At 43.7% G+C, this 134,654-nt stretch overlaps 1 protein-coding gene across 3 annotated transcripts; it reads left to right on the top strand.

Annotated features, from left to right (window-relative positions):
- Positions 1-14,579: 14,579 nt before the first annotated feature.
- Positions 14,580-97,822, top strand: cdc14ab (cell division cycle 14Ab). 3 transcript variants are annotated; one of them, XM_078407699.1, is made up of 16 exons: positions 14,580-14,882; positions 15,449-15,539; positions 15,818-15,893; positions 23,854-23,946; positions 36,167-36,246; positions 40,068-40,134; positions 43,176-43,238; positions 43,759-43,846; positions 49,129-49,359; positions 50,823-50,961; positions 62,786-62,945; positions 70,508-70,623; positions 77,401-77,448; positions 80,754-80,879; positions 83,456-83,777; positions 95,927-97,822. In XM_078407699.1, the coding sequence occupies exons 1-16, from the start codon at positions 14,837-14,839 to the stop codon at positions 95,954-95,956; spliced, it is 1,776 nt and encodes a 591-aa protein (XP_078263825.1). In that variant the 5' UTR covers positions 14,580-14,836; the 3' UTR covers positions 95,957-97,822. The 3 variants fall into 3 exon arrangements, with proteins under 3 accessions (XP_078263825.1, XP_078263826.1, XP_078263827.1); XM_078407700.1 differs by lacking the exon at positions 80,754-80,879; XM_078407701.1 differs by lacking the exon at positions 83,456-83,777.
- Positions 97,823-134,654: the final 36,832 nt, after the last annotated feature.

The following is a 134,654-nucleotide window of genomic DNA, read 5'->3' as shown; positions in this document are numbered from 1 at the left end:
GAGCATCACCCCTACATTGAGAGAATCAATCTTCAAGTGCAGAGCATATTGTACATATGATTGTGACCCGCTCATGACTGTGCAGCCAACTACCAACTCAACTCAAATTACAGGATCGCAGTAGTGGACCGGATGTCACATAATGACGAGATGGAATACAAAGAAGATTGAGAACTTTGTAACCTGGTGCCAAAACAATGCCTCTTCCTCAATGTGAGCAAGACAAAGAGGATTGTGATCGACTTCAGGAAGTGAAGCGGTACACCAACCCGGCTATACATTGATGGGACCAAAGTAGAGATGGTCGAAAGCTTCAAGTACTTCGGAATGAATATCAACAGCAATTTGTCTTGGACCAGCCACGTGGAAGCCATAGCCAAGAAAGCACACCAATACCTCTACTTCCTTAGAAAGTTGGGCATGTACCCAGCAACCCTCACCAACTTCTACTGATGCGCTGTAGAAAGCATTTTATCAGATGCATCACAGTTTGTGAGCAGCTCCATCCAACAATGCATAGGTTGCAGAGAGTTGTGGACGTAGCCCAGACCATCACACAAACCAACTTCCCTTCCATGGATTCCATCTACACCTTGCTGCCTAGGCAATGCCACCAGCAGAATCAAGGTCCAGTCTCACCCCGGTCACTCCCTCTTCTCCCCTCGTGCATCAGGCAAGAGGTACAGAGGTTTGAAAATGTTCACCTCCAGATTCAGGGACGGTTTCTTCCCAGCTGTTATCAGGTAACTGAACCGTCCTCTCACCAGCTAGAATGCACCCCTGACATCCCATCTACCTCTTTGGAGACCTTTGAACTATCTTTAATGGACTTTACCTTGCTCTAAATGTTCTACCCTTTATCCTGTCTTCAATGGCAGGATGTCAGTGGAGAGAGACATAGGTGTGTGTATATGTGTGTGTATATATATATATATATTTTAATATATATACACACTGAACTTTTTTCTTGTTTATTATGTTGTTTGCAGTGTACATCCACTGGGTGGCGCCAGCAATGGCTGCCTCACCAACAGTCTGTCCTTTCCTTCTTTGTGTTTTAATTGTATGTGTTAAATGTGTGGTTTTAGTGTTCTTTAGCTTGTTTTATGTGGGGGGTGGGGGTTGGGGGAAACTTTTTCTAATCTCTTACCTCCTCGATCTTTTTCCGTATCGTATCTCCGTCTGCACTGCAGCCTAACATCGAGGAGTTGGCGACCTTTGCTGGGGACCGATTTTGAGAGCTCCACCGCGGTCGGTCGCCTGCGGACTTACCATCACGGAGCTCGCAATCCCTTTGCCAGGGGTCGACCTTGGAGCTCCAACTGTGGGTGCTTGCAAACTTAACATCACCGAGTCCACGGTCTCTGATCAAAGACCGACTTTGGGAACTCCAAGCCACGGGGGTTTTGATCGCCTCGACATGGGGGCTTCGACCGCCCCGACGCGGGGCTTCGACCGCCCCGACGGATGGTTCAACTGCCCCGACCCCGGGAGAATAAAGAGGGAAGAAGCTTGGACTTTTTTGCCTTCCATCACACTGAGGAATGTGGGGAATATGCTGTGGTGAATGTTTATGTTAACTTTTATGTGGTTGTGTGTCTTGTTACTTTTTCAAATGGCTGTATGGTAATTCGCATATCATTGTACCTTAATTGGTACATGTGACAATGAAAGACCTTTGAAACTATGTTTATATATTCAGTTGTGCTGCTGCAAGTAAGAATTTCATTGTTCTGTCTGGGAAATATGATAATAAAACACTCTTGACTCTTCACAACATTTTAACATAAGTGGTGGCGTAGCCAACAGTATACACATTTACAAATTGTCTATGTCATTTTTGTATCTCTTGCATTAATGTAGGAGAAATTACTGATGATTTCTAACGAGTTGTCGGACTGTGCCCTTTGGATCGGTTAGATGAAACACGAGACGAGGCTGATGTGCAAACATTTACAATTTGCAGTGACTTAGATCTCAGTATGGGTTCCTGCAGTTTCTTTTTATTTAAAAAAAAAGGTAGACACAAAATGCTGGAATAACTCATCGGGACAGGCAGCATCTCTGGAGAGGAGTGGGGGATGTTTCAGGGTCAAGACCCTTCTTCAGATTGAGTCAGGGGAAAGGGAAACGAGAGGTATAGACGGTGATGCAGAGAGATATAGAACAAATGAATGAAAGATATGCAAAAAAGTAACGATGATAAAGGAAACAGGCCATTGTTAGCTGTTTGCTGAGGTGAGAACGAGAAACTGTTGCGACTTGGGTGGGGGAGAGATGGAGAGAGAGGGAGGCAGGGATTACTTGAAGTTAGAGAACCCGTAGCCTCCAGTGACTCTGTTTTTCTACCTGTCTCTTCGAACGGCTTTCTTTGTATTTATATAACTGGGTCTCATTGTCCGGGTTAGGAATATGAGTGGTGATCGATTACCCTTGCAGGGGGCTGGTGGAATCCCCTGATCCGTGGAGGCCAGTGGCTCCGCAGTGCCAGATTCAGCAGTCCGCGGGTGCGGGGTCAGCGACTATTTATTTGTTAGTTTCAAGGTACGTGGTTGTAGGCTTAGAGGACGTCACAAAGCCTCAGCTGGTGCTGAAACTCATCCCAACTGCAAGGTGCCAGGAACCCAAACCTGTACCCTCGCCTACCGAAATCCAATGCAGCATGTTCACTTGATTTCATCCATACCAAAGCCCTGAAGCCTGCGAAGGGATGTCAAACCCTTCTAATTGGAATCATCGTTCAGACATGTGGAGCCCCGAACAGTGCATTCGATCCGCCACAGACCGTGTTTGGTTTGTTGATGTTGGGGGTAGGTTATTGAAGGCTGAGTGTCAAACTGCCCGCGGATGAATAGTGAAAGTTTGAAATACGTGTATTGCAGCCATGCACGTACGTGCAAGCGATCTTTTTTGTTCAGAATATGTTTCCTTTGTATCTACCGGTGGGTTGAGTTAAAATCAACGATGCCAATGCTTAGATTGTGAACTCAGACTGCAATTAAGTGTTTAATAAATGTACAAAACCAAACGATGGACAGATAAAATATCACAGGAAAGTTACAATAAACGAAGGCTGATCGGTGGAAAGTTTGGAGTTGTCACAGCAGGCAGCTAATATTTCTACCTGTATCTAAGTTTATCCAACACTTGCGACTGGTCCCACGCGGTATCCTGATGTCCACATGCCTTGTAATGAAGGCATGTGTTCATTACAACACACAGATTAATAAATGGGATTTATTAATCTTTCCTTCAAAAAAAAAAGATGAGAAAGGAGGAAGTATATGATTTGGGGATTATGTGGAATGACTAACTGAAGGACGTTAGTAACTTGCTGCTGACGGCACTAATCCTGTTTCTATATATTGGTACTATTGTCAGAGAAGTAACCCACAGAGAAGTATCCTGTGACAAACTGGGGTCACTTTAGTTTGTGAATGAGGTCATTCAAATATTGGTGCACTACTGCGATGATAAATTAACTCCAGGTTGGATCAAATGTATACTGTTTCTTTCCAATTGTAATTATAATTTAGCGACCATTGTTGGAATGCTTAATGTTAAAATCGACTGTTTCAGACCACCATGGATATGTCATTAAATGGGCTTGAGGATGACAATGTTTTTTATAAGCAAGGTTGACACCCCCATCCAAATTGTGGTCACGTGTGAAAAGAGAAGGCAGGAGAGAGACAGATCAGCAATGATTAAATGGCAAAGTAGACTTGATAGGCTGAATGGCCTGATTCTGGTCTTATCATATATCATATATATATAGCCGGAAACAGACCTTTTCGGCCCTCCAAGTCCGTGCCGCCCAGCGATCCCCGCACATTAACACTATCCTACACCCATTAGGGACAATTTTTACATTTACCCAGCCAATTAACCTACATACCTGTACGTCTTTGGAGTGTGGGAGGAAACCGAAGATCTCGGAGAAAACCCACGCAGGTCACGGGGAGGACGTACAAACTCCTTACAGTGCAGCACCCGTAGTCAGGATCGAACCTGAGTCTCCGGCGCTGCATTCGCTGTAAAGCAGCAACTCTACCGCTGCGCTACCGTGCCCAGGCAAATCTTCCTGTACTTTTCAATTTGAGCCTGTCTGGCCTTTATGCAACAATTTTATTGTTGTGAAATGGGCCTTGAGATTTCACTAAAAACATACCTTTTGCCTTTTACTGAACAGTTTCACAATTGAGATTGATGTCCATTGTTAATAACTGGGTGTACTGTGGCTGAGTTGGTAGCACTCACAGCTCTCTACTATCAGAGACTGTGTCTTCAAATACCACTCTAGATTTGAACCCAAAGAAAGTTTATTTGAAATTCTAGTGTTGTGAACTACTGTTAGAAATTGTGCTTCAATGTTAAAATTTAAATCCCAGACTCCCCTTTAACGCTGAAGTTGAAGGATAGCATACAAGATACAATTTCAGGAATGTCCTGTACAATAACATCTCTTAGCTAACATCACTAAAATAGATTATCTGGTCAGGAACATGTATGAGAGATTGCAGTTGTATTTCCCATCTTGAAAAAGTGCCTTGGAACATAATGAGGATGTGAACGTTCTGTGCCAATGTAAATCTTTCCTTCTAACAGGAATAGTAATGACATCCAAACAAATATGTGTCAGATTCTGGGCATCTATTAGTGAACTCCATTATCAATACTTACCCAAACATATATGTGATGGAAAAAAGAACTGCAGATGCTGGTTTAAATCGAAGGTAGACACAAAAAGCTGGAGTAACTCGGGGGGTCCGGCAGTATCTCTGGAGAGAAGGAATGGGTGACGTTTCGGGTCGAGACCCTTCTTCAGCTTGACCCGAAACGTCACCCATTCCTTCTCTCCAGAGATGCTGCCTGACCCGCTGAGTTACTCCAGCTTTTTGTGTCTCCCCAAACATATATGATTACCATAATATAGGCAAGTGTGCTATATTGAAACACCATCCGATACTAATCTGCATTATGATTCATAGATGTTGTCCATCTATGAAATGCGAAACCGATGGTCACTTCTGGTCAGTTTAAGTCATTGTTAAATCAGGTTTATTTGATAGGATCAATGTGACAGACAGAGTTTAGTTTAGAGACACAGCATGGAAGCAGGTTGCCCTTCGACTTACCGGGTCCACGTTGACCATTAATCTCTATTTAATTCCACTTTCTCATCCACTCCCTACACATTAGAGGCAATTTTAAGAGGCCAATTAACCTACAAGCACGCACATTTTGGGATGTGGGAGGAAACCGAAGCACCCGAAGGGAACTAACGCGATTATAGAGTGAACGTGTAAACTCTATACAGACAGTGCCTGAGGTCAAGATCTAACCCGGGTCTCTGGTGCTCCGAGGCAGCAACTCTACCATCGAGCAAACCTTTCTAACTTTCTTAATATATACTATGACCTTTCAAAATAATACAGCTGCTGCATATTCTAAATATGCACTAAATAGATGTTTTCTGGTTTTCTTTCTAATTAATTCTAGATTAAATCTGATGCGGGAAGGGGGGGGGGTGGGGGGGAGACTCAGTGTAACTAGCATAGATAAATATTATGGACAATCTTTAAATGGGAGCCTGATTTTTACTCCCCTAATATTATTTTTATTCAAATCGATGGAAGTCATTTTTTTTTTGTTGATGTATTGCCAATCTGTTCAGAGTAATTTCTTATGAGAGGTATTCAATTTTTCTTTTCCACTCCAACCCTTTTCCACCATTTCTATTCCTTTTCCAAATTTACATTGACTGGTAAAACAATTTATTACTTTTGACAGCTCCAAAGCTTTTGGTTGGATTTACCATCAAAAATGGATATAACAATGAACATGAACCTCCTTGCACTCATTTCACAATCCAGTTTGAAGTGATATTCTGGACAATTTTTCTATTCATGTCTTATTTCTATGTTTAGATCTCCACTCTTTCCTGATAACTTGGATCTCTTAAGCAAATGAGAGGAAATGGCTCTTCGATGCATTGCTTTGAATGCCTTATATATTTGTTACTGGAAATAAGCACAGCATTTAAGATACTCATGATCAACGACAATACATTTCAAAACTTATCCTTGATCTCTGTCACCTCTGATCCTGGAGAGAGAACTTATGTCCCAGTCATTAAACTTGTATCCAATAAAGTTAACTGATTTTACATTAAATATTTTATTTTTCTTCCACTTCTCCCAACACCTATATGCCTTCAATTTATTTTCTGAGACATCGTTTTAGTACTCTGAGTAGGGCAATCTAATCTCGCCCTCTGTAATCTTTCTGGTTTCCTCTTTGATCTTTGCCATAGGTGTGGTGAATTGCAGGTTTTATTATTTTATATGGTGTCACACATAGAATTAACTCTTTGCTACCTCCTGCAAATATCAATGGTATTTTTAACCTCCGTGTCTAATTTTTTATATTCATGGTGAATGACATTAATCTCAGTACATATCCCTTCAGGTTAGGAATTTCACAGTAAATGGTAAAGACCTGGGAAGTGTTGGAGAACAGAGGGATCTAGGAGTACATGAACCTGGTTCGCTGTAAATGGCATCGCAAGTAGTCAGGGAGGTGCAAAGGCTTTTGGTAGATTGACCTTCATGAGTAAAGGCATTGCATATCTAATAAAGTCAACTGATTTTACATGCTATATTGGGATGCTATATTGCAGTTGTACAGACCTCGGTGAGTCTGCAATACGAGTATTGTGCTCAGTTTTGGTCACCCTCCTCGGGGAAATATGTAATTAAGCTGGAAAGAGTGCAGAAAAGATTTTCAAGGATGTTGCTTGGACTTGAGGGACTGAGTTATAGGGAGAAGTTGGGCAGGCTAGGACGATATTCCTTGCAACGTTGGAGACTGAGGGATGATCTTACAGTGGTGTATAAAATCATGATGGGAGAATAGATAGGGTGAATGCACAGTCTTATTCTCAGGAATGGGGAATTAAGAACAAAAGGACATACGTTTAAGGTGGGAGAAGGATTTAACAGAAACCGGAAGGGAAAGGTTATCTGCACAGAGGGTGTTATGGATATGGAGCAAGCTGCCAGAGGGGGTTGCTTGAGGCAGATTCAATAACAACATTTCAAAATACATTTGGATAGATACATGGATGGGACATGTGTGGAGAAAGATGGGTCTAATGTGGGAAGATTTGGATTGTAATCTCTGTTGTGGCAAAGGCTGAGGGGAGAGCTGAAATAAGTTGATAAAATGGTGAGGCATAGGTAGAGGGTAGACTATCAGAATATTTTTCCCTGAGGTGGAAATTGTCAGATACTAGGTTTGAGTTGCGAGGGAGGAAGTTGAGATGTGCAGAGCAAGTTCTTATTAATCACAGAGAGTGATGGGTGAGAGCCTGTAACATGCTGCCATGGGTGGTGGCATAAGCAGATACTATAGTGGCATTTAAAATTTGTTTAGACAGGCACATGAAAGGAAAGAGGGGATATTTGGCACGAGGCAGAAGGTATTAGTTTAATTTGGCATCATGTTTGATACACGTATTGTGGGCCAAATTGCCTGTTCTTATGCGATATTGTTCTGTGTTCTTGTTTTACATTCAAATGGGATTAGTTTAGATGGGCATATTGTTCGGCAGAGATGAGTTGGGCCAAAGTGACTATTTCCAAACGACTCAATGAGGACATTTCTTCTCACTTTCTGCTGGTCAGTGAGATTGTCCCTAATTATTATCCTTAGTTTTCCATCTATCTGTTTTCTGTTGTCATCTATTATTTAACTGGCCATCTATCCTTGTTATGAGCCTTCTATCTTTATACCATATCCATTAACCGACCATTGTCAGTTCTTTCACTTATTCATTGCAAGTATTTAACACAATTAAAGGCAAATACAAAAGCACCACACTGCAAATGCTGGAAATTTGAAATTGAAAATGTTACATATACTCAGGAGGTCAAGAATCATTTATGCAAAAAGAAAAATAGAAAACACTTATTGACTTGCTGACCTTTAATCTCAACTGACAACGTGATATACAAAATTAAACCTGATTTATTTAAGAAAGGAGAGAGAGAAAAATATAGGAAGTTACAGACTTGTTAGTCTTTTCGGAAGGAAAATGCTACAGGTTGATGAAGGCAAAGGCGTGGATGTTGTATATATGGATTTCTGCAAGGCATTCAACAAAGGTTCCGCATGGTAGGCTGGCCTGCAGAGATAGCTGATTGGAATGAAAATTGGCTTTCTGGAAGGAAGCAGAGGGTCATGGTAGAAGGTTGCTTTACAAACTGGAGGCCTGTGACTAGTGATGTGCCCCTGGGTTCAGTGCTGGGCCCATTGCTATTTGTCATCTATATCAATAATTTGGATGAGAATGTACATGGCATGATTGGCAAGTTTACAGATGATACAAATGTGGGTGATGTTGTAGATAGTGAAGATGGTTGTCAAAAATTGCAGCAGGATCTTGATCAGTTAGGCAGGTGGGTAGAGGAAGGGTTGATGGAATTTAATACTAAAATGTGAGGTGTTGCATTTTGGGAAGACTAAAATACCCATTTTGGGCAGGACCTACACAGAGAATAGTAGGGCCCTGGGAAGTATTGCAGAGCAGAAGGATCCAGGAGTGCAAGTACATAATTCATTGAAAGTGGTAGCGGGTAGAGTGGGTGGCCAAAAACGCTTTTAGCACATTGGCCTTCATCGTATTGAGTATAAAAGTTCGGAGGTTGCAGCTCTATAAGATCTTGGTGAGGCTGCATATTGCATTCAGTTCTGGGCACTATGTTATAGGAAAGATGTTGTCAAGCTAGAAAGTGTGCAGAGAAGATTTATGTGGATGTTGTCAGTACTCGAGGGCATGAGCTACAGCGGGAGATTGAACAGGCTAGCATACTATTCCTTGGAGCGCAGGATGAGGGATGATCTTAGAGGTTTACAAAATCATGAGAGGAATAGATTGGGTAGACGCACAGTTTCTTGCCCAGAGTAGGGGAATCGAGGACCAGAGGACATAGGTTTGTGACGGGAGGAAAGATTGAATAGGAACATTAGGGGTAACTTTTTCTCGAGAGGTCGTTGAGGCAGGTATAATCGCAACATTTAAGAAACAGTTGGACAGGTACATGGGTAGGCCAGGTTTAGAGGGATATAGACCAAATGTAGGCAGGTGGCACTAGTGTGGATAGGACATGCTGGTCAGTGTGGGCAAGTTGGGCCGAAGGGCCTGTTTCCACACTGTATGACCATGACTGTACGAGATTGGGCCTACATTTACTAGTTTAGAAGAATGAGGCCTCATTGATGAATATAAAGAAAGGAGGATTAGAAGGGACAAAAGGAAAATGACTTTGATGAGTCAGATTATAGAAAATCTCAAAGTTATTAATACCTTTATTAAAAACAAGAGGATAACCAGGAGAAAATAGGACCATTCAAGGTTAAAGGATGGAATTTGTTCTCGGAGTCTAAGGATCTCGGCATGGTACTAAGCAAATACATTCAGGCTGGAGGTCTGTGACAGTGGAGTTTCAAAGGGATCTGTGTTGAGATTACTGCTGTTTGTGATATATATGAATGACTTGGTCATAAACTTAGTTGGATTGGTTAGTTAGTACATTTGCAGGTGATACCAAGATTGCTGGGATCCCTGACCGTCAGGAAGGCTTGTCAGAGTATACTATGGGATATAGATCAACTACAGATATGGGCGGGGAAGTGGCAGATGGAGTTCAATCCAAGCAAGTGTGAGGGGTTGCACTTTGAGAGGTCAAATGCAACAAAAATACAAATTGCTGGAAAATCTCAGCAAGTCAGGCAGCAACTGAGGAGAGAGAGGCAGTAAATTTAGATCAAAGACCCTCCATTAGAACTGAGAGAGAACATGTTGCAATGCATGGCAGAGAAGATGGTGAAGGGCAAGCGGTGTAAAACAAAAAGGGTGAATGAGCAACAAATAATTTTTAGGTGTGTAGATAAAGGTGTGGGAGCACTACACCTTTATCTGTGTCGTGCGTTGCTAACATTGCAATCTCTGAGTAATGTATAGTCTGGCCTTACCCACAACTCTTGACTCCCTTCCCAACTCAGTTTAGTTTAGAGAAACAGAGTGAAACCAGGCCCTTCGGCTCCGCAGCGATCACTTGTACATGACTTGAGAAAGAAGGAAGTAACATTTTTCAACATTACTCAAGTAACATTTGACCCAGCATGGATAGTATTCCATATTGAATAATAGGTCTTCTTATTCGGCACATCACCTTACCACCCCTCCCCAGGTAGAACACAACTTTATTGTACTTTATTTTTTGCAACTCAAATATATCCCTGTCCACATTGGGGAGACCAAATACAGAAGGTGGGAGAAGCCTGGTGGGAAGTGATGGCCTTGTGAAACATCTCCATTCACTCCACAATCTTAGCCCAAAACATCCAATTATCTGCCAATTTAATTTTATATTCACGGTGCCATTTAGTTTAAGGATACAGCATGGAAACAGGCCCTTCAGCCCACCCCGACTATCACACTAGTTTTATGTTTCCCACTTTTACATCCACACCCTACGCACCAAAGGCTATATACTACTAGAGGCCAATCAAACTACAAACCTGCACGTCTTTGGGATGAGGGAGGAAACCGACGTGGTCACAAGGAAAACGTGAGATCAGGATCAAACCCCGGCTCTCTGGTCCAGGCTCAGATCCAAGCCCACAGCCTCCACGCAGTAGGTGCCCACACCACGTGGTCTGAATCTTCTGGTCCTACTGCCCCCCCCCACCATACATGGAACCTCAGGAATGATTCCACTAGCTCTTGTCCTTCCCTCTCTTTTAACCAGGTTACCCTGACTACCACCCCCCCATCAAATAATACTCCTCACACCCCCCTCCTCTCTGAGCCCTCATCATCTCGCAGTACCTCGCCTAAACCGCTCACTCCCCTGCCCCAAACCACACAATTGTCGTGTTTTCACCCTCTCCCCCAACCTCGCTCTTTTGGATACAGAATGGTCTGTCCACAACAGAGGCCTCACCTTCATTCCCCACCGCCCCCACCTCAACATGTTCTGGGCCCGCCACAACGTAGAGCTGTTCTTCCGTTGCCTCTGCCTCCATGACTTTTTCTATGGGAAGGAGTCTTCATCACCCAGTGATGACCCCTTCTCCCGTCTCCAACGGTCCTCCTCCTCTTGGACTCCCCCGGACGACCTTCTACCCACTTTAGACCTTTTCACTTTTAACTGCCAGTGGGACATCAACTGTCTTAACTTATCTATCTCCCTTACCTACTCTAACCTCACCCCCTCAGAACTTACAGCCCTCTGCTCACTTTTCAACAATCCCGACATTATCATCAAAACCGCCGAAAATGGAGGTGCTGTGGTAGTCTGGCACATTGACCTCTACCGGGCTGAGGCCAGGTGCCAGCTCTCGGACACATCCTCCTATCTACCCGTGGATCATGACCCCATGGTCCTGAACACCAGGCCATTATCTCTCAGACCATCTCTGATTTTGTAACGTCCGACTGCTTGCCCTCCACAGCCTCCAACTTTATCGTTCCCCAGCCCCGCACGGCCCTGTTTCACCTTCTCCCTAAAATCCATAAACACAACTGTCCTGGCAGACCCATTATTTCTGTATGCTCCTACTATACCTATATTCCACCCTATCCTCATTGGTCCAAGACACCCCACAAGCCCTTCGTCTCTTTAATGACTTTTGGTTTCCAGGCCCCCATACACTCATCTTTGCTAGGGACATTCAGTCACTCTACACGTCCATCACTTACAAGGAAGGCCTTAAAGCCCTCCATTTATTGCTTGACCGCAAACCCAGGCAATTTCCCTCAGCGGACACTCTCTATCGCCTAGCAGAGCTTGTCCTCGTCCTTCCTCTAAATCAAAGGTATAGCATGGGCACATGCATGCACCCCAGCTATGCCTGCCTTTTTGATGGCCACGTAGAACAATTCCTGTTCTAGGCGTACACTGATTCTATCCGCGAACTCTATCACCACTGCATTGATGACTGTATTGGAGCTACCTCCTGCACCCATGCAGAACTCATGGACTTCATTAACTTCACTAATAACTTCCACCCTGCACTCAAGTTCACCTGGACCATCTCCGACACCTCCCTCTCCTTTCTTGATCTCACTGTCTCCATCACAGGAGAGAGACTATCAATTGACATATATTGTAAACCTACTGACTCCCCCAGCCATCTCGACTACACTTCTTCCCATCCTGCCTCCTGCAAAGACTCTATCCTTACTCCCAATTCCTCCGTCCACGCCGCATGTGCTCCCAAGATGAGGTGTTCCATACCAGGACATCTGGGATGTCCTCATTTTTACGGAACAGGGGTTCCCCTCTTCTTTCACAGATAAGGCCCTCACACGCATCTTCTTTGTATCCTGTAGTTCTGCTTTTGTTTCCTCTCCCCCCAGTTGCAACAGGGACATTCACCCCTAATCCTCATCGTTCACCCCATCAGCTGTTGCACACAACACATCTTCCTCCGACATTTTCGCAACCTCCAACGGGATCCGACCATTAGTCACATCTTCCCATCTCCACCCCTTTCTGCTTTCCAGAGACCGTTCTCTCCGCAACTCTTTGGTTCACTCATCCCATCTTACCCAAACAACCCTCTCCCCAGAACTTTGCCCAGCAACCGCAAGAGATGCAAAACCTGACCTTACACCTCCTCCCTTGACTCAGAGAGTCATAGAGTGATACAGTGTGGAAACAGGTCTTTCGGTCCAACTCGCCCACACCAGCCAACAAGTCTGACTCTGATGGTCCTTTCATGTTAGGCAGAGGTTCACTTGCACCTCCTCCAATCTCATTCACTGTATCCGTTGATTTCGGTGAGACCAAGCGCAGACTGACCGATCGTTTCGCTGAACACTTACACTCAGTCCGCCTTGGCCTAAGCGATCTCCTGGTTGCCAAACATTTTAACTCTCCTTCCCATTCCCATGCTGACCTTCCTGTCCTGGGCCTCCTCCACTGTCAGAATCAAGATACACGCACCTCATATTTCACTTAAGCAGCTTAAGTCCCAGTGGCATAAACGTTGATTTCTTTAATTTCAAGTACCCCATGCATTCCTTTGTCCAACCACCCCTCCCCCTTCCTTGACTTTCTACTTGATTTAAATTTGTTCCATCACTATTTTTTCCAGTTCTGTTGGAAGGTCAACTACCTAAAATGCTAGCAATAAACAATGTGCTAGAGGAACTCAGCAGGTCAGACAGCATATGTCGAGGGAAATGGACAGACATTTCGGGTCAGGCCCTTTCTTCAGAATGAAGCAGTTTGTATTTCCTCCAGCAGTTTGCTTTTTGCTTACGATTCCAGCATCCGCAGTCTCTTATGTACCTTGTTTTTGACTGCACTGATGTTACCCGATTTGACAATTTCCTGCAATTTATTTTTATATATGAAATAATTCTTAATTCCTTTTGAAATCATCCCTGACCTTTAATAATTATCCCAATCACTAGATGTTTTATTTATGTAATCTTTCACTAACTGGTCCCAGACAGTCACTGACATTTGGAGGCACTATAAGTAATGACTGGTTTCGAAGCTGGTTGAAGCAGTTGCCTGAATCTGGGTCATCCCTCTCGATCTTGGTACCCACAGCAGCAAGGCCGCTTGGTTCCGGGTAACCCAGCCAAACCAAAATGTATAGGAAGGAACTGCAGACACTGGTTATACACCGAAGGTAGACACAAAATGCTGGAGTGACTCCGCGGGATAGGCAGCATCTCTGGAGAGATGGAATGGGTGATGTTTCGGGTTGAGACCCTTCTTCAGACTGAGAGTCAGGGAAGATGGGAGGCTAGAGATATGAAAGGGCAAGGTGTGAAAACCACAGATCAAAGCAGACGTTGTTCATCAAGGAAAATGTGGAATGAATGGTCCATTGATGGCTGAGGAGAAGGTGACAACAGACATACAATCAGTAAAATTAATCAGGACAGTGAAACTAGTTGGGGAACTAGGGTGGGGGAGGGACGGAGAGAGAGGGAAAGCGAGGGTTACTTGAAGTTAGAGAAATCAATATTCTTACAGCTGGGGGTTGTAAGCTGCCCAAGCGAGATATGAGGTGCTGTTCCTCCAATTTTTGCGTTGGGCCTCACTCTGACAGTGTAGTGGAGCCGAGTCAAGCCGGGCCGCGTTGAGCAGAGCAGATCCGAGCCGGGCAGAGCAGATCCGAGCGGTTGGGCAGAGGTGACCCAAGCCGGGCCGAGTGGATCCGAGCCAAGCCAGGCCGGGGCGGAACGGATCTGAGCCGTGCCGGGCCGAGTGGATCCGAGCCGGGCTGAGCGGAGCTGATCCGAGCAGAGCGGATCTGAGCCGGGCCAGGCTGAGCGGATCCGATCTGAGCTGAGCCGAGCCGGGCTGGTCTGATCTTAGTGGATCCGATCCCATCCGGGCCGAGTGGAGCGGGGCCGAACCGACGCCGCCTACAGGCGAACCAACTTCCCCGCTTCTGTTTTTGAACGTTCTCGAGCCGTTGATAGGCCAACGGTTGCTTCGGCAACGATGGGTAGCGGGCACGTGACCCGCTGTTGACTGTGGCCGGGCCGGGCCGAGGCGGCGGGAGGTGGCGGGCGCGCGGAGTTGCTGTCCGGAGGGAGCGGAGACGACAACTCCGACTACTCTTCTTTAAGTTGTGAAGAAATGGCGGCTTCGTACCTTGAGTGCCGCTGTTTGTGGATCCTGCTGGAGAACATGTAAAATTAGGACAGTCCCAGGCACACACTGGTCTCTTCCCGGGACCCGCTCTTACTTTTCTAGTTGACCCCCCCCCCAAGTTACAGAGCTGTGATCTCTTTAAAATGGCCGAGGAGCATGAGCTGATCAGCGCGTCCGAGTTCACCAAAGGTGAGATCGCAGGCTGGGGCCGGCTACTGACCCCCCCGGTGTCGCTGCGTTGGGCTTGGTGGCGGGAGTTGGAGGGCGCGGATGGATGGATGTGCGGAATGTGCTCGCTGCTGACGCCTCTTCTTCTTCTTCTCCTTCTCCTCCTCCCCCCCCTCCCCCCCCCTCCCCCCCCTCCCCCCCCCCTCCCCCCCCCCTCCCCCCCCCTCCCCCCCTCCCCCCCCTCCCCCCCCCCCCCCCCCCCTCCTCCCCCCTCCTCCCCCCCCTCCTCCCCCCTCCTCCCCCCTCCTCCCCCTCCTCCTCCTCCCCCTCCATCTCCTCCCCCCCCCCTCCTCCTCCCCCCCCTCCTCCTCCCCCCCCCTCCTCCTCCCCCCCCTCCTCCTCCCCCCCCTCCTCCTCCCCCCCCCCCCCTCCTCCTCCCCCCCCCCTCCTCCTCCCCTCCCCCTCCTCCTCCCCCCCCCCTCCCCTCTTCCCCCCTCCTCCCCTCTTCCCCCCTCCTCCCCTCTTCCCCCCTCCTCCCCCTCTCCTCCCCAACAAACCCCCAACCCTGTCTTTTTAAACGAATTTAGATCGTTTGTATTTCGCAACTCTGAGGAACAAGCCCAAAAGCACCGTCAATACTCATTACTTCTGCACGGACGAAGAACTCATTTATGAAAAGTAAGTCTGCCGACAAGAACTTGAGTTCAGTTGTTTTTAAAGTTTACAAGAAGCACTGGGTGAAGCCTCAGTGACGCGATCTCGGGTGAAATCGGGGTCGGAGATTTTCATTATGCGTCTTTATTAACCTGATATGTTATCTTTTAATTATTCAAGAATGGCTGTGTGCCTGTTTATTTATATCGCCGGAGAATTGTGGTAGGCTTCTCCAATCGTAACACTTGTGCCTCGATAAATTGACTCCATCACGTACTCACGTTAATGAATTATCTTGTCAGTTTTTATGCAGATTTTGGACCACTCAACTTGGCCCAACTGTATCGATATTGCTGCAAGCTTAACAAGAAATTGAAAGTAAGTAACTGATAAATCAATAATTATGTAGAATTAACGTGAAATGTGTTTTAATATTTACACTGTCAAATGAGTTTGAAATCAGATTGAAACGTCGTTTCAAATTCTGCAATGGTCAGAACTAACTGAATTTGAAGTGTCTGACTGAACTTCGGGTGGTGGTTAAATAAAATTGTGAGTTAGTATGTGAATTAGTGATTTTTTTGGGGGGGGGGATTGAGGGGCATAATAATATAGACATTGTGAACTGGATTTGCATTACCTACAGTGATGTAAATAGTGTTGTGACTGATTATTATTACTTTCAAAAGACTAGGCCAAGATGAGGATTTGACAATTCGGTTAATCTGACAGGTGAGGATCCAGTAAGGATACAAGGGAGTTTAGTTAGAGGATTGAAGCAATAGGTTCAAGAATAGCTTCTTCCCAGTGACCTTTAGGCTCTTGAACACTCAACTATGGATTCTCTTTCATGGCACTAAGGACTTTGTTTTTTTTTTTGAGCATTGTGTTTACTAATATATTGAATTATTATTTACTATATATTATCTTTGTGTATTAAGTTTACAGGCCTTGTTAAGCTGCTGCAAGTAAGAATTTCATTGTTCCGTTGTCAGTACAAAAGACAATTAAACACTTTTGACTTGTAATGAGCTAAATATTGTGGCAGTGAAATCGGTGGTGTTAGTGTAAAAGTACAGTGGTTAAGTAAATGGACAACCATCCAGAGACGTGATTTTAAATTGCATTATCGTAGCTCGAGAATTTAAATCATAAGAATAAAAAAGCAATGTTGACTATGAGCTACTGAACAGCTGTTTAAAAACTAACTGATGTCCTGTGGGGAAAGAAAATTGCCATCCTTGCCCAATCTGGTCAATATGACCAACCCTAGCCATAACAAGTAGTATAAGAAGATAACTGCAGATGCTGGTACAAATCGAAGGTATTTATTCACAAAATGCTGGAGTAACTCAGCAGGTCAGGCAGCATCTCGGGAGAGAAGGAATGGGTGACGTTACGGGTCGAGACCCTTCTTCAGACCCTTCTTCAGACAATAGCCATAACAATATGGTAGACACAAAAAGCTGGAGTAACTCAGCAAGACTGGCAGCATCTCGGGAGAGAAGGAATGGGTGACGTTTTGGGTCGAGACCCTGCTTCAGACCCTTCTTCAAACAATAGCCATAACAATATGGTAGACACAAAAAGCTGGAGTAACTCAGCGAGACTGGCAGCATCTCTGGAGGGAAGGAATGGGTGACGTTTCGGGTCGAGCCTCCAGTCTGAAGAAGGGTCTCGACCCGCAACGTCACCCATTCCTTCCCTCCAGAGATGCTGCCTGTCCCGCTGAGTTACTCCAGCTTTTTGTGTCTATCTTTGGTTCCCTCTTCTGAAATAGTAAACTAAGATGTCCCGTTTAGGGATAAATGAGCATGGGCAGTAAATGCCAATGGGCAATATGTCCCGTATCCACAATTCCTTCAGTTACTCTTACTGAAATTAGGACTTCATCTTGTAAGGTTATGTGACCAGTGTTCCAGGGGATTGGCTGTTAGTGCCTGAGGTAGTTGCTGATCAACCGGCTTCCTAAACCAAGCAATTATCTTTTTTTATCAGTTACAAAGTGAGCCAGATTTTTTTCCCCATAAAGAGTCTGTGGCTTCACTTCTTCAATTTTTCCCAAGCCAAACTAATTCATCTGGCTAAATAAGATTGTCAGAAATTATTGAATATCTTCCTAGCTGCAACAGGCTACTTTTGCTTTCCTTATGTTAGAATTTTCCAGTCTAACCCAAAGAACCCTAGGGTCCATATTGATGAAAAATACTGTTAGAGATCATGGAATTTCCAGGATTGTATTTCAAATGTGCATTTTTCAATAATATGGGTCCGAAATGTCAAAAGGCATTCAAAAAGTACTACCCACAAAATTGAATTAATGGCTGATATAAGACAAACTACTTTGTGTGCTATTCTTTAAATGAATATACGTGTTACCCTTTCTCTGACGCAGATCTGAATATCTCCTGTTTACTACATATTTAATTATCTAGGTTACCCAATGAATTTGAACAATGCTGGCATAGAATTAGACTTGTAAGAGCACTGTATTTACAAATACTTTTACATTTCCTGGAACAAAGGCCAGTTCTATTAATCACATCTGACCGCAGCAAATAGTCAGTAACTCGTGTAAAAGCCTAGAAGTTACAAAATAAAATCAGTGTATGTTGGCTAATTTTACTTGTATTTAGTTTTGTTCGCTAGTTATTGCTATCTTAGTTTATCATGATTTGTCTTTTTAACATTCGCTAGGTGTGAAGTGCCAAGCCTTTTTTGATTTGACTGGATTATGAAATCTATTCAACAGTTTGGACAAAGAATCAGAATTTGTGGTGTGAAATGTAAATTATATTCTGGTTGGTTCCGATCCTGTGCATATACTATTTTGGGCCAGGCATTTCATGCACAGTGTTAGGGTAAAAAGTAAACTGGGTGTCAGTATTTAAACTGGCAAAATTTGGAATTGCTTAAATCTAAAGAGTAGCTTGGATGCAAAAGAATGTTTTCTTTCGTGAAGGCCTGTCAATTTATTCATAATGGAGTTCATGTTTGACCATTTCAAATAAAATGTTTTCCACTGCTCTTAAAATTTAGTTCCTGACAGAAGATAAATATGATCTCTTGTCCTTGTCTTTTACTTGGATGTTTCTATGGTAGAGTGTCCATAGTAGAATTTTGTTGCTCTTCCTTTGGTCAGCATACCAAACTCTCAGAAGGTCTAGTTTAAATAAATGTTGTTACCATGTATTTTGGCCATCCTTGCTAACAAAATCCTCCAAAAGGACATCAAGCATAGAGTTGATTTTCTTAAGAGATGTGTTGCTTCATTTCAAACACTCCAGAAGCATTTTTAATTTGTTTTTGTTCCTGTGTTCTCAACAAGAAATGTGACATTTCAAGTAAATGAATAAAGGGAGTTTAGTATGAGATATTAATCATTAAAGAACTTGTGAATAGTTGCCAAGATAAGTTGAATGACAATCTCTGTGTATGAACCTCTTGAACCATTTGATTTGTAATTAGGTTGCTTATTAATTTTTGTAGCTTCTACCATCGTGAGCAGTTAGCAGTGTCTAAATTGTTCCTTCAAGAGTTGATTGCGTATTGTGGTCCGTTTGTCAGAAAGAAAATAAAGGACTGCTTTGTGAATTGTATTAATGTTTTGACTTTTTTTGATCTATGCCCATTCTCCTGGTTTGGTTTTAATTTTTTCAAACTATCAAATCAGTGCTCATTTTCTTTCTCTCTCTTTCTCTCTCTCTCTTTCACTCGGCTGTCTTAACCCCCTTTCCAGCAGTAACGTGATTACCAAACTGGCTTCAATGATGTTAGTTACAAAATTGTTTTCTCAAACTTGCATCATTGAAGCCAATTTGGTAATCACGTTACTGTTGAATATCAGTTATTGCGATGAGGTCCTTAGCACAAATGGGAAACAAAGAAAGGAATCTTTATTTGTTTCGTCAGTTTTATCAAATTTTAGGGTATGTTGAAGTGTCCAGTTAAAGTGTCCTGAGGTAACGTTGTAATATATGAAGCGAAAATAAAATAACTTGTTCCCTTATGGAACCTCAGCAGAACAGAAAGCAGGTTTTCTTTTAACCAATGAAGCACATGCATTTACTGCTGTAACGTAGGAAATATCATATCCAACTGGAGAATGTTACTTTGGCTTGTGGTATTTTAAATTTCAAACTCATTTCATTCGTTCTTAAGAATCATATCACAAACTGTACTCTTATCTGATCCTAAGTCCTTCTAAACTGTCTCCCTGAATCAGAGACTTTGCAGCCCATGCATTGTGGAGTCACTACGTCACTAAAGGAATCCATTCTGAGCATCAAGTCTTTGCACCTGATTTACAATAAAACAATCCCACCCCTTTTCACATAATCCTGTAATTTATTTTCTCTCATGTGGTAATCCAGTTTTTTTTTAATTGATTAACTTTCCCACGTTTCCAGATCATAACCACCACTCCACAACTGCCACTCTCACTGCTCTTTCTAATTTTTAAAAACTTATTACTTGAAATCTGTGTCGCCTGGTCATTTTAATCGTCTACTAATGCGGAATATTTTTCTCTATTAACCTAATGAAAGCCATTGCGATCTTGTACATATTGATTGGTACTAATCTTGAGATTGTTTCTAAAATGTGATAACCAGAATTTGATGCAATACTCAATTAAGTCTAACTATTGCTTTATAGAAGTTCAACCTAAAACATTGGTTAGGCTGCAGCCTACTTAATTTCAATGCCCAACCCCAACCCATAACCTTCTGGAGGCTCACCTTCTATCCATGACTCTCCATAAATTTCAGCTTGCCATATCCTATTCTACATGCATGCACAAATCAACCGTTATTCCTCTCCACACTTATTTGACGGCCTTTGATCTAAAATATTATGTTTCTTTCATACAGCGCCTTCCATAATGTTTGGGACAAAGACCCATCATTTATTTATTTGCCTCTGTATTCCACAATTTGAGATTTGTAATAGAAAAAATCACATGTTCAAATGCACATTGTCAGATTTTAATAAAGGCCATTTTTATACATTTTGGTTTCACCATGTAGAAATGACAGCAGTGTTTGTACAATAGTCCCCCCCATTTCAGGGCACCATAATGTTTGGGACACAGCAATGTCATGTAAATGAAAGTCATGTTTAGTATTTTGTTGCATATCCTTTGCATGCAATGACTGCTTGAAGTCTGCGATTCATGGACATCACCAGTTGCTGGGTGTCTTCTCTGGTGATGCTCTGCCAGGCCTGTATTGCAGCCATCTTTAGCTTATGCTTGTTTGGGGGGCTAGACCCCTTCAGTTTTCTCTTTAGCATACAAAAGACATGCTCAATTGGGTTCAAATCGGGTGATTGACTTGGCCCCTCAAGAATTGACCATTTTTTAGCTTTGAAAAACTCCTTTGTTGCTTTTGCAGTATGTTTGGGATTATTGTCTTGCTGTAGAATGAACCGCCGGCCAATGAGTTTTGAGGCATTTGCTAACATAGAAACATAGACATAGAAACAGAAAATAGGTGCAGGAGGAGGCCATTTGCCCCTTTGAGCCAGCACCGTCATTCATTGTGATCATGGCTGATCATCTACAATCAGTAACTTGTGCCTGCCTTCTCCCCATATCCCTTGATTCTACTCACCCCTAGAGCTCTATCTAGCTCTCTTTTAAATTCATCCAGTGAATTGGCCTCCGCTGCCTTCTGTGGCAGAGAATTCCACAAATTCACAATTCTCTGGGTGAAAAAGATTCTTCTGACCTCAGTTTTAAATGGCCTCCCCTTCATTCTTAGACTGTGTCCCCTGGTTCTGGACTTCCCCAACATTGGGAACATTTTTCTTGCATCTAGCTTGTCTAATCCTTTTATAATTTTATACGTCTCTATAAGATCCCCTCTCGTCCTTCTAAATTCAGTGAATACAAGTCCAGTCTTTCCAATCTTTCCTCGTATGTCAATCCCTCCATCCCAGGGATTAATCTCGTGAACCTACGCTGCACTGTCTCAATAGCAAGGATGTCCTTCCTCAAATTTGGAGACCAAAACTGCACACAATACTCCAGATGTGGTCTCACCAGGCCCCCATACAACTGCAGAAGGACCTCTTTGCTCCTGTACTCAAATCCTCTCGTTATGAAGGCCAACATGCCATTAGCTTTCTTCACAGCCTGCTGTACCTGCACGCTTACTTTCAGTGACTGGTGTACAAGGACACCAACGTCTTGTTGCACTTCCCCTTTACCTAATCTAACACCATTGTTTGAACTTGAGCAAATAGGATGTGTCTATGAACTTCAGAATTCATTATGCTACTATCAGCAGTTGTATCATCAATGAAGATAAGTGAGCCAGAACCTTCAACAGCCATACACACCCAGGCCATAACACCCCCACCACTGTGTTTCACAGATGAGGTGGAATGCTTTGGATCTTGGGCAGTTCCTTCTCTCCTCCATACTTTGCTCTTGCCATCACTCTGATGTAGGTTAATCTTCATCTCATCTGTCCACAAGACCTTTTTTCCAGAACTGTGGTTGCTCTTTTAAGTACTTCTTGGCAAACTGTAACCTGGCATCCTATTTCTGCGGCTAACCAGTGGTTTGCATCTTGTAGTGTAGCCTCTGTATTTCTGTTCATGAAGTATTCTGTGGACAGTGGTCATTGACAAATCCACACCTGACTCCTAAAGCGTGTTTCTGATCTGTTGGACAGATGTTTGGGGATTTTTCTTTATTTATAGAGAGAATTCTTCTGTCATCAGCTGTAGAGGTCTTCCTTGGCTTGCCAGCCCCTTTGCAATTCATAAACTCACCAATGCTCTCTTAATGATGTTTCAAACAGTCGATTTTGATAAGCCTAAGATTTGGCTGCTGTCTCTAACAGTTTTATTCTTGTTTCTCATTCTCATAATGGCTTTTTTGACTTTCATTGGCACAACTTTGGTCCTCATGTTGATAAACAGCAATAAAAGTTTCAAAAGGTGATGGAAGACTAGGTGTTGAGAGCTCTCTTATACCTGCATTAAGGAGGCATTTAAATACACATGAGCAATTAAAAACACCTGTGAAGCCATGTGTCCCAAACATTATGGTGCCCTGAAATGGGGTAAACACAGGTGTAATTTCTACATGGTGAAACCAAAATGTATAAAAATGGCCTTAAAAAAAATCTGACAATGTGCACTTTAACCACATGTGATTTTTTTTCTATTACAAGTCTCAAATTGTGGAGTACAGAGACAAATAAATAAATGATGGGTCTTTGTCCCAAACATTATGGACGGCACCGTGTGTTTTGCCTGATCTGCAGAGTATTTGTACTATCTTCTTATTTTTTGTTTTTAGATTTTGAGCAACAGTAGTTTTATTTTCATTGTTGATTCCTGTCCTCCCTAACTTGCTTCTTTCTGTCTCTAGAATCTGCACCCGCTTTACAATTTCAAGGTTTTTTGGGCTGCAACTTCTTAAAATAGTGCAGTGTTGTGAGTCTTTGCTACGTTTTGAATTATTTCCATTTAAACTGTTGTTACTCCCCTCTTTCTGTTTTTAAAACTCTATGTAACCTACCTCCTAATTTTGTTTTGTATCTATCAATTTGGGTTTTATTTTTGTATTAAAGGTGCTTGTAATTTATGTTAAAAAAATTATTGGTGACACTATTAGAAAGTGTCAGTTTTACAAGTTGATTCGTGTGGAATAAAATGTGAACTTTGGAATTTTTTCAGATCGTAAAAGAATCTCAGAACTATAATTATTCAAGAATAAATATTTTTGTGGTCTTTTTGTTGTCTGATATGATGCAAGCTTTGTCAGGAAATGGAAATTGTAAAATGGCTAGATGCAGATGTCTTCCTGCTTTCTTTTTCCGGATAAGATATTGTTTAAAGAATGCATTTAATTTTTTGTTGCCATTTAAACCCCTGAATACGAGCGGGAATAATACCAAGTTTTTAAACTATAAAGGCTAATTTTATACCATGGTGACTTGAATGTAAACATTGCTGCTAATTGATTCCGTAACTATGAGAGGGCTCAAGTTGGATTAGTAGAAGTTGTTTTCGGATACATTTGTCAATAATATAGTAATAAACTTGATGTCAATCTTGATTATTCGGGTCTGAATGAGAAAGTAATTTTATGTTTGTCTTACATATTACCTAATAACAGTCAAACTTTTGTATTGCATGTGTTCCTGTTCGAAGGAGTTGCTTAACTTTGTTAGGGTATCTAGTATAATTAAAAAAAAAAAATTATGTCCTACTCATAGCTTTTATTGATGTTTCCACCAGGATCTTTTTTAGCTTGCTGTATGGATGGATTAAAATGTCTTTGTAATCATTTTCTGAATTGAACGTTTTATTTTCTCTTTAGTCATTTACTTTGTCAAGAAAGAAGATTGTCCACTATACCAGCTTTGATCAACGAAAACGAGCTAATGCGGCATACCTAATTGGTGCTTATTCAGTGAGTACTATTTTTTTTGTCATATTTTTAAATGAGAATCTTTTAACATAGGACTGACACCCTGTCTAAAAATATAACCAGAAGATATTGGAAGATCCTAGTCTTACATGGTTTAGAAATAGGAGCAGGTGCAGTGTGGCATATAAGATTGTGCCTGATCATTGTGATTTTTGATTTTCTTTCCAGTGTCAAAAATGTTCATCTTGGCTCCCAATGATTCTGTATTTGTAGTTCCTTTTGGGTAGAGAATTTCTAAAATATTAACACCTCCTGAGTAGAAATTCTTTCTCATCTCAGATTTAAACGCGTATTCCATTATCATGAGATAATGCCTCCACAACTTTGTCACTTTTCAAACCCTTCAATTTTTTTAATTTTTCTAATTCTCCTAAACTTCAGAGAGTATGGGTCCAGTCTATGTAGCCTTAATTAGTAAAACAATCACTTTATTCCAGGAATTGATCTGATGAACCATTTTCTGCAGCATTTGCTCCAAAGCAAGTCTATCTTTCCTTAAGGGACCAAAATGCATGTACTTTAAGTGAACGGATTTTAAGTCTTTCAGGTCTAGACTTAAAGTTGTATCATGTTTTCCCTATTTTGTTTTTGTACTCCATTCTTGTACCATGAACCAAAATTCATTTCATTTGCCCCTGTTTTTCCCTTAGCAACAATGCTAGGTCATTGATTTTTCCAAATGAAGGAACTACCATTCATTTGTCTCATACTATACTAACCTGTTTTTTCTATTCTTTCTTCCTAAGTGCATAATCTCGCATTTGCTCTCTGTATACTCTGACATCTTATTGTCAGTTCACTTAAAGTCCGCGCATTGGATAGAGTTGTCTCTTCTCAGCTTTCTCGTATCTTTTTTGTATTATCGACAAACTGGAATTCAATATACTTATCCCTTCATCCATTTCATTATCTCTACCCTGTCCCTTGTCAATTACCAATCCTCTGTACTGCCTAATGCATTATTCCAATGCCAACAACCCGTGAGGTGTATCCTTTTTATGTAGCACATTTTTGTTTTGTATTTCTTTTTGTTGGAAGTTCCAAAATTCACCTGGTTCCCCTTTATCTACCCTGCTAGTGATATGCTTAAAAAAACCTCAACTTTGTGTCCATGCAACTGTGGGCCAAATAGCACTTGTCTGCAGTGTTTAGTTCTGGAAGGAGTTGAGGACGGACAATCATGCAATGTCTAGGAATCCTCAGGCTTGTGAATGTCGCCACTTGGATGTCCAAAATGTCCTGAAGGACAGAATCTGAAACATCTGATCTCCTGCTCCATTACTGAACTTGTTATTGAGTCCAACAACAGAGGGCTGATTTGCTGAAGAGAAGACCAGATGTACAGGCCTTCAAATGATGATTCTCTTTTTAATTTGTTAGTTGACTTTGCAGAGAAAGGTAATTGCTTGAGATATTTTAAGTTATTCATTTTGTTTTTTTGTTAGTAATAGTAAATGTCAGAGTGCCAGCTAATTGGGAAATATAGTCAGGGCTGAGCCTCTGCGGGGTGTTCTGCGTAGGGATCATTTGCCACTAGGGAGACCATTTTGTTTCTGATGCCTCTTGGGAGTGGCACATCAGCTGATGTAGCTCTCTGCTATCAGAAAATGTCTGGTTGGACATGGACTGAATGGCCAGCTACTTTCAAGATCAATCTTGCCCATTGTTTTTTTTCTGCCTAATTATATTATGATTGTCTAACTATCCTATTACAGCTTTAATAATGGCCCTCTGGCACTTCCCCAGCAGCAGATGTTGGCCGAACTGCCTACAGCTTCCATTTTTGTGTCTCTCCTGTTGTGGATAGCACAATTATATTTGCAGCTGTTCATTCCACTGGGACTACTCTAGAATCTGGGGAATTTGGGAAGATAACAATGTATTTATTATCGCTGCAGCCAGTTTTAGAACTCTCGTGGTTGAAGGTCATCTGCTAGCCTTTCTGTTGGTCTAATTATTGCTTTCTTTTCCTCTGGTAATACATTAAGTTCCTCCTTCCTTTCCCCCTCCACTTTTTAAATAAAACTATTTTTGGTAGGCATTGTCACTTGTTCTGTAAAGGCATACTAAATGTCTGTTTGAAGTTTGTCTTTGTATATTTCTTTAATTTGAATTTTATTTATCTGGTATGTTTTTTTATTTTAAACCCTAACGATTAAAAATAAATGTTCTTAATAATTTTTTTAATAAAGCCCTGCAGCTTGCACTGACTGCCAAACAAAGTTTGAATGTTTCACACCTTAAGCCAGCATGGACTACCACATAATAAAGATTAAAGAATTACTATTTCCTGTTCTGGCACAGGATTTCAATGCTTCTGGGTTTGCACTGTTTGAAGCTATATTCTGTTCAAGCTGCAAATGCAGTTTGCTTCTTTTATACGCTAGTTTCTTGTTATTTTGACTCTTATCCTGATTTTTGGTAAGCTTTGTTCTTGTAAAATTTTATCCCCTTTTCAAGTCCTCTGTAATGGCAATTCATAGTCATCGTACCCCAAAATCTTTTCTTTTGTCCTCACCTTTGTACTTCCATCTACTGGCATATAGAGTTTATTTCCATATAGTTACATTCACATTCCCTAACTTCTCTGGTAATTTCTTGGGCTTAACTTATTTTGGAAATGCATACTGCTTAAGGTGGTTGGTACTTTTTGAAAGGTGTGGGTCATTGTGGCTGATAGCTCCAGGAATCGGACTCCATCACAGAAAGTGAGACACAAGGAACAATAGATGCTGGTTTACAAAATGAACACACAACATGCTGGAGCAACTCAGTGAGTCAGGCAGCATCTCTGGGGAACATGGAAAGGTGACTTTTTCGGGTTGGGATCTTTCTTCAGACTGGTTGCAGTAATGGGGCAGAAATAACTTAAAATGCATTTTGGCAGAGGAAAACATGCCAAGGCATCACGAACATGTCAAACAAAGTTTGCTACTGAGCCAAGTGGTTTGTTTGAGCAGTGGTTTGTTTGAGCAGCAGCTTGGCCATAAGTTTATTTTTGTGTATACCAAATAGATTTGGAGAAGGCATTTAGAAGTTAGAAGGCCAATCATGATTGGTCTCCCCCTGCATGTGGTGGCCTATGAGTTAACCCATTTATTTCATTGTTATTTGTCCAAAACAAGACATCTGACTGTCTAAATGCAATCAGAGCCCTTATTCGTAGTACAGTTGATCTAAGTGCATTGTACACAGTGCTTCTTTCATTCGTTCCCTCTCTTACAGAAGTGCTATTCAGTATTGCACAATGAGGCTTTAGTATTTTCTGGAATCATTTGAGATTATAAGTAGAATGAGCATTAGTAGGACATTTTGAAGATGACATTGTGTTGGATTTTAGTTTCACTTTTTTTCGCTCGGTTAACTTTTTTCAGTAACTTTCATTTTAAACTAGTTTTGAGACCAATATTTTAGTCACAGTCATACAACATGGAAACGGGCTCTTTGGCCCAACGCATCCATGCCAACCAAGATCGAAAGGTTAATGTCAATTTTTTGATGTTAATATGTGTTAGTTAGAATATTTACTTTTTAATCTCATTGTTTATTTGCTTTGTGCAATCACATCTTGTAAAATGTAGCATGATCAAAACCTGTTGTGTTGGCTTCCCATTCTTTCCACAATGCAATGCTTAATTTGGCTTTTGTTATTGGTAAACATGTATTTTAACAAAAATGGCAAAATTCTTTGAGCAGCAACACATGGTTGAAATGGTCAGAAAAAGACAGTGTTGGAGTAACTTAGTGGGTCAGGCGACGTTTCAGATCGCGACCCTTCTTCAGACTGATGGTAGTAGAGGGTAGAAAGTTAGAAGAGAGGTGGAAGTGGGAGAAAGGCTAGCAAGTGATAGCTGATACAGGTGAATGGGGGGGGGTCTTGATTGGCAGATGGGTGGACAAAGGCTAGAGATGGAAAGAAGATAAAAGGTTGTGAGATATGGAGAGAAGAGATGTGAATTGTGAAGCCAGGGAAAGGGGATGGTGAATAGGAAAGGATTGTCGTTAGTTACCTAAAATTGGAGAATTCAACATTCATATCGTGTGTTTTAAACAACCCAAGTGGAAATGAGGCGCAATTCCTCCAGTTTGTATGTGGCCTCACTCTGGCAGTGGAGGAAGCCCAGGACAGAAAGGTCAGTATGGGAAAGGGAGTTAAAATGGTTAGCAACCAGGAGATCCAGAAGGCCTTGGCACACCGAGTGTAAGTGTCTGGCAAAGCAGTCATCTGGTCTACGCCTGGTCTTGCTGATGTAAAGGTGTCCACATCAGGAGCAATGAATTCTGTAGATGTGGTCAGAGGAGGTGCATGGAAGGACTGCTGGGGTTCCTCAGGATGGATGTGAGGGACATGGGTTACATCTCTAGTGATTGTAGGGGAAACTACCTGGGGTATTTGAAATGAAAACTGGATTATTTGTGTAGAATCAATCTGTAGTTTAAAGCAGTATGGCCACTAAATGAGAATTAATTCGATCATATGCTTGACAGTAGAATTGTCATTCTACATAGCCTAAAACTGGGCATGAAAATGTACAACAGAATCACATTTCTGAATGCCATTTATATTTCAAATCTGAAAGAAGGATATGGCACTGAAAAAAAATAAAAAATTCAGAGGCTTTATAAATGCAGATGATGTCAGTGATTGTTAACATAATCTCAACATAAACCTAAATTAGAGTAACAAGGGTTATGCTAATTGACTTTTAAACCTAAAAAAAACCATCAGAAAAAATTGCTGAACAGTTTACCTAAAAATCAAGGCTTAAATATCTTTGAACTGGCCAATTTATCTAAGGGGAAAATAAGAACACTATACAAAGATATCTTTGAACTGACGTCTATCTAAAGCAGAAAAGAGAGCATTATACAAGGGGTCATGAACATGAATGTGAATTGCAATGTTGCTTTATAATTGTTTAATTTATAAAGCATTGAATATGTTAGTTGGATTTAAAAAAAACCACATTTTATACATTGAATTGGCAGAAATAATGGGGCTGTAAAATGTTTCAAGCAAATTTATGTTGTCAATGCAGAAACACCAATCATGATGCCCTGAAATTTTAATCAGATGTTGAAATTTTGCTTCCTCCTCAATGATTCCTACTGCTTCCTCCCCAGTGATCTACCTACCACTTGCCAGCTCTTTCCTTTGCCTCATTCCACCAACTATCACGTCCCAGCTACACTGGCTCCACCTGCCTGCGTTTGTTCCATATCCCTCCAAACCTGTCCTATTCTTATACCTGTCTATCTGTTTCTTAAACATTGGGATAGTCCCAGCCTCCTCTGGCAGCTTGTTCCATACACCCACCATTTTTGTGTGAAAAAGTTACCCCTCAGATTCCTATTAAACGTTTTCCCCTTCACCATAAACCTATGTCCTCTGGTCCTCCATTCACCTACTCTGTGCATCTACCCGATCTATTCCTCTCATGATTTTTATACACTTTTAAGCTTTGCTGGTGATTTTGTGTTTGCATAGATATCAAATTGAGATCTATTCCGGAGTACCAGCTCCAATCTCCACATTCATGGTTTCACATGGAAATATGAAAGGATTTAAAAAGAAACGATTACTGACAAATTGAAAATCTTGTGTGCAAAATAATACAATATGAGAGATATTAGATGCTATTCATGTACAAAATAACATCATTCATATGGTGGACTTGTGCTGCAGCCAGCATTAGCAACGGAATTATACGGCTTGGGACTCCAGCTGTTTTACTTTGATATCCTACACCATTTTTATTTATTTAGTTCCTGACAAGGTCATTGCACTGAGTAAGTGCCAAATTTGATTTAGACTAGTGAGAGAATTGAATGAATTATTTATGCTGCCAAATTTGTTCTACAGATGGGAGTTCAAGATCTCGCCAGACTTTCAAAGTGATTTTGTGTGGATTAGATTGACTTTTGGATATTTAAGAGATTAAGTAGTCTGGTGAAAGGGCAGAACAATGGCATTGAGGTGGAAGAACAACCATGTTCTTGATGAATAGCAGTGTAGGCGTTCCTTTTAAAAGGAATGTCTTGTGAAATCATACAGCAGAAATGTGTGGAGACCAATACTGGCATTGTGGAGGCTGCAGTGGTGGAAAGGAGGTTGGGCTCTGATTTTATCTGCCAGTTCTCCACCCCCCGATGGGATACCAAGGGACCATGTGGGCCCCTGTTACATCTTCAGTGTCCATGTATAAATCCAGGTTCATGTCCAACTTTAGGCCTTCAGGTACAAGATTGTATCAACTGCAATTTTGAAGGGCTATTTTAAAGAGCTTGTAGTAGGCATGGTGGCATGTGGGATTTTTTTTAGCTTATCCATGTTGCAGCCTCAGAGTCCATTTAAATTGTGAATCAGCATTGAACTTGCATTATAAATGTGGAGTTGTAGCTTGAAGGGGATAGCTTTAATCTAACCTTGATAGAATGTCAAAATTGGGTACCAGTCCATGAAGTCAGGTACCACAGGAAAGTTTTGCTATATCCTCTCACCACCCCCCCCCCCTCCCAAATAATAGGAGGTAGACCCAAAATGCTGGAGTAACTAAGCGGGTCAGGCAGCATCTCTGGAGAGAAGGAATGGGTTACGTTTCCGGACGAGACCCTTGTTCAGTCTGAAGAAGGGTCTCGACCCGAAACGTCATCCATTCCTTCTATCCAGAGATGCTGCCTGACCCACTGAGTTAGTCCAGCATTTTGTGTCTACCTTTGATTTAAACCAGCATCTGCAGTTTTCTCCCCCAAATAATGTTGGTTTAAGAAATATAATAGTTGATCTGATTTAAAGAGCATATAGTATGTTTGTCTTTAACAATACCTGCATAAAAATAGTATATATTTCTATAAACGAACATCATAAATTGTCTGTCATTTGACTTATTTGCAGCAGATCTTGCTCTGAAGCAAACTTGTTTATTTAGTGACATGTTACTTTTGCTTTTACTGAATTTCAAACAAATAATGCATGATTAAGATAAAATATTAATTTCTTACCAAAATATGTTTTCATTCTGTTACACAATGTGCTAATTGTATTCCAAGCTTTCATCTAGTGGCCACTGTTGCCATAGATTCTTGGTTACTATGGATTGGTAACCGAATGCTCCTATTTCTTTGCCTTCTTTACATTCTCTTGGTCTTGTGCTGTTTGTTTCTAACTTTAGTTGAGGACACTATTGTTTGAGACATAGTGATGTTGGGAGTGGCATAATTCCATACACCTGAACTTTCAACTAGTGCCAGGTAACCTGACATTGTTTTTTGACTTTGAATATATTCATGAATGCATAGTTCTGCCTTTTCTTTGGCATGTGGTTTTATCCCCAACTGAGAATTAACAAACTCATTTTAAGAGTACTGGTCCTGAGTCATATTACGCAAAAGCATGGTCCAATAGTCTCTTCAAATGTCGTAATACTTTGTTACATATGCGATCTCTGTGACACTTAACATTGTGCTCGTATTGGCAAACATCCATATACTTACTGTGTGTGCTGTTTGAACCTTCATACTATAGTAGTTTTTTTCTTGTGAAGAATATTTTTGTAATCCTTTGTATATTAATATCTCTCTCCAAATAATGTATTTGTCTTATCAAGCCTATACAGGATGTTCTGTTTATGTGAACTGCCTGTAAACAATTTCACCCAACATCTTAATGTGAAAATGTTAGCCTCAACAACCCTTAGGACTGATTTGCAAAGAGTACACCAGGAAAGATCTGTATTGATGGTAGGGATTGTTAACAACAAGTGAACAGTCACAAATCTCTGTCTGAATGGGGTGATTGTCATTGTCAGAGTGAGGCAACTTGGTGGAACAGCACCTCTTATTTTGCTTGGGCAGCTTACAACCCAGCAGTATGAACATTGATTTCTCTAACTTCGAGCAACCCTTGCATCCCCTCTCACCGTCCCTCCTTCACCTAAAAATTAAAAATAAATAAAAAAATGATGCTGCCTGACCTGCTGAGTTACTCCAGCATTTTGTGAATAAATACCTCCTTCACCATTGTTCTGGTGAATTTCATTGTCTGTAGAGCTCGTTAACTCCTAGCCTGCAGCCACCAATGAACTGTTTCTTTGATCATCATTATTTTTTGCATTTCTTTCATTTATTCGATATCAGTCTGACGAAGGGTCTCGCCCCAAAATGTCACCTATTCCTTTTTCCAGAGGTGCTGTCTGAGTTCTGCATTCCTTCCTGTACTGAGGCCACTTGCATACATGTATGTACAGTGCCCTCCATAATGTTTGGGACAAAGACCCATCATTTATTTATGTGCCTCTGTACTCCACAATTTGAGATTTGTAATAGAAAAAATCACGTGGTTAAAGTGCACATTGTAAAATTTTAATAAAGGCCATTTTTAAACATTTTGGTTTCACCATGTAGAAATTACACCAGTGTTTATACATATTCCCCCCATTTCAGCGCAACAATAATGTTTGGGACACAGCAATGTCATGTAAATGAAAGTAGTCATGTTTAGTATTTTGTTGCATATCCTTTGCATGCAATGACTGCTTGAAGTCTGCGATTCATGGGCATCACCAGTTGCTGGGTGTCTTCTCTGGTGATGCTCAGCCAGGCCTATATTGCAACCTGGCAGAGCAGGTCTTCCTTGGCCTGCCATTCCTTTTGCGATTAGTAAGCTCACCAGTGCTCTCTTTCTTCTTAATGATGTTTCAAACAGTTGATTTTGGTAAGCCTAAGGATTGGCTGATGTCTCTAACAGTTTTATTCTTGTTTCTCAGTCTCATAATGGCTTCTTTGACTTTCATTGGCACAACTTTGGTCCTCATGTTGATAAACAGCAATAAAAGTTTCCAAAGGTGACTGGAGGAAAGACTAGGTGCTGTGAGCTCTCATATACTTGCATTAAGGAGGCATTTAAACACACCTCAGCAAATTACAAACACCTATGAAGCCATACGTCCCAAACATTATGGTGCCCTGAAATGGGGTGACTATGTATAAACACAGCTGTAATTGCTACATGGTGAAACTAAGATGTATAAAAATACCCTTTAATAAAATCTGACAATGTGTGCTTTAACCACATGTGATTTTTTTTTCTGTTACAATTCTCAAATGGTGGAGTACAGAGGCAATTCAATAAATGATGGGTCTTTGTTCCAAACATTATGGAGGGCACTGTATTAGCAGTTATTAAACTGAAGTTTAAACATTTATAGGCCAAGACAGGAATGCCATTTTTAATGTAGAATCTCTTCATACCTCAAAGGAAAGCAAAATAGGGGATAACTGATGTTGCTGATTCCCTACAACCAATATATTGTGTTTAAATGTAATTTTGTATGTGTGTACAATGATCTCAGTGAATTGGAGGTGCTCTGGCGGCGTATCTGTAAGATGAATTTGGCTCTGTCTTGAGCTTTTAGAAAATGCTGCTTCTGAAGTAGCTTGAGTTTGTCATGCTGCCTGAACAGAGGTGTAAGGTTTGGCCAGATATGCCCTGGACGCTCATGAAGAGGAAGAATCAAGACTCGTATGCCACTCTTCGTACTTGCTACAGCTTTACAGGCACATTAAATGCAACAACACAACAAATAAATAAAGTATCAGCTGTAAACCAGACACGGAGAGGCTTACCTTGAGCACTGATAATGGGGGCTCATGCTCCAGTTTTTTTTCTCTACCTACTGTAATGCACTGCCTCTACTCTGCAGCACATCTCCATTCCCAATATTTTTCCACTCTTAGCTTACTGTGGTTTCAGCATTCAACCCTTTTCCAGAAATTGATTTTGAATGTATTTCTTTCCTATTAATTTACTTATCTTGGAACTAGTGTCTTCATCGACAATTGCATTTATCAGAAACTTGGCCTACCTTGTATCTTGTCGTATTTTAGTTTTGATGTGTTTGCTGCCTAGATAAGTTTTCTGAAAGAATGCAAGAAACAAGAAAAACACCTGAGAACATCTGTTGCATTGATCATGTAATAAAAATTCTGCAATTTCTAAAAATCCCCAAACATTTGCCATTTTTTGTTTCAATATGGGGAGAAAAGATGAGGTACGAGGGTAAGCTAGCCAATAATATAAAGGAGGATAGTAAAAGCTTCTTTAGGTACGTGAAGAAGAAAAAAATAGTTAAAGCAAATGTGGGTCCCTTGAGGACAGAAGCAGGTGAATTTATGGGGAACAAGGAAATGGCAGATGAGTTGAACCGGTACTTTGGATCTGTCTTCACTAAGGAAGATACAAACAATCTCCCAGATGTTCTAGTGGCCAGAGATCCTAGGGTGACAGAGGAACTGAAGGAAATTCACATTAGGCAGGAAATGATGTTGGGTAGACTGATGGGACTGAAGGATGATAAATCCCCAGGGCCTGACGGTCTGCATCCCAGGGTACTTAAGGAGGTGGCTCTAGAAATCGTGGACACATTGGTGATCATTTTCCAATGTTCTATAGATTCAGGATCAGTTCCTGTGGATTGGAGGGTAGCTAATGTTATCCCACTTTTTAAGAAAGGAGGGAGAGAGAAAACAGGAAATTATAGACCAGTTAGTCTGACATCAGTGGTGGGGAAGATGCTGGAGTCAATTATAAAAGACGAAATTGCGAAGCATTTGGATAGCAATAACAGGATCGTTCTGAGTCAGCATGATTTACGAAGGGGAAATCATGCTTGACTAATCATCTGGAATTTTTTGAGGATGTAACTAGGGAAATGGACAGGGAAGAGCCGGTGGATATAGTGTACCTTGACTTTCAGAAAGCCTTCGACAAGGTCCCACATAGGAGATTAGTGGGCAAAATTAGAGCACATGGTATTGGGTGTAGGGTACTGACGGATAAAAAATTGGTTGGCAGACAGAAAGCAAAGAGTGGGGATAAATGGGTTCCTTTCAGAATGGCAGGCAGTGACAAGTGGGGTACCGCAAGGCTCGGTGCTGGGACCGCAGCTATTTGCAATATACATTAATGACTTGGATGAAGGGATTAAAAGTAACATTAGCAAATTTGCAGATGACACAAAGCTGGGTGGCAGTGTGAACTGTGAGGAAGATGCTATGAGGTTGCAAGGTGACTTGGACAGGTTGTGTGAGTGGGCGGATGCATGGCAGATGCAGTTTAATGTGGATAAATGTGAGGTTATCCACTTTGGTGGTAAGAATAGGAAGGCAGATTAGTATCTGAATGGTGCCAAGTTAGGAAAAGGGGACGTGCAACGAGATCTGGGTATCCTAGTGCATCAGTCACTGAAAGGAAATATGCAGGTACAGCAGGCAGTGAAGAAAGCCAATGGAATGTTGGCCTTCATAACAAGGAGTTGAGTAGGGGAGGAAAAGAAGTCCTTCTGCAGTTGTACAGGGCCCTAGTGAGACCGCACCTGGAGTAATGTGTGCAGTTGTGGTCTCCAAATTTGAGGAAGGATATTCTTGCTATTGAGGGCGTGCAGCGTAGGTTCACTAGGTTAATCACCGGAATGGCGGGACTGTCGTATGTTGAAAGACTGGAACGACTAGGCTTGTTTACACTGGAATTTAGAAGGATGAGAGGGGATCTTATTGAAACATATGATTATTAAGGGATTGGATACGTTAGAGGCAGGAAACATGTTCCCAATGTTGGGGAAGTCCAGAACCAGGGGCCACAGTTTAAGAATAAGGGGTAGGCCATTTAGAACGGAGATGAGGAAAAACTTTTTCAGTCAGAGGGTTGTAAATCTGTGGAATTCTCTGCTTCAGAAGGCTGTGGAGGCCAATTCTCTGGATGCTTTCAAGAGAGAGCTAGATAGAGTTAAAGATAGCGGAGTCAGGGGGTATGGGGAGAAGGCAGGAACTGGGTACTGATTGTGAATGATCAGCCATGATCACAATTAATGGCGATGCCGGCTCAAAGGGCCAAATGGCCTCCTCCTTCACCTATTGTCTATTGTCTATTTAGACTACCATTTCAGATCAATTATGTCAGTTGCATTGATTAAATAGATCCGACATAATTATACTTCCAAAAGAGGAGCAAAATGCTCACAAAACTCCATGAATGAAATAATGTTTGGTAGCAACTTACAAGTGTTGTGTCTCAAGGTTATAATCTCAATGTTTCATTATCTTCATCAATTTTATTTTAAATGGATTAATATTGAAACTATTGAAGGTCTGCAACAATTGCAAATCCTTGTAAACTTGTAAATTATTCTTGTTTTTCTTTATCAAGGTCATTTACCTTCAAAAAACACCAGAAGAGGCCTACAGATCTCTTGTAGCAGGAAAGAATCCTCCTTATATGCCATTCAGGTATGGTTGCCATGTTGTATAATGTTTTGTTTTGTCTTCTATTTTTCTGATTACAGTTCTCAGATATTTAGCTTGTGTCTTGCACTCTTTCAGAAAATTTATCTAAAAATGGCTGAGATTAGGAATTGAAACAGTGAATCCTTCAGGAGTGTCACGGACTAATCTCTCGTGCTCTGTCCTGTACTTTCTGATCATGGGATTTGTACTTTTGGGATTAGTTAAATCATATTTATCCACATCACATGTTACTTTTTTCAGAAAACACCCATAGGTTTTAACAGAACTTGAAGGAAAAATGTAATTGTAAGTGGGCCCTTTTTCTGATAGGCAAGATGTAAAGAGCGGTGTGCCAGAGAAGTGTAATATTGTGGTCTCAACATCTTACAATTTTTTACGAGCTGATTTGGATGCACTGAAGGTATGGTTGCTAAATTTACTTTTGGACTTAACATTAGATAGAAAAATAAGTTGTGAAAAAGACTGGGGCAACAAAGGGATACCGATGCTTTAATTGAGTGAAATTGGTTTACATTTGCTAATTGTCGAGTTCTGAGATGCAGAAGGATTTGAGTGTCCTACTTACTGCATGATTTGTGAAAGACAAGAATGCAGCTTAGAGCCCCCAACTTCGGTCATCGTGGGGCTCCCTCCTCTCCCACCAGCAGTTGCTCACTGTCGGCCATTGCTTTATCTGCTCCCTGCTCGACTGTCGCTGCCGCCTCCGTCTCCCGTCACTCTGTCCACTCTGCCTCTTCTCCCTGCCTACCTCCACTGCTGCCGCATCCTCCCCCGGAGTTGCAGACATACTCCACCTTGGAAGCAGTAGCAGGTGAGAGGGGCGGGAGGGAGGGAAAGCCCCACGGTGAGGTTCTGTCAGTGGCAGCAGCCTGAAGAGTGCACATGGGAATGTGGAGCGAGGTTGCAAAAAGATGAGCTGTAATCTTACATAACAGCAGCCAAGGTTCTGAGAGATGTGCTCCTGTTTCTAATTTGTAAGTGTATGTAGGCATTAAATGAAATGACATTAATCCAAATTTTTAACAAGATTCATATTAATCTGGACAAAAGTTAATACAATGTAGGATTAAAAGCAAAAGCTGATTGTCTGCATGAGCTACCAAATTTGGTGTTTAATTTTTCACTTTTTAGTTGGGTAAATGTTTTAATTTTATGGTTGGTCACAATGACTCTATTTTAATGCACTCAGGTTTTTTGTGATAACCAATATATTGCGAAAATGCTTACCATCTATTCAGTCAATTTGAACTATATAGAACACTAGACCAAGTGGGCCCGTTGGGTCCATTCCTCAACGGGGGGAACAGGGAAGGGGAGAGGGTGTGACTGAGTGAGCCCTGGACCCAAAGCCTCTCCTGTATTGGTGTAGCACCCTCAATCCCCCCCCTCTCAATCCCCCTTATTCCCCCACTGACCCACTCCATCCCCCCTACCTCACCCACACTTGTCCCTCCCCTGCCCCCACTCCCCCAGCCCTGCCTCCACCCCCCATTCCCCCCTCCCCCCAATCTCCCCTCCTCCCCACCCACTCTTCCCCAGCCCCACTCTGCCCTCCTCCCCACCCCCACTCTGCCCTCCTCCCCACCCCCCACCCTCTCTCCTTCCCCCACCCCCACTCTCTCCTCCCCCACCCCCACTCTCCCCTCCTCCCCACCCACACTCTCTCCTGCCCCCCACTGCCCCCCTTCCCCCCACTGTCCCCCTTCCTCCCATCCCTACACTCTCCTTCCCCACCCCCACTCTCCCCTCCTCCCCAGCCCCACTGTCCCCCTTCCCCCCACTGTCCCCCTTCCCCCCCTATCCCCACTCTCTTCACCCCACCCCCACTGTCCCCCTTGCCTGTTATAATGATGGGAAACTATATTGATTTATTTCAATGGATGGTTGCAATATATTAATTGATGCATATGGTGGGTTTTTTTTCCTCTGTGTCTTAATTTCTATGTAAATGAATACGTGTCTGAAGTAGAACCAAGCACTTTTTCATCATGTAGTTTATTGTAGAAATGAGGATGTTTCACTTGATGATAGACATAAAAATGATTGAGTAACAGCGGGACAGGCAGTATCTCTGGTGAGAAGGAATGGGTGATGTTTCGGGTCGAGATCATCATAAAATCATAATCATACTTTGTCAGCCAAGTATGTTTTGCAACATACCACAACTCCCACAGGAATCTCGGCAGGAGTTGCTAGATCAGGTTTTTTTTCTGCAAAGAGACACAACAATTCCACAATCTATGCTTAAACTTACCGATAACGTGTATTTCCACAAATCCTGTCCAATTCGCAAGTTTATTAATCACTTTAACCTTATAAAGCCCAGCATAACTTGGTGTTATTTCAGGGATTGTAAAGTTGTTGTTAGTGAGGAATAATCATAATCATAATCATTCTTTATTAGCCAAGTATGTTTTGCAACATACGAGGAATTTCATTTGCCATACAGTCATACCAATAAAAAGCAACAGAACACACAAAATACATTTTAACATGAACATCCACCACAGTGACTCCTCCATATTCCTCACTGTGATGGAAGGCAAAAAAAAAAGTTCAATCTCTTCCCTTCTTTGTCGGGGGCCTCGAGCCTTCCGTTGACTCCCGTAGTCAGGCCCTCCGTTTAGGGACGATCAAGCTCCTGCATCGGGGGGGATGGGGGAGAATCAGCTCCCGCGTGCTGGGTGATCTGACCCCGAGTCAGGGCCGGTCGAACCTTCCGCGTTCTTTGGAATTACCCGACAACAGTCTCTACCCAAGACTGCGAGCTCCTCAATATTGAAGTCCGCAGACCGCAGTTGGAACGTCAATCCCAGGCAAAGGATCGCACGCTCTGATGATAAGTCCACAGCCCCGTGGTTAAAGTCAGTCCCGAGCAAAGCCTCCAGCTTCATGATGTTAGGCCGCGGAGCGACCGGAGATACGATCCGGAAAACAATCGCATCTCCGGCAAGGTAAGAGATTGAAAAAAAGTTTCCCCCGACCGCCTCCCCCACCCTCCACATAAAACATAGCAGAGAACATTAACACATACTTTTAAAACACATTAAAAATTTTAAAAAAGACGGGGAAAAAAAAGACTGACTGTTGGCGAGGCTGCCATCGCGGCGCCACCCGGTGGTATTTTCTTCGGAGATCCTTCTTCAGACAGAGTCAGGGGAGGGGGAAACGAGACATGGAAGTGTTTCAAAGAGAATGTAAGGTGTGAAAACGACAGATCACAGCAGACGATGATCAAGGGAATGTTGGCTGAGGGGAAGGTGACAACGAGGCATACAGTAAAATTAAACAGGAGGACAGTGAAACTAGTTGTTAAACTAGAGTAGCGGAGGGAAGGAGAGAGAGGAGAAAGCAAGGGCTACTTGAAGTTGGAGAAATCAATATTCATACTGCTGGCTTGTAAGCTATCGTGTATACGGGTGTAAACCAGCATTTGCAGTTCCTTCCTATACATGTTTCACTTGAATCCTTGTTTATAACAACTAAAGGTGTGATTTTGCCTTTCTTTCTGCCCACTCCTGAGGGATGCCAAAAAGTGATTTTAAATTAGTCATGATTTACTGAATGTGAAAAAAAATTGTAATTCAAATTACATTTTAATTAAACCCTGGAACCTGTTTCTTATTCTCTTCCACCCCTCCTCAATCCCCCAATGTGCATACCTTTCTCCCACCTTTTTCACCTTTCTCCCACCTTTGTGACCTTTTTCAATATATTCTTTGCTGGGTACTTGACAAGTGGTTACTTGGTAAATTGTTGATACACTTTTAAAAGAATTTCATGCAGTTTTTTTTGTTTTGTAGAGATGCTTCCTTTGGAAATTCCACCTACCATCTAACCATTCTAGATTGTTTACATGCAATCAATCAGGTAAGTGATCCATTTATTTAAGTACAAATTACTTTATTTACATTGATTTACTTTTTTATTTTAATTTTCTTGTGATGTGATCAGCAAGTATTTAAAGAAAAATATTTGCCCATAAGTAACTTTAGAGATACAGCACGGCAACAGGCTCTTCGGCCCACTGAGCAGCGCCAACTCGCGATCACCCCATGCACTAACACTATGAGTTCCTTGTGTTCCTCCAGCACTTTGTGTTTTACTCAGGATTCCAACGTACGCAGTTTCTTGTGACTCCATTTTAATGATCAATGGGTTTGATAAAACCAGTCTGAGTGAAAAATCAGTCTTGATAAAGGTTGAATTGTGGTTCCAATGCTTTTCTCTTTCCTTGCCACAATTGTGTGCCTCACCTACTAAGTTCCTATGGAAGTGAAGCTAATCTTCAGAATTTAAAGCATATATTTTACTATTGTCTATACTCCAGACCCAAAGTCATTCAAATCTCAGTGGTCAAAATGCAATGTGTAGACAATGCCTACTCTTGTCTCTGTTCAGAGACTGAACTTCAAGTCATTGTTGACTCATTCACCCAAAACTTTTTGAAGGAGTTTATTTGAACAAAAAACTGTACCCAAGAACAAGAACCAGGAAGTTATGTTGTAGCTTTATAGAACGTTGATCCTGCCACATTTAGAGTATTGTGTATATTTTTGGTCGCCCCTTTACAGAAAGGATTTGGAGGCTTTGGAGACAGTGTAGAAGAAATGTACTCGAATGCTGCCTGAATTAGAAGGTATTAGGTATAAGAGATAGAACAATTCAAGTTTATCCAATCTGGAGCATCAGAGGTCGAGTGGAGCCCTGATAGAAGTATATACAATTAGGAGGGATATAGATTTGGTAGACAGTCAGAACCTTTCCCCCAGGGTGGAAATGTCAAAGACTAGAGAACACAGCTTTAACGTCAGAAGAGTCGAGTTTAAAGATGTGCAAGGCAAGTACTATTTTGAAACACAGACTGGTATGTGCCCGGAATGTGTTGCCAGAGGTGGTGTGGAAGCAAATACAATGGTGGCATTTACATAGGCACATGGATACGAAGGGAATGGAAGGATATGGGTCACGTAGAAACAAGGAACTACAGATGCTAGTTTACAAAAAAGACACAAGGTGCTGCAGTAACTCGGCAGGCCAAGCAGCATCTCTGGAGAACATGCGCAGGTGACCTTCCAGGTCGGGTCCCTTCTTCAGACTGATTGTAGCGGTGTGGGTGGGGTGGGGGGGGAATAGAAAGCTAGAAGGGAGAAGGGCCAGGACAAAGCCTAGCAGGTAATTGGTTGACACAAATGAGGAGGGCTTATTGATAGGCAGATGGTTGGACAAAGGCCAGAGATGAAAAGGCAGAAGGTATGAGACAAAAGGATTGAAGAGTTGCAAATTGTGAAGTTAGAAGGAGGGAGAGGCGAGAAATATGTGCGAGTCCAGGTGAGGCACAAGGGAGGGAGGAGGATTAATTTGCTTAAAATAATATTTGGCCATGAAGTCTCTTCTGATTTTTGTGGTGTTTGCCCATTGTACTGGGCAGTTCAGAATAAATTAACACATGCATGAATCTTGGGGGCTGTGGTCTCAAATGCCAACTTTTTTTTTGTTAGAAGGGATTAAAATATTATCAACTGATATTGTATTGTAGTTGGAAGTACTTCTAAAGTCCAAGCACAAATTGCTATTAAATAAATTAAATGTTCCGTTTGAAAATTGATTGTTTTTTGCATTGAAATGTTAATCTAAATTATAGGTTTTAGTCTATAGATAGAATAATTAGTCCAATGCAAGAAGCAAATAATCCACCTTTTGGAGAAAATTGCTTTTTAAAATAGTTATAGATAAAAACAGGGAGTTAAAATTCTGAATTGGGGCAATTTTGGGGTGGCACAGCGGTAGAGTTGCTGCCATACAGCACTTGCAGCGCCAGGGACATGGGTTTGATCCCGACTATGGGTGCTGTCTGGATGGCGTTTGTACATTCTCCCCGTGGCCGTGTGGGTTTTCTGCGAGATCTTCGGTTTCCCACACTCCAAAGATATACAGGATTGTAGATTAATTGGCCTGGTATAAGTGTAAATTGTCCCTAGTGTGTGTAGGATAGTGTTAATATGTGGGGATCGCTGTTTGGTACGGACTTGGTGGGCCGAAGGGCCTGTTTCTGCGCTGTATCTCTAAACTAAACTAAACTAAACTTTGATGATGTTAGACAGGAACTTGCTAAAGTTGATGGGAGTACATTGTTTGTGGGCAAAGGAACATCCCGAAGTGGAACGATTTAAAAAGTGTGATGGCGCGTGTTCCCTTTAGGCAAGGCAGGTGGGGGGAATAAGGAAGCTTGGATGATGAGAAAAATTAACGCTCTGGCCAGAAAAAAGGAGGGATAGGACATGTACAGGTAGATGGGATCAAGTGTATCCCTGGAGGAGTTTCAGGAACTGAGGAGCATGATTAACAAGGAAATCGGGAAGGCAAAAAGGGGGTGAGTGATAGCTCTGGCATATAATATTGAGGAAAAACCTGAGGAGGAAAAACCTGAGGAGCAACTTTTTCATACAGAGGGTAGTAGGTATATGGAACGAGTTGCCAGTGGAGGTTGCTGAGGCAGGTACTATAACAACACAAAAGATATTTGGGCAAGGACATGAATGGGAAAGGTTTAGAGGTCAAACGCAGGCAGGCAGGTAGGACTAGGGTAGATGGGGCCTGTTGGTCAGCATGGGCAAGATGAGTGGAAGGGCCTGTTTCCCTGCTGTATGACTTTGACTATGTAATTGCTGTAAGGGAACAAATTGAGAGCATGTTTAAAATTTCATGATATAATTTTTTTGCTGCACTTGCATGTTTTTACTGGATGATGGGTGCATATTAAAAACTCAAATAATTGTCAGGCTGGTTATAATTCTTTCACACTTTGTGTCTGATTGAGAACTTTGCTTGGTACACTTTTAAATTGTGTGTTTATGTTCATTATTTTTGAACACGTGCTCAGAATACATTTGATTCCTTTTTGTTTTCAGGCTTTGCATCATGGCTTTCTTAATTTTCAAAAATTTGATGTGGATGAATATGAGCACTATGAGGTAAGTTGTGCCCCTTTCCTATTCTGTAGAAAATTCATATTATACGAGATTAATACAAAGTAAATTAGAGAATTAATTGTGGGTGTAATTTATGAAAGGATACAAAACCTGCTGCTGAGGTCTGGCAGTCTGTTCTTCAGATCCTACAGACAGAAGGATTATTGGTTGATAATCTGTTTTAATTTTGCGGTTTCACACTAACTGTGCCTCTTCTCTCATGAATATTGGAACATTGCTCTAAAATCTCAATTGCTTGCGTATCTCATCACACTGGCTGCAGAATAAATGGAAGCCAGTGATCCTATAAAAAGGACATACAATTATCGATCTTTCACAACCACATTATATCCAAATCATTTTGCAGCTAATTATGTACATATGGAGCTTGGCTACTTGTGAAATATGACCTATGTATAAATATGATGGACAATTTTTAAAATCTGTACATACCTTCTACTCGTATGAAATTTGGGAGGATATTGCCTTAGTTTTGTTCCTGATAAGCATTTCTTCTCTGTAGCGTGTTGAAAATGGTGATATTAACTGGATCATCAATGGCAAATTTTTGGCCTTCAGTGGACCGCATCCAAAAAGCAAAGTTGAAAATGGTGAGGCAAATAATTTAAAGCGGACTTTAAGATTTTATTGGTTTACTCAGTACTCCATGCTCAAATTGTAAATACTGTTTTGCAAATTAATGTATATTGCTCAAGCTTGACTTCATTCTTCAAACATTTTTTATTGTTACAGTGCGCTTTGGTATTTTTTAAAGGACTACTGTTTGCAGGTTGAATATGTAATGAGAGGCTGGTTAGAATTAATGTTGATCTCATGGGAGCAGGCCCTTCTCTCCACAATGTCTGCTGAAAATGATGCCGACAAATACTTAATTGCTTACGCATAAACCACATTCCCCCATTCCCTGCATATCCAAATGCCTATCCAAAGGTCTTGTAAATGCCACTAACGAATCTGCCTCCACGACCGCCTCCACGACCACCTCCAGCAGTGCATTCTAGGCACTCACCACCCTCTGTGAAAAGTAAACATGTTCCGCACATCTGCTTTGAACTTTGCCCCACTCACGTTAAAGCAATGTCCTCTGGTACGTGATATTTCCATTCTGGGAAAAAGATTCTAACTGTCTACCCTGTGTATATGCCTCTTATAATTTTATATATCAGGTCTTCCAGTGTTGCTGAAAAAAATAATCTACGTCTGTCCAATCTCTCCTTGTAGCTAATACCCCTAGTCCAGGCATCTTTATGGTATACCTTCTCTGCACCCTTTCCAACGCATCCATATACTTGCAATATTGAGGCAACCAGAACTACACGCAATACTTCAAAAATGGCCGACCCAAAGTCCTATAAATAGTATAAGAAAATAACTGCAGATGCTGGTACAAATCGATTTATTCACAAAATGCTGGAGTAACTCAGCAGGTCAGGCAGCATCTCGGGAGAGAAGGAATGGGTGACGTTTCGGGTCGAGACCCTTCTTCACATCACAGGAGAAAAACTAGTGACGGACATTTATTACAAGCCCACCGACTCGCACAGCTATCTGGACTACACTTCTTCCCACCCGGTCCCCTGCAAAAAGTCTATCCCCTACTCCCAATTCCTCCGTCTACGCCGCATCTGCGCCCGGGATGAGGTGTTTCAGACTAGGGCTTCCGCCGTTTTTCAGAAAATGGGGCTTCCCCTCCTCCATTATAGATGAGGCTCTCACTAGGGTCTCTTCTACATCCCGCAGCTCCGCTCTTGCTCCCCATCCCCCCACTCGCAACAAGGACAGGATCCCCCTCGTTCTCACCTTCCACCCCACCAGCCAGCGGATCCAACATATCATCCACCAACATTTCCGTCACCTACAACAGGACCCCACCACTGGCCATATCTTCCCATCCCCTCCTCTCTCTGCGTTCCGCAGAGACCGTTCCCTCCGCAACTCCCTGGTCCACTCGTCCCTTCCTACCCAAACCACCCTAACCCCGGGCACTTTCCCTTGCAACCGCACGAGATGCAACACCTGTCCCTTTACCTCCCCCCTCAACTCCATCAAAGGACCCAAACATTCTTTCCAGGTGAGACAGAGGTTCACCTGCACCTCCTCCAACTTCATCTATTGCATCCGCTGCTCTAGATGTCAACTTATCTATATCGGCGAAACCAAGCGCAGGCTCGGCGATCGCTTCGCTGAACACCTGCGCTCGGTCCGCATTAACGCAACTGATCTCCCGGTGGCCCAGCACTTTAACTCCCCCTCCCATTCCCAGTCTGACCTCTCTGTCATGGGCCTCCTCCAGTGCCATAGTGAGGCCCGCCGGAAATTGGAGGAGCAGCACCTCATATTTCGCCTGGGCAGTTTGCAGCCCGGTGGTATGAACGTCGACTTCTCCAACTTCAGATAGCTCCTCTGTCCCTCCCTTCCCCTCCTCCTTCCCAGAGCTCCCTCTATCTTCCTGTCTCCACCTATATCCTTCCTTTGTCCCACCCCCGACATCAGTCTGAAGAAGGGTCTCAACCCGAAACGTCACCCATTCCTTCTCTCCCAAAGTCCTATAAAGCTGCTTCCTGACTCTTATACTCAATATTCCGATCAATGAAGGCAAGCATGCTATATGTCATCTTTACCATTCTATCTACTTTGTTGCCACTTTTGAGGGACCTGTGGACAGACCCCAAATTCCCTCTGACCCGTGGAGTTATGCAGTGATCTGTGCTCGCAGCTCTGCTGTTTGTGATATATATAGATGACTTGTTCGTAAACGTAGACGTTTTGGTAAGTGTTTGCAGATGACACCAAAGTTGGCGGGGATGTGGATTGTGAGGGAGGCTGTCAAATTTTCCTTGTTACATCAATGCTCTGAATTATCATGCTATTAATTGAAAGTTTTCCACTTGCATTTGACCTTCCAAAGTGCAATTCCTCACACTTCCTTGGGTTAAATTCCATCTGCCATTTCTCTTCTCATATCTGTAGCTGGTCTACATCCGGCTGTATAGTTTGATTTTAATTTACTGGACCAGACTACTATTATCAATTTGAGACTTTATCAAATACCTTACTAAAATCCACGTGAACAGCATCCACCATTCTACCCTTAATTGATTCTGATTTTTAATTCAAGTCGGATAAACTGATATCCAAAAGGTAACAGCTGAAGAGAGATGCAAAGAACAGCAGATGCCACCTTCCTGAGCAAAACACAAAGTGCTGGAGTAACTTAGCAGTCAGGTAGCAGCTGTGCAGGGAATAGATAAGTGACGTTTCTGGTGTGGACACTTCAATCTGAATTCAATTTAATGCAAACCGAAGTTGGGCTGCATTCGCCTGCACTCACAGAATCTAGCTGCCCGTTGCTTCTACCATGTTGAATTTATCAATCGGTTGCTTGCTATTCAAATTTGATATAGATTTTAAATCAAGACTACATATTAGCTAGAGCTTGTACTAAAAAAATACTAAAATTCCCTCTCTTGTAACTTTGTCATATTGTTAATTAAACATTAAGACACATGCAACTTCCAGTAAATTAATGTTTCATTTATGATTGACTCTTTTTGGGCAATAGGTGGCACTGCAGCTTAAATATCTGTATTCAGTATTACCAACTGATCATTTGTTAATGCAGATAACCGTTGTTATAAAGGGCCAAGAATGGGGGGGGGGGGGTGAATGGTGTCCGTTATTGCCATTTGTACTCTGTACCCGAGTACGGTTCCGCTGCAATCGCACTCCGTGAAAAGTTGTTTTCAGATACAAAGTTCTTTTTAACAACTAAAATTGGATTTTTGTCACTGCAAGCTAAAAATACCTTGCAGACACAAAATGCTAAAGTAAGTCAGCAGGATAGGTTGAAAAAATGGAGGAAATGGATAGGCGACCTTTTGGGTTGGGAACCTTCTTCAGATTTTATTACAGTACAAAAGGCTCTTTGTTACATTGTTTAATAATCATTGCACAAATGTTAATTGAAGCAATTGCTTTGTCAATTTCAATGACCTCCTGCAGTGTAGCCAGTAGCCTGTGTCCTTAAAGAGACCGTGGCGTGTGATTACTGTGGGATGCTCTGTCTCCTACCGAAATCCCTAATAAAGAGGGTAGTCAAGTCAAGTCAAGTCAAGTCAATTTTATTTGTATAGCACATTTAAAAACAACCCACGTTGACCAAAGTGCTGTACATCTGATTAGGTGCTAAGGAAAAAAATGAAACTTACAGTAGCACGCAAACAGTTCACAGCGCCTCCTCAATGAGCCTCAAACGCTAGGGAGTAGAAATAGGTTTTGAGCCTGGACTTAAAGGAGTCGATGGAGGGGGCAGTTCTGATGGGGAGAAGGATGCTGTTCCACAGTCTAGGAGCTGCAACCGCGGTCACCCCTGAGCTTAAGCCTAGACCGCGGGATAGTGAGTAGCCCCAAGTCGGCCGACCTGAGGGACCTGGAGTTAGAGAGGGGGGTTAGAAGATTTTTGATGTAGGGGGGGGAATGTCCATTTAGGGCTTTATACGTGAATAGGAGGAGCTTGAAGTTGATTCTGTACCGTACAGGGAGCCAGTGGAGAGAGGCCAGAATCGGGGTGATGTGGTCCCTTTTACGGGTACCCGTCAGGAGTCTCGCTGCGGCGTTTTGGACCAGTTGCAGGCGGGACAGGGAAGATTGGCTGATCCCAGTGTATAGGGAGTTGCAGTAGTCTAGGCGGGAGGAAATGAAAGCGTGAATGATTTTTTTCTGTGTCGTCGAATTGGAGGAAAGGTTTGATTTTAGCTATGGTTCGAAGTTGGAAGAAGCTGGCTTTTACCACAGCGTTGACTTGCTTATCAAATTTTAATGCAGAGTCAAATATCATGCTGAGGTTTTTGACATGCGGTTTGACTAGGCAGGATAGACTTCCAAGACTGCCTGTTATATAGGGTAGACTGTAATATCTTGGTAAAAGTTCATTTTTACTCCATTTGTCTTAAAAATCTGCATTATAGTAAAATGTACACCGACAGCTTCTGGGGAAATTGTACTCGTGCTTTTGTATAATTGGTGCCAAGACCACAGCTTTTAATTTTAATTTTTGCTCTGTGAAGTAAAATTGCATAAGAATATACGTGGGATTTTGGGTGAGATAAAAGCCATTCTAGGTTTATTTTATTTTCTAGTAAATTAGTGTTTAATCCAATCCTCTATTTTGAAGAAGTCTTGATCTCTGAATATCAGAGGCCTTTATAGGAAATTAGGGGAAAATGGTGTCAATCAATTTTTTAAATACTGTAAATCCTAGTTTTTACCGACATCATTACAACAAAGTTTGGTTATACAGGACTGGCCTTCACTGCCAGGCCAGGTTACCAGTGTTACTCTCCCTGGGACCTTCCGCCACCGCCCTGGCTGTGCCTCCTGCCACTCACCAGGCAGCATCCACCGGCATCCCGGCCATTACCAGGCCTCTAGTCGCTGCCACAACCCCGCTGCTCCCAGGCCATGCCTACCGCCATCATGATCCCAGCCGCGCCTGCCACCACCTCCCAGCCCATGCCTGCGGCGCCAATGCTGTCTGGGCTGCTGTGTTACTCCAGTACTTTGTGCCCTTTTGTGTATTAACCAGCAACTGCAGTTGTTTGTTTTTTACTACTTATACAATGAATATCCCTTACTGAGATATAGCGAACGATCAACAATAACGGACACCAATGCCCCCCATGGCCCGTTATACCGGGGGTTTACTGTATTAACGGAATTGAGGGAGATGTGGGTCGTGCTGGAATTTGTTGCCTCGGTAAAAGATGAATCATGTATCTTCTTGAATGGCCGATCAGGCTGAATGCCTGCTCCTACTTTCTTATGTTGTGTTCATCATTAAAATTAATTTGTGTTTTTTGTTGACAATTTGTAGGTTATCCTCTCCATGCACCAGAAGCATACTTCCCATACTTCAGGAAACATGGTGTTACCACAATCATAAGGCTTAACAAGAAAATCTATGACGCTAAACGCTTTACAGACGCTGGGTTTGAACACTATGACCTCTTCTTTGTGGATGGCAGTACTCCAAGTGATTCCATTGTGAAAAGGTTTTTAACAATATGCGAGAATGAGGAAGGTGCTATTGCTGTGCATTGTAAAGGTATAGACTATGAAGTGATAATTCCATTACTTTTGTAACAGCTGTCATGATTATTTCCGGTAGAAATCGAAGGTATCACAAATTGCTGGAGTAACTCGGCAGGTCAGGCAGCATCTTGGAGAGAAGGAATGGGTCGGGTCGAGACCATTCTTCAGACTGATGTCAGGGGGGGCAGGACAAAGCAAGCATATAGGTGGAGACAGGAAGACTGGGAGAACTGGGAAGGGGGAGGGGAAGAGAGGGACAGAGGAGCTATCTAAAGTTAGAGAAGTCAATGTTCATACCGCTGGGGTGTAAGCTGCCCAAGCAAAATATGAGGTGCTGTTCCTCCAATTTCCAATGGGCCTCACTATGACAATGGAGGAGGCCCATGACAGAAAGGTCAGACTGGGAGTGGGAGGGGGAGTTGAAGTGCTCAGCCACCGGGAGATCAGGTTGGTTAAGGTGGACTGAGTCCCCTGTCCCCCTCCCCCTCCCCTTGTCCCCCTCCCCTTGTCCCCCTCCCCCTGTCCGTCCCCCCCTGTCCCCTCCCCCTGTCCCCCTGTCCCCCTCCCCCCTGTCCCCCCTCCCCCCTGTCCCCCTCCCCCCTGTCCCCCTCCCCCCTGTCCCCCTCCCCCCTGTCCCCCTCCCCCCTGTCCCCCTCCCCCCTGTCCCCCTCCCCCCTGTCCCCCTCCCCCCTGTCCCCCTCCCCCCTGTCCCCCTCCCCCTGTCCCCCTCCCCCTGTCCCCCTCCCCCTGTCCCCCTCCCCCTGTCCCCCTCCCTCCTGTCCCCCTCCCTCCTGTCCCCCTCCCTCCTGTCCCCCTCCCTCCTGTCCCCCTCCCTCCTGTCCCCCTCCCTCCTGTCCCCCTCCCTCCTGTCCCCCTCCCCCCTGTCCCCCTGTCCCCCTCCCCCTGTCCCCTCCCCCCTGTCCCCCTGTCCCCCTCCCCCTGTCCCCCTCCCCCTGTCCCCCTCCCCCGTCCCCCTCCCCCTGTCCCCCACCCCCTGTCCCCCACCCCCTGTCCCCCACCCCCTGTCCCCCTCCCCCTGTCCCCCTCCCCCTTTCCCCCTCCCCCTGCCCCCCGTCCCAGTCCCCCTCCCCCCCTGTCCCCTTCTCCTCCTGTCCCCCTCCCCCCCGTCCCTGTCCCCTCCTCCCACCTCTCCCATTCTCCACCTCTCCCCCTCTAACTTTTGATCATGTAATCTAGACTGATGCTGAAGGTGTGCTGAGCAGAATGAGAATTGTGTAAGAAATGTTGCCAAAATTGATCATATCAATCATAAATAGGCACTGCCATAGTTGTCGATGTGTTATGTGGCCATTCGTGTTAATTCATAAGATAAATATTCCATAGAAAGGCAAAATGTAATTCATCAATTTTAGCAAAAACTGGTCAAAATTGAACATTTGTTTTTGTAATTGATTTGTATGAAATGAAAAGCTGATGTAATTAAGTACACATGTAACAAATGTTACTTTATTTCAGCTGGTTTAGGAAGAACAGGCACATTAATAGCCTGTTACATAATGAAACACTACAGATTCACTGCAGCAGAAGCCATAGGATGGATTAGAATATGTCGACCAGGTTCCATAATTGGTCCACAGCAGCACTTCTTGGAGGAGTAAGTGACAAGTTTATCTTGTAATATAAAATATTTTACATAGCACAGGAGAAAGCATTGTTGTACATATTGAGAGAGCAAATAGTCTTGTACCTTGTGGTGCCAAAGAAAAGTGTTGAAATTTGCTATGTCTGCTAAGAATTTGATCTATTTTCAACAGTTATTTAGATTTTTAGAAATACAGATTTAGAAATACAGCGTGGGAACAGGCCCTTCGGCCCACCAAGTGTGCGCCGCCCAGCGATCCCCGCACACTAGCACTATCCTACACACACTAGGGACAATTTTTACATTTACCCAGTCAATTAACCTACATACCTGTACGTCTTTGGAGTGTGGGAGGAAACCGAAGATCTCGGAGAAAACCCACGCAGGTCACAGGGAGAACGTACAAACTCCTTACAGTGCAGCACCCGTAGTCAGGATCGAACCTGAGTCTCCGGCGCTGCATTCGCTGTAAGGCAGCAACTCTACCGCTGCGCCACCGTGCCGCCCTCAATTATTATTGCAATGTAAGATATAAATATAATTACTGCCTTTATGCTGAATCATTTAATGTTTTTTTAAAAATTCACATGGTTTATTTGGAGTTTGTCATTCTTGTGCAGATAAGTACTAACTTTTAAAACCTGCTTTGTCTGATATTGAAATTGGTGATTTCAAAGCAGGAATGTTTTGATTCATTCTGTGCAATCATTACAGTAATTCAAGATTGCTAATTAACAGCTTCAGATTTTGATGCACCTGGCTATAGATTTTTCTCTTTAAATGTTCAGGAATTAAAATTTGGTGCCACCCAAGTGCAAACAAATGAATGCATCAGATACATTTTGAATTGGGAAAGTGAATCCTAATTATTATGTACTAACTTTGGATAGGTAGGAACTGATTGGGGTTAGTCAGCATGGCTTTGTGCAAGGGAAACTTCGAAATCTGTTTTTTTTAAAAAGAGATTACCAAGAGGATTGCGGGCAGTACAGTAGACATTGCCTATATGGAGTTTGGCAAGGCCTGTGACATGTGGAGGGACAAACTGCAGATGCTGGAATCTTGAGCAAAACACACAAAGTTATGGAGGAACCACAGGTCATGCAATATCTGTTGAAAGAGTGTGTAGGTGATGAAAGTCTGTAGGGTTTGCTTGGCGGATCGGTGGAGTAAATGACAAAGGTTAGAGGTGAAAAGGAGACCAAAGGATGTCATAAAAAGGACAGGAGGCACAGTGGCGCAGTGGTAGAGCTGCTGCCTTACAGCGCCAGAGATCCTGACTATGGGTGCTGTCTGTATGGAGTTCGTACGTTCTCCTTGTGACCGCCTGGGTTTTCCCCCAGGTGCTCCGATTTCCTCACACACTCCAAAAAAAAACCCTTTGAAGCGGCTGTTGTTGTGGCTCATGTTGTAGCCCTTGGTCGGCCGCGCTTTCTTCAGGCCGCTGCCAACCGCAGGACACACTCAGTCACCATGGGGCTGCCTCTCATCTCACCAGCTGCCGTTTCTTCCTTTGCTTTGTTCGCTCCCAGCACCACGGCCATCTTTCCAAGGTGGGTATTTTGACGACTCCAAAGGAGGAGGGATGGCAGTGGAGAGGGAGAAGAGGCTGAGTGGACAGTGCGACAGAACAAGGAGATGGCGTCAGAAGCCAGCGCTGTAACTAGAGGGGAAGTGGTCCGAGCTAAGGGTGGCATTGGCAGGTCCGTCCTCTATAACCAATATCTGTTATGAAGGGGTCCGTTAAGATGAGGGTTTACTGTCCTTTGACTGCCTTCCTCAAAGTCTGTGACCCCAGCAATCTTGGTGTCATCTGCAAAAAGTAGTTGTAGAGGGTTATTTTTCAGATTGGAGGCCTGTGACTAATGGATTGCTGCAGGGGTTGGTACGAGGTCCACTGTTGTTTGTTATCTGTATTAATGATTTGGATAGCAAAGTAGTTAACATTATAAGTAAATCTGCAGATGACACCAAAATTGGTGGTATGGTGGGCAGTCAGGAAGACTATCCTTCAATAGGATCTAGATCAATTGGGACAGTGGGCCAAGGAATGACAAACGGAATTTATCTCTGACAAGTGTGACGTGTGAAACCCGGTCAGGACTTGCACAGTAAATCGCAGAGCCATCACACTCTTGGCAATGGGCAGTCTGGAGGAGTGTGACGTTTCTGGCAGTCATAGTAATTGTTTTAATGGAGTTGCTTACCTGCAATTCTGGAAGACTTTGTGCTGCTATGGTTAATCAGATTGGAGTGTCTTTATGGAAAGTACTTGAGCCAGGGGACTGAGGGCATGCTACTGAGAAGATTTGGGCAGGAATAATATGTAACTATTTTATTTAAATCTCTGATTCAGTCCCCTTCCCAGGTTTGGTATCAATTGTAAATCCTAACACAGTCCCTTGAACATCATAGTTATAAATTTATACAGCAGGGAAATGGGCTCTTTGGTCCAACTTGTCCATGCCGACTAGCATGTCTAACCCCACCTGCCCACATTTGGTCCATTTCCCTCCAAATCCTTCCTATCAATATACTTGTGCAAACTTCTTTAAAATTTGTTATAGTACCTGCCTCAGCTACTTTAAGCTCAATCCTTATACCCACCACCTTGCTTCTCACTCCCTGCCTCGTTCCCCCCTTCTCCCTGCCTCATTATCCCCCCCTTCTCCCTGTTGCCTCTTCACCCCCCCCCCCCCACCCACCTCCTCCCCCCCCTCTCCCTGCCTTCTTTCCCCCCTTCTCCCTGCCTCTCCCCCCCACCCCCCCCCACTGCCTCTTTGGCCTCCTTGTGAAAGTGGGAAAACATAGAACTAGTATGAATGGGAGATTGATAGTTGGCGTGGTCCTGGTGGGCCAAAGGGACTGTGTCCGTGCTGTATCGCTAAACCACTTGTGTTGCCATTTTCAGGGAGTTATGGAATTTGAATCCAAGATCCCTTTGTACATCAATGCTTTTAAAGGTCTGACCATTAATTGTATATTTTCCCCATTGCATTCAACCTCCCAAAGTGCAAAGCTTAACACTTTATCTGCAATTTCTCTGTCCATTTCTGTAGCTGATCTGTATCCTGCTGTATACTTGCAGCATACTTTCACAGCCTTCCTCGCAGTCTGCGACTGCAGTAATCTTGGTGTCATCTCCAAATTTACTATGTTTGAGTCCCGTCATTTATTTATATTTATTTATATATATATATATATCACAAACAAAAGAGGTGCCAGCACAGATCTCTACCAAACTCCACTGGTTGCAGATTTCCAGCCTCAATGTCATTCTTCCACCACTGCTCTCTGCTGTTCATCAGTAAGACAGTTATGAATCCATTTGTGAAAAATTACTGTTAATCCCATGCATTTTAATCTACTTGATCTACTACCATGGGGAACTTCAAGAAAGGATCATTTTTGAAATGGATATTTAATAATATTAAATGTTACCAATCTGACTGAAGTCACGCACAATGCAGTAGTTCCCATGTTCCATGCAGTGCCACAAAAATCTGGAGATTGTTGATATTGGTGGAATTTCTTCCCACCTTACTCCCAAAAATTGATCACCTATGCCTTTTTAAGATTTAGTACCTGACTTCTTGTGCTCTGTATTTTCTACTTTTTAAGACCGTGACAGGTGCATGTACATTTAGCTTTTGTGAAGCATTTCCTTTGTCAACGTTCCCATCTCTTAACTCTGTCTTTAAGCTTCACATTTAGCTACTGCAAATTAAGTTGTACATTAAGGAACTGCACCCATATATTTAAAACTTAAACCATCCAATCAATTGCAAAATTAACTATCTTAATTGCTCATTGGAGCTGAATTGATGCTCTCTCTAACTTTGCCTTTTTGTTTACAGCTACAGTTTTGCAAGGAATTTTTTGAGTGAGAATTGCAGACAACAGGCTGCATTTTGTTGTGCATTCCATATTCTGATTTTCACATCTGTAAGATTGGAAACCAGATCAGTCGTAGTACAGGGGAAACTTTGATCTGCCATTTTTTTTCATACTTTTGACAGTGGCTGACAGTAAATTTGATTGGAAAGGACTTGGAAATAGTTTACCATAGGGCATTGTTTTGATACAATTTGTTGGTGTGGCTTTAGGGAAAATGTTGAACACCTTCAAATGTTGCAAGTGCTCTCTGCAAGATTCATTATTTTTACATGTCTCTGCTGTTAACGTCAATGTTCATCCTGAGTTCTTGTATTTTGAAAGACAAATACAATATCTCACTTAAATATTACAAACAAGTATTTTTTGACGCTTTGTTTAGGGCTTTTTTTAAAAACAATTTATGTATCACTTGTTTCTGAAGTGAAGTATTCAAGTTGGAGTTGAATTTTATTTTGTTGGTGGTGATGACTTTGTTTTGTGTGGGCATTTATGTTCAACTAGACCAAGTGGACCCATTGGGCCCAAACCTCTCCTGCATTGGTGCAGCTCCTCCCCCCATCTCCTCCCCCCCATCTCCTCCCCCATCTCCTCCCCCATCTCCTCCCCCATCTCCTCCCCCCAATCTCCTCCCCCCATCTCCTCCCCCCATCTCCTCCCCCCATCTCCTCCCCCCATCTCCTCCCCCCATCTCCTCCCCCCATCTCCTCCCCCCATCGCCTCCCCCCATCTCCTCCCCCCATCTCCTCCCCCCATCTCCTCCCCCCATCTCCTCCCCCCATCTCCTCCCCCCATCTCCTCCCCCCATCTCCTCCCCCCATCTCCTCCCCCCATCTCCTCCCCCCATCTCCTCCCCCATCTCCTCCCCCCATCTCCTCCCCCCATCTCCTCCCCCCATCTCCTCCCCCCATCTCCTCCCCCCATCTCCTCCCCCCATCTCCTCCCCCCATCTCCTCCCCCCATCTCCTCCCCCCATCTCCTCCCCCCCATCTCCTCCCCCCCATCTCCTCCCCCCCATCTCCTCCCCCCATCTCCTCCCCCCCTCTCCTTCCCCCCTCCCCTCCCATCCCACCCCCTGCCTCTCCCCTCCCACCTCCCTCCCCCCCTCCCCAACCCCCTCCTCCCCTCTCCCCCTCTCCTTCCCCCTCCCCTCCCACCCCATCCCCTGCCTCTCCCCTCCCACCTCCCTCCCCCAACCCCCCTCCTCCCCTCTCCCCCCCACTCCATCCCCCTCAACCCCCCTTATCCTCCCTCGCTCCTCCCTCCCATGGAGATAGATTTGAACTTTAAAATGTGAATAGCTTTAAAAATATAACACCTTCAATGAAACTTCTTCCATTAGCACCAAAGGGACGACGGTGAGTAAGGTGGGCCTAAAATTGTCGCGCTATCGTGTACCATTTTGGCTGTAGTTCAGGAACAAACAAACAAAAGTTTTAGTATATAGATGACAGATTGAATTGAGTCATGTTGAATTGAGAGTTGCACGCATTCTGATAATTTTTGCTGCAGTTGTTCAAGAAAAATCTGAATGATGCATGATCATTTGAATTGCAGATAGCTTGCCTAAAATTTTACAGTTCATTTTCTTCGTGATCTGTATACATATTACTTTTCCGTAGTTAAACATTAAAGAAAGAATGGTAGAGGTATTCTCACCAACTAGTAAATTGGCAAACATTAGTCCTTTTCTGCATCAATCAATGACGTCTTTTCTTGGGATATAATCTATAGCCGTCATGGTAGAGAAACATAGAAAATAGGTGCAGGAGTAGGCCATTCGGCCCTTCGAGCCTGCACCACCGTTCAATATGATCATGGCTGATCATCCAGCTCAGTAACCTGTACCTGCCTTCTCTCCATACCCCCTGATCCCTTTAGCCACAAGGGCCACATCTAACTCCCTCTTAAATATAGCCAATGAACTGGCCTCAACTACCTTCTGTGGCAGAGAATTCCACAGACTCACCACTCTCTGTGTGAAGAAATGTTTTCTCATCTCGAGAATACAGTCTTGAAAGGATTCACTCCACTGTAAATTGACTGCAGTTTTCACCTTTAGCCTGTTCCGTTGTCTACCAATGGCCACAACACGCAAGGTACACGAGAACTTGAAATTAAAAGTGAAAAGAAAAAGACAAGCGACTGTTGGCTGGCTGCCATGTGCACAGTGCCTTCACTGGAACAAACACAGATTTATCCCCTGGGCAGAGGATTCTAAACGAGAGTGCCTCCCCCCCCCCCTCCCCACCACGTCCCCATTGTTCTCCCACAATGCCTCACGGCGGTCCCGCCATGCCGGGTTCCCATTGTTCTTCACTGTTGTCCCCCCACGCCAGGTCCCGTTTGTTCCTAATGGCAGTCCCCCCATGCCGGGTCCCCATTGTCTTACCCTCCCCCCTCACCCTCATCGACCGCGAGGCCCCACCGCCACCGAGGCTCCCGTTGTCACCGGGGCACCCGCTGCCGTCGCCGAGTCTCCTGCTGCCGCCGCTGAGGCTCCTTCGGCTCAGACAGGCCTCGCCGCCCAGCATCTCTGCAGTCCCCTGGAAGGCCTGTGGGACGAGTCGGGCCTAACGAGGCTCATTCCAGTCTTCGGTCGTCGTTCTGGTCGTCGGTGCCGCGGTTGTTCGGCGGGTTGATCGGGCCCGTGCGACTCCCCAGGAGCTGAAGGTTGATGAATCCCCCACAAAGTGTTTCCTCATTTTACAGTAATAATGTGCCTCATCCTTCACAGATGCTATTAGCATCATGCTAAAGGTGCGCGGATTTTGAAACCTGTCCAACATCCTTGTATGCAACCCTATCTTTTTGCCTTCACTCCTGGTTATTTAACTCTTGGATTTCAGGTATTATTCTGTTAAATCAGTTCTGAATTTCACATAGTATCCAGAACAACATGCAGCTGTCTCAAATGTGGTCTTAACTAGAGCTTTGTGTAAGATTGATGTGACATCTATCTGCTCTTACTCCAGTTCTATGAAGGTGCTGTTCCGTTGGTCTCCGATTATTTTCGGTATTCATGACATGTCAACATCTTTATATTTGCAACCAAATCCAAGAGATTGAGTCTCCATTGCTAGTAGCTATCATAATTCACAAGCCAAAGATTTAAAAAAGCACCGTGGCAATATCAATAGGCAATTAATACATGCCAATATTTCCAAATTAGCAGAACATTGCAGGATCATCTTATTGGAAAGATCGTCGATTGCTTCCAAGCTCTGAAAATGAGCTATTCCTGACGTAGGACTCCGAGAGTACCATATAAAATGAAACGAGAAAATGTTGTAAATGCTAAGCAGAATCAGGCTGCACCCTTGGAAACAGAAACAGAGTTAACGTTTCAGATTAAAGGCCCTTTGTCAAAACACCAATGAAGGGTCTTCGACATGAAATATTAACTCTGCTTCTCTTCCCAGAGATGTGGCTTGACCCGAGTCTGCAGAAGGGCTCCGATCCAAAATGTCATCTGACCATTACCTCCACAGATGCTGCCTGACTCAGTTATTCCAGTACTTTTGTTTTTTGCTTCTATCCTGCATTTCCTGTATTTGGGTTAGATTTCCAGCATGTGCAGGGTTTTTTTTGTGATTTTCACAAAGGTATCATCTGTTTGCGTAGTAGTTTAGTTTGGTTTTAGTTTAGAGATACAGCGCGGAAACAGGCCGAACAGCGATCGCCGCATACGAACACTATCTTAAAAACACTTGGGACATTTTACATTTATACCAAGCCAATTGGCCTACAAACCTGTGCGCCTTTGGAGTGTGGGGAGAAACCTGAGCTTCCTGGGAAAAAACCCATGCAGGTCACGGGGAGAATGTACAGATAGCACCCCCTAGTCAGGGTCGAACCAGGGTCTCTTATGCTGTAAGGCAGCATCTCTACTGCTGTGCCTCCATGCCGCCCACAGTAGTAATTATATTGCCGCCCAGAGTAATTATATTTCTCGTATGATATAAACTATTGGTTATTGGGTACCTTGCCAATTTTTCCCCTAGGACTGAAAATGTATCTATTGGTGAGGAAACTGAATTGTTTCCAGAAAAAAAGCTAATTGATCCTCCTAACCTGAGGGGATTCATGGTGGTAGAATGGAAGTAAAATAGCCACGTAAAACTTTGCCCTTTTAGTCTTTGACAAGGAATTCAGAAAATTCTAGATAGTGTAACTAAGTGGTTTTAAGAGTTAACCTACCACTAAGTGGTTTTAAGAGTTAACCTAGAAACTGTTTTACATATAAAACATTGTGATGGATTATGAAGTGTTCTATGTGGATGCAATAAAAGAGTAAGATTGAAACATAATGTTATCCTGTCTATTAAAGACTTGCTAATTTCCCATCTTTTGGGATGCTGAGTTGCACAAAATTTGCAGTTAAATGCAAAATCAACATCTTATGAGCAAACTATTTTCTCCTAATTAAAGCAGGAATTAGAAGCAAAAAAAGTATATTCATACAGATTAAACTTATCCATTGGAGAATCAGACGTTAGAGCAGAGAATTAAACAGAAAAAGCCTCAAATTACTCGACTAGACCAGGGGCCTCCAAACTTTTCAGCATGAGGGCCACATTATATATTTGGCACATTTTAGCAGGCCGTAGGAAAAAATAATGAAATGTGAGTTTTATAAAATTCATGAACTCAAAAAAAGTTTAGACTAGGTTACGTTAAATTAGATTAGGAAAGGTTAAACTAGGTTAGGTTAGATTAGGTTAGTTTACATTAGGTTTATATGGCAACAAATGGGGGGAGAGAGTCAGGGTAGAGGGAGCGGCGGGTGAGAGCAGGAGCGCTGGGAGGGGGAGGGTGTCAGAGGGTCTGATGAAGGAGCCCCGCCACTTGCGGGGGCTGCTCTCTCGCTCTCTCTCTCTCTCTCTCTCCCAGAGCCAACGAGATCTGCGCTGCTGCTCCACTCTCTTCCCTGGCCCCGTCTCCCTCTAACGCAGCAAAATAAGAACAAACACAAATGCAGTTGTTCAGAAGCCTTGCATCGCCAGGGTGAGCGGCGGAACGAGGAGGGAAGTTTAACTTGTGTTTTTTTTTTCTTATTTCGCTGTTTTAGAGGGAGACGGGGACGGGGAAAAGAGTGGAGGAGCGGCGCAGATCTCGCTGGCTCTGGGAGAGAGGGAGACGGGAGGGTGAGAGAGGGGGAGGGAGCAGCCCCCGCAAGTGGCGGCGCTCCTTCATCGGACCCTCTGACACCCTCCCCACGCTCCCGCTCTCACCCGCTGCTCCTTCTACCCCGACTCTCTCCCCCCCCCTCTCTCCCCGGGGTGAGTGGTGACGGCGGCACTTGGGTTTGTTGTTTGTGAGGGGGCGCTGTGATCTCTCGCCTTGTCCCGGCTCTGGGTCAGTGGCGATCCGCTCTCTGGTGAACCTTCGCCGGCAGCTTCTGCCCCCAGTCCCCACCGCCTAAGAGCTTGCTGCAGGCTGGATAAAATCTCGTGGCGGACCGGATGTGGCCCTCGGGTCATAGTTTGGAGATCCTTGAACTAGACCATTTAAAAAGAGCAATATCACAAAGGTTAACTGTTGAACATCCGTTCAACACATATAAAAGGTCTTAAAGGTAACTTATTTCCAAGTTCTCTTCCAACAGAGTCTACCAGTTTGACAAATTATCACCATTATGGAAGAATGGTCCAGGGATCTGAGAAATGCCAGTTCCAGATTATGAAGAGCACAGCTTTATGAAGCTTGAGGCTTGCTGCGAGCCTGCTGACTGCAGTTTCTACGGGCAAATGATGTAATAATCCAAGTTACCTAAATTCTGCAAAGAATTTAATGAAAGCATTAAAAATAAAGATTGCATAGTAAATCATGTTTAAAATCTTAATTGTGCTGTAAGGCTGTGGATGTCCTGAATCTGTCTGTGCTAAAATGGCATATGAAGGTCCATTTCATATTTTATGTGTTAGTTGGTCTTGCACATCATTTACAAAAGATGATGGTAGTACTGGAAGGGTGCCAGACTGCGTTCACATTGCACGTTTCAGTTAGCAGAGTCTGTTCTATCCAGCTTCTCCTCTTGCATAAACATATGGAATGTGGGTATTCCTTTTTAAATTTCCGTGTTAATCTTTATTATTTTGACTGAAATAATCCTAGCATAAAAGACGTTAAAAGCTGTGGAAACAAACATGATGCTGCTTGCAGTTGCATTAATTGTATTTCAATCTTCAATTTCTTATTCTGAAGAACCTCCAATGTTGTCTTGGCCAATGTTATTCTCGTTATTGATGTATCAGATTCTCATTACTGATGTGTTGCAACCTTTATTTCCTAGCTCTCAAGCATTATTGGTCATTACACCACAGGAGTATTTACAAGCCCATGCCAGTTACAAGTATTTCAACCTTTCTTTTGTAGCCCTGCACAATAACTTCGTTAATAATCAATGTGCCACAACATAAATAATTCACCATGATAAATAATTTGATTGCAGGCTATGGTTTTTAAGGATTGCAATTGAAAGAAAAATATTTGTGAAAAGGTTTGTGTTCACTGTGAAGTTTGGTAACTACCCTGTTTAAAGTCATTTTTGGCGTATCATGTACTCTCTTCCCAAGGGAGCTAAAGAAGAGTTGGATTTTTTCATGGGATTTTACTTTTTTCGGGAATTTGTGATGCCAGTTCCATGTACTTCACTAAATTTTTGCTGTTCGGTCTTTTGCTAATTCAAAAGAAGTATACATTTTCTGTAGTGTTGTCTATGGTCATTTTTCATTTCCAGAACGCTGATTATGTTCCTGCTTGTCATACTAAAGCTAGTGGAATGAGGTATATAGGAATCATATTGAACATGTAGGATTTTTGGACAATATGGCTGCACTTAATTTATACTGAAACTTTGAACGACTAATTATCACCTTTCCCCAATGCATGCATACACCTCTCCTATGTTTTATCCCATGTTCCACCATGAAAACTATAATTTTAAAATTATTTGGAACATGTATTTAGAAAAATTGATTAATCCCAGTTTGAATTCCACCCCAATTCTTCTATTCAATGTACAAGCAAGTTGTAAAAATCTGGAAGAGTTACCTTTGGCAATGCCTAATTTTACTGGGAATTACCGTTAACACAAAGTACTATACTGTAGACCATTGAATGGCATTGCCATTGAAACACTATTTTTCAAAGGTTGACTACTGATCCATTGAAAAGAACTAAATGAAAACTCTTCAGGATATATCAAATCATTCAAATAGACTAAATTTAGAGCTGAGCTCAAACTCTCAATATTAATTTCACTGCCTGCTACTGATAATCCCGAAAGATGCGTTCACAAATTTATACCAATTTTTTATATTCTTGATTTTCATTTATCTCATTGCATATGTTTTATTTTTATATTTCTGAACCTATTTCACTTGTGAATGGAGCCCACAATGTAGTTGAACCAAGTTGCCATTTTAACTTCTAGCAACAGTAAATAACTTTATCTTTGGGCCTTGTTTCTAAAGATGCAGCTCAACAGCAACGTGCATGTGATTCAGGCAGCTACAACTGTTAGTCAAGTTTATTAAAAGTCTTCTAACATTATTCTGCTTGTACAAAAAGGAAGGTACATTTCAAAAATATTATACTTTTTGCAAGGTGAATTTCAAAATATTGTAGGGATTAATTTTAAATATATTAGGAATAATGTGACGGTCAGGAGAAAACAAAACAAGGTAAAACTCCCATCAGTGGTGGGTATGTATCTCGTAAGTACTAAACTTTTTAGCTTCTGATCTGCTGAATGACAAAATCGACAGGGAATCATTTCAAGAATGTGAGAACTTGGGTGCTGGTTTGTGCCATTTCAGTTCACCACTAACATTCATTCTGCAACACTTGTATCATGATGTTTTCCTTCATGTTTATTCGAGTGTAATGGTTTGAAAAGCATTGAGAAACAATTTAGACCCCTATGATTTGTCTGCAGGAAACAAGGTCACATGTGGCTTGAAGGTGATATTTACAGGTCTCTGAAACAACGACGTGCTATGGATAGAGAGTGCACTGGGTTATCACGGATCATCTCTGGCATTGATAGTCTCTCTCTTGGGAATATGAAGGTGCACTGCATGGACCAGCCTGTAGAGGTAAGGATATTCAGATTATAACCACAGCTGTGATAATTTCTACAGTCTGCATTTTCATCAGCACGTAGGTGGGGACCCTTTGGCTTGGAATGCTCCTTAGAAATAAAGATGTATCATTCTTATGTAAACAGGGTGCAAATCAAATGCAACATCCCATTTTGATACTGTTAGATGTGGTAATATCCTCTATCGCTGGTGACTGATAATGGGGAAGCCATTTAAAACTGAGGTGAGAAGAAACTTTTTCACACAGAGAATTGAGAATTTTGTGGAATTCTCTGCCACAGAAGGCAGTGTAGGCCAATTCACTGGATGAATTTAAAAGAGAGTTAGATAGAGCTCTAGGGGCTAGTAGAATCGAGGGCTATGGGGAGAAGGCAGCAACAAGTTACTGATTGTGGATGATCTGTCATGATTGGAATGAATGGCGGTGCTGGCTCGAAGGGCCAAATGGCTTCCTCCTGCACCTATTTTCTATGTTTCAATGCCATTGGTTAGATTGTAGTAACAACACCATTTTTTAAAAGTAACTGGTTGACCAAGTGTTTTCAAGTTAGATTTTTTTTGTTAGTATTTGCTATAATTCAGATGGTAGCACTTATGTCTAAGTTTCATTCTTAAAGCACACTTCAATAAATTAGCACAAAAATGTAAGTCTACACTTAAATTTGATTGTTCTAAGGATTGTGGATTTTTGGGACTAGTACTTTGGTTATTAATGATTTTCTTTATCATACTTGTGTACATTGCATTTACAGAACTGATGATGGTGCAAGTAAGAATTTCATTGTTCCGTTGTCAGCACATAGGACTCCCCCCCCCCCCCCCCCCCGTTCAATTTGCATGAAAAATAACTTGTTCAGAGAAAATGTGGCAGGTTTCAAGATAGTCATACAGCAGGGAAACAGGCCCCAGGCCCAACACGTCCATGCTGACAAGATGTTCCATCTAAGTTAGTCCCATTTGGCCGGTAACCCTCTCAACCTTTTCTATCTATTGTCTGTATCTTTTAAAGGCTGTTATAGTACTCAGCTACATCCGACAGCAGCTTTTTCTGTTTACCCACGATCCCCTGAGTGAAAAGTTACTCCTTGGTTTCCTATTAAATGTTTCCCCTCTCACCTTAAATGTATGTCCTCTTAAGCTGAGGGGGGAGATTTATTAGGAATCTGAGGGGTTAATATTTTCACATAAAGGGTGGTGGGTGTTTGGAACGAGTGCCGTAGGAGGTAGTTGAAGTAGGTGGTATTGCAACGTTAAGAAATATTAGGACAGGTACATGGATAGGGCACGTTTAGAGAGATATGGACCAAATATAGGTAGGTATTTATTCACAAAATGCTGGAGTAACTCAGCAGGTCAGGCAGCATCTCAGGAGAGAAGGAATGGGTGATGTTTTGGGTCGAGACCCTTCTTCAGACTGATGTCAGGGGGTCGGGACAAAGGAAGGATATAGGTGGAGACAGGAAGATAGAGGGAGATCTAGGAAGGAGGAGCGGAAGAGAGGGACAGAGGAACTATCTAAAGTTGGAGAAGTCGATGTTCATACCACTGGGCTGCAAGCTGCCCAGGTGAAATATGAGGTGCTGTTCCTCCAATTTCCGGTGGGCCTCACTATGGCACTGGAGGAGGCCCATGACAGAAAGGTCAGAATGGGAATGGGAGGGGGAGTTGAAGTGAAATATAGTTGATATATTTGAAATATAGTTTGAAATATATTTGAAATATAGTTGAGTTGAAATATAGGTAGGTGGGTAGTGTAGATTCGACATTTTGGTCAGTGTGGGCAAGTTGGAGCGAAGGGCATGTTTCCACACTGTATGACTCTGATTCTTATTTCCCCTAGCCAGGATAAAAGACTGCATTCATCATATCAATTTTTCTGGTGATTGTATACACAAGATCACACCACAGCCTCCTACGTTCCAAGGAATAAAATCCCATCTTGCCCAACCTCTTCCTATAGTTCAGACCCACAAGTCCTGGCAACACCCTCATAAATATTCTCTCCCCTCTTTCCAGCTTAATGACATCTTTCGTATAGCAGGGGGACCAAGCCGGAGCACAATACCCCAAATATGTCCTCATCAACATCTCGCACACCTGCAACATAACATCCCTACTTCTATACTCTACCCGAAGGTAAAGTATAGGTTGCTAAGGTGGCAACTATACTGCTGCGCTATTGTGCTGCCCAAAGCTTCTTAGTCATTTAACCAGTTTCACAGTTCACCATATTATATCCCTCTTGAGATCACATCGTACATGTCAGCAAATGGCTTACTAGGGCACTACCCTGCCTGAGGTCATTTGTTGCCGGCCCTGATTTGTCCTAATATTGCCTCCAGTCCCTCTTTCAGTCTGAAGAAGGGTCCCCACTCGAAACATCACCTATCCTTTCCCCCCCAGAGATGCTGCCTGACCCGCTGAGTTACTGTAACACTATGTCTATCTTTACTAGAATAATGCCTAGTTTAGGGGGGTCATAGCTATAAGGGTGAGATTAGACAGACTTGAATTGTTTTTCCTAGATTGCCGGAGGTTATGGGAAGATCTGATGGAAGTATATAAAATTATGAGAGGCGTTGATAGGGTAGACAGTCGGAACATTTTCACCAGAATGAAGATATCAAATACTAGAGCCCTTGGCCTTAAGGTGAAAGGGGCAAGGTTTAAAGAAGATGTATGGATCGTTTTTTACACAGAGGGTGGTGAATGCCTAGAACGCGCTGCTGGTGGGGGTAGATACAATAGTGGCATTTAAGAGACTTATAGATAGGCACATAGATATGCAGTGATGTGGATTATTTGCAGGCACGTAAGAGTTAATCGTGCCCTCATGTTTGGCACAAGCATTGTGGGCCGAAGGGCCTTTTCCTGTGCTGTGCTGTGCTGTTCAATGTTCTATAATCAAAGAAACTAGCTTGCCTGTCTTTTGAAAACTAACCCCTCATCTCCTGTAACATGAAGAGAAATTTTCTGGGACAGACTGACAAATAGCTGGTATTTATTCTGCATCAAATATATTTATGTACCGTTACTCGCAACCTTTAAATCCAATCAAGTCCTTCTTGTTCCCCGTTATCTCTGCTTTTGTACCCTTTGTTTCAGTTAGAAAACTGGGGATTCACAGTCCTTTTCATGGTCTTGATAACTTGCACTGAAACCTTTTTGTATTCAACTGTGCTGCTTTTATTCCATTGATATGATATTTCAGTTGTGATTGCAGGCAAAAATTATTAATGCGGCCTTGCTGCCATTTTTTACATTGCTTTTATATTGCCAAATTTGATGACAACATAAAGTTTTCTTCTGCTCTAGTCCAGATAGCATCAAAGAAGATTGGTAGAATGTAACACATGGACTTTCATGAATGGGGCTTCGGCTTTGCACCATCAATGGGTTGACTTGAATAAAGAGGCAGGGAAGTGTACTCAGATAAATCTGATCAGGCCCTGGAGATTTGTCTACCTTCATGCATGTTAGGACCTTCAACACCTCCTCGACTGTAATACCGACTGCCCTCAAGACACTTCCATTGACTGCCCCAAGTTCCTCGATGCTCATACCTTTCCCCATGGTAAAGACAAAGGAAAAATACACATTAACTCGGTGGATCCACACAGATTTGATTTGATTCCTGAGGGTCCCATTCTCTACCGTTTTTCCCTTAATGTCCTATAAAATATCCAGGGATTCTCCTTAATATAACCTGCCAGAGCAATCTCCTGTCCCCATTTTGCCCTCCTGATTTCTTTTTTTATCGTGCTCCTCAGTTCCTTAAACTCCTCTAGGGATATTCTTGATTCCAGCTACAGTGCCCTCCATAATGTTTGGGACAAAGACCCATCATTTATTTATTTGCCTCCACAATTTGAGATTTGTAATAGAAAAAATCACATGTGGTTAAAGTGTACATTGTCAGATTTTAATGAAGGCCATTTTTATACATTTTGGTTTCACCATGTAGAAATTACAGCAGTGTTTATACATAGTTCCCCCATTTCAGGGCACCATAATGTTTGGGACACAGCAATGTCTTGTAAATAAATGTAGTCATGTTAAGTATTTTGTTGCATATCCTTTGCATGCAATGACTACTTGAAGTCTGAGATTCATGGACATCACCAATTGCTGGGTGTCTTCTCTGGTGATGCTCTGCCAAGCCTGTATTGCAGCCATCTTTAACTTATGCTTGTTTTGGGGGCTGGTACCCTTCAGTTTTCTCTTCAGCATATAAAAGGCATGCTCAATTGGGTTCAGATCGGGTGATTGACCTGGCCACTCAAGAATTGACCATTTTTTAGCTTTGAAAAACTCCTTTGTTGCTTTAGCAGTATGTTTGAGATCATTGTCTTGTAGTAGAATTAACTGCCTGCCAATGAGTTTTGAGGCATTTGTTTGAACTTGAACAGATAGGATGAGTCTATACACTTCAGAATTCATTATGCTACTACCATCAGCAGTTGTATCAGCAGTGAAGATAAGTGAGCCAGTACCTTCATCAGCCATACATGCCCAAGTCATAACACCCCCACCACTGTGTTTCACAGATGAGGTGGTATGCTTTGGATCTTGGGCAGTTCCTTCTCTCCTCCATACTTTGCTCTTGCCATCACTCTGATATAAGTTAATCTTTGTCTCATCTGTCCACAAGACCTTTTTCCAGAACTGTGGTTGCTCTTTTAAGTACTTCTTGGCAAATGTAACTGGGCCATTCTATTTTTGCAGCTAGCCAATGGTTTCCATCTTGCAGTGTAGCCTTTGTATTTCTGTTCGTGAAGTCTTCTGCGGACAGTAATCAATGACAAATCCACACCTGACTCCTGAAGAATGTTTCTGATCTGTCGGACAGGTGTTTGGGGATTTTTCTTTATTATAGAGAGAATTCTTCTGTCATCAGCTGTGGAGGTCTTCCTTGGCCTGCCAGTCCCTTTACTTTTAGTAAGCTCACAAATGCTCTCTTTCTTCTTAATTATGTTCCAACCAGTTGATTTTGGTAAACGTAAGATTTGGCTCATGTCTCAAACAGTTTTATTCTTGTTTCTCAGTCTCATAATGGCTTCTTTGACTTTCATTGGGACAACTTTGGTCCTCATGTTGATAAACAGCAATAAAAGTTTCCAACGGTGATGGAAAGACTGGAGGAAAGACTAAGTGCTGAGAGCTCTCTTATACCTGCATTAAGGAGGCATTTAAACACACCTGAGCAATTACAAACACCTGTGAAGCCATGTGTCCCAAACATTATGGTGCCCTGAAATGGGGGAACTATGTATTAACACAGCTGTAATTTCTACATGGTGAAACCAAAATGTATAAAACTCCTCTAGGGATATTCTTCATTCCAGCTACCTATAACTGCCCATGCTCCTTGTTCTTGACCGAAGCCTAAATTTCCCTCTTCATCCAAGCTTCCTTACGTTTGCCTGTCTTGCCCTTCACTTTAACAAAGGTGTGCATGTCCTGAGCTCTTGTCAGCGCACCTTTAAAAACATTCCATTTTCATGACGTTCCTGTGGCTTCAAACAACCTACTCCAATCAACTTGAGCGAGTTCCTGTCTAATACCTTCAAAGTTGGCCTTGTCGCAAATTAGAATTTTATCTGAAGACACAAAAACTCAGTAACTCAGTGAGACAGGCAGCATCTCTGGAGAGAAGGGATGGGTGATGTTTTGGGTCGAGCTTTCTTCAGACTATAGAATTTTATCTCCTGACCCTGCCCTGTCTCTATCCATAACTATCTTAAACCTAATAGAACAATGGTCACTGGTCCTAGAAGGCTCATCCAGAAACATTTCATCCACATGCCCCTCCCAATTTCCTAAAACTAGATCAAGTGTTGCCCCCTCTCGTTAGGGCCCTCTACATATTGCCTGACAAAACTTTCCTGAACACATTTGACAAATTCTTCCCCAAATAAACATTTTGCACAATGACATTCCCAGTCAATATTGGAAAAGTTTAAATCCCCAACGACACCAAGCTTATTAGTCCTACAGCTGCCTGCAGTCTTCTGGCATATTTGCTCTTCTAATTCCCGTTGATTATTTGGGGGTGTGTAGTACACTCCTAACAAGGTGATCATCCTTTTTTTACTTCTCAGCTCCACCCATATAGCCTCTCCAGACGAACCATCAGTACTGTCATCTCTGACCACTGCTGTGACATTCTCCTTAATTAATAAAGCTCTTTTAAGTGTGGGTGTTTGCATGCTATCCAGTCAAAAAAAAAACTAGACATGATTACAATGAAGCCAACCACAGTGTGCAAATAAAGGATATAACATTCAGTGTAAGGTAAACGCCGATTAAAGATAGTTATGAATAATAGCTAAATGGTAGTTTAAATTTAAAGAATAGAAAAAAACAAGTTACTTCATCCTTAACTTGCAGTATTTTGAGGTTAGACAGAGAAGCAGTTTTGTACAAGCTGGACAAGTTGAGCTACACAAGGAATACAATTCAGTGAATATGCAAATTCACTTAGTTATTTAAAATGTTATCTAAATGTTGAAGGCCAATTGTAAAAACTGATTTTTTAAAAAATGTGCACATGGTTATAGAAGAATATGGATCACATGTGGGCTGAGAAGATTAATTTAACTTGACATGTCCAGTACGGACATTGAGCTGAAGGATCTGTTCCTCTGCTGTATTCTATGTTCTAGATTAACAGTAATTAAAAGCTTTCTGTACTGTAGGCATAGATGCTCGTCTGACCAAACCTAACACATAACAGTTAAGCCGAGAGAATTAATTTTTGGACAAAATTCATGATGTTCATACAAAGAACGATGGGAAAGGGTTACATTCCTCCTCCAAAAGGTTGCGATGATGGGTAATTTTCCAGACTGATATTGACGGACTTTACACTTTCCTTTTAGAGATACAGCACAGAAACAGGCCCTTCGGACCACCGAGTCTGCACCAATCCACGATCACACCATACATTATCCTACACTCACTTGGGACGATTTTACAACTTACCAAAACCACGTAACGTACAAACCTGTACCTCTTTCGAGTGTGAGAGGAAACCGGAGCACCCGGAGAAAGCCCACGCAGTCACAAAGAGCACCAGCTCCATAATGCCAATTCCCCTAGTCAGGATCAAACCCGGGTCTCTGGCACTGCAACGTAGCAACTCTACCATTGCGTCACTGTGCCTCTTTTCTCAGATAATTACATCTGAAGGAAATCTGGGTAAGGAAAATTTTGATACAAAAGGCCCATGATCTGACTGACAAAAGAGGCTCTAAATGGGATACCAGGCTCCTGCCATCTAACTATTCTTTGTACTCCACAGTTCAGCCCTTTGTATAACTGAAGCAAAACCTCATTCCTGAATCCTGACTTTCTGGGCAATATTGCAAGGGATTTGCAATTGTTATTTAAAAAAAACAATGATAGCACTGTTGAAATTGTTGGTCCAGTGTACATTTTACTCCCCCTCCTGGCCATCATTACTACCAAAATCTCAAAAACACAGCTGCAGTTGAAAAGTTTGTTAATTTGCTCGTAAAAATTTAAAGCAACATCTAATTCTATTTTTTTGAAAGAACAATTATGCTGAAAATGGATGCCCACCAACGGCAAATTATATGACTCAGGGAGATAAACTTCGTGCCTTAAAAAGTAGGAGACAACCACGATCAGCAACAACTGGAACATTAAGGTAATGCAATGTGGATGAAGCAGCAAGTGCCAATAAAATTCTTAACAGGAAATAAATGTTATGGAAATTTTTAGACACGAGTTTGAATTTATTTAATCCATATCTCGTGTTGACAGTTGAAATTGCTACTTCACCTACATCTTCATGCTTGTGGAAGTTTTTCTAGAGTTATCAAACTGTAAGTTTTGGTGTTTAAATTTTAAAGTGATCTGTTTTTTTGCATACAAAATACGTTAATAAAATATAGAGCAGTTTCTCTAATAAAGACAATGATATACCAGTTCAAATAGCTGAATTTATCTGTGACAATTTCAATATTGCATTTAGTGTACAGCACCTAAACAGGCCATTAGCTAGACTAGTCTAGCTAATATAACTACATATAGTTTTTGCCTTATTTAATTTTACCCTGTCAGCTTATCCTTCTGTTCCTTTGTTCCTCCTTCTCATATAGAACATAGAACAGTACGGCAAAGAGCAGGCCCTTTGGCCCACAATGTCTGTGCTGAACATGATGCTAAGGCCATCACATCAACCTGCACATAACCCATATCGTTCCATTCCCTGCATACCCATATGCCTATCCAAAAGTCTCTTAAATGCCACTAACGTATCTACTTCAACCACCTATCCTGGCAGTGTATTTCAGGCACTTACCACCCAGAGTGTAGTTATAAAAAAAACCTGCCCAGTATATCTCCTTTAAATTTTGCCCCTTGCACTATAAAGCTATGCCCTCTAGTATATGATTTTTTTCCATCCTGGGTAAAAGGTTCTGAATGTCTATTTAATTCTATATACTACTATCAGGTCTCCTGCAATCTTCGATAGTCCAGAAAAAGCAATCCAAGTCTGTCCAATCTCGCACCGTAGATAATACCACCAATCTAGTCAAATTTCTGGTAACCCTCCTCTGCACCTTTTCCAAAGGCACCACATACATCTTGTAATGGGGCGACCAAAACTGCACACAATGCTCCAAATGCAGCCTAACCTATAAAGCTGTATCATGGCTATCTGGCTCTTATTCTCAATGCCCTGATCTATGAAGGCAATTATACCATATGAAGAAGGATCTCGACCCAAAACGTCACCCATTCCTTCTCTCCAGAGATGCTGCCTGTCCCACTGAGTTACTCCAGCTTTTTGTGTCTATCTTTGGTTTAAAGCAGCATCTGCAGTTCCTTCTTACACAAGAATACCATATGCCCTCTTTATCTCTATCTATTTGCATTGTTATTTTCAGGGTGTTTGGACATGGACCACAAGATTTCTCTGTACATCAATGCTGTTAAGGGTCATGCCATTAATTGTATATTTTCCCTTTACATTTCACCTCCCAAAGTGCAACACCTCACACTTGCTTGGATTAAACTCCATCTGCCATTTTTTTGCCCATTTCTGTAGCTGATGAATATCTTGCCAAAAACTTTGACAGCCTTCCTCACAGTCCGCGACCCCAGCAATCTTGGTGTTATCTGCAAACTTATCAACCGACCAGTTCTGAATCCATACGACCAAGTCATCACTTATCACGTGCATCTTAATTTTCTGAGTCAGCCTACCATGGGGAACTTTATCAAATGTCTTACTTTTTTCTCATAATGTATAGACCTCAGTATATCTGCTGTTTGTAATTGTTGTTTTTTTAATCTTATCCAATAGCTTAATTTTAACAATAAACCCTAGCATTTTTTCCAAGGATAAATAGACCTGGCCGATTAAAACTTTACAGTTTATCATCTTACAACTAATATTTTTTTAAACTTTCAATTTCTCTATCATTTTGATATTATGTTGATTGGAATGTGCTGAGGTTATAATCCTATTAATTGTGTTCTTATTAAATGGCAGAGGAGCTGTACTACTAATTTATATGCTAATAATAAACAATAGACGATAGGTGCAGGAGTAGGCCCTTCGAGCCAGCACCACCATTCAATGTGATCATGGCTGATCATTCACAATCAGTACCCCGCTCCTGCCTTCTCCCCATATCCCTTGACTATCATTAAGATCTATCTAGCTCTCTCTTGAAAGCATCCAGAGAATTGGCCTCCACTGCCTTCTGAGGCAGAGAATTCCACAGATTTACAACTCTCTGACTGAAAAAGTATTTCCTTGTCTCTGTTCTAAATGGCCTACCCCTTATTCTTAAACTGTGGCCCCTTGTTCTGGACTCCCCCAACATTGGGAACATGTTTCCTGCCTCTAACGTGTCCAATCCCTTAATAATCTTATATATTTCAATAAGATCCCCTCTCATCCTTCTAAATTCCAGTGTAAATAAGCCAAGTCGCTCCAGTATTTCAACATACGACAGCCCCGCCATTCCGGGAATTAATCTAGTGAACCTATGCTGCACGCCCTCAATAGCAAGTATGTCCTTCCTCAAATTTGGAGACCAAAACTGCACACAGTACTCCAGGAGCGGACTCACCAGGGCCCTGTACAACTGCAGAAGGACCTCTTTGCTCGTATACTCAACTCCTCTTGTCATAAAGATAATAATCTGCCTTTCTGTTCTTACCACCAAAGTGGATAACCTCACATTTATCCACATTAAACTGCATCTGCCATGCATCTGCCCACTCACACAACCTGTCCAAGTCACCTTGCATCCTCATAGCATCCTCATCATAGTTCACACTGCCATCCAGCTTTGCGTCATCTGCAAATTTGCTAATGTTACTTTTAATCCCTTCATCTAAGTCATTAATGTATATTGTAAATAGCTGTGGTCCCAGCACCGAGCCTTGCGGTACCCCACTAGTACTGCCATTCTGAACGGGAACAGTCAATCCCTACTCTTTGTTTCCTGTCTGCCAACCAATTTTCTATCCATGTCAGCACCCTACCCCCAATACCATGTGCTCTAATCTTGCCCACTAATCTCCTATGTGGGACCTTATCAAAGGCTTTCTGAAAGTCCAGGTACACGACATCCTTTGGCTCTCCCTTGTCCATTTTCCTAGTTACATCCTCAAAAAATTCCAGAAGATTAGTCAAGCATGATTTCCCCTTCGTAAATCCATGCTGACTCAGAACGATCCTGTTACAGCTATCCAAATGTCATATCATATATATACAGCGCAGAAACAGGCCTTTTCGGCCCACCAAGTCCGCACCGCCCAGCGATCCCCGCACATTAACACTATCCTACACCCACTAGGGACAATTTTTCCATTTACCCAGTCAATTAACCTACATACCTGTACATCTTTGGAGTGTGGGAGGAAACCGAAGATCTCGGAGAAAACCCACGCAGGTCACGGGGAGAACGTACAAACTCCTTACAGTGCAGCACCCGTAGTCAGGATCGAACCTGAGTCTTCGGCGCTGCATTCGCTGTAAAGCAGCAACTCTACCGCTGCGCTACCGTGCCGCCCTTCTTCTTTTATAGTTGACTCCAGCATCTTCCCCACCACTGATGTCAGGCTAACTGGTCTATAATTTCCCGTTTTCTCTCTCCCTCCTTTCTTAAAATTAGTTTGAATTCTGCAGTATACAAATACACAGAAATATATATTTTGTCCCATTATAATGGTGCTGCTGTAGTCCTCGCCTCAAATTTGGTCATTGGTTTATGTTCCCACTCTTGTGCCAACATCTTTTGAGCATCCTGCCTTGTTCCACTCTTCATGCCTCTAATTAAGATACTAGTTCTTTTACTATCCATCTATCTCACCAAATTTCTGAGCAATTTTCCCCTGCATTTGATATTGTTTCCTTCCTTTTTACCTGAGCCTCTGTGCTGAGCAACTTATCTTTAGTCATCCATTTTTTTAAACTACCTCTTTCCTATTGTACGTTCATGCTCGTCTTTCTGCCTTAAAATTCTTTGCCATAGTTGACAGCTCAATTTCTCCTCCAATGTTATCAGAACTAGGTGGAACTGTTCTTGCTGACTTCTATGGTTTAATTATTAAAATGTAACCAGCAAATCCCCAGACTAGCTTATCTTCCCGATTTTCCTTCCCTACCTGCTCTTGTCGTCCCTGCCTACTCTCACTCCCCCCACCAAACAAATCTCAGGAAATGGTCTGAAGCTGAGTAAGATTGTTTTCATCCTTGGTGATGACATAGCAGAGTTTGTGATCACGTGCTTCTTCATGTAGAAACAAAGAACTGCAGATGCTGGTTAATACACAAAAGGACACAAAGTACTGGAGTAACTCAGCAGGTCAGGAGAACATGGATCGGTGATGTTTCGGGCCAAGATCCTTCTTCTGACTTGGATGCAGCCTGACCTGATGAGTTACCCCAGCACTTTGTGTCCTTTTTGTATATTAACCATCATCTGCAGTTCTTTATTTCAATTACATACAATGAAAGTACGTCCTGAGTCAGAGGAAGGACCTGAAACATCACCTATCCATATTCTCCAGAAATGCTGCTTGACCTGCTGAGTTACTCCAGCACTTTGTGTCCTCGCGTGTTTCATCGGTTAGATCATACATTTTCAATTCCATAAAATCATCCAGGTTCACCTGTGCTTTGATCATTTTAACTTTGCAGTTTGTTCACTCGCCCCCTTTATCTTCTAGGTTTGTGCTCCTCCAATTCTGGCTTCAAATTCTCAACTTTAATTGCTCTGCAATGTTGCCACTTATCTTCACCCAAAGCTTCAAAATTCTCTCCCTAAAACTCTCTGTCTTTCAACCTTTCTTTTTTAAGATGCTCCTTCAAATTCCAAACCTTTGGTCATTTATTCTTGACTCTGTATTTTGTTGTCGGTTTGCTCACTTCCTCATTTATTAAGTGTCTTGTGTCATTCAATTATATTTAAAGATACCATAAAAATGTTGTTATAGTAGTAGCAGAGAAGAAATTGTGCTGTAATGTTGTATCATTTCCACTGGTCTCGTGTAGTAGTTCACGGATATGATTTGTCTTTGGCTTTATTTTTCTGCACTTTTCATTCCCCCTGATTTTAATTACTTGTATAACACTGGCAAACTATTTATGATCAAGGATGAATTAGTCACTGCCCATAGAGATTTAGTGATTTCCTGGACACACCAACCTGCAAGAAATTTTCAACTTTGGTAGTTGCCATACTGCAATTTAAGGTAATGCTCAGCATCAAATATAGTCTACCCCTCCGTTGTAGCAGTTAGGGTGACAGAAATTCGCAATTATGGAATTTACAAATCACTACCAAACAAATTGAGATGCAAATAAATAAACATCATGTATACAAACAATTGAGCTAGTTTACCAAACTGACTGAGCAGCCGTACACAATGAAGAATGTTGCTGGAGGGTCAACCAGGAAATAATGATAAAGATTTATCATTCATTACAGAAAAAAAAAAAAAGATTAGATAAAAACGGAATTGCAATAAAAACAGAAATCAAAAGCTATACATTTAAAAAAAATAATGTTCAGCACATTATACAAATTTTGAATTGGTATGACATTGAAATAGTTGTAAAAACTGGCAGTACACGGTAAAAGGGAATATGTACCAGTAGATTCTTATGCTTATTCTATAATCCACTTATTGTACAGGACCTAACATACTAACTCATATTTCCTTGCCCAAGATTGTTTAGTCTACATGTTGCTGAGAATCAACGCATTTGGCTATTTTTAGTGTTTGATGTACATAGTCATAAAAGTGAATAATGCTGCTTAATTCATTATCCTTAGCGAGGGAATGAACTGTCTTCCTTATTTACTTTACTGAAATCACGTCCTCAAATTATTATAGTTTTGTACGGCTGCAATATGATTTCATGACTTTTATACTCGGTGCTTAGCCTGATGAAGGCAAACTTCCTTTGCCACCAATCTACTTGTACCCCTGCATTCCCAATCTCGTTGTACCCCTGTACAATGACAATAAAGATATATTGTATTGTATTGTATTGTGTTGCCACTTTTTAGGAGCTATGGACTTGCACTGCAAGATCCATCTCTACATCAATGCCCCTGAGGGTCCTGCCATTAATTGTATACTTTCCTCGTGTATTTGACCTTCCAAAGTGCCACATCTCACAGTTGACTGGATAAAACCCCATCTGCCATTTCTCTGCCCATTTTTCTATCTGATCTACATTCTGCTGAATCCTTTGACAGCCTTTCTCACAATCTGCATCTTTGCCAATGTTTGCATCATCTACAAATCAGCCCACCTAGGTTTTCATCCACAAACAGGTCAGAGTACTGATCTCTGCAGAACATAGTTACTGGCCTCCAGTCAGAATAACATCTTCCCACTACGACACTCTGTCTTCTATGTCCAAGCCTATTTTGAATCCAATCTATCAAGTCTCTGGTCATTGTTTTTTTAATAAAAAATGCAGTAATTGCACAAAAAGAAACTGTTAATTTACAAAAAAAACAAACATTAGTTCACTAATGTCTAGTCTTTTATCTTCCTCATGTAGGGTTGCACTTTAGTTTTTAGAAATAATCAAGTTGCAATTTGCATAATGAAGTACAATTGAAATGGAAAGAATGATGTCATTCTTTATCATTAACCTATTTGTTAATGTTTCTTCAAAGGGAATGAATACGAATTGCAGGGATCATAGAAGTTTTTCAGTATATTTTGAAAGCTGATTACATTAATGTAGTTAAGGATTTTGGAGAGACTAATGATCTGCTGTTTTCATTTCCTGTCTGCAAAAAATAAACCTGGAAGAAAGCAATGTCATCTTTACATGGATGAGGCTTTATGCATGTTCAGTATTCTAAACATGGATTAAAATATAAACGAACAATTGGTATTTAATAAGTTAATTATAGTAAGGTTTGTTATTTTAAAGGTTAGAAGATATGAAAATTCATTCAAGATCGCCATCGCAACCCTTCAGGTAATTATTTATATTTATAGTCTTTCAGGCTTAATTACATTATTAAATAACAGATAAAGATGAAACTGAGCTAGTTTTGAACAATACTGCACATTTTAAATCCCTAAAAGCATTTGAATAATTGGGCACCGATGGTAGTTGAATTCTAGTGATTCTACTCATTATAGAAGTATACCTTTTTTACTTTTTTTGCAATATTTGCAAGTTACATTTTAGGAAAAGCGAACACCTGTTTCAAGTCTGCCAACCAAATCTCGATGCACAGTTTCCATATGGTATGGTATCAGATCTAAATTTAGAGGTAATTTGAATCCTTTCTACGGTAAATGACACAAGGATGAAAATCTAATCCTGACTTTGAGTCACTGCAATGTTGAATTCACATTTTTTTTTAAAAAGGGGGTTACAGGAATATTGAGTTATAATATTGGGTTGAAGACACAGCTTTTAGGGGAAGGGTCTTCAGTCATTCAAGGCCTAAGCACTGCAATTTCCAGCCTAAATATCTCAAATAGGCACAAAATGCTGGAGTAGCTCTGCTTTTTAAGATACATCTCAAATTTTCTTTCTGGAGCTATGGTTACCAATGGTGAAGCACAAAGAAAGAAGCCAAAAATGCTCGACATTGAATTTCTTTCAAAAAAAGTTAGAGAAAAGTCAAAACATAATGAGATCAAGGTTTTGGTGGGCTGGGAACACTATAGATGAAAACAGACCAATGAAGGCAAATTAAGGGGATACCAAAAGAATGGATACGAGCTCTCATTTTGACTTGATCACATGTCAAAGAGTCTGGCTTTTAACATGTCAAAGAGTCTGTCTAAATTTTTAACTAGAATTCACTATGTAAAGTGTCGTTTGATTGGAAATTACTACTTGATTCTGCAGGTTTTCTGTTTCTTGATTCTGCAGATTATTATTGTCCACCTAAAATTGTCACTACCTGACTTTCTTGCTGGTAATAAAATATTTGTTATGTGGTTCAATCATTCTATGTAGATCTTGATATGATTTATTTAATCTAACCTCTACATTTTAAAAATACCAAACTATTTTGATTTGTCAAAAGCCTTGATTTTACATAATTGTACCTAGGTAGTTAGGAAAACCTGCCCACGAAAAGATTCTGTATATGGTGACAGCAACTGATGAAGGCCTTAGAAAAACTGAAATGGTTAGTTTTCCAAAAGAAGTCCACTTGTGTCGCTAGTCTTACTGTAAAAATGGGACCAAAGACATGATGCTCAGAAAGGTGTGTTTCTTTCACCTGTTCGTTGGAATCTGTGTTATTGATTGCACTTCCCTTCAACCTTCTCAGGCAGGTTTGTACGGGTTTGATTCTAGTTTGATCTGGATATCTCCAATAATCTTGGCCTGACACTTATGAACTCTCACAGATCTATCATTATCTCCACTTCTGGTGGATATTGCCAAGCTAGAGCATACAGATTTGTCACCATCATGCATAAAATGTCTTGGATTCCCATCCAGAGAAAAGTTGCAGAGTGGCATATTAACATCAGAATACAAGTTCTGATTTCCTATTGATTTCCCTTTGCAGAATCTTCCTCCTTACCAGTGACTCCATCTTTCTCTGGTCACCCTGGCCCAAGCCATGTTATCTCGATGTAATCCTGAACAGAGTCTAGGCATTGTTGATTTTTAGCTCCTTTACCACTGAAATCCTTGTACAATCTTTGGACTCAACTCTTCTAATAGCTGCCTTGATTTCTGCACAATGCCAATTCTCCCTTTTTATTCTTCAACCAAAAGCCCCAACCTTTCCTATCCTTCACAGGCTTTCAGTTTCCTGCCATTTTAATTCCACAGTTCGCATTTTAAACCTTAAGCCTTCCTGAGACCTATTCTCACCCAGGCTGAACCTCGCCAGCCCAGTAACTGTTTGATTGTGGTTTTCTCATCTTACTTGCCCAATTGGAGTATGCCCAACATTTCTTTTGGTTATGCTATTGTGAATGTTTTGCTGTATCTCTCAAACATCTCACCATGTCAAAATCTTATGAGCGCCAATATCTTGAGCATATTTTCTGAAAATCTGGAATATTTTTCATCATGTCTAGCATTATCTCTTTAATGTGATAATTCAAAACAACATTTGCATATTTTCATTTGTAACAAGACTTGAGAACTGGAATTTTAAAATTTGCTTTGCTTTTAACTAGGGACTGTGTAGGTAAATCCCCCCCCCCCCCAAAATGTTTCTCTTCTTCCTTATCCTCATCCCTAGTGCAGGATAAACTGGTGTATGGGTGATCGTTGCTCAGCGTGGACTTGGTGGGCCAAAGGGCCTGTTTCCACACTGTATCTTTAAACTAAACTAAACTAAACTTGGAATAATTAATTTCCTGCATTCCATGGTGTTCTTTTATACCATGATTCAATGAGGATTTGCCACTTGTCTGATTTTATTTTTTGTTAAATCAGAATATATAGAACACTGGCAGGCCTCTGGAGAATGTGGTAATTTCTTGCCCTCATCTGTTGTCCAGGATTTGAAAGAGGAAATTCCCCGAGTCTTGTACAGTGCTTTTCATGACTTAAAGAAGCCCTTTGAAACATTTTGGGGCAATGTAAATTTCAGAAGTGTGGTCATCCTTGTAATACTGGAAACGTGGCAGCCAGACGATACAGAAGCCAAAAGCATGTACCATCCGATTCAAAAACAACTTCTTCCCTACTGTTGTAAGAATCGTGAATGGACCTCTCATAAACTAATAATGCATTCGCAATCTCCCAATCTACCTTGTGGCGGCCCTTGGATTTTTTGTTTATCTGCAATTTCTTTGCAGCTGTAATACTGTACTGCACTACCTGTTACTCTTGTGTAGGGTTTTATTGTACAGAATGATTTGCCTGGATAGCACGCAAAACAAAGTTTTCACTGTATCTTGGTACACATGACAATAGTAAACCAATATCAGATTCAGGCCCACAAACTGTGGGATAATTGGACTGATTATTTAAATTTATTTCTAAAGAAGCAAATCATTATGAAAAATTATTGGTTCACTGTAATCTAAAAATCCTATTGACTTTCAAAGTGAAATTAATTTAGAGAATTCTAATTCTTTACAATTAATTGATTTTGCACATTAATTACCACAACTAATAAAATGACCTTTAATGGGAGGAAAATTGTGTCTTGTTGTGGCTCCTTGATTTCAACAATTGTGTAACGGCTGTCGGATTTAGAAAACAAATGCAATGAATCACATGGAAAATATTTTTGTTTATGATCTGCTATTGTAATTTAAGCAAATTTAATTGTGGCAATATTTTAACAGGATCAATTATTCAAGTACTGGGCAAGGATCAATGTCACCTCTGAAAACATCAAAGATATCAATTGCTTCTGCAAGTCCAAGGAGAATTAGCAGATGCCCCTCGCCCTTAAACAGTAATAACAAAAGGTGAAGCTTTTTTGTATTTTTAATAAGATAATAATGTCTGAAAAATCATAATTTAATTACATAAACACACAAGCTAAAGACATTATTGTTGTTCCCTCATCAAAACATGGGTAAATTTACTGGGCATGTAAGTTGACTTTTAAAAATTTACCTACTTTTTATTAACATGGAATATACATACCATTGGATTATTCAAATGACAAAGATTAGACTAAATTGCAGAAAAAGTTCATATTTAATTGCTGTTTTATTTTATATAATCGACTCAGATAGTTGTTATAATGATGGATGCTGTTTATTGCTCGAGTTTCTCAGACCTGGAAGGGTAGTGAAGTAAAGATTTGGGAAGCCAGAAAATCTTTCTTTGTTTCTATCAAATGTCTCAAATTTATACCGGATCAGTTGGGCTACAAGGGACCAAATACCATATTGACGACCCTTATCAAGGCTCACATTGAGTTTGGCTACATTGGCTGAACTACCAAGAGTACTTGGATTTGTTTTTAAGTAAATGAAGAATGGTGCATGTATTTGTAATTCAGATTTGTCTGAGGGTATTGTGGCAAATTTACCCATTCAAACGAACATAGTGGCTTTTTTGTAAGTGGCTGAAACCCTGCTTTCTCAAGGTCAGTTTATTGTCACATGTACCAATTAAGATACAGTGAAATTCAAATTACCATACAGCCATACAAAAAAAACCAATAAGACACAACTACATAAAAGTTGACATAAATATCCACCACAGTGGATTCCCCACGTTCCTCACTGTGATGGAAGGCAATGAAGTCCAATCTTCCTCTTTTATTCTCCCACGGTCGGGGCATTCGAACCATCCGCAGTTGGGGTGTCGAAGCCTCCGTGTCGGGGCGATCGTAGCTCCCGCGTCAAGGCGGTTGAAGCTCCTGCGGCTTGGAGTTCCCAAAGTCGGTCTCTGACCAGAGACCACGAGCTCCGTGATGTTATAATCCCGCAGACTCCCGTGGTGGAGCTCTCGAAATTGGTCTCCAGCAAAGGCTGCCAACTCCTCGATGCGGACGGAGATACGATACGGAAATAAATCGCATCTCCTTTGAGGTAAAAGATTTAAAAAAGTTTCCCCCAATTCCCCCTCCCCCCCACATAAAACAAGCTAAAGAACACTAAAAGCATACATTTAACACATACAAACAAACAACAAAAGAAGGAAGGGACGGACAGACTGTTGGCGAGGCAGTCATTGCTGGTGCCACCCGGTGGAGACTCAGTTCTTATCCAAGGACAGAGGAATTGTCGAAATGAAATAGAAAGATCAATTGATGGGCCCTGCCTCTACCAAGACCTTCAGTGGTCTGATTTTCCATTTTGCAGTCTCTCGTTTGACTGCATAAATATGTTTATTGAAAATGTATGTAAACACTCTGAATTAATATCATACAAAACTTTGGATGTGGAGTTCAGTTTTTGCTTCATAATGAAACCACTTCTGAAAATTCTTCATGAATCATGTTTATTGAATCTATCATGGGTAACATTCTGTATTTTAATCTTTTGCAAGGCTTATTTTTGGAAGGCTTAGATATTTAACTTTATCTTTTTGAGAAACTGCTGATAAATGCCAAGCAATTAATGTAACCTAACAGGCCCTCGAAGATTTCAATTTTTGTTTTCTGTTTGTTATTAAGTTTATTACCATTTCTATCCCCTCTAGTACCATGTTCTAGTTAACCTGATTTGGGTGTTCTTGAATAGTCAAGAATTGAATAGTCAATAGAATTTGAACAACATATTGTAGCCTTGGTTTTCCAGTGTGGTGCACCGAGGTGGCACAGTGGCGCAATGGTAGAGTTGCTGCCTTACAGTGCTAGAGACCCGGGTTCGATCCTGATTGCGGGTGCTGTCTGTACAGAGTTCATTCTCCCTGTGACCGTGTGGGTTTTCTCCGGGTGCTCCAGTTTCCTCCCACACTCCAAAGACATGCAGGTTTATAGGATAATTGGCTTCTACTATGTCTCTACTATGTAGGGGATCGTTGGTTGGCGTGGATTCGGTGGGCTGAAGGGCCTGCTTCCATGCTGTATCTCCAAACAAAGATGCAGAATTTGAAGTGTTCATCACCTCATAGTTTGTTGTTCTACTAAATATAAGTGAATTAATCTTTTTGGTGAGCATTAAGCAAAAATTCCCAAAATAATCATTTTTAGAGCATGGTTTTTTTAATTTCTAAGCATTTATTTTTCCATTGTGTTGCATTGCAAGTTGCAACATTTCTTGCTGGGAGATGGATCTTTGACCAACCGAAGATCATGTTAATTCGTGAATGGCTGTCATTGTCTTTCTTCTAGAACATCTAGTATGTGTTGTCATAATGTGATATTTGAAATGGTAAGATTTAACAGCTAAAAATGTTTGTCACAAAGTTATTGAATTTGATTACAGCTGTGGGATTAAAATGTTGAATATTTTTACACCATTTTTTAGCATTTAAAGGATATTTTTGATAAATTTTTCATGTGTGAATGCTTTTGTTTTGTTTCATCTTAATTGTTTTCCATGTGCATTATGTCCTGTTTCCCCATTGTCTGTTTCCCATTTAGCTTCTCCATAAACTCCAGGCTAGGCAGTTCACTAGGGAATCTGAATGCTGCCCCTGATGAACCTGACAACATCATGACATCAACTCCTAGGTCAAGTTTTGCAGCTGGTTATTCCACCAACCAGCCGTATAGCAACTCGCAGATTCCTGCGAGATTTTACCAAGAACTGAATAACAACAACTACTACAGCAAATGCAACAGTGGCACTACCTGCACTATCCCCATCAATCCTTGTTCCCGTCCGAAGGACGATTACATCTGTAGACCCACCTACGGTGGCCTCAGTCCTGGCACCATGCGATACCTAAGTCGCTCGCATCCCGTAAGTTTACATGCATTTGTGCTTTACAAGCGGTCATAAAAGATTTTTATTGTTTTTCCATTTATTGAGGTAAAATGGCATCTTGTATGTAGAGTAGCTAAAATAGTGCTCTTCGCTTTGAATTTTAATTTACTGATAAAAATGTGCTCATTTATCAGAATTTAATTTTTTTTAATCATAATTGCCGTGTGACTACCGCAGAATTGAGCTCCACTGGGATGCCATTGAAGTCAAATACTTGATTAAAACGTTATGTCAAGCAACCTCGCACAAAGGTGAGAAGCAGTCACCTGAAATCCATCCAAATCTGTGTCAGTAAAGGACTGATGCTTTACAGATGATATGACTCAAGATTTAGGGTGGTTTGAATTAAGAATTAATCATCTGACTTCCCAAACATTATATTCTGCACTGCTTATTGCAATTGACTTTTTCATGAATTTTATTTCAGATCTTGTCTTTAACAAAAGAGAATAATTTTAAGATAAATTAAATTATATTTACCCTTTTAAATAATGTACCAGCTGACAGTGTAGATATAATAAACTGCAGGTGTTGATTTGCCAATATTAATCATAATCATAATAGTACTTTATTAGTCAAGTATGTTTTGCAACATACGAGGAATTTGATTTGCCATACAGTCAAACCAATAAAGAGCAACATGACACCCAAATAATCTTTTAGCATAAACATCCACCACAGCGACTCCCCACATTCCTCACTGTGATGGAAGGCAAAAAAAGTTCAATCTTCCCTTCTTTGTACTCCCGCGGTCGGGGCACTCTGAACCTTCCGTTGTCGGGACGATCTTGGCTCCCGCAGCCGGTGGTTGAGCCCTCGGTGTCGGGGCGATCAGGCCCTGGCTCGGGGCTAGTCAAACCTTCTGCGACTTTGGAGCTTCCCGACATCAGTCTCTACCCAAGACTGCGAGCTCGATGTTGAAATCCGCAGGCCTCAGTTGGAGCGTCCATCCTAGACAAGGGATCGCGGGCTCCGATGGTAAGTCCATGGCCCCGCGGTGGGGCTCAAAATCAGTCTCGAGCAAGTCTTCCAGCTCCATGATGTTAGGCCGCAGAGCGACCGGAGATACGATCTGGAAAACAATCGCATCTCCGGCAAGGTAAGAGATTGAATAAAGTTTCCCCCGACCCCTCTCCCCATCCCCAACCCTCCACATAAAACAAACCAGAGAACATTAACACAAGCTTTTTAAACACTAAAAATAACAAAAAAGACAGACAGACTGTTGGCGAGGCTGCCATCGCTGAGGGTGCCACCCGGTACAAAGGCACAAAGCACTGAAGTAACTCAGCAGGTCAGGGAGAATCTCTGGAGAACATGGATAGGCGCCGTTTCTGATCTGAAGAAGGATTTCAACAACCTTGCCTATTCATGTTCCATAGAAATACTGCCTGGTTGCTCTAGCACTTTGTGCCTTTTTTTTTTACAGCAAGTCATGTTAGCCCTCCTTTTATCTCTACTTAAATAACTGTGATGTTTGTGTGTATGGCCTACCCCAAACCTGCATTACATAATTGACTTTCAGGACTGATGATCAAGCAAGAAGGTGTAAATGTGCTAACCATATGCAAATAGCATTACGGAAACCCACATTATGAGGGGGGGGGAGAATTTCTCTTCCATTAAATTGTAATTTTACCATGTTTAGCTGTCACCTGCAGATGAATTTCCGATCAAAGAACAATGCGACATGCATTCAAGAAACCTGGCTAACAGTGTCACATGTAAAACAGTACACGAATCTTCGTTTAACTCCTTCAGTCTGCTGGAATGCCTTAATATGCCAACCACTTTCCCCACCGCCTTCCATGTTATTATCCTGAAACATTGAAGGTAGTTTATCAATTCATGATAGTCCATCTGTGGAAAACTGTTCCCAAGGTTAAATACATTACTCCAGATCAAACTATAAGCAGTAGTTAACTGCAGGAAAGTCTTGTAGATGTTATTTGTGTTCTTGTTTGCATCATGTTTTTTTTACAACCTCATTAATTTTTAATCCTGAAAAAAGAAATGCATTATGTAAATGTACTGAAGTCTTCATGAGTACAATGATCTCCTTAAGGTATAAAACCCATTGCTTGGTAATTCAGTTTATCATCATTTTAAGCAGTAGATGTTTTCCACAGAAACAAAATTCTACTTACTAATATGGCATTGAGTAATCTTTTAAAGTGCTATTTATAAAGCACTTTGCTATGTATTAGACAATAGACAATAGACAATAGGTGCAGGAGTAGGCCATTCAGCCCTTCGAGCCAGCACCGCCATTCAATGCGATCATGGCTGATCACTCTCAATCAGTACCCCGTTCCTGCCTTCTCCCCATACCCCCTCACTCCGCTATCCTTAAGAGCTCTATCCAGCTCTCTCTTGAAAGCATCCAACGAACTGGCCTCCACTGCCTTCTGAGGCACAGAATTCCACACCTTCACCACTCTCTGACTGAAAAAGTTCTTCCTCATCTCCGTTCTAAATGGCCTACCCCTTATTCTTAAACTGTGGCCCCTTGTTCTGGACTCCCCCAACATTAGGAACAAGTTTCCTGCCTCTAATGTGTCCAATCCCCTAATTATCTTATATGTTTCAATAAGGTCCCCCCTCATCCTTCTAAATTCCAGTGTATACAAGCCTAATTGCTCCAGCCTTTCAACATACGACAGTCCCGCCATTCCGGGAATTAACCTAGTGAACCTACGCTGCACGCCCTCAATAGCAAGAATATCCTTCCTCAAATTTGGAGACCAAAACTGCACACAGTACTCCAGGTGCGGTCTCACCAGGGCCCGGTACAACTGTAGAAGGACCTCTTTGTTCCTATACTCAACTCCTCTTGTTACGAAGGCCAACATTCCATTGGCTTTCTTCACTGCCTGCTGTACCTGCATGCTTCCTTTCAGTGACTGATGCACTAGGACACCCAGATCTCGTTGAACATCCCCTCTTCCTAACTTGACACCATTCAGATAATAATCTGCCTTTCTATTCTTACTTCCAAAGTGAATAACCTCACACTTATCTACATTAAACTGCATCTGCCATGTATCCACCCACTCACACAACCTGTCCAAGTCACCCTGCAGCCTGCAGCCTTATTGCATCTTCCACACAATTCACACTACCCCCCAGCTTAGTATCATCTGCAAATTTGCTAATGGTACTTTTAATCCCTTCATCTAAGTCATTAATGTATATCATAAATAGCTGGGGTCCCAGCACCGAACCTTGCGGTACCCCATTGGTCACTGCCTGCCATTCCGAAAGGGACCCATTTATCCCCACTCTTTGCTTTCTGTCTGTCAACCAATTTTCTATCCAAGTCAGTACCCTACCCCCAATTCCCCTGCTTCTGTCTTCAAGGGACCCACATTTGCCTTGACTATTTTTTTCCTCTTCACGTACCTAAAAAAACTTTTGCTATCCTCCTTTATATTATTGGCTAGTTTACCCTCGTACCTCATCTTTTCTCCCCGTATTGCCTTTTTAGTTAACTTTTGTTGCTCTTTAAAAGAGTCCCAATCCTCTGTCTTCCCACTTCTCTTTGCTATGTTATACTTCCTTTCCTTAATTTTTATGCTGTCCTTGACTTCCCTTGTCAGCCACAGGTGTCTCTTACTCCCCTTAGAGTCTTTCCGCCTCTTTGGGATAAATTGGTCCTGCAACCTCTGCATTATTCCCAGGAATACCTGCCATTGCTGTTCTACCGTCTTCCCTGCAAGGGCCTCCTTCCAGTCAATTTTGGCCAGCTCCTGCCTCATGCCTCTGTAATCCCCTTTGCTATACTGTAATACTGACACTTCCGATTTTCCCTTCTGCCTTTCCATTTGCAGAGTAAAACTTATCATGTTGTGATCACTGCCTCCTAATGGCTCTTTTACCTCTAGTCCCCTTATCAGATCAGGACCATTACACAACACTAAATCCAGAATTGCCTTCTCCCTGGTAGGCTCCAGTACAAGCTGTTCTAAGAATCCATCTCGAAGGCACTCTACAAACTCTCTTTCCTGGGGTCCATTTCCAACCTGATTTTCCCAGTCTACCTGCATGTTGAAATCTCCCATAACCACCGTAGCATTACATTTTTGACACGCCAATTTTATCTCCTGATTCAACTTGCACCCTATGTCGAGGCTACTGTTTGGGGGCCTATAGATAACTCCCATTAGGGTCTTTTTACCCTTACAATTCCTCATTTCTATCCATACTGATTCAACATCTCCTGATTCTATGTCACCCCTTGCAAGGGAATGAATATCATTCCTTACCAGCAGAGCAACCCCACCCCCTCTGCCCACCTGTCTGTCTTTTCTATACGTTGTGTACCCCTGAATATTCAGTTCCCAGCCCTGGTCCTCTTGTAGCCATGTCTCAGTGATCCCTACAACATCATACTTGCCCATGACTAACTGAGCCTCAAGCTCATCCACTTTATTTTTTATACTACGCGCATTTAAGTACAACACTTTAACTTCTGTATTTACCTCCCCTCTCACATCGGTCACAAATGGCCCTGCCCTTAATCTCTTTTCCCCTCTAGAACTTCTGTTCCCATTCTTCCGAGAGTCTTCTGCAATATCTCCTGTATTCCCGTTAACCTCATCTTCATATTCCCAATTTGTTAACCCCTCCCCCCCCACTACTTAGTTTAAAGCCACAGGTGTCGCACTAGCAAACCTGCCTGCCAGAATGTTTGTCCCCCTGCTGTTAAGATGTAACCCGTCCCTTTTGTACAAGTCACCCCTAGCCCAGAAGAGATCCCAGTGGTCCAGAAATCTAAATCCCTGCTCTCTGCACCAGCCCCTCAGCCATAAATTCATACCGTAAGCATCGTGACCTAGAGGAGTTGAAATATGTATACTTCCAGTCAATCATTTCTAATTACCAAGATCCTAATCACTCTTTTGCCCTCACGTTTTTTGTGTGATTTACCAGAAACAGAACTGTAAATGTGTCATAATAATAATAATAATATTCATTTATTGTCATTGCAACGAGTACAACGAAATTAAAAAATAGCCAATCCTGACGGTGCGTAAAAACATATATGCAATAAATGCAAAAACAAATAAATACAATTATATTAAGTACAAAAGTTTTAACAGTGTTGCCTAGTGCAGAAGGTAGTGTTCAGTTCTCGTATGGCCCTGGGGTAAAAACTGTTCTTAAGTCTGTTTGTTCGGGATTTGATTGACCTGAAACGTCGACCAGAGGGCAGATGAACAAACAGATGTATTATTACCACTTTATTCACATGCCTTTTTATGTCGGTTCAAAGCAACCAAGACACTTGAATCAGACGTAGCAACAACAATCATTACTGTGTAATTAACACAGCAATACATTTGTGTTTCAAAGGATGGTTATTAAATAATATAACATTAAGCCATATAAGGAGGTGGTCAGGTAAAAAACAAAAGTTTAATCCAAAGATTAGTTTTTGGGGAATGTCTTATGATGAAACTGTCAGTGAGGTTGCTTGGTAGGGAAACAGGCTCTTCTGCCCAACTTGCCCATGCCAATCAAGATGCCCTATATCTACATTAGACCCACCTACCTGCCTGAGTTTGGCCCATATCTCTATACCTTTCCTATCCATGTACCTCACCAAACGTCGTGCGATTTGTTTAATGTTATGTCTTTTAAATGTTTGACAACTTAAAGTATAGTCGACATTGGGGCAATGAATATTGAGGATTTCCAAGAGGCAGAGTTGGCACACATCAGAATATTGTAGGGCTGGAGGATATTATGCTTGGGAAGAGGTGAAACTGATGTTCTTAAATATAACTTCATTGAAATCCAGTGCTGGTCGGTAAGCATTGGAAGTTGTAAAATGGTAGAATCAGAAAGAGGAAAGGGAGAATAAGGCTGAACGGTGACAGAGCATTTTAGATCGCTGCCATGGGGATGGTTTGGAATAAAACCAGAGCACATGGATGTGTCGGTCTGATGTACGTGATTCGTATCCGTTATTAGAACATTCTTATAATGGAGGAAGGCTGGAATGGCTTTTTGAAATCTCTTGTGGGTTGATTAGTATGAATGAACAACATATAAAAAAACTGCATAAAAGACCATGTGAATCTTTGTTCTGGGAACAAAGTCTAGTTTGACTGTTCTCAACGCTCGTTGTATCAGGCGCTCCTTCATAAAGTATACCCTTGATTGCCTTACCCGATCCTTGTGTATTTTAAAGCTTTCTTCCACAAAGTATTACTCCAAACAGGTAAGAGTTTATTTGCTGACAAATTGAAAATTGAAGATTGTGCAGTCATCACCAAGCATCCCCACTTCTGACCTTTTAGCAAAAAGAACTGTAGAAGGCCACTCATCCCTGTTTGAATCTTTCTTGCCATTTAATATGATTATGATTGACCATTCACCAGGTCAGTCAGGAATGTGACTGAATACTCTCCACTTGCCTGAATGTGTTGCTTCAACATCATTCAAAAGCAAAGTTTCACTCTCCCCGTACCCCTTAATGCCTCTTGCATCTTGAAACATATCCATTTGCTTCTAAATCTCATGGATAGATTCATACAGCGTGGAAACAGGCCCTTCAGCCCAACTTGCCCAAACCGACCAAGATGCCTATTCATTAATCCCACGTCTGCATTTGACTCCTATCCTTCTAAACCTGTCCTATCCATGTACCTGTCCAAATGTCTTTTAAATATTATCACAGTACCTGCCTCAACTACCTCCTCTGGCAGCTTGTTCCATATACCCAGCACTCTTTGTGGGGAAAATGGTGCCGCTCAGATTATTATTAAATCATTCCTCTCTCCCCTTAAACCTATGTCCTCTCCTTCTTGATTCCCCTACTCTGTAAAAGACACAGTGCATTTACTCCATCTATTCTCCTTGTGATCTTATACACCTCTATAAGATCGCTGCTTATCCTCCTGTGCTCCTGGGAATAAAGTCTCTGCCCACTCAATACCCTGGGATTATCGTGTTGAAGGTGTAGCTACAGTCGATAAATAGGAGTCTCGCGTAAGTTTCCCTGTTGTCTTGGTGTTCCAGAGATGAATTTAGGGCTGCTGTGTCTGTTATGGACCTGTTGCGACTTTAGGCAGGCTGAGTGGGAGAATGTGTGCCATCACCAGTCTTCGAAGCACTTTATGTTGGTAGACATCAGAGCCACTTGGTGGTCATCTTTAAGGCACGCTATTTTGCTTTTCTTTGGCACAGGATGATAGTGGTCTTATTAAAGCAGCTGGGTGATGTCAATATGGAGAAGTGAGGTTGAAGATGTTTGTGAATATCTCTGCCAGCTGGTCTGCATGGGTCCTGCGGCGCGGCCAAGGAGTCTATCCAGGCCAATTGATTTCCGCAGATTCACCCTCTCGAAGCCCAGTCTTACGTCTGCCACAGTAACCATTGGTACAGGCACACCCGAGACTGGTGGGACAGGTAATTTTCCTCCACTGACATTCTGTTCAAAGTGGGCGTAGAAATCACTTCAGGGAGGGGCCCATTGTTGCCATCAATATTGCCTGCCTTTGCTGTGTAGCTCATGTTTGATGCAAACCTTGCCACAATCTACTGGTGTGCGTATCATTGCCTCGAGATTTCAGCTTAGTCTGGAAATATCTCTAGGCATCCTACTGGCTCTATGAAAGTTGTAGGTAGATTGACGAACTTTGCAGACTTGGATTGCAAATGAACCTTGCAGTTTGACAATGGTTTCAAGTTGGGGAACATGTTTATTTTTGGCACAGTATTCTGCTCATTTGCTGAGGAAGTCTACATCTTTCATTGTTCCCCACCCCCTCTCTGTTCATACCATTCGTGCTAGATCTGCTGCAATTAGCAAGCCTTAACCAGCCTATCTCGCACTAGTCCACAATTTCTATCAGTTGATTTCTCTTTTTTTCTGCATCCCATCTCAGATATTCCTTCTCGCTTCTAAAACAGCATTGACCTGGAACATTAGCTGTTTCTTTCCCTACCAATGCTGCCAGGCCTGCTGAATATTTCTGTATTTTCCATTTTGATTTCATATTTCCAACATGTGCAGGTTTTTGCTTTCTAGTTTTGCACCTTGTCGGGTCTAGAACTGTAACCATTTTAATTCTGTGCGCTGTTACTTGCAAGAAAGATATAAGCCAGCGTAGACGTTAAAGGAAGGTATCACAAAATGCTGGAGTAACTCAGCAGGTCAGGCAGCATCTCAGGAGAGAAGGAATGGGTGACGTTTCGGGTCGAGACCCTTCTTCAGACTGTATTAAATTGAGTTAAATGGATTCTTTTTTGATGTTATAACTTTTTTGTTTATATTTGGAGAATGTACGAAATGAGGAAGACCAGACAAACCTATTTTAATTTAAGAAATTATCTTTGATCATTGGCAAGCAAAAAATTATGAGTCTGGCTGCTCAATGAGCAATAGTGAAAGTCTTGTGTTTTGTGTGATGTTTCCGTTTTTGTGAACAATTCAGAAAACAACAGTGATTTTCCACTAATTTAAATTAATTATTAACATTTTAATGATTTGTGATGCAGAAGAAGGCCTTTCGGCCCATCATGTCAGACAAAAACTGTATTTGAGCTAATGCTTTCTTTCAGCACTAGAGCTATAGCCCGCAGGTCCACGACTCTTCAAATACACTCCGAAAGTAATGAGTGACAGCATTTTCTTCATCTCCCCTCTAAACTTTCACCAAGTACTTAAAAACAAAACCTAAGAGGCTGAGATTTGAATTCTGCTACTAAGAAAAGTAGATCCTTCCTATTCAGGTTAATCAAATATAATGTATGTCTCCCTTTTTCCTGGTCAGAGCTTCAACATCTCTTTTAAGGGTTCCTTAAAATTGCCAGCCTTTCGCTTTATCCTGACAGGAACATGCTTCCCCTATACAAGAATTGGTCTTAATGCAAAAAAAATGGACTAACCCAGTGTGCCAGCGTGATCGGCACGGACAAGGTGGGCCAAAGGGCCTGTTTCCGTGCTGTTTAACTCTACGACTCTACATTTTCTGGGTGCCTCGTAACTTTTTATACCCAAATTGTGTATTCCTTAAGCTTTATCCTTCAACGACACAACCCTAACCTCTGAAATCTTTCCTCATAGCTAAAAAATTTCAGTACTTGCAATGTCCTCCTAAATTTTCTTTGAGCTCTCTCGAAAACAATTGTATCTTACCTGTAATACAACCAGAGCCACTGTACCTAATCTCTTGTCTCCGTAATGTCACATATAATTCCAGAGTAACATCCCTGCTCATATATAATCTCTGGGTCAGCTAACAAAGAAAAGGTTTCACTTTTATGACTAAACTGCTGCTGGGATCTAATCAAAACCTTTGCTAAAATCTATGTGGAGCACATCAAACCCTTCTTGTTACCTAGTTGAAAAATTCAATTAAGTTAGTCAATGAGTCTTCTGTTAAATGCATGGTTAATCTGTCTCTAAATGAAAACACATTATTTTCCTTTCGAATAGATATTGAGAGATTTTAATGATTAATCTTAAAATTACTTAATTTATCCCCTCCTGTCTTAAATAGCATATGCAGCTAAATTAAATGGTGTCCCTTGAATAACAGACCGTCTTAATTGTTTTCTTAATTCTTAGTTTTATTTCCTTTTTCTACTAAAGGTATGAATTCCTTTCTACAACGTGATTAAATAATTGACAAGTTAGCCTCCCATTCCTTTTCTAGTACCAAATATCCAACCAGCAACAGTGAGGCTGACTGTTGAGTTTTGATGTCTTTAATGACAATATCCATAATCTCTATTTTTTCTAAACGTAAGCCAACATCTGTTGTGGATCTCCAGAAGAGTATGTGAAGAGTCCGGACCAGGAATTCTTCCCAAGTATTTCCCCTACTTCTCATCCCAGTATTTCTATTTTAGAAACTTAGAAACAGCTAGCGCTGTCGGGGAGGATTTAAACTAATATGGTAGGGGGATGGGAACAAGAGCAGAGAGACAGAGGTATAAAATGAGGGTAGAAACAATAGGTAACAAGGTGAAAAGTAAAAGTGGCAGGCAGACAAATCCAGGGCAAAAGTCAAAAAGGACCACTTTGCAACATAATTATATAAGGGGCAAGAGTGTTATAAAAACAAGCCTGAAGGCTTTGTGTCTCAATGCAAGGAGTATACGTAATAAGGTGGATGAATTAAATGTGGAGATAGTTATTAATGATTATGATATAGTTGGGATTACGGAGACATGGCTCCAGGGTGACCAAGGCTGGGAGCTCATCATCCAGGGATATATATTCCGGCGGGATAGACAGAAAGGAAAAGGAGGTGGGGTAGCATTGCTGGTTAGAGAGGAGATTAACGCAGTGGAAAGGAAGGACATTAGCTCGGAGGATGTGGAATCGATATGGGTAGAGCTGCGAAACACTAAGAGGTAGAAAACGCTAGTGGGAGTTGTGTACAGGCCACCCTACAGCAGTAGTGAGGTTGGGGATGGCATCAAACAGGAAATTAGAAATGCGTGCACTAAAGGTGCAGCAGTTATAATGGGTGACTTCAATCTACATATAGATTGGGTGAACGAAATTGGCAGGGGTGCTGAGGAAGAGGATTTCTTGGAATGTTTGCGAGATGGTTTTCTTAACCAACTTGTCGAGGAACCAACGAGAGAGCAGGCCATTCTAGACTGGGTATTGAGTAATGAGGAAGGGTTAGTTAGCAGTCTTGTTGTGCCTTGGGCAAAAGTGACCATAATATGGTGGAGTTCTTCATTAGGATGGAGAGTGACAAAGTCAATTCAGAAACAAGTGTTCTAAACTTAAAGAAAGGTAACTTTGAGGGTATGAGACGTGAATTGTCCAAAATAGACTGGCAATTTATACTTAAAGGGTTGACGGTGGACATGCAATGGAAGGCATTTAAAGATTGCATGGATGAACTACAACAATTGTTCATCCCAGTTTGGCAAAAGAACAAACCAGGAAAAGTAGTGCATCCGTGGCTAACAAGGGAAATCAAGGATAGTATTAAAACAAAAGATGAAGCATATAAATTAGCCAGAAAAAGTATCAAACCAGAGGACTGGGAGAAATTCAGAGTCCAGCAGAGGAGGACAAAGGGCTTAATTACAAGGCCTCAATTACAAGGATGTCCTTCCTCAAATGAGGAGACCAAAACTGTACACAATACTCCAGATGTGGTCTTACCAGGGCCCTATACAACTGCAGAAGAACCTCTTTACTCCTATACTGAAATCCTTTTGTTATGAAGGCCAACATGCCACTAGCTTTCTTCACTGCCTGCTGTACCTGCACACCAACTTTCAGTGACTGGTGTACAAGGACACCCAGGTCTCGCTGCACTTCCCCCTTACCTAACCTGACACCATTGAGATAATAATCTGTCTCCTTGTTTTTGCCGCCAAAGATAACCTCATATTTATCTACATTATACTGCATCTGCCATGCATCTGCCCACTCACTCAACCTGTCCAGGTCACCCTGCAACCTCCTAACATCCTCTTCGCAGTTCACACTGCCACCCAGCTTTGTGTCATCTGCAAACTTGATAGTGTTATTTCTAATTCCTTCATCCAAATCATTAATATATATGGTAAATAGTTGCGGCCCCAACACTGAGCCTTGCGGCACTCCACTTGCCACTGCCTGCCATTCTGAAAAGGACCCGTTTACTCCTACTCTTTGCTTCCTGTCTGCCAACCAATTCTCTATCCATGTCAACACCCTACCCCCAATACCATGTGCTCTAATTTTGCTCACCAATCTCCTGTGTGGGACCTTATCAAAGGCTTTCTGGAAGTCTAGATACACTACATCCACTGGCTCCCCTTCATGCATTTTACTTGTCACATCCTCAAAAAATTCCAGAAGATTAGTCAAGCAAGATTTCCCTTTCATAAATCCATGCTTACTTGGACTTGGATTTTGAGCTCTGCCGGTTTGCTTCTCCCCTACAATTCAACCTGGCTAAGTGTTAACAACTCGATGGTTCAACCTGGCTGAGTGTTAACAACCCTAGAGTTAATCCTTTGAGCTTTGTGGCTTAAATGATTTTTTGTTTATGTACAGTGCATTGATTTTGTTGAAGTGCTATTGAACACTTTTAAATGTTCCTGTAACGTTCAAAAAATATATAAATGTTCTTAGCTGAAGTTTTTTTCTTTTGCAGTCACTTCAGTCTGAATATGTTCAGTACTAAGCATCACTACTCCGCTGAAAATGGAAAATATTGTGGCTGAAAAGCAAGGAAACTGAACTGAAGACTAACCTTGGGCTAGAAATTAGGGAACCTTTATTTTAAGAATTTGTAAAGGGTCAGTAATTGCTGCATTGCACCAGCAATACTTTGGAAATGACTTTTCATGACTGCATCAAGTATTGGGAGCTGATAAATCAGTATTGCTGAACTATAAGATTCCAGTTAATGACCAATTTTCCTTTTAGCTGCACTGTTATAAACAGTAATTTAACTAACACGAGCTGACAAATGAAGCTTGCCAGCTGAATGGCTGTAAATAAGACTAGACTCTGGGTTCTTGTAAAGCACCCTGCAAGATCCTAAATAAAAATAAAACCTAGTAATATAATAACCCTCCAATGCTTATGTAACACCGAATGAACCATTTACAAGGTGAAGTTTCGTAAGGAGAATGCAGAAGTTGATCCTGTACTTTTTCCATCGCCTTAAACAACACCCCAGTAGCAGCAATGATGGAGGCACATGGTTTTACAGTTTTAAGACATAAAAATCTTTGCGTTCCAGTGTTTGCTGTCACTTGCACATTGCGGCACTCACATTGCACAATATAGCTATTTGTAACCAAGCTGCATAAGGGAGCATTTTACATCATAGGGTGCTCTGTTTGTAGCAGCAGAAGAACAGAGATCAATTTAATGTAGTTTTAAGTGTGCACAAGTCCATTGTTCAGTCAGCTGCAATCTTCAGGCCATATCAGTGAGACACAATGATCAGAGGCATTATGGAAGAAAGGATAAAGTGTAGAACTGGTGAAAATTAAATCTGAACATAAACCATGCTTCCAAATTAGATGGATAGAAATTATATTGAAAGTTTAATCTTCAATTAGAATAAAACACAACTTACAACAATAAACAGATTTCTGATATTAGATTTTATTTACAGAAATTATTTTTTAAAGAAGCTGATTATACAACTCAGTCCTATTTTGAATTGTGCACTTAAAATTCACTTAAGATGTTTGTAAATATACAGTTACAAGCTTTTAATGTAAGGTGTGAAATATGACACCTTACATTAATTTCTGCATGGAAAGTGAAATTAGATTTATTTTTTGGTTCGAAGATCTGTTTTATAAAATTCTTACCTTTTTTCACTTTGATAGTATATGTATATTATATATATGGTATCTTAAATAAAAATATTGTACTTGACCTGTTCTTTCCAGATCTATTGTATTGGCATTTCAGTGTTTAAGTAAACATACCATTTAGGTAACAACAAAGTAAATCAAAAGTAATTTCTTTATTTCCCATTCTGATCACTATCGTTCAAAATATGAAATCTTTTGGACAGGTTATGTCCATATTTGGAAAAAAAACCTTTTTAGCTTATACAAATGACTAATTGATAAAGTGGTGAGGCAACTTGGAAAGATACCTGAAAAATACTTTTTTTTTAAACAACATGGTTGAGAGATGTATTGTGAATGGGAGCAGCAAGGCATGCAAAATAAAGCCTTTGATTTTTTTAAATGTGTTTTAAAGAAATTTCTAAATCAACTTAAGCAAAACCTTGTTTGTAGTGTTGTATAAAAAAACCTATTTTAATATGGCAGTAAAATCATTGTGAAACGTTTGTTTGTGATATACTTTCTCATTGTAATCTGATTGCTGTTTGAAATAATGGTTGTATATTTTAACAATATGTAGGCAATAAGTGTATTGTCAAGATTCTACCTCTTGAAAAGATATTTGCTAGAGAGCTTGAAGCTCTTGTGTTTTCCATGTTTGGCATGAGGTTTAAAATTTTTAATGCTAATTTTCTTAACCATAGGCCAGTATTTTTTTAAAGTACCCAATTAAAGTTGCAATTTAAATAAGTAATTGTGTCTGTGTTTGCTTTTACTACTTCATTAGCACTATTTTGGCAACTAAGGTATTTCATTGTGTTGCTGAGCTGTTTGAGATCAGTTGCAGTATTAATATATAAAGTGTTTTGTACCGAATCCCTATTTAATTATTTGTCTAATAACCAGAGTAAACCAGTATCTTTGGTTCAATTTTCAAAGAGGTAACAAAGGGGGTCAATGAGCGTAATGTAGTTAGGTAGTCTACATGAATTGCAGTAAAGGTTTTGATAAGGTCCCATATCCAGGGATCTATGCAATTTGGTAAAATGCCTTCCACTCCAGAACCAATATTTCCCAATCTCTGTTCAAGCTACGGTTGCAGGTGATGCTTGTAAATATGTATTTGGAATAACTCTCAAAATCAGTTATCATACACCAAGGAATCAGGCCTTTTGGCCCAACATCCACGCTGATCAATGCACCCATCTAAGCTAGTTCTATTTGCCCATGTTTGACCCATATCTCACTAAACCATGAACCTGTCCAAGTATATTTTTATTGTCGCTGCCTCTGACAGCTAATACCATACACCCATCCTCTGTGTGGAAAAAGTTGCCCCTCAGGTTTCTATTAAATCTTTCCCCTCTCACCTTACTCAATGAAGCATAAAAGGATGGATCTTTTACTTGATATCAGCAAACAAAGGTTCTCTACTAATCTGCCACTGGTGCAACAGTACCTGAGGACAAAGGTCCACAATGATTCATAGAGTCGTAAAGCACGGAAACGGCCTCTTCACCCCAGCTTTCCCGTGTCGAACAAGATTTTCCGTCTACACTAGTTCCACCTGCCCAAGTTTGGCGCACATTCCTCTAAACCTTTCCTATCTATGCACCTGTCCAAATGTTTTTGAAATTTTGTTCTAGTACCTGCCTCAACTATCTCCTCTTGCAACTCGGTCCATAAACCAACTATCCTCTGTGTGAAATGTTGTCCTCGGGTTCCTGTTAAATCTTTTCCTACTCATCTTAAGTTCTTTGTTCCCCAACCCTGGGTAAACTGAGCGGAGGTGTTCAGCACTCATCTACCTCATCCAATGTATCCGCTGTTCCAGTTGTCAACTTCTGTACATCGTCGAGACCAAGCACAGGCTCTGCGATTGTTTTGTTGAACACCTCCGCTCAGTCCACCTCCCGGTTGCTCAGCACTTTAACTCCCCCTCCCATTCCCAATCTGATCTTTCTGTCCTGGGCCTCCTCCATTGTCAGAGTGAGGCCCAGTGCAAATTGGAGGAACAGCACCTCATATTTCACTTGGGTAGCTTACACCCCAGCGGTATGAACATGGACTTCTCTAACTTCAAATATCCCTTGCTTTGCCTCTCCATCCCCTCCCCATTCCCAGTTCTCTGACTAGTCTTACTGTCTCCGACTCCATTCTATCTCTGTCCCGCCCACTCCGCTGACAACAGTCTGAAGAAGAGTCTCGACCCGAAACGTCACCCATTCCTTCTCTCCAGAGATGCTGCCTGTCCCACTGAGTTACTTCAGCATTTTGTGTCTACCAACCTTTTTAATGTAGGAAAATAACTGCAGATGCTGGTACAAATCGAAGGTATCACAAAATGCTGGAGTAACTCAGCAGGTCAGGCAGCATCTCAGGAGAGAAGGAATGGGTGACGTTTCGGGTCGAGATCCTTCTTCAGACCTTTTTAATGTCTACAAACTTACTAATCATGCCTTTTACATTCTCATCCAAATCGCTGATATCCCGTTGGCTAGCTCACCCTGGATTCCATGCAATCTAACCTTTCAGAACAGCCTACCATGTGGATCCTTATCAAATGCCTTGCGGAAGTCCATGTAGACAACATCTATGGCTTTGCCATAGCCCATCGAAGAAGGGGTCTTGACCTGAAATGTAACCTATGCATGCCCTCCAGAGATGCTGCCTGACCTGCTTAGTTACTCCAGCACTTTCTAACCTTGTGTACTTCCTCAAAAAGTTTTATCAGATATTTTAGACACAAATCAGTTTCGTAAGAGACGATTCCTTAGGGAACAGTAATTCCTTCCCATTATTTTGGGGATCACTTAACTCATTATGAACAAAGGCAGACATAAATGTTCTAATTCACCCACCTTTCAGTGTTCCAGAACAGTCTTTGAACATCATATGGCAAGAGTATTTGAAGATCAAATGAGAAAAAGCTCCTGTTTTATCAGGTAGCAGTCTTACCCACTGTGTGTATAATTCTGAGACTTAAAATTACTTGTAGCAGGGACCTTAATGCACAAGAGAGATAAAAACTAATGCTACCTCTGCAAAATCTTGCACATTATCAGGTGAACATAGGAAAATCTTCCAAGATGTACATGAAGCCTCCCTACAAAAGTTAATGTCGCCATTGATTCCTTGGATTCACTGGTTGGTTACCACTCAAAATGTAAAATGAGCATGCTACTGGGAACCTCAGGTTTACTTCAGGTGTACATGGTGGCAAGAAGGCACCACCTCACAAACTATCTTTACCCACTTCATTTTTCAGTTATGGTAGAAGCCTCTGGATCCTACTTTGGCTTCGCCAGTCATTTCAGAACCCACCAAGCTGGAAGGGAAACAAGCCCTCTTTAATTCCAAGGGAGCAGATGAGACAACTGCCCCACTAATCATGTTTTATAAATCCAGTGCCTGCTTCCTACAAATCTGATTTTGTAGAAGCTGCAAAGGATTCTTGTCTCAATAACCTATTATTAAATGTTCCTCACTTTCTCTTTTGTCACCCAACATAATATTGGATTCTACCCATGCTTGACCCACTTTGCTCCCAATGGATTTTCTTGTCAGGAGACAACTGTTTGTTCTGCCTATCTATATCATCTAATCCCTCAAATCTACTTCCTATGGTAAAGGAGGCCCATCTCACCAGCCCAGACTTCCTGGAGCAGAGGACCAAGGCCTTGTGCCTTGTATGATGGCATGACATGGGTGCGCTAGAAAAGCCTCACCCGCTTTTATATATTACTAGACCAAGTGAACCCTTTAGGCCCAAACCTCTGCTGCATTGTCGCAGCACCCTCTCCTCCTCCTCCCCCTTCCCCTCCCCCTTCCCCTCCCTCCCCACTCCATCCCCCTCAACCCCACCTTATCCTCCCCACCCTCCCTAGGAGATAGATTTAAACTTTAAAATGTGAATAACTTTTAAAATATAACATCGATTTCAATGAAACTTAATGTTCTTCGGTCTGAAGAAGGGTCTCGACCCGAAACGTCACCCATTCCTTCTCTCCTGAGATGCTGCCTGACCTGCTGAGTTACTCCAGCATTTTGTGAATAAATACCTTCAATGAAACTTCTTCCATTAGCACCAAAGGGACGATAGTGAGTAAGTTGGGTCTAAAATTGTCGCACTATCGTGTACCGTTTTGGCTGTAGTTCAGGAACAAACAAACAAACAAGAGTTTTAGCATATAGATAACCTCACCTCACTTATATTTTTATATAAAAATAATAAAAATTGATAATGTTTTTAAAAATATAATCAATCTCATTGCAACTTAATGCTAAACTAAACTTAACTAAATAAAGCCCCTAAATAACGGAAATAGCTTTTTTATAACATGTAACTTTACTAATTGAATTAAACCAGATAATGGTTAGCAAATCAGTTCCACATCTGTAGAATGACTGAGCATCCACTGATGTTTCAGGTCAATGCCCTGTCATCAGATTTTATTTCAGGATTTCCAGAATCTTAAGCATCAGGATTTTCACCTTCCCCCATCAGTGAGACGGTCATAACTTTTCTATAACTTGAAATATGTTTTCTTTTACTTCAAATCCATTTCTTCATTTATTTTGTATCCAAGGGAGGAAAAAAAAGAGTAATGGGTGAAATGTGGAAGCAATTTCTCAAAGCGGGACATGCTGAATTATTGAAATTCCTTGTTTCTGTAGGTTGATATTTAATATAAAGGTGTTGTACTGTTTCCTTATCCGTGTCTGACTCCAATGGTCTTAATGTTGGGTTGTGTTGTCATCGTTTAAGCTGTCTGTGTTGTATGTGTTTATCTTTCAGTTGCAGAACAGCCGATGGTGACACTTTTATTTTCTGAACCTTTCAATAATTTGAAAATGATATATGGTGTGAAACAAGCTTGAGCATTTATACTCATTTATACTCCCACTTTACAATGAGCTTTTCCACATCTCGTTTGACGGATCATGCAGATCCATGGAGTAATGACCCACCATCTGTCTGCTCTCTATTGTTTTGCTTGCAGTGATTTGATTGCTTCTCTTTCAGATGAACCCTGAGCTACTCTATGGAGGATGGTATTATCAACAAAGAGAAACTCACCGTTAATGACACCCACCAAGTATTTGACAAAATAAGACATGGAATAAGGCTAATCGCACGTTCAGGGGAACCCCCTTACTGTCACTAGCTGAGGAGAAGGTCACACGTGGTGGCACCCGAGGTTTGTATCTTCTGTAGGAAGCACATGTCACAGCATTTTAACAATCATGTCATAAGAAGCATCTTCATTGCCGGAGAGCCCTATCGAATTCTGCACAAATATTAACGGCTTCAGTTCTAAGAACAACATCGTTCTTGAAGCATGAAGCACAACTTTCCAGAACTCATTGTAGCTGCAGCTTTTTATTTTCAGACAAAGTTCAACTGCTCCAATAAAAAAGCTTGGGAGGGCTCGTGATCCCAAACTAAAGAACTACAATGCAGATCTGGTGGGTGATGTCTACGTGAACCCATTACCAACATGTCACGTTTTTGCTTGAAGCATTTCCAATTGCATGCAGGTCAGCTACAATCTCTGCCAGTTATTTATCAAAATCATTGAACTAAAAATAATTTTTCGAAAGTTAACTAGAACTCCGGGTGTCCGGACAACTGTTAACTTTTGTAAGAAAATAGGTGCAATTTATAAGAAAAGGATGGCTCTCCTATCATAAATAATAGAAGAATCTCTTGCAAGATTGATAAATGTTGATTTTACATCAAATGTTCAGTGATGGTAGATTCTCTGCTTTGTTCGAAAGTGATGAATTTAAGGTCACTCACATCATGTGAGCATATAAATTAAGCGACCATTTTACAGTAGTGGTGAGAGAATTGAGTCACACACAGGGTACCAATCTAAGTAACTTTGACCTGTCGCAATAATTCCTAGCAATCTCTGGAGATGCACCAGAGAGAACATCCTTGGATGCAACACAACTTGGCTTGGCAACTGCTCTGCCCAAGACTACACAAAACTTGCAGAGGGTGTGGACAGCTGTCCATCACCCAGACCGCCCCCTCCCCCCATCACCTCCATCTACACTTCAAGCTGCCTCGGCAAAACAGCCCATTTAATCAAGGGCCAGTCATTCCTTCTTCTCCCCTATTATATTGCGCAGAGGATACAAAAGATTGCGAGCATGTACCATCAGGTTCAGAAACAGCTTCTTCCCTGGTGTTACTAGATTCCTGAACAGGTCTCGCATCATCTAATGATGTAGTGCCAACCTTTTTTCTCTTGTTGCACATTGACAAGTTTTACCAGGGCTCCTTGATGCTACACTCAGTTAAATGCAATGATTTTCTCACCGAAGCTCTGAATTCAGCTCTGTGGTACAATTTGGAACAATGGTGCGATGAGTTCTGGAGCAGGGTTGTCCTGGTCAATACATGCTGGACTGTAATGAGCAGGTTGTTGGCGAGTTTGCCTGTGATAGTACTCTCTCTGACACCCTCTCTTGCTTTGTTGATAACTGAGAGGTCCTCTTTTCACCGTCAAGGTATAACTGATGTTGAGGTTGGGACATGTAATGACAAGGCACTGGGAATATTAGTGACTGAGAATGTTGGTGATCAGGGCCGTCGAACGTAGTGATGGAGCACTGGGATGTTTAGTGACTGGGCCAATGAGACTGTCAGTGCCAGGGCCCCTGGGATTGTCAGTGCCAAGGGGACTGGGTCTTCGAGTGAAATGGCCCTGAGACTGTGCGTGAGTGAGGGACTGGGACCGTGAGTAAGTGGGGCAGTGGATCTTTGAGTGAGTGGAGAATTGGGACTGTGAGTGAGTGGGGCATTGGGACTGTGAGTGAGAGGGACATTGGGACTGTGAGTGAGAGGGGCATTGGGACTGTGAGTGAGAGGGGCATTGGGACTGTGAGTGAGTGGGGCATTGGGACTGTGAGTGAGAGGGGCATTGGGACTGTGAGTGAGTGGGGCATTGGAACTCTGAGTACCAGAGCACTGGGACTATTAGTAACAGGGACATTGGTACTGAGAGTGAGAGGAGCAGTGGAACTGAGAGTGAGAGGGGCAGTGGGACTGTGACTGAGAGGGGCATTGGTACTGAGAGTGAGAGGGGACAGTGGGACTGTGAGTGAGTGGGACTGTGAGTGAGAGGGGCACTGTGAATGAGTATCAGGGCACTGGATTATCAGTGGTGAGGGCACTGAATCAGCCAGTGTCAGAGGCACTGGGATGGAGTGACAGGAACATTGCGACCTTCATTGGGCACCATGTTATAGGAAAGATATTGTCAAGCTTTGAGACCTTCTTCCCAAAGCTAGCCAAGACTGTGTGGTGCATGGTGTCCCGCAGAGTCTCCCACTTCCCTGTTGCAGAGTCTCCAGGAGGTGAGGTGCCAAACCTCAAAAGCCTCTGCAAACTGTTGCACGAGGTCTGGATGGGACAACGTGCTGACATCGATGCAGGGTTTCCCCTGTTTCTTGGTACGGTAGAACTTCTTTGGCTGCAGCCTGATCTTGCAACACACCAAGGAGTGGTCTGTGTCGCAGTCCGCGCTGTGGTGGGAGCGTGTGTGGAGAACATTCTTGATCCTGGTCTGACTAGGATCAGATCCAGTTGATGCCAGTGCTTTGAGCGTGGATGCCTCTAGGAAACCAGGTAATCACAGACAAATGCCAGCAGGTGGAGAGATGGGTGGAACACTATTCCGACCTCTACTTGAGAGAGAACACTGTGTCCCCCTCAGCCCTGATGCCATCGAGTGCCTGCCGACCATGGATGAGTTAGATGGTGAACCGACGGCAGAAGAGCTCAGCAAGGCCATTGACAGCCTGCCCTCAGGCAAGGCCCCAGGCAGCGACGGGATTCCCCCTGACCTGATCAAGCACTGCAAGACCACCTGCCTGCTTCCTCTGCATGAAGTCCTCTGCCAGTGCTGGCAAGGAGGAGCTGTACCGCAGGACATGAGGGATGCCACGATCATTACCTTCTACAAGAACAAGGGCGAGAGAAGCGACTGCAACAACTATAGAGGCATCTCCCTCCTCAACACCGTCGGCAGGGTCTTTGCTCAGGTCATCTTGATCTGCCTGCAGAAGCTGGCAGAACGTGTCTACCCAGAGTCACAGTGCGGTTTCCGAGCTGGAAGGTCAACAGTAGATATGGTCGTCTCCCTTCGCCAGCTCCAGGAGAAGTGCAGGGAACAGCGGATGCCCCTGCATACTGCTTTCATTGACCTCACCAAGGCGTTTGACTTCGTCAGCAGAGATGGCCTATTCAAGGCTCTCCCAAAGATCGGCTGCCCGCCAAAACTGCAGAGCATGATAGAATCCTTCCACATCAACACGAAGGGGACAGTGCAGTTCAATGGCAGTTTCTCGGAGCCCTTCGACATCCGCAGTGGCGTCAAACAAGGCTGCGTCCTCACTCCCACGCTCTTTGGGATTTTCTTTGCTCTGCTCCTGAAACATGCCTTCAGCACCGCAACAGAGGGGATCTACCTGCGTACTAGATCAGACGGCAGGCTCTTCAACCTCACCCGCCTCAGAGCCAAGACAAAAATATGTGAAGCTCTCAACAGACGTGTTGTTCACCGATGACGCAGCAGTTGTGTCCTACACCCAACAGGAACTACAGTCATTGATGGACCGCTTCTATCGGGCTTGCAAGGACTTTGGGCTGACCATCAGCCTGAAGAAGATGAACGTCCTGGGACAGGATACAGAGGCACTGCCTGTCATCACCATCGACGACTACGAACTCGATGCCGTCCATCAGTTCACGTACCTCGGCTCCACCATCACCGACAATCTCTCCTTGGACACAGAGATTGACAAGATGATCGGGAAGGCAGCTACAACTCTCGCTCGCCTTACAACTCGAGTGTAGACCAATCCAAAGCTGACAGTGAAGACAAAGATAGCAGTCTACAACACCTGTGTCAACAGCACGCTGCTGTACGGCAGTGAGACATGGACTACATATGCCAGACTGGAGAGAAGACTCAACACCTTCCACCTTAGAAGCATCCGCCGTATCCTGGGTATATCCTGGCAAGACAGAGTGTCCAACGCTGAGATTCTGTCTTGCGCCGGCCTTCCCAGTATGTACACTCTACTCAGGCAGCGCAGGCTGCAGTGGCTGGGCCATGTCCACCGCATGGAGGATGGCCGTATTCCTAAAGACATCCTCTATGGAGAGCTAACATCTGGGAGGAGAACCATCGGCCGCCCCCAGCTACATTACAAGGATGTCTGCAAGAGAGATTTGAAGGTGCTCGACATCGATGTGGAGTCCTGGGAGAGCCTTGCAGCTGACCGTACGAGGTGGAGAGATACCCTGAACCAACATCTCAAACCGGGGGAAGAGAAACTGATGAACGCAGCGGCAGACAAGCGGGCACGCAGAAAGGAGCGCAGCAACTTCAACCGACCAGAGACCACACACAAATGTGACCTTTGCGACAGAGACTGTCACTCCCGCATTGGTCTCTTCAGCCACAAGCGACACTGCTCTAGCCGAGGTGTGGAGCAAGCAGCCAACTAGGATACATCACCCATGGTCAGCCATGACCGAGGGGGCCTAAGAAGTGTCAAGCTTGAAAGGGTTCAGAAAAGATTTACGAGGATGTTGCCAGGACTAGAGGATGTGAGTTATAGGGAGAGGTTGAGTAGGCTGGATCTCTATTCCATGGAGCGCAGGAGGATGAGGGGAGATCTTACAGAGGTGTACAAAATTATGAGAGGAATAAATCGAGTAGATGCACAGAATCTCTTGCCCAGAGTAGGGGAATCGAGGACTGGAGGACATAGGTTCAAGGTGAAGGGGAAAAGATTTAATAGGAATCCGAGGGGAAACTTTTTCACACAGAGGTTGGTGGGTGTATGGAACAAGCTGCCAGACGAGGTAGTTGAGGCTGGGACTATCCCATTGTTTAAGAAACAATTGGACAGATACATGGATAGGATAGATTTGCAATCTAAGCGAGCCTGAGGTGGAGTGGGAGGCAAGTGTGACACTCGCCTGGCTGCCACCCTGCCCACCTGCTCTGCAAGGCTGAGAGTGGCGGCCGGTGCACCACTACCTCCAGAACCCAGACACAGGGACACGGAGCCGGGACCCCCACACCCAGACACAGGGACCCCCACACCCAGATACAGGGACCCCCACACCCAGACACAGGGACCCCCACACCCAGACACAGGGACCCCCACTCCCAGACACAGGGACACCCACACCCAGACACCCACACCCAGACACAGGGACCCCCACACCCAGACACAGGGACCCCCACACCCAGACACAGGGACCCCCACTCCCAGACACAGGGACCCCCACACCCAGACACTGGGACACCCACACCCAGACACCCACACCCAGACACAGGGACCCCCACACCCAGACACAGGGACCCCCACACCCAGACACAGGGACCCCCACACCCAGACACAGGGACCCCCACACCCAGACACAGGGACCCCCACACCCAGACACAGGGACCCCCACACCCAGACACAGGGACACCCACACCCAGACACAGGGACACCCACACCCAGACACAGGGACCCCCACACCCAGACACAGGGACACCCACACCCAGACACCCACACCCAGACACAGGGACCCCCACACCCAGACACAGGGACCCCCACACCCAGACACAGGGACCCCCATTCCCAGACACAGGGACCCCCACACCCAGACACTGGGACACCCACACCCAGACACCCACACCCAGACACAGGGACCCCCACACCCAGACACAGGGACCCCCACACCCAGACACAGGGACCCCCACACCCAGACACAGGGACCCCCACACCCAGACACAGGGAAACCCACACCCAGACACAGGGACCCCCACACCCAGACACCCAGACACAGGGACCCCCACACCCAGACACAGGGACCCCCACACCCAGACACAGGGACCCCCACACCCAGACACAGGGACCCCCACACCCAGACACCCACACCCAGACACAGGGACACCCACACCCAGACACAGGGACCCCCACACCCAGACACAGGGACCCCCACACCCAGACACAGGGACACCCACACCCAGACACAGGGACACCCACACCCAGACACAGGGACCCCCACACCCAGACACAGGGACCCCCACACCCAGACACAGGGACCCCCACACCCAGACACCCAGACACAGGGACCCCCACACCCAGACACAGGGACCCCCACACCCAGACACCCACACCCAGACACAGGGACCCCCACACCCAGACACAGGGACCCCCACACCCAGACACAGGGACCCCCACACCCAGACACAGGGACCCCCACACCCAGACACAGGGAAACCCACACCCAGACACAGGGACCCCCACACCCAGACACAGGGACCCCCACACCCAGACACCCAGACACAGGGACCCCCACACCCAGACACAGGGACCCCCACACCCAGACACAGGGACCCCCACACCCAGACACAGGGACCCCCACACCCAGACACAGGGAAACCCACACCCAGACACAGGGACCCCCACACCCAGAAACAGGGACCCCCACACCCAGACACCCAGACACAGGGACCCCCACACCCAGACACAGGGACCCCCACACCCAGACACCCACACCCAGACACAGGGACCCCCACACCCAGACACAGGGACCCCCACACCCAGACACAGGGACCCCCACACCCAGACACAGGGACCCCCACACCCAGACACAGGGAAACCCACACCCAGACACAGGGACCCCCACACCCAGACACCCAGACACAGGGACCCCCACACCCAGACACCCACACCCAGACACAGGGACACCCACACCCAGACACAGGGACACCCACACCCAGACACAGGGACCCCCACACCCAGACACCCAGACACAGGGACCCCCACACCCAGACACAGGGACCCCCACACCCAGACACAGGGACCCCCACACCCAGACACAGGGACCCCCACACCCAGACACCCACACCCAGACACAGGGACCCCCACACCCAGACACAGGGACACCCACACCCAGACACAGGGACCCCCACACCCAGACACCCAGACACAGGGACCCCCACACCCAGACACAGGGACACCCACACCCAGACACAGGGACCCCCACACCCAGACACCCAGACACAGGGACCCCCACACCCAGACACAGGGACCCCCACACCCAGACACAGGGACCCCCACACCCAGACACAGGGACCCCCACACCCAGACACCCACACCCAGACACAGGGACACCCACACCCAGACACAGGGACCCCCACAACCAGACACAGGGACCCCCACACCCAGACACCGACACCTACATCCAGACACAGGGACCCCCACACCCAGACACCGACACCCAGACACAGGGACCCCCACACCCAGACACCCACAATCACACCCAGACACCGGGACCCCCACACCCAGACACAGGGACCCCCACACCCAGACACAGGGACCCCCACACCCAGACACCCACAATCACACCCAGACACCGGGACCCCCACACCCAGATACCCATACTCACACCCAGACATAGGGACCCCCAGCACCCAGACACTGGGACACCCACACCCACACCCAGACACCCACACCCAGACACCTGCACCCAGACACAGGGACACCCAGACACCGGGACCCCCGCACCCAGACACCGGGTCCTGCAGAATGGGCAACTCTTGCGACTCTTGGACGTGCTGGGCCGGGGGCTGGGCGAGGAGAGCATGTCCTGGGCTGCCAGCTCCGCGCTGCTGGCTGGTGGCGGGGAGCTGGGGATCGGCCTGGTCATCTACCTGCTCTACTCAGCAAGCCAGCAACGTGTGCGCCCTGGGGATACCCCGGGAGGCGGTGGCGTTTGGCCCGGCCGCCTGGCGCTGGCTGCCCGCTGCCCGCCGCTGGACAGCTGCTCCTCGCCTTGCTTGCCTCTCTCTCCTCGCCATCACTCATCGCCCTGAACCGCCGGCCGCCTACCGGGACCTGTTACCGCAGGAGCAACGTGCCGGCGATGCGATGGTCGCCGGCCCCTGGCTGACTGGGAGCGGCTGCCGGGCGTCTCTGGGCGGGCGCTTGCCTGCTCTCCCCGGGCTTGGCCCCCCGCCTCCTCCCGCGGAACAGTGAAAAGCTTTTGTTGCGTGCTAACCAGTCAGCGGAAAGACCATACATGATTACAATGAGCCTTTTACAGTGTACAGATACATGATAAGGGAATAATTTTTGTTTTATTATCAAAAAATACTTTATCCAAGAAATAAACATATACAAAACATGGTCCTTCCAAAACTCCATCTGACATCTGGGAGGCTACAAATACATTCAATACAGATATTCAATACATCAATTACATAAAATTACCCCCCACCCTTGCCACTCATGTGACCCACTGGCATGGAATCCCTTCACTTATTTTGAGGGGCGTCTCCACCACACCCTGCCCCCCTGAATAACGTTTAATGCAAGGTAAGGCGAGCAAAGTCCAATCAAGGATAGTCAGATGGTCATCAAAGAGGTAGATACTAGTGCAGCACTGATGTCTGGTTGCAGTGGGACGATTCTGTCTGTATGTGTGCGTGTGTTGGTGTGTGTGCGTGTGTTGGTGTGTGTGTGTGTGCGTGTGTTGATGTGTATGTGTGCGTGTGTTGGTGTGTGTGTGTGTGCGCGCGTGTGTTGGTGTGTATGTGTGTGTGTGTTGGTGTGTGTGTGTGCGTGTGTTGGTGTGTGTGTGTGTGTTGCAAGTGTGTGACCGTGTGACTGTGTGTGCGTGCACTGCATACAGTGTATTCAGAAAGTATTCAGACCCCTTCACTTTTTCCACATTTTGCTACGTTACAGCCTTATTTTGAAACGGATTAAAATCATTTTTTTTATCATCAATCTACACATAATACCCCATAATAAAAAGTGAAAACAGGTGTTCAGAAATGTTTGCAAAGTAATTAAAACGAAAGAACTGAAATATCACATTTACGTACGTATTCAGACCCTTTGCTATGACACTCAAAATTGAGCTTATGTTCATCCTGTTTCCATTGATAACCCTTGAGATGTTTCTACAACTTGGTTGGTAAATTAAATTGATTGGACATGATTTGGAAAGGCACACACTCATCTATATAAGGTCCCACAGTTGACAGTGCATGTTAGAACAAAAACCAAGCCATGAAGATGAAGGAATTGTCCGTAGACCACCGAGACAGGATTGTGTCGAGACACAGATCTGGGGAAGGGTATAAAATGATTTCTGCAGCATTGCAGGTCCCGAGGAGCACAGTGGCCTCCGTCATTCTTACATGGAACAACTTTGGAACCACCAGGACTCTTCACAAAGCTGGACGCCCGGCCAAACTGAGCAATCGGGGGAGAAGGGCCTTGGTCAGGGAGGTGACCCAAGAACCAATGGTCTCTCTGACAGAGCTCCAGATTTCCTCTGTGAAGATGGGAGAACCTTCCAGAAGGACAACTATATCTGCAGCACTCCACCAATCAGGCCTTTATGGTAGAGTGGCCAGACGGAAGCCACTCCTCAGTAAAAGGCACATGACAGCCCGCTTGGAGTTTGCCAAAAGGCACCTAAAGGACTTTCAGGCCATGAGAAATAAGATTCTCTGGTCTGATGAACTCAAGATTTAACTCTTTGGCCTGATGATAAAAAAAAGAATTTATTCCATTTTAAAATAAGGCTGTAACGTAGCAAAATGTGGAAAAAGTGAAGGGGTCTGAATACTTTCTGAATGCACTGTATTTGCATGTCGTTGTGTGTTCGGGCTTCTTGTTGGACAGCACTTGACTTTATTCGCGTGTGGTGAATGTGGCTGACTCAGTCACTCGACAGCATTTATTGTCAAATCTTCGTTACTCTGGATAGATCGGCAGCGCTGGGCGGTAAAGTCTGACTTGGTGCTTAGTTCCGGAGTGGAACGCGAGGTGAGGCAGTAGTAAAGCAAAAGGTTTTTTTTTAATCAGAGTTCGGTAGTTCCAAGAACATCCTCGCATTAAATTCGACATTTATCTATTTAATGTATTTCAACCCTCATCTGTCTTGGTGGTTTTAAATTCTTACCAACAGATCAATAATCGGCGTCCTGGACACTTATTTACTCATCTAATCGCGGTGTCATCCCCTCATCCCTGCCATTGGGAACTATTTTACTGTCAACCCTTCACGGGTTAGATCCAGACATGAACCACCATTTCAGCGGCAGCGCACCCGGTTTGCATTTCTTTTACATAGAGGCACGTTTAGGTTCATTTTGGTTATTATTGGCGCGCATACCGAGGTACAGTGAAAAACTTTTATATGAATGCTATCCAGTCAAAGATTACACATGAATACAATCAAGCTGTTCACATTGAACGGATTAAGGATGAAGGGTACAACGTTTAGTTTCGGAAAATTTCCAGAGACCTGATCACACTTTATTGGCATCCATCCATTTGCGAGGGATGATGGTGCGGCTTGGCGTTGTCCTGCGTAGAGAGGGGGATTTTTCATCTGTGGTTTCATCTCACTGTGCCCAGCAAGTGCCCTCTCCATTTGATTTGGCCGCTGAGCCTGGCCAGGTAAATTGGAATACAAACTTGCTCAACATCTGCATTCTCCTCTCGACCTGATGGGCTGATTCCAGAGTGGCTGCTACGCCTGGGGCCTACTCGGTTGCAGGAGTTGCCGGAAGGGGACGCACGAGGGATCAGTCGACCGTCTCTAGGGACTCCAGCTCCAGTGCCTTTGGCTCTCCTGAGCTTTACCCAGAAGGCAGCGGGGTGCTATTTAACCCATAGTTGGGACCTGGTTGATGGACGTCAGGGCATGTCCACACGCCGGTGGGGGGCGTGCACGTCGCACCTCTGGGGACCAGAGTTCCTCCCAGATCCCCGCGCAGTTCAGCCTGGAACTGAAGGTGGCCCCAGTTACCATGTGTTGCCACAAGGAGGCACTGCGAGAGTCTTGATGATGCAGAGGTTATGCAGAGGTTATGTACTGGCAGAGGCTCACGCACTCGGCTCCCTTTTTCGCACAAATTGCTAGCCAGCAGCATCTGGATTGACACCAGGGCACTAGACCTGGTGATCACACTTAAGGAGATAAATATTCATTGAATTAAATTGTTGTATTAATGCCACTAATTACAGTGGAACAGCATGGGGTTTTAATGGGAAACTAGTTATGAAATTCAGAAAGTTACGGAGAGTGCCCAGATGATGAATCTTGGTTTAAGTAATCTTCTCCCCTGTAGTGCTCTAGGGATGGCAGCAGATTTCCTTGGTACTCCATTATATTTCAAAGGCATTCTTACAAGGAAACAAGGTGTATATTTGTATATATATGAATAATAAAGTCAGAGGCAGTTCCTTATAAGTTCCTTGTAAGTTCGATTGTACCAGGCAGCCAGTGAAGTACTGCACTAGACACAAAATGCTGGAGTACCTCAGTGGGTCAGGCAGCATCTCGGGAGAGAAGGAATGGGTGATGTTTCGGGTCGAGACCCTTCTTCAGACTCACACACTTCAGTCTCGACCCGAAACGTCACCCAATCTTTCTCTCCCGAGATGCTGCCTGACCCGCTTAGTTACTCCAGCATTTTGTGTTTGCCTTTGATTTTAACCAGCATCTGCAGTTTATTTTCCTACTACACTTGAAGTGCAGTTTAGTCGTAAAGGAGGAAATGTGGAAGTTAATTTTCCCACAGCAAGCTCCCCAAACACCAATTGGTAAAGGCAAGATAAAAGCTTCTATTCATATAGATTGAAGAATATACATTCTTCATGCGGACAGTAGCCTGGCTGGTTGTTTTCTGGGGTCATGGCTGGAATGATTTCATCCAGTTAAGACCATTGTCAATCTTTGGTTGTGAACATCGAGCTAAACTGTTTTGTTCCCTTAATGTTAAAATGCTGCTTCATAAATGATTGCTTCATTTTAAAACTGCTGCCCTCAAATGTGTTGGAGAGAGAAAATTGTTGCTTATTCTTTAAAAAAAATAAAACAGTGAAATGAAAATGTGGAATCCTCAGTTGCTCCACTTTCAAAATCCATTTGGCATAGTTTGGGGAGATTAAAGTATGTGTTTTACTTCAGTGATCTTGACAGATTTTTGCAACAAATGCAGAAAAGTTTGCGATCACATATTTCAGTACTTTACTGGAAGGAATGGAAGGAATGGATTATTAAATATCTCAAACTGAACAGTGGAGTACTTGATGAGTTTGTACTGTACCGCAGAATAGCAATCTGTGTGCCTGAGGCCAGAAAAATGGGTGTAGCAGTGATGACAATCGTGACTGTTGCTATGAAAATGTTTACTTTCATCCTGCTACTTTATAATTATCTATGTCTTTTTAAACCTTTATAAAAGATTGTCTGGATAGTTTAGATCACTCACATCGGCAAGATCCTAATCTGAGGAAAGACATTCTAGCCTTAGAGGGAGTGCAGAGAAGGTTCACCAGATTGATCCCTGGGATGGCAGGACTTTCATATGAAGAAAGACTGGATAGACTAGGCTTATACTCGCTGGAATTTAGAAGATTGAGGGGGGATCTTATAGAAACATATAAAATTCTTAAGGGGTTGGAGAGGCTAGATGCGGGAAGATTGTTCCCGATGTTGGGGAAGTCCAGAACCAGGGGTCACAGCTTAAGGATAAGGGGGAAGTCTTTTAGGACCGAGATGAGAAAACATTTCTTCACACAGAGAGTGGTGAGTCTGTGGAATTCTCTGCCACAGAAGGTAGTTGAGGCCAGTTCATTGGCTATATTTAAGAGGGAGTTAGATGTGGCCCTTGTGGCTAAAGGGATCGGGGGTATGGAGAGAAGGCAGGTACAGGTTACTGAGCTGGATGATCAGCCATGATCATATTGAATGGCGGTGCAGGCTCGAAGGGCCGAATGGCCTACTCCTGCACCTATTTTCTTTATTTTCTATGTTTCTATCCCAACCTTTGGTAAACCTTTTAATACCGTGAGACGTTACAAGAATATGTCATGTAGTAAACAGACTGCAAATACTCTTGTAGTTTAGTTTAGAGATACATCGCAGACCATCGAGTCCTCGCCGACCAGCGATCCCCGCACAAGAACACTACCCTACACACACGTGGAACAATTTACACTCATACCAAGCCAATTAATCTACAAACCTGCACATCTTGAAATGCAAGTATCCACCGGGTGGCGCCACCAGCACTGGCTGCCTCGCTCGCAGTCTGTCTGCCCTTCCTTCTGTTTTTGTTATTTTAAGCATGTGTTAAAAGTGTGTTTTAGCATTTGTTTTATGTGGGGTGGGGGGGGGGGGGGAATGGTGGAAACTTCTTTTCAATCTCTTACCTCGATGGAGATGTGATTTTTCTCGGTATCATATCTCCGTCCTCACTGCGGCCTAACATCGAGAAGTTGGTGGCCTTTCCTGGAGACCGGCCCGGCGCTTCAGGCTGCGGGCGTGGCGCGGACTTTAACATCACGCAGCTGCGATCCCTCTGCCGGGGATCGACTGTGGAGAGCTCCAACCGCGGGGCAATAGACAATAGACAATAGACAATAGGTGCCGGAGTAGGCCATTCAGCCCTTCGAGCCAGCACCGCCATTCAATGCGATCATGGCTGATCACTCTCAATCAGTACCCCGTTCCTGCTTTCTCCCCATACCCCCTCACTCCGCTATCCTTAAGAGCTCTATCCAGCTCTCTCTTGAAAGCATCCAACGAACTGGCCTCCACTGCCTTCTGAGGCAGAGAATTCCACACCTTCACCACTCTCTGACTGAAAAAGTTCTTCCTCATCTCCATTCTAAATGGCCTACCCCTTATTCTTAAACTGTGGCCCCTTGTTCTGGACTCCCCCAACATTGGGAACATGTTTCCTGCCTCTAATGTGTCCAATCCCCTAATTATCTTATATGTTTCAATAAGATCCCCCCTCATCCTTCTAAATTCCAGTGTATACAAGCCTAATTGCTCCAGCCTTTCAACATACGACAGTCCCGCCATTCCGGGAATCAACCTAGTGAACCTACGCTGCACGCCCTCAATAGCAAGAATATCCTTCCTCAAATTTGGAGACCAAAACTGCACACAGTACTCCAGGTGCGGTCTCACCAGGGCCCGGTACAACTGTAGAAGGACCTCTTTGCTCCTATACTCAACTCCTCTTGTTACGAAGTCCAACATTCCATTGGCTTTCTTCACTGCCTGCTGTACCTGCATGCTTCCTTTCAGTGACTGATGCACTAGGACACCCAGATCTTGTTGAACATCCCCTGTTCCTAACTTGACACCATTCAGATAATAATCTGCCTTTCTATTCTTACTTCCAAAGTGAATAACCTCACACTTATCTACAATAAACTGCATCTGCCATGTATCCGCCCACTCACACAACCTGTCCAAGTCACCCTGCAGCCTTATTGCATCTTCCTCACAATTCACACTACCCCCCAGCTTAGTATCATCTGCAAATTTGCTAATGGTACTTTTAATCCCTTCATTTAAGTCATTAATGTATATCGTAAATAGCTGGGGTCCCAGCACCAAACCTTGCGGTACCCCACTGGTCACTGCCTGCCATTCCGAAAGGGACCCATTTATCCCCACTCTTTGCTTTCTGTCCGTCAACCAATTTTCTATCCAAGTCAGTACCCTACCCCCAATACCATGTGCTCTAATTTTGCCCACTAATCTCCTATGTGGGACCTTGTCGAAGGCTTTCTGAAAGTCGAGGTACACCACATCCACTGACTCTCCCCTGTCAATTTTCCTAGTTACATCCTCAAAAAATTCCAGTAGATTTGTCAAGCATGATTTCCCCTTCGTAAATCCATGCTGACTCGGAATGATCCTGTTACTGCTATCCAAATGCTCAGCAATTTCGTCTTTTATAATTGACTCCAGCATCTTCCCCACCACTGATGTCAGACTAACTGGTCTATAATTACCCGTTTTCTCTCTCCCTCCTTTCTTAAAAAGTGGGATAACATTTGCTATCCTCCAATCCACAGGAACTGATCCTGAATCTATAGAACATTGAAAAATGATCTCCAATGCTTCCACTATTTCTAGAGCCACCTCCTTAAGTACCCTGGGATGCAGACCATCAGGCCCTGGGGATTTATCAGCCTTCAGTCCCATCAGTCTACCCAAAACCATTTCCTGCCTAATGTGGATTTCCTTCAGTTCCTCCATCACCCTAGGTTCTCCGGCCCCTAGAACATTTGGGAGATTGTGTGTATCCTCCTCAGTAAACACAGATCCAAAGTAACGGTTTAACTCGTCTGCCATTTCTTTGTTCCCCATAATAAATTCCCCTGCTTCTGTCTTCAAGGGACCCACATTTGCCTTGACTATTTTTTTCCTCTTCACGTACCTAAAAAAACTTTTGCTATCCTCCTTTATATTATTGGCTAGTTTACCCTCGTACCTCATCTTTTCTCCCCGTATTGCCTTTTTAGTTAACTTTTGTTGCTCTTTAAAAGAGTCCCAATCCTCTGTCTTCCCACTCTTCTTTGCTATGTTATACTTCCTCTCCTTAATTTTTATGCTGTCCTTGACTTCCCTCGTCAGCCACAGGTGTCTCTTACTTCCCTTAGAGTCTTTCCGCCTCTTTGGGATAAATTGATCCTGCAACCTCTGCATTATTCCCAGGAATACCTGCCATTGCTGTTCTACCGTCTTCCCTGCTAGGGCCTCCTTCCAGTCAATTTTGGCCAGCTCCTGCCTCATGCCTCTGTAATCCCCTTTGCTATACTGTAATACCGACACTTCCGATTTTCCCTTCTGCCTTTCCATTTGCAGAGTAAAACTTATCATGTTGTGATCACTGCCTCCTAATGGCTCTTTTACCTCTAGTCCCCTTATCAGATCAGGATCATTACACAACACTAAATCCAGAATTGCCTTCTCCCTGGTAGGCTCCAGTACAAGCTGTTCTAAGAATCCATCTCGAAGGCACTCTACAAACTCTCTTTCCTGGGGTCCATTTCCAACCTGATTTTCCCAGTCTACCTGCATGTTGAAATCTCTCATAACCACCGTAGCATTACATTTGTGACACGCCAATTTTATCTCCTGATTCAACTTGCACCCTATGTCGAGGCTACTGTTTGGGGGCCTATAGATAACTCCCATTAGGGTCTTTTTACCCTTACAATTCCTCAATTCTATCCATACTGATTCAACATCTCCTGATTCTATGTCACCCCTTGCAAGGGAATGAATATCATTCCTTACCAGCAGAGCAACCCCACCCCCTCTGCCCACCTGTCTGTCTTTTCTATACGTTGTGTACCCCTGAATATTCAGTTCCCAGCCCTGGTCCTCTTGTAGCCATGTCTCAGTGATCCCTACAACATCATACTTGCCCATGACTAACTGAGCCTCAAGCTCATCCACTTTATTTTTTATACTACGCGCATTTAAGTGGAATTTGAGCTACCATACAGCCATACTCAGTGAAAAGCAACAAGACACACAGCCACATAAAATAAAATTTAACATAAACATCCACCGCAGCGGATTCCACATTCCTCACTGTGATGGAAGGTAATAAAGTTAAATCATCTTCCTCTGTGTTCACCTGCGGTCGGGGCTGTTGAACCATCCGCAGTCCCCGATCAAAGCCCCCACGACCTGTGGCCTGTGGACTTTAACATCGTGAAGCCCGCAGTCTCTGGTAAGAAGAGGCCGACTCGGGAGCCCCATGCGCGGAGAGAGTTTCAACCACCCCGACGCGGGGAGTTTCGATCATCCCGACGAGAGGGCTTCGGACCGTCGGTCGTGGGGGCTTTGATCGGGGACTGCGGATGGTTCAACAGCCCCGACCGCAGGTGAACACAGAGGAAGATGATTTAACTTTATTACCTTCCATTACAGTGAGGAATGTGGAATCCGCTGTGGTGGATGTTTATGTTAAATTTTATTTTATGTGGCTGTGTGTCTTGTTACTTTTCACTGAGTATGGCTGTATGGTAGCTCAAATTCCACTGCACCTTAATTGGTACATGTGACAATGAATTGATCTTGAAATCTCTTGAAATCTTTGGAGTGTGGTAGGAAACTGAAGATCTTGGAGAAAACCCACGCGGTCAGGAGGAGAACGTACAAACTCCGTACAGACAGCACCCGTAGCTGTAAGGCAGTGGCTACATCGCAGTGCCACGGAGGAGCCCCTGTCCACCATGTGATTCTACCTCGAGTCTTCGAAAGAGGTTTATGATGACTGAAGTTCATATTTGGAAATCTAAATAGTTGGTGACATTGATTTGAGTATTTGGATTTAAATGAGCTGTACACATTCTGAGCTGAAAGTAATAATAATTCACGACTGACTTGAATCAAGACCACTAGGTCGATCTGACATGTCGTTATCATATCGCCATTCTGGGGACCTGCATGTAAACTGCATGAGCTGTTTTCTCTTTGGTAACAGTGTGTTCACTACAGAAATCTTTAATTAGCTGGAAAGTTCTCTGGGATATCCTGAGGTCAGGAGCAAGGTTTCAGTCCACCCAGGTTCTTCCTGCAGTTGGCTGAGGGAAGTGATATTGCAGAAGATCATTGTGTTTATTGTTGTCCAGTAATCGTTCTGCAGATGTATTTGTGGGGATATCAGGCAAAGGTTCAAATGTGACCGGTTTGAAATGCAAATGAGCCAAGTTAGGGGACTACGTAAAAATACACCTCTATGGGACAGGAGTAGAGGAGGCGAGCACATTATCCTCAAACACTGCCTCAAAACAGTGTAGGAAGGAGCTGCAGATTTGGACAGACATTTCGGGTCGGGACCTTTCTTCAGACTGAAGCAGGTTGTATTTCCTCCAGTAGTTTGCGTTTTGCTTACGATTCCAGCATCCGCAGTGTCTTGTGTACCAGAAACATCACTCTTACTTTTGACAGCACCAATATTACCCGATTTAACTATTTCCTGCATTTATTTTTAAATTAAATAATTCTTAATTCCTTTTGTAATCGTCCCTGACCTTTAATAATTATCCCAATCACTAGATGTTTTATTTATGTAATCTTTCATTGACTGGTCCCAGATAGTCACTGACATTTGGAGGCACTATGTAAGTAATGACTGGTTTAGAATGAATGAATGAATGAATGAATGAATGAATGAATGAATGAATGAATATGTTTATTGGCCAAGCATGTGCATATACAAGGAATGTGCCTTGGTGCTCCACTCACAAATGACAACACAAACATACAGTTAACAATTAAGAATAAAGCATAAACACGTCAAATTAATAAGGATACACCATTACGGTCTAAACATGTGGGTGAAAATAAACCAGAGCAAAAAAAGGGACTACAGACTTTGGTTATTGATTAGAACTATCACTCGTAGAAAAAAGCTGTTTTGATGTCTGGCTGTGGCTGCTTTGACAGTCCGGAGTCGACTTCCAGAGGGATGTGCTTCAAAGAGTTTGTGGCCAGAGTGAGAGGGGTTAGAGATGATCTTACCCGCTTGCTTCCTGGCCCTTGCAGTGTATAGTTCGTCAATGGGAGGAAGGTTGCAGCCAACAACCTTCTCAGCTGTGCGAACGATCCGTTGCAGCCTCCGGATGCTGGTTGAAGCAGTTGCCTGAATCTGGGTCATCCCTCTTGATCTTGGTCCCCGCAGCAGCAGCCAAGCCGAGATGTGTAGGAAGGAACTGCAGACGCCGGTTAGATACCGAAGATAGTCACGAAATGCTGGAGTAACTCAGCGGGACAGGCAGCATCTCTGGAGACAGTGAGTCAGTGCAGAGGGAGTCTAGATGTTTATAGCCCAATGGCGGCGGTTGGTGCAGTATCAACAAGACAAGACTAGAGATATGGAAGGGTAAGGTGTGAAAACCACGGATCAAAGATCATTGATCATTGAACCTTGATCATTGATCAAGGAAATGGTTCATTGTTGGCTGAGGGGGAGGTGATGGGGAGGTATACAATCAGTGACATTAATCAGGGGGACAGTGAGACCAGTCGGAGAACGGCCTCGAAACGTTCAGGTTTCAAAACATCATGTTTCAGCAGCTACTGCTTGAGAGGCAGCGGGTCAATTGATCCATTGGCAAATAAGATGGAAAGCTCTTGGACAGAACTGTGAACGGAGGAGACTAGATGGGCAGGGTCCCCCCCCCCCCCCCCACCCCTGCCTGCTCCTCGCGTTTGTTAGTCCCGCTTCAGTCTTATTCGGGGAACAACATTCCCATCTGTCACAAAATGACAGCTCGTCTCTCCCACGGGAGATGGATTATGCTGAACACGTTTGAAGTCCCTTGTTTACTGCTGTGTTCTCCCGGGGTCACGGGTACTTCTGAGAAGGAAACATGCGAGTACATTTAATGCAGAATGCTCAGGAAAGCACAAGTGGGATGTTGAAGGGTGGGCGCTGTTGTGTTCTTTAAAAAGATACAATGAGTCCGACTGTGTTTTTACGTGAGTGTTTATTCAACCGCACATCTGCTCCCACCGGGCTTCTCCCTCTCTGTCGCCCTCTGATGACCCCTCTACCAAAAGACCTGTGTAGTCTTAAAGGCACATTGCAATAACACCACATCTCCCCTTTCTAGAATCAATCGGTAGACTGCGGTTGATTCACCAGACCTTAGAGGATTATTCTGCCTCTTTAGCTGGAAGGTCTGTTCCTATCTGAACTAAATTAATTCAACATAAGTACATGTAAACACATTGTCTTAGTGAAACTCTCTTTTTTTTTCCACTTATAGTTCAACCTATCTGGTCTCACCACTCTTCTCCCAAACCTGGTTCTGGGAGTGGATGGCAGTTCTGGAATGTTCTCCTTTGGTGGCTCTGCTGAGCTCTGCTCTGGAATGTTCTCCTTTGGTGGTTCTGCTGAGCTCTGCTCTGGAATGCAACCCGGGAGTTGCTCTTTCATACCACCCCCACTCTGGTCCGGCAAGGGTTTCATGGGAATTAGATGGCGACGGTATCGCCTGACCGTCCCGTGAGGTCCCTCCACGATGTAAGAGCGGGGGGCGGTGTGGCTGCCGATCACAGCTCCAGCTTCGCCTTGATCTGTGACCCACACTTCTTGTCCGGGAAAGAGCCTGTCGAGGCTCCATGCACGATGCCGCAGGTTGTACCGTTGTGCATCTCTGATTCTCTTCTCCTTTTCCTTCCACGCAACCACTTCATTGTCGGGAAGAGCAGGATTCAGCAGGGCTGGAAGTGTTGGTACCGTAGTGCGAAGCCTTCTCCCCATAAGGAGTTGGGCTGGGCTGTACCCGTTTTGCAGTGGGGTCGCTCTATACGCAAGTAAAGCGAGGTAGGGATCCGCCGCTTTCTTCAGGAGACCCTTCACTGTCTTGACTGCACGTTCGGCCTTCCCGTTACTCTGAGGATATCTCGGGCTGCTTGTGACGTGGTGGAAACCATACGACTTTGCAAACGCAGCAAAGGCGATTCCGGTAAACTGAGGCCCATTGTCTGTGACCAATGTCTCCGGAATGCCGTGACGTGCAAACATTGATTTGAGGTGGTGGATTACATCTGTCGACTTGGTGGGGCTGAGTGGAGCGATTTCCACGTATCTCGATGCATAATCCACTACCAGCAGGTAGTTCTTGCTTCCCAGCATGAACAAGTCAGCTCCCAGCTTTTGCCATGGTCGGCCTGGGTATTGTGATGGCATCAGCGGCTCTGTGTGGTTCTGTCTCTCTTTGCTGCATGTCCGGCAGTTGAGGACCAATTCGTTCAGCTGCTGACTTAGTCCAGGCCACCACACTGACCGTCATGCACGCTCTCTACACTTCACCACTCCCTGGTGACCTTCATGTAGTCTGGTCAGCACGTCGTTCCTCATAGTTGAGGGTTTGACTAATCTGTCCCCTTTGAGTAACAGTCCGTCATTTACCGTGAGCAATGCTTGTTCTGCCCAGTACAGCCTGAGTGCCGGTTCACTGTTGCTATTCGTTGGCCATCCTTCCTGACACAGCTGCATTACCCGTGCGCACACACTGTCCCTTTTTAGCTCCGCTCTCAACTCATCCAGGTAGGCAGTGCTTGCCGGCAGGTTCTGTATTATCATATCCACATAGATGTTTGTATTCTCAAACAACTCCTTTTCGTCAGGCGTTTCCCCCATTTTCACAGGAGCACGCGACAGCGTATCAGCTGTCCACAGACACTTTCCTGGCACATGAGAAATGGAGTAAGAATAGCGCATGAGGCGCATCCAGAAACGCTGAATCCGTGGAGGGAGAGCATCCAGTGCCTGTGACCCCAGCAGACTCAGGAGAGGCTTATGATCCGTCTCCATCTGGAAGTGTTTACCGATGAGAAAGTTGCGGAACCTTTCACAAGCCCAGGTCAGGCCCAAGGCCTCTTTCTCCACCTGCGCGTATCTCTGCTCCGTCTGTGTGAGAGATCGCGACACGTAGGCTACCGGTCTCCACTCCTCATCCCATTTTTGGAGAAGTACACTTCCCAGGCCGTAAGATGACGCGTCTGCTGAGACTTTGCATTCTCGGTTCGTGTCGTACATGGCTAGTACAGGTGGGGATACCAGTGCATTTTTCAAATCTTGAAACGCTCTTGCCTGGTCGACGCTCCACAGCCAGCAGTTCCTCTTTGACAGGAGGTATCGCAGAGCCTTGTCTCTCTCTGCTAGTTGCGGGATGAACTTCCCCAGCTGGTTAACCATTCCGAGAAAGCTCCTCAGCTCACTCACATTGGTCGGCTCCTCCATCTTCCTTACAGCCTCAGTCTTGCTCGGGTCAGGACTAATGCCACTGGAGGAGAGAACATGACCAAGAAAGGTCACCTCTTCCTTCGACAGGTCACATTTGTCAATGTTAAGCGTAATGCCCGCCTTTTGGATCCTCGCCATCACAGTATGCAGACGAGCGTCGTGCTCCTCTCGTGTTTGGCCCCAGACCAGTACATCATCCATGTGGCAGACGATTCCCTTGAGTCCCTCCGTGACCTCTGACACCATCCTATTTTGAAAGTGTTCGGGGGCAGAGGCAATGCCGAAGGGCAGCCGCTTGAAGTAGTAACGACCGAAGGGTGTGATGAATGTTGTGTATTTTGCTGAGTCTTCGGTCAGGGGTATTTGCCAAAACCCCGTGTTGGCATCCAACTTGCTGAATATTCTGGCTCCAGCCAGCATCCCCAGTGTTTCCTCCACCGATGGCAGGATGTACTTTTCTCGACACACCGACTCGTTGAGGTTAGTGAGATCGACGCATATGCGTACGGCTCCTGTCTTTTTCGGCACCTCCACCATGCCTGAACACCAGTCAGTAGGCTCTTCAACCCTGGTGATCACCCCCAGGCCTTCCATGCGGGACAGTTCTCGCTCGACTTTACCCATCAGCGGCAACGGAATCCTTCTGGGTGTCTTCAATGAGAACGGTTGGGCCCCTGGTTTCAGCTTGATGGCATACTGCTGCCGTACCTCCCCGAGACCGCTGAATAGCTTCGGGTAGCTAGTCTTAAGTGTCTCTATGGTGATGCTGTCTAGCCGAACCACAAGCTCCAGCTTGCCGATAGCAGGCCTCCCCAGCAATGCAGTGTGCAGGTGTCGTGTGACGTACACATCCTCCATCACCCTTTTCTCTCCTTTCACCAGGAACAGCCCAGCGATGCCCACAACTTCTAGTGGACTCCTCCCGGGTCCCAGCAGTGGCTTGGTTGCTTTACGGAGGGTAGGTGAATCGCTGCCTCTATAGATCTCTTTAAACACGGTGTGGGGTAGTCAAAGTCAAAGTCAAAGTCAAAGTCAATTTTATTGTCAATCCTCAGCCAGTTTACACAGACAGAAAATCGAAATACCGTTTCCCACAATCCCGAGGAACAAAGTGCATAAAACTAAGTTAAAATTAAAAAGGCACAGCAAACAACAATCAACATAAAATATAAAATATAGTCACTTCAAATGCGTTAAAAAAAAATTTTTTTTAAAGTGTCTGGTGCTGGATGTGCATGTGTGTGGGGTGTTAAAGTCCAGGTCCAATAGGGGCAGGGGAGAGAGGAGGAAGGGAGGGGAGAGAGTTCAGCATCCTGACAGCCTGGTGGAAAAAACTGTTCTTTAGTCGGGTGGTGCTTGACCTCAGGCTGCGAAACCTTCTCCCTGAAGGCAGGAGGGTGAAGAGGCTGTTGGAGGGGTGGGAGGGGTCACCCACAATGCTCAATGCTTTGCGGGTGAGGCGGGTGGTGTAAAGGACCAGGAGTGTTGGGAGTGAGGCGCCAGTGATCCTCTCAGCAGTGTTCACTATGCGCTGCAGGGTCTTGCGGCTGGAGGCTGTGCAGCTGCCGAACCACACAGTGATGCAGCTGCTGAGGATGCTCTCGATGGCGCCTCGGTAAAAAGTGTACATGATGGGTGTGGGGGCTCCCGCTCTCTTCAGTTTGCGGAGGAAGTAGAGGCGCTGCTGGGCTTTCTTTGCGATGGACGTGATGTTGTTGCTCCAGGAGAGATCTTCGGTGATGTTCACCCCCAGGAATTTGGTGCTGCTCACCTGCTCCACAGCAGCACCATTGATGGTCAGTGGGTGGGGGTGTTGGGTGTGCGTTCTCCTGAAGTCGACAACAATCTCCTTTGTTTTCTCCACATTCAGGAAGAGATTGTTGTCTGTGCACCACGCGGCCAGCTGGTCCACCTCCTTCCTGTAGTGGGTCTCGTCGTTGTTGCTGATGAGACCCACCACTGTTGTGTCATCCGCAAACTTGACGAAGTGGTTGGAGCTGTAGGTGGGTGTGCAGTCGTGGGTCAGCAAGGTGAAGAGCAGGGGGCTTAGCACACATCCTTGTGGGGCACCCGTACTCAGCGTGATGGTGTCCGATGTGTTGCTGCCGACCCGTACAGACTGGGGTCTGGCAGTGAGGAAGTCCAGCAGCCAGTTGCAGAGAAGGGGGCTGAGGCCCAGATTTGTTAGTTTACAAACCAGCTGCTGGGGGATGATGGTGTTGAATGCTGAGCTAAAGTCTATGAACAGCATCCTAACATATGAGTTTTTAGTGTCCAAGTGGGTGAGGGCTGGGTGTAGAGCAGAGGAGATGGCATCCTCAGTGGACCGCTTAGCTCGATATGCAAACTGAAACGGGTCCAGGGAGGGGGGGAGGTTGGATCTGATCTGCTTCATGACCAGCCTCTCGAAGCACTTCATGATGGTTGAAGTCAGCGCTACAGGGCGGTAGTCGTTGAAGCAGGATGGAGAAGACTTCTTGGGCACAGGTATGATGGTGGTTTCTTTGAAGCACAAGGGAACAACAGCCTGGCTCAGGGAGATGTTGAAGATGTCTGTGAGGACATCTGTGAGCTCAGCTGCGCAGTCTTTTAGCACACGACCAGGAATGTTGTCAGGTCCAGAAGCTTTCCGGGTGTTAATCCTTAACAGTGTGCTCCTCACACTGCCTGGAGACAGACAAATAGCCTGGTCGTTGGGGGGGGGAGTTGTTTTCTGCGCAGGTGTGTTGCTCTGTGCTTCAAAGCGTGCGAAGAAGCCGTTGAGGTCGTTCAAGAGAGAGGTGTCACTGTCACAGGTCTGTGGTAAGGGTTTGTAGTCCGTGATAGTCCTAATACCCTTCCACAGGCTCCGTGTGTCTCTGCTGTCACTGAAGTGGGCTGTGATGCGCCGGGTGTAGTGTTGTTTGGCTTTCCTGATGCCACTGGAAAGGTTGGCCCTGGCTGCTCTGAGACCGGCTGGATTGCCCTCTCTGAAGGCAGCGTTGCGGACCCTCAGCAGCCCATGGACCTCCCCTGTCAGCCATGGCTTCTGGTTAGCCCGGATGGTGATGGCTCTGGTGTGGGTCACATCATCAATGCATTTGGTGATGTAGCCTGTAACTGTCTCTGTGTATTCCTGGATGTTGGTTGTGTTGTTGTATGTTGCTGCCTGCTTGAACATGTCCCAGTCTGTAGTCTCAAAGCAGTTTTGGAGTGCAGCTGTGCTGTCCTCTGACCACACACGTACCTCTTTTGAAACCGGTTTGGTGTCTTTCACCCGGGGTCTGTATGCCGGTTTCAGCAGAACGGTGAGGTGATCAGAGAGGCCGATGTGGGGGAGGGGGGAAGCCTTGTATGCTCCTTTGATGGTCGTGTAGACAAGGTCCAAGGTGTTGTTTTCTCGTGTTGGGAAATCAACATGCTGGTATACTTTGGGCATGACAGTTTTTAGGTTAGCATGGTTGAAGTCCCCAGCTACGATGAGAAAGCCATCTGGGTGTGCTGTCTGCTGCTCAGAGATGGCCCGGTACAGTTCGCAGAGTGCCTCCTCTCTGTCCTTGTTGTTGGAACTGGGAGGGATGTAAACAGCGACTAACAGGATAGCTGTTAGCTCCCTCGGGAGGTAGAAAGGTTGGCACTTCACAACCATAAACTCCGCCAGCGGTGAACAGTGTTTGTAGACCAACACAGCGTCCCGACACCAAGCATCACTGATGTAAACAATCACACCGCCGCCGCGAGTCTTCCCCCCGCTAACCGTAGCTCTGTCCGATCGGTAGCATGTTAGCCGGTCGAGCTGAACAGCGGAGTCCGGGATGTTGTCATTAAGCCATGTTTCCGTAAAAACGTAAACACAGCATTCCCTCACCTCACGCTGGGTCGACCGGAGAAGTCTTATAGTGTCCATTTTATTGTCCAGTGAGCGTACATTAGTCATTAGCATGCTCGGAATAGCCGGTCTGTGTGGGCTAGCCGCTAGCCTAGCCCGGATGCCTCCGCGCTTACCCCTCTTCTGCTTCCTCTCACACCGCCTGCGGCGTCTCCTTTCCAGCCGGGGGGCAGCACTCGAGGCCGAGGTCGAGGTCAGGCAGAGTATTCTGAGGCCGCTAAGTTCCTCTGCAAGGTAGGACTGTAACATCTGCGCCGGTGTCAATTTTGAATGACACGTTTTTATTATTTATGTCGATGTTTACCATCCATGGCTCTCCATCGGCTGTGACGCTGCCTAGGAACATAACATCCTCGTCCTCTTCAACTTCCTGCACGGTTTTGGGTGATCTACACACACGCTTGTAGTGTCCCTTTTTTCCACATAAATGGCATTTCGCATCCTTTGCCGGGCAATCCTGCCTTGGATGGGACGGAGAGCTGCCACATTTATGGCACTGTACACTTTTCCCCCTGCTGTGTTGGGCGCTGTGTGTTTTAAGTTGGTGGCCGTAAGCCTGGTGAGGTTTGTTTTTGGCACCTTCTCTTCTGCTCTTATACACTCTGTCCACAGATTTAGCATCACTTGCCTCTGTCCTGGTGTCACCTCGCAGAGAAGATTGTTGCCGTTTCACCTCCTCACTCTGCCTCGCCATATTGATGGCCTTTTCGAGCGTCAATTCTGCGTCAAGCTGCATACTTTCGGACAGCCGCTTATCCATCAGTCCGACAACAAGCCTGTCGCGTATCAGCTCGTCGTGTAGCACCCCGTAGTTACAGTGCTCTGCCAGCGCATATAACGCAGTGACAAAGGCATCCACTGTTTCATGGTCTCCCTGCCTGCGCATGTTGAACTTGGCACGCTCATAGATTATATTTTTCTTTACTATGAAAAATCGTTGGAAGCTGTCACGCACCCCTATGTACGTTCCGTTTTGTGCTACTGTCAGGTTTAACCCGCACAGAACATCGTCCGCCTCATCTCCCATGCAATAAATCAGCGTGTTAACTTGATTATCTTCGGAGCTGGCATTCATGTTACTTGCCAGACGGAACCTTTCGAACCTCCGTATCCATTTGGCCCACTCTTGCGGCTTTGAAAAGTCGAAGGACTCCGGAGGCTGGATGCCAAATGTAGCATTTGGGACTACCGGGGCTCTCTGTGCGTTGTCCTCTTGCATGTCGCACTCTTCTTTCTCTTTTGCCGTCAATGAGCTCCAAACGATAGTTGTCCGACTCAAAGTACACTTCACGCACCCTACAGGACTTCTGACACCATGTTGTGTTCTTTAAAAAGATACAGTGAGTCCGACTGTGTTTTTACGTGAGTGTTTATTCAACCGCACATCTGCTCCCGCCGGGCTTCTCCCTCTCTGTCGCCCTCTGATGACCCCTCTACCAAAAGACCTGTGTAGTCTTAAAGGCACATTGCAATAACACCACAGGCGCCTCTAATTCCCGAAACATCCTGACCCGTGGAGTGTTGCACACCACTCACATCTTCTCAAAACAATGACCTTGGGAGCCAGTGAACACTGTAGGTAGCAAAATGGGGTTTAAGTGGATAAGCAGAAGGAAGATTTAGGACGAGAGGTCATAGATTCAGAATTAAAGGGCGTTCCTTTAAAGAGACAAGGAGGAATTTCTTTAGTCAGAGGGTGGTGAATCTGTGGAATTCTTTGCCACAGAAGGCTGTGGAGGACAAGTCAGTGGACACCCTCCAGCCCTGGCGACCTCCTGGTGAATCTTCTCTGCACCCTCTCCAGCTTGGTTGCGTCTTTCCTATAACAACAATAGTAAACTGCCAACAGTACAACCATGCACCTTGCACCTGGAGTTCCACCTGCCTGGCGGCCGTCCCCAGTTTATTGCCGTTTCATCCTCTGCGTAGCTGTGGGACTGGTTAGTCTTCAGCAACGTCATTCCTTTCAGCCACTCCACCTCCAAGTAGACCTTGGGGACCGTACATCTCACGGCGCCTTTCCGCCCAACTTCCAGACTGCCCACTGACTCCACTGTGAGCGTGTCGGACAGAGCTGCAACCACACATGGATTCAGGGATCAGACAGGGATTCAGGGTAGAATGGACGACGCCCAAGGTGCCCATCGATTTAGAGACGAGGAGGAATTTCTTTAGTCAGAGGGTGGTAAATCTGTGCAATTCATTGCCACAGAAGGCTGTGGAGGCCAAGTCAATGGATATATTTAAGGCCTTATGAGTAATGAGGAAGGGTTAGTTAGCAGTCTTGTTGTGCGAGGCCCCTTGGGCAAGAGTGATCATAATATGGTAGAGTTCTTCATTAGGATGGAGAGTGACAAAGTCGATACAGAAACAAGTGTTCTGAACTTAAAGAAAGGTAACTTTGAGGGTATGAGGCGTGAATTGTCCAAGATAGACTGGCGATTGATGCTGAAAGGGTTGACGGTGGACATGCAATGGAAGGCATTTAAAGGTCGCATGGATGAACTACAACAAGTGTTCATCCCAGTTTGGCAAAAGAACAAACCAGGAAAGGTAGTGCATCCGTGGCTAACAAGGGAAATCAAGGATAGTATTAAAACAAAAGATGAAGCATACAGATTAGCCAGAAAAAGTAGCATACCAGAGGACTGGGAGAAATTCGGAGTCCAGCAGAGGAGGACAAAGGGCTTAATTAGGAAAGGGAAAATAGATTGGCAAGGAACATAAAAACAGACTGCAAAAGCTTTTATAGATATGTCAAGAGGAAAAGATTAGTTAAGGCAAATGTAGGTCCCTTGCAGTCGGAAACAGGTGAATTGATCATAGGGAACAAGGAGATGGCAGACCAATTGAACAAATACTTTGGTTCTGTCTTCACTAAGGATGACATAAACCGTCTGCCGGAAATAGCGGGGGACCGGGGGTCTAATGAGATGGAGGAACTGAGGGAAATCCAGGTTAGTCGGGAAGTGGTGTTAGGTAAATTAAATGGATTAAAGGCAGATAAATCCCCAGGGCCAGATAGGCTGCATCCCAGAGTGCTTAAGGAAGTAGCCTCAGAAATAGTGGATGCATTAGTGATAATTTTTCAAAACTCTTTAGATTCTGGAGTAGTTTCTGAGGACTGGAGGGTAGCTAATGTAACCCCACTTTTTAAAAAGGGAGGGAGAGAGAAAACGGGGAATTATAGACCAGTTAGCCTAACATCGGTAGTGGGGAAAATGCTAGAGTCAGTTATTAAAGATGTGATAGCATTACATTTGGAAAGTGGTGATATCATCGGACAAAGTCAGCATGGATTTACCAAAGGCAAATCATGTCTGACGAATCATAGAATTTTTCAAGGATGTAACTAGTAGAGTGGATAAGGGAGAACCAGTCGATGTGTTATATCTGAACTTTCAGAAGGCCTTCGACAAGGTCCCACATAGGAGATTGGTGTACAAACTTAAAGCACATGGTATTGAGGGTTCAGTGTTGAGGTGGATAGAAAATTGGTTGGCGGACAGGAAGCAAAGAGTAGGAATAAACGTGTCCTTTTCGGAATGGCAGGCAGTGACTAGTGGGGTACCGCAAGGCTCAGTGCTGGGACCCCAGTTATTTACAGTGTATATTAATGATTTGGACGAGGGAATTGAATGCAACATCTCTAAGTTTGCGGATGACACGAAGCTGGGTGGCAGTGTTAGCTGCGAGGAGGATGCTAGGAGGCTGCAGAGTGACTTGGGTAGATTAGGCGAGTGGGCAAATGCATGGCAGATGCAATATAATGTGGATAAATGTGAGGTTTTCCACTTTGGCGGCAAGAACAGGAAAGCAGAGTATTACCTGAATGGTGACCGATTGGGAGAAGGGGAGATGCAACGGGACCTGGGTGTCATGGTGCACCAGTCATTGAAAGCAAGCATGCAGGTGCAGCAGGCAGTGAAGAAAGCGAATGGTATGTTGGCATTCATAGCAAGAGGATTTGAGTTTAGGAGCAGGGAGGTTCTGCTGCAGTTGTACAGGGCCTTGGTGAGACCGCACCTGGAGTATTGTGTGCAGTTTTGGTCTCCTAACCTGAGGAAAGACGTTCTTGCCTTAGAGGGAGTACAGAGAAGGTTCACCAGATTGATCCCTGGGATGGCGGGACTTACATATGAGGAAAGACTGGATAGACTGGGCTTGTACTCACTGGAATTTAGAAGACTGAGGGGGGATCTTATAGAAACATATAAAATTCTTAAGGGGTTGGAGAGGCTAGATGCGGGAAGATTGTTCCCGATGTTGGGGGAGTCCAGAACCAGGGGTCACAGCTTAAGGATAAGGGGGAAGTCTTTTAGGACCGAGATGAGAAAACATTTCTTCACACAGAGAGTGCTGAGTCTGTGGAATTCTCTGCCACAGAAGGTAGTTGAGGCCAGTTCATTGGCTATATTTAAGAGGGAGTTAGATGTGGCCCTTTTTGCTAAAGGGATCAGGGGGTATGGAGAGAAGGCAGGTACAGGCTACTGAGCTGAATGATCAGCCATGATCATATTGAATGGCGGTGCAGGCTCGAAGGGCCGAATGGCCTACTCCTGCACCTATTTTCTATGTTTCTATGTTTCTAAGGCAGAGATTGGTAGATTCTTGATTAGTGCGGGTGTCAGGGGTTATGGGGAGAAGGCAGGGGAGTGGGGTTAGGCAGGAGAGATGGATCAGCCATGGTTGAATGGCGGAGTAGACTAGATGGGCCGAATATCGTAATCCTGCTCCTATCACTCATGGCCTTATTTCGCACCGTACAGTAAATAACCTGAGTGGGGATCAGGTGGAGAGACCGGTGTAATTGCTGTCTTGTCACTCTTAGAGATAAGGTAAAGCGGTAGGAAAGCAAAACTGCAGATGCTGGTTCAAGTCGAAGGTAGACACAAAATGCTGGAGTAACTCAACGGGTCGGGCAGCATCTCAGGAGAGAAGGGATGGGTGACGTTTCGGGTCGAGACCCTTCTTCGGAGCGAGTCAGTTGACCCAATCTGCATCCAGCGGTCGTGGCGAGGCCTCCGATTTTATTCTTTCACCGAATGAGTCAGGTTGCATCTGTAAATTTGCCAGCCTTGGTCTTTACCCTAACAGGAACATGTTTTCCATGTGCTCTTGCTAACTCACTTTACAAAGCCTCCACTTGCCAGGTGTCCATTTACCTGCAAAGAGTTCGACCGAATCGACCGCTGCAAATTCCTGCCTTCCACCTCCAAAATTGGCCTTGCCCCAACTCTCCACCGCTCGCAGAGAGAGGATTTGCAATATATTATTATGGTCGGCATTATATTCATTCAAACTCGTCAACCCGCTGAGAAGCCAGCTGTCCAATGCAAAATATTAAGCTTGCTTCAAAGCGATGAGGAAATTTGGGCAGCAAATCTATCTATATTTTCCCAACAAATAGAACTAAGCTGCGTAGACACAAAATGCTGGAGCAACTCAGCGGGTCAGGCAACATCTCAGGAGAGAAGGACTGGGTGACGTTTCGGGTCGAGACCAGACTCCATCAGTCTGAAGAAGGGTCTCGACCCGAAACGTCACCCATTCCTTCTCTTCAGAGATGCTGCCTAACCCGCTGAGTTACTCCAGCATTTTGTGTCTAACTTCGATTTAGTCAAGTCAAGTCAAGTCAATTTTATTTGTATAGCTCATTTAAAAACAACCCACGTTGACCAAAGTGCTGTACATCAGTTCAGGTACTAAGAATTGAACATACAATAGCACACAAACATATCAGCACATACATAAACAGTTCTCAGAGGGCCTCGAACGCTAGGGAGTAGAGATAGGTTTTGAGCCTGGACTTAAAGGAGTCGATGGAGGGGGCAGTTCTATTGGGGAGAGGGATGCTGTTCCACAGTCTAGGAGCTGCAACCGCAAAAGCGCGGTCACCCCTGAGCTTAAGCCTAGACCGCGGGATAGTGAGTAGCTCCAAGTCCTACGAACTAAACTGTTTAAAGATCTTTTGGTTTGGTTCCAACGTGCAAAACGAAGTGGAAACAACGCCACTAAGGCTAGTTTGCAAAGTACGACTTTCCTCTCCCCCTGCCCTCTGGGTCACGCAACCTATTGAACTTGGTTTTGGGCAGATTTTGATCTTCGGATTGTACACAATTTATAGCGGTCTGTTGGGAACAATCCACTCTCCATCTCTGAGATAAACAGACGCGCCACCGAAATTCCCAAACCCGAGCGCTACACACTGCCAGGTACTTTCACACTGGAGGTACCGGACAATCAGAATTAGAATCAGAATAAACTTTAATGTCATCCAAAAAAAACAAGTCTAAAAAACAATGAAAGGGAAAGTCCCATGCGTCTGGCCGCGCAACGCACCCGCGCCCACAGCCCGGGGATTATGAAAGACATCAGATAACTCATAACAAAGGTGTTGAAAGAGGAAATGAAAACGAAAGTGTTGTATCCATTGGAAGGGTTCCCAGATCCACGCTCTCCGGAGATGCTGCCGGACGCGCTGAGTTACTCCAGCGCTTTGTGGCTTCTCGCCAAACTGAAACCTCTTGCTTTGTAATCTCACGCAAGAGGTTTCTGCTCTCCAGCTTCCACTCGGCCCGTCATGAAAGATAGTCGCTTTCGTGAATATGCAGGCAGACGCTGGTTTACACTGAAGATAGGCACAAAATGCTGGAGTGGCTCAGCGAGACAGCCAGCATCTCTGGAGAGAAGCAATGGGTGACTGGAGAAGTCTGAAGAAGGGTCTCGACCGGAAACGTCACCCAATTCCTTCTCTCCAGAGATGCTGCCCGTCCCGCTGAGTTACTCCAGCATTTTGTGTCTGCTTTCGTGAATATGGTGGGTTGCTATTTTTCGGCCTCTCCACTCTTTGCCACCCATTCCCTCATCAACCCTGCTCCCCCCCCCCCCCCCCCCCCCCCACACCCTCTACCCACCTTTACTTCGGCTTTGCCAACGCCTTATCGTTGTCTCCCGAGTTCCCTAACATTGCATCCAAAAACCAATTTCCTTGCAGGGTGGTGGATGTATAGAACATCCTTGCCCCACGCATGGTTTCTGCTTTATCAGACTATTAGATACAAC

The sequence above is a fragment of the Rhinoraja longicauda genome, chromosome 11 (genome assembly GCF_053455715.1).
Source record: "Rhinoraja longicauda isolate Sanriku21f chromosome 11, sRhiLon1.1, whole genome shotgun sequence".
NCBI lineage: Eukaryota > Metazoa > Chordata > Chondrichthyes > Rajiformes > Arhynchobatidae > Rhinoraja > Rhinoraja longicauda.
Note: the sequence above shows the minus strand (reverse complement) of the source record. Positions and strands in the feature narration are given on the sequence as shown.

Excerpts from the sequence above, each read along its gene's own strand:
- cdc14ab (XM_078407699.1), top strand. The coding sequence starts at position 14,837 with ATGGCCGAGGAGCATGAGCTGATCAGCGCGTCCGAGTTCACCAAAG. Across the intron at positions 43,239-43,758 it reads ATGAATATGAGCACTATGAG|CGTGTTGAAAATGGTGATAT; the intron begins GTAAGTTGTGCC and ends TCTTCTCTGTAG. Across the intron at positions 50,962-62,785 it reads CAGCAGCACTTCTTGGAGGA|GAAACAAGGTCACATGTGGC; the intron begins GTAAGTGACAAG and ends ATTTGTCTGCAG.